Consider the following 144,179-nt stretch of genomic DNA (forward strand, 5'->3'; position numbering starts at 1 on the left):
CCAGAAAAATGTGACTGACAAACGGTCTGGGCAGCCTAAAAACAGTGAGCAATTGAGGATCAGCAGCTCAATGATCCACAGCTGCAGATCGATCAGTTAATCAAGTCCTTTGGAGGAGTTAATCTGCCTAATCTCGCCCTACTGTCGCAGCCGCAACCTCTCCCTACGCTAATCAGAGCAGAGTGACGGGCGGCGCTATGTGACTCCAGCTTAAATAGAGGCTGGGTCACATGGTGCTCTGGCCAATCACAGCCATGCCAATAGTAGGCCTGGCTGTGATGGCCTCTTGGGGCAAGTAGTATGACGCTTGTTGATTGGCTGCTTTGCAGCCTTTCAAAAAGCGCCAAGAAAGCGTCACAAAAGCGCGAAGAAAGCGACGAACACCGAACCCGAACCCGGACTTTTACGAAAATGTCCGGGTTCGGGTCCGTGTCACGGACACCCCAAAATTCGGTACGAACCCGAACTATACAGTTCGAGTTCGCTCATCCCTACTCAGGGGTATTGAAGGCCGTCTTCCATTCGTCCCCTTCTCTGACCCTGACCAGGTTGTATGCCCCTCTTAGATCTAATTTGGAAAAGACTTTAGCCCCAACAACCTGGTTAAACAGGTCCGGGATCAGAGGAAGCGGATAAGGGTCACGAATTGTGATACTGTTCAGCTCCCTGAAATCCAGACAAGGTCTTAAAGAACCATCTTTTTTCTTAACAAAGAAAAAACCAGCGGCAACAGGTGACTTCGAGGGTCGTATGTGTCCTTTTCTCAGACTCTTAGAGATATAAGCACGCATAGCGACCCTTTCAGGTTGGGAAAGATTGTATAAACGAGATTTAGGCAGCTTGGCGCCTGGGATGAGATTAATAGGGCAATCGTACTCCCTGTGCGGGGGCAAATCCTGAACTCCACTCTCAGAAAACACATCCGAAAATTCAGAGAGAAAAGATGGTACAGTCTTAGTAGCAACCTCAGAAACAGATGTCGTGAGGCAATTCTCTCTGCAAAAGTCACTCCAACCATTTATTTGCCTCGCTTGCCAACAATGGTGGGGTTATGCTTAGTGAGCCAGGGCAGCCCCAACACCAGAGGAGTAGGCAAACCGCTAAGGACGAAACATGACACATCCTCAACATGAGCATCACTCACAATTAAACGGATATTGTGAACTATGCCCTTTAATGATTTCTGAGAAAGTGGAGCGGAATCAATAGCAAAAACAGGAATATCCTTTCCCAAAGTGCGCACCTGGAAACCATGAGTTATCGCAAATTGATTATCAATGAGATTGACCGCTGCTCCACTATCCACAAAAATCTCACAAAAAATGTTCTTGCTCTCTAGCGCCACCCTAGCCGGCAGGACAAAACGGGAACTACAAGCAAACGGAAAACCTTCAATTTCCGCCTCAACCCTGCCAATAGTAACAGACGGAACATTTTTAAAAGATTTTTTCCTGTTTGTTTCTTTATTACTCCCAGAAAACTGCCTGAATCTCCTATTGGGACAAATATTTGCCAAATGATTTATACCTCCACAACAAAAACAAACCTTCCCATGCGGGCTGAATCTTCTATTGTCAGAAGCAATCAACCCCAGCTGCATGGGCTCCTGCTCAGAAGGGGCTGACGGCGACTGACACCCCTGCGCACAGAATGGGACCGCTGGACTGTCCTGGGACTGAGTATGACAGGAAGGGGACATCTCTCCTCTCTCTCTAAGACGCCTGTCAATACGAACGGCCTGAGACATAGCAGAGTCCAAAGAAATAGGCCTCTCATGAAAGGCAAATGCATCTTTCAATCCCTCTGAAAGACCATGGCAAAATTGACTTCGGAGTGCAGCATCATTCCAACCAGTATCAACTGCCCATCTCCGAAGTTCTGAGCAGTATATCTCTGCGGATTATTTACCCTGGCATAACAGACGTAGTCTAGACTCAGCCAGAGCAATACGATCCGGATCATCATATATCTGACCCAGGGCTAAAAAGAATTCATCCACTGAACGGAGAGGCCGTGCCCCCTCCGGCAGCGAAAAGGCCCAGGACTGAGCGTTACCCCTGAGCAGCGATATAATGATCCCCACCCTCCGTTCCTCATCACCAGAGGAATGGGGAAGAAGGCGAAAATGGAGTTTGCAAGCCTCTCTAAAACGCACAAAATTCTCACTACCCCCCGGAAAACGTATCCGGGAGCGAGATCTTAGGCTCAGAACAAACTCCATGAACGCAAGCTGAACCGGTCACTTGAAGCTGAGAAAAAGTCTTACGGAGATCAGCTACCTCCAATGAAAGACCCTGAAGGCGTTCAGCCAAAAGTGAAACCGGATCCATGCTTGAGATGGTTTTGGCGGCTTATAATGTCACGGACGGTGTACAGGAAACAAGACAAAGCAACATGCATGTATGACTGAGTGGATCCAAAGCTAAGGAACCAAAAGGGAGACCCCTGCACAAGACCTGAGACTTTCCCTGGCTGCTCAGCCTATGCAAAGATCCCAGAGGTGGATGGTTGCATATCCACGTACCTCGACTATATAACCCCTGAACACCCTACAATAGTGAGGGGACACGACCACCGGCTCCCTACACCAGACACGGAGGGAGTCAGGGTCACCTGGGATCCAGCAAACAGAAAATAACAGATAAATGTTCAGCACTTAACTTTGTAGCAGACTGGAAAACAAGATCAGCATGCACACACACTCCAGGAAGTAGTATAAGCCGCCCAGTAATGCATTATGGGGCGGAATTTAAAGGGATGCAATCAGTCCAACTCCATGACAGCTGAGAGAGGCTAACGAGATGAGGAACTGAACAGCACAACAAAGAAAACTCAAGGAGGAGGTTCTGAAAGGCCTCTGTCAGAGCTTCTCAGCTGCCTGGTTGTGACAGTGCCGCTGTTCACTTTCTTCGCATCAGTATTGGATTATATTTTCTGTTGGACCTGTGGATTGCTGGTGGTTGGATCTCGGCTGAGTTCCTGGTGCTTCCATAGCCCCTTTGAAGTTCATTCTTTCCTTTTATTTAGTTTGGGTTCTGTGTGTTACATTTCCCTGTCATTTGTATTAGGCCTGAGGGAGTCTTCTGTTTGTCCTTCCTTTATGAGGAACAGGTAGTCTCGTCCCTGCCATTAGTACCAAGGTCCTATAGGACTAGATGGGACTCTAGATATTCTTGCCTATGAACTCACCTACCTTTGGGGTCTGTTCATACTGGTAGTCAGTCAGGATTTTGGTTAGGGTTTTCATTAGGAGGTGTCCATTTTCCTTCCATAGTTCTCAGGCCTGATTCTGTGTCCCTCTTCCCTCCTATGCTCGGTGTGGTGTTTCCCTCCCACACCAAAGCGTGACAACCCTCAGCCAAGAGTCGGTGGGTTCGTCAGACCCAACCTTTAGTTGGCATAGCCCGGGAGCAGACCCTGTGCCCTCACCTGTCCTCAACCTGCTCCTGTCCTTTTCTGTTCCCTCAGACAGAGAAGTATTATATGCTGTGGGCTCAGCATCACTATACACCAAGGATGAGCTACTAGAGGACAGTCAGCAGCTACTGCCCAGCCACAATCTGGAGGAGACATCCTCTGCTTCCTCCACTAGGCAGGCTAGAAGTGATGAGGAGAGTGGCACGTGAGCTGGTGTTGTGAGTGGTCAGGCTCTTGACCCAGAGACTGTTAAGGAGGACATCAGTGACATGCAGACAGCACTCGATGATGATGATGTAGTTGATCGCAAATGGGAGCTGGGTAATAAAGAGGCTTTATCATCATCGGGAGAAGAGTGTGGCAGCTTGCCAGTGAGGCAGCGACTGAGCCAGCAAGTCGCTAGCGTGGCCAGGAGTCAGAAGGGTGGCAGCAGTGGGAGGTTCGGGAGCCAAACATGCCCGGGGTAGACCACTCGCTACCCAGGAGACTACCTGCCCGGAAAGTAGTTGTGCACGCGTTCATGGAAGCAGAGGCAGTAGCAGTCAGTCAGTGCGAAGTGTGAAGGGTAAAATCATATACTAGGTGGTTTGGCAGTTTTTTGTTATGGTGCCGGAGGAGGTAAACATGGCCATTTGTAGAATTTGTGGTCACCATGGCCCTGTGTCAACATATGTAGCATCACCATAAAGTGGCCTGGGAGAACCATGGCTCCGATGTGGTGGTCCAGCATGCCGCAGCAACCGCTGCATCACCCAGTGGCACGTACCCGATTTCAGTCAGTAAAGGCTTCACCACCTCAGCCGAAGGAAGCTGTCTGTCCTTCCCATCATCTGCTTGTCCTGATGCTCCTCCTAGTCAGTCATTCCGCAAGCAATCGATCACAGAAGCAATTGCCAAGAGACAGCAATATGTGTGCACTCATCCAACGGCGCAGAAGCTGAACGTGCTACTGTCCAAGTTGCTGGTGGGGCAGTCCTTCCCTTTCCAAGCGGTGGACTCTGTACTTTTCAGAGAACTGATGGCTTGTGCCGAGCCGAGGTGGAGAGTCCCAAACCGTCATTTCTTTGCCAAAAAGGCAGTACCAGCCCTGCACACGTATGTAGAACAGAAGGTGGGCCAGTCCTTGAGCCTGTCGGTGTCTGTCACGGCAGCGCCGATGTGTGGAGCTGTAACTACGGTCAGGGACAATACATGTCCTTTACGTCCCACTGGGTGAATGTGGTTTCTGCACAGCGACACCAGCAACTTGGACAGGTGACGCCTGCTTCCACTTTCACGTTCTCATGCTGTTGGTACTGCGACAATGTCCGCTTCTGTCTTCTCATCCTCCACCATGTCCTCAGCCTCCACTACAGGGACAATTCACAGTGCCCCTCCAGCATAACACATGTGCAGGGCATGGCGGTGTCGCGCTGTTCTGCACCTCGTTTTCCTGGGCGAGCGGTGTCAAACAGGTAAGGAACTGCTCCGTGTCCATCAAGAAATCCAATCCTAGCTTTCTCTGCGACAACTCAAAATCGGAACCGCTGGTGACTGACAACGGGAAGAACATGGTGACAGCGCTGCATCAAGGAGGGCTGAGCCACGTGTCCTGCATGGCACACGTGTTCAATCTGGTTGTCAAGCGGTTCCTGAAGTATTCCACCCATCTGCAAGACATCCTAAAAATGGCCAGGAAACTTTGCATGCACTATAGCCACTCGTACGCTGCAAAGCACACCCTCCTTGTGCCGCAGCGACAGAACGGCGTCTCCCAACATAGGCTGATATGTGACGTTTTCACCCGTTGGAATTCCACCCTCCATATGTTGGACCAACTATACGAAAAGAGAAAGGCCATAAATGATTTAGTGATGATACAGGCGGACAGAGGTACTCCCCTGTGTAACTTCGATGTCAGCCAGTGACAGCTCATGTGTGACACCTGCCATTTGCTCAGGCCCTTTGAGGAGGCCACGTTTTTTGTCAGTCGCCAGGACTACGGGATGAACAACTTCATTCCACTGCTTCATGCCCTGGAACAGATGCTGGTAACAATGGCTGGTTATGGGACTGGAGACGTGGTGCCTACATCTCACGGCCACATGAGCCCTGTGGGGGCTGAACTGGAGAACGAGGAGGAAGAAGACATTGGAGCACAAGCAATGTGTAGCAAAATGGGAGGTTTTTCTACACAGGTGACAGGAGAGCAGGAGCAGCCGGAGGAGCTACAGGGCGATGAGGAAGACGAGGCAGAGGACCCGGACACACCGTGGCAGTATGCAGTGGAGATGGAGGCAGGGAGTCCCTCCGAGTCACTTGTACAGATGGCCCGATGCATGCTCATCTGCTTGCGTAGTGACAGCTGATTTGTCACCATTCAGCATAGGGATGACTTCTGGCTCTCCTCCTTGTTGGACCCTCACTACTGGTCCAAAATGGGGGCCTTTTTTACCCCCGCTAAGAGGGAGGGCATACTGAACTACTATAGAGACATCCTATGTAGTCAGTTGGCAGCTGCCTATCTGCGCCATCGTACATCCTCTCGTAAGGTCTGCCCGGGGGGCCCTCTATGCTCACGTTTCTCTGCCATGGCTGCCGTGGCAGGGTGGGGGTAGGGGGTAGGACTAGTTCCAGCTCCATCAGCAGCAACTTGAGTGTAGAGTCGCTGATGAGCAGCTTTCTTCACCCGCATAGTGAAGAAACTACTCACCAGCAGCAGCAGCTAGACCTGGAGCAGGACCTGAACCAGCAGGTGGTGGCATACTTGGACAGCACCCTGCCACCCCACATTGAAGATCCGCTCGACTATCCGCAAGATAGTCAGAGAAAGAGCGCCAACCCTCCTGCGATCCCTAGAGAGAGAAAGAGACGCATGGTGGGAGGCCACGTACTGCAGTCAGCTAGTTTCCCGCCATTAGTCCCAAAGCCTGCAGCAGCGTAGTCCAAGCCAACGCATCGCAAGTCATCACAGATCATCGCAAATCATCACAAAGCATCGTAAATCTGCACAGAGCATCGCAACTCAACGCAGAGCATCGCAAGTCATCACAGATCATCGCAAATCATCACAAAGCATCGTAAGTCTGCACAGAGCATCGCAACTCAACGCAGAGCATCGCAAGTCATCACAGAGCATCGCAAGTCAGCGCAGAGCATCGCATCACATCAAGAAAAGACAAGTCTCCTTTAAGACATTTGTTCCAGCAACCTTCAGATCGCAGTATCCTGCTCTTCAGCATAAGGTCACAGCTTTCCTTTTATCACTTATCATTGCATATAGGCTTTGGCATAAAGAGACATTTTTTGTGTTCAGAAATAAGAGACTTTAAAGTAAAACAAAGGACAGTTTGTAGTGCACGGACTCTAAAGCATTTTCCTAGATGCCATGTCAATGCTCAGGAGAGTCTTACAACCATTGTCCCAGCAAGACCACAGAGAACAGTCCTCGCTAGACTTCCCGTTCCTGAACCCACTGTATTTTCAGGAGAAGTACTGAAGTTCATAGAATGGAAGGCAAGTTTTGAAATGATCATTGAGCATCATTGCTTCAGTCCAGTTGACAAGTTATTCTACCTTCAGAGATATGTTGGTGGAAAAGACAAGGAAGTTCTTGAAGGTAACTGACTTACTAGGATGGAAGAATTATCCTCCGGCTAGCCTTACCAAACCCCTCCTATCCAATAACCACACTGAAACCTTCTTGGTTTGGTAAAATGACCATTACGGCCAACTTTATTATACACACACAATAATAATAATAACAATAATACTAACAAGCATTTTAACACATACTTCAACCTTATGAGCCACTGTACCGTAACAAGGATCCTGGAGGGCAACCCAAACAAGCGGTATCTTCCTTAAACATCTCTCCTTATACTTCAAGGTTACCCTTGGCCGCACTGACCGACCCAAGGGCACCAAATCCTTGAAGTATCCATGTATCTTCTCCTGTAGGCCTTTTAGCCCAAACAGGAGCCCCATCCTAGGCAATCACCACCCACATGAGATACAGGCTCCAACATGTCCTGCATCTCTTAAACCATTGTATTGCTCCCCCAGGATCCCATATCAATCAGCCACCATTCCACCTTTGTCACTTATACCCCCCTTTTCCAAAACAAGGGCGGGAGGGCGGGAAACACTCTAGCTAACACTGCCAACTGACTCACAAACTCCACCCCCAACCTATATACTGCCCGCGAACTTGCTACTCCTCCCCCAACACACTTCCTCCCAGTAACCCTTTCCTAGCCTGCGGTCTTCCCCCTAAGTCAAGACGCACTCCACTATGTCTGCGCCACGGTCCATTGCTATTATGACTTACTAGGATGGAAGAATTATCCTCCGGCTAGCCTTACCAAACCCCCTCCTATCCAATAACCACACTGAAACCTTCTTGGTTTGGTAAAATGACCATTACGGACAACTTTATTATACACACACAATAATAATAATAACAATAATACTAACAAGCATTTTAACACATACTTCAACCTTATGAGCCACTGTACCGTAACAAGGATCCTGGAGGGCAACCCAAACAAGCGGTATCTTCCTTAAACATCTCTCCTTATACTTCAAGGTTACCCTTGGCCGCACTCACCGACCCAAGGGCACCAAATCCTTGAAGTATCCATGTATCTCCTCCTGTAGGCCTTTTAGCCCAAACAGGAGCCCCATCCTCGGCAATCACCATCCACATGAGATACAGGCTCCAACATGTCCTGCATCTCTTAAACCATTGTATTTCTCCCCCAGGATCCCATATCAATCAGCCACCAGACGACCACCGATGACACCTCACCTGTGGGCGTCCCGCCACACCCTCGGGGCCGTTTCCAGACCCTCCTGAATGCCTAACGCCCACATATCAATCCCTACATCATTAAGATGCACACCATCGGATCTCAAGAATTGAGGCGAAGCAGCCTCCAATTCCCGATGTCGAACCACCCTGTCTGAGAACAAAACGTCCCACCTCCTTGTTCAACTTGGCCCGCGCCTTATTGAGCCGCTCTACCGACCTGGCAAACCGCCAACTGCTCCTCGCAACCACCTCTGACCACACCACCAGCAAATCCGGAAAATCCGACATCAAACGCAAAACGTCCAACTTAATATCCCTAATCACATCACGGGACCGCCGAACCCCCAAATCATTTCCCCCCGCATGAAGAACTAAGATATCAGGCGGACGATCTAACAGCACGTTGGTATGGATCTCGGGCAAAACACGCCCCCAGAGAAGCCCCCTCAAACCAATCCACCTGACCAGCAAATCCTCCATCGGAAAACCCAATTGAAGACCGTTCCGCCGCACATTAGCTCGCAAGGCCCCCCAATAGACATACGAATGCCCGAAAATCCATGCTAAGCAAGGCACCGCCCCTGCAAAAGAAACAAACAGAGTCAAAATAGCACCGCAAACTCCAAATCAAGAAAGAACAGACACAAACAAACTCTCCCCCGCAACACTATAACAGATGAGGCCTGACATATGACCGAAAACAATCGGACTCCCAGCGTCCGATACGCTTTATAACCTCCTCCCCAAGGCCCCACCTAGAAGCCTCAGTCGCGGCACCAATCCTGAATGAATGAGACGCAAAATCCGCAGCAGGAAGACCCGCGGCAGACAAACATTTCCTGAAGACAGCCACAAATTGGAAACGCGACAACCGTGAACCATCCCTATGAACCAGCAACGCACCTGAACCGCCAGGACGCAGCTCCAAAAACTCTGTCACACAACGCACGGGACAAAAAACCGACCCCAACAACGGCCTAAGCCACAAAACCACACCCTTACCGTCCTGATCAGTCTTAGACTTGCGGAGCAGACATCTCAAAGCACCGTCCACAATCCAAACATCCTCCCACAACAAACCACCACCACCCATGCGACTAGCTGCAACCAATTCCGATATACGAAAAGCCCCGAAAAAGGCCAACGCAAAAGCCGCCCTAAACAAACACACTTCATACGCCGACACACAAACGGACTCAGCCACCTTCCATAGCATTTGGAACACACCAAACGAAACCGGCCTACGACTATCCTTCCGCAACGCGCCACGACGGTAACCCTTTAAAGCTTGCCGCACCATAAAACATTTTGACACGTCCGCCATTCCCCGCAAGCGCAACCAGAAGGCAACAGCCGCCACCCTCTTAGATGCAACCGAGAATGACAAACCCGCAGCATAAGACTGACCCACCCAAAAAAACAATAACGTTCGAAAATCCTCCACTGAACTACTACCACCTACCTGCTCGATCAACTCCTCCCACAACGCCCACACTGAAGAGTAAGCCGACCACGTACCTCTACTAAGAGACTGCCTAATCAAGCCTGCCGACACCCCAAGGCCACGCTCCAGAGCCACTGGGGGCAAGGCAACCCCTGTAACTCGGCACCCGGCGCCAAACCGCGGAAACGATCCCACTGAAAACGAGAAAGGAATCGGCGAGTGAATTATCCACTCCAGGAACATGAACCGCAACAAAACATCCATTCAACTGCAAACCCCGCAATACAAGATGCCTCAGTAAATTCAACACCGGAGGCGAGTTCGCCGTTTGGCTATTAATCGCCTGCACCACACCCATATTGTCACAGTAGAAACGAACACGCCGGTTCCTAAGCCAGTCCCCCCACAACTCCGTAGCCAAAACAATAGGAAACAGCTCCAACAACGCCAAGTTAGTAAGAAAACCCGCCTGCCTCCATTCAACCGGCCACGCCCCCGCACTCCATTGTCCCTTACAAAAAACACCATACCCACACGAACCCGATGCGTCAGAGAATAATTCCAAATCCACATTACTAATCCCTGCCTCCATCCACATAGACCGCCCATTGTACTCCGACAGAAACGTCTCCCACACCGCCAAATCATCCTTCACTGCTGCCGGTAAACTGCAAGTAATAAAAAGGGGCGGTAACCCCCGCAGTCGCAAGCGCCAAACAACGACAAAAAACCCGCCCCATCGGCAGGATGCGACACGCGAAGTTCAGTTTACCCAAAACCGATTGAACCCGCTTAAGCTGAACCTTCTTCGCCCTCCGTAAAAACACAACCTCATCCAACAGATCCGACACCTTGACGCTGTCAATCTCGATACCCAAAAACTTTATAACCGTGGAAAGTCCTTCCGTCTTATCCGCCGCCAGCGGGATACCGAAGCGCGCCGCAACTCTTTCCATCGTATGCAACAACACAGCGCACACTCTGGACCCAAAAAATCATCCAGGTAGTGCAAAACCGAACTCCATCCCGCCTCCTGCTTCACCACCCACTCCAAAAAAGAACTGAACGATTCAAACAGTGAACACGAAATCGCACAACCCATCGGCAAACAACAATCAACGTAATAACTGCCCTCCCACTGAAAACCAAGTAAATGCACGCTATCGGGATGAATAGGTAACAAACGAAAAGCGGCCTCAATGTCCGTTTTCGCAAGCAGGGCCCCCTGCCCAAAACGCCGGACCCACCGTACTGCCTCATCAAAAGACGTGTACGAAACAGAACACAACTTGTCCGCTATACCATCATTGACCGACCCCCTAACGGATAGGACAAGTGATGGATAAGCCGAAACTTATTAGGCTCCTTCTTAGGGACTAAGCCCAAAGGAGAAACCCACAAATCCGGCAACGGACACACAGAAAAAGGACCCACCACCCTTCCGGCGGAGACCTCCCCTTCAATCTTATCTCTCACAACCGCCGGATGGCGCAGCGCAGATGACAAATTCCGGAGTGCCCGTTGCGGCCCAACCAAACCGCACGGAATAACAAAACCCTTCGTAAACCCCGCCAACAACAACTGCGCCACCGCCCTATCTGGATACTTCCTTAAATAGGGCTCCATCTCTTCCACCCTCACCGGCGTCACCCCTCTTCTGCACAACCTCGGGTCCCTTACCCTTGCCGCGCTTGAAACAACGCGATAAGCTATGGGAGCCGCCGCAACCGGAGCACTCGTGCTTGTACCGGCAATCAGACAAGAACCTGCAATGCCCTTCGTTGTACTGCCAGCAACATCCCCTCCTATTGCCCCCATGCGACTCCGAGGCCGAGGCGCCCCCGGCCGCTCCACGAAAGGGCTGAGGGCCCATCCTAGGTGCCGCCATCAATCGCATCCACAGACCACAGATCCCCTTCCGCTGCCGAAACTGCTCGTCATACCGCAGCCACGCAACACCCCCATACGTCCGATGCGCCTCACCAATAGCATCCATATAGCAAAAGAGCGCAGAGCAGTGCTCAGGCGCCTTTTCCCCAACAACGCTAGCCAGAATAGCAAAGGCTTGAAGCCAATTTTGAAAGGTACGCGGGATAAGCCTGTACCGCCTCCTCTCTTCCTCCTCTTTTTTACTCTCATCCGGCTTACCCCTATCCAAATTAAATTTTTATAACGGAAGCAACGAAAAAATTTCCACGTATTCATCCTTCCATATCTTATCCTTCACCTCCTGCTTCAAGTGAGCCCCCAGCGGCCCCTCAAAACACACATAAATCTCCCCTTTCGCTGCATCCGCCAACCGCACGCCATCACCCATGTCACCCCTAACGCCCGCAACCGCCCCAGACCCCTGAGTACCAGCCGCCACACCGTCCGCGACCGCCCCCATGAAACCCCGCACCGGCCCCTGTTCCAATGACCCCGCCGGAGCCGGAGCCCAAACCGGCACTGGGGACACAGCAGATCTCGTACCCAGCCTTGATAACAACGATAACATGCCTGACAACACATCACGCACCAAAACATCAGAACCCCCCGCAGCATGAGAAGCAGCAACCCCACCCCCCCAACAATGTTCTGACCCGTCGATCTCTCACCTGGCTGTCCCCGGATCGCATCACCGGCAGCCGCAGAACTCCTCCCAGGTGTCCTCAGTAGTGCGTCCATCCCGCACGGCGTCGTCCTCCAGAGGAAAGTCCAAAGCGCCTGCCGCCAATTCTTCCCTCGGGCCGACTTCTCCTTCTTCCAATGGCGACATCCCTCCGTCACCCTGCAACTGCAGTTGACCGTCCTCCGCTAAATTGACTGCAGCACAGGCCTCATCACCAGGCCGCATATCGTCTCCACTGCCACCCATCACAATTCCGGGCCCCACAGCCGGAGGGCTGTGAGCCGCATCAAGCGCCAAGATACCAGGAGACGGAGCAACAGCCACAGTCCCTGCGATGCTGCAATGTCGCCGCCCCACCGCCAGGGGGCGCGACGCATCCACGCTCCTATCAGTTCCTCCCTGCTCCCTCATCCCAGCGCTGGAAGGCCGCCGACCGGAAGCCGCCGGCCACGGCGCAGAAGACCTCTCCTCCCCGACCGATGAAAGGCCCAGGCTGCCGGACCGCCCGACCGCGCCGCTCCTCCTCTCAGACGGTAAGGCCGCCAGGGATCGCTCCACACCACGCCGCACCTGTGCAGAGACACCCGCCTGACCGCGCTCCCTTCCTCGCGCCGCCTGGGAGACAGGGCCAGCAGCATCCTGGCCTTTAGCCGCTGACCTGCATCGCGCCGACACACTCCTCCCGCTGCGTCTGGGCGCCGGACCGGGCACCGGCACCGCAGACTGCAGCGGAGGGGCCATAGGGGGGCTTCTAATGCGACGACGTACCCTCGGTGTCGGCTCCGGACTCAGGCGCTCTGGGGGAACCGACCTCCTGGACCTGTGCGGACGCGCCAGTAAGGCCGCCGTAGAAGGGGGGATCAACGCAGCCTGTATGGTCTGCTGCAAGCGCTCAGCTCCATGTGCAGTGTCCCAGGGGGTCAGTAGTGTATGCTGGGCTTTGTAGTGCAGATTGACCCACTAACCTGGGATCCACTGTCATCTTCAATGGGGCAGATACTGGAACAGGCAGGTGATTTAAAAGTTCGTGACGCCAGTGTCAATTAAACGGTGACACGCCGTGTATGATATTGTTGAAGAATGAAGCAAGCACAGGATAGCCAACCAAAACTGGAACTTTACTGAATATCAGTTATAATCATACATGGACGCAGTTGGAAGCGTCGTTCCATGAAAGACAGTTGGTTTTACAGATGAATACAGGTGGTTCTTAGGAGTACAGAATGGCCGGTCTTAGCAATGTTTTTACAGAGTGTAGATTACAGGAGATGCAGTACAGGCGGCTTGCACACTATTCCTGACTGGTCCTGAAACATGTGACTTATCCTCCAAGGTCTAATGCCCTATAGCTGGCGTACCCTTGAAGCTGTCTTTATATAGTACCTCCTCTGTTATCTTGAGTACCTCTTGCTTTATCTGATCGGCCTCTGTGGTATTCTGTGTCCTGGCTGGTGCTTATGATGTTTCCTCTACAATGGATGGTGACTCAGGAGGGGAACCTTTTCCTTGGATCCGGAACCCGGTTACAGGGCCTTTACCACCCTCTCCTAGTCGGCAGGCTTCAGGCCTGCGCTCCTCTCACAGGCCCATAGCCTTGACTTTACTCAGACACAGGGTCATCTCTGACTCCTCTTCCCACTGTCTGACTGCTTACTACTTCCTGACTGGGCCTTATATAGACTAGGGCTCCCTAGCTCCCTCTAGTGACTCAGAGCTGGAATAACACCCTAGCCGGCCTGCACATGCACGTTTCACAGTAACAGGAAAATACATAGCAGTACATTGACAAGATGTTCTATACCAACCTCCCCATAAATACAGGGGGAACGACAATACCCAAGTGACCCTTCAGTAGTGACGGGGTATTACTCTCCCGTACACTACATACCCCGCTGCTTTAAGCTGAGTACGACCTCGTACTCCATCAGGGCCCGCCCAACTGGAATCATGACCTGAAATAGAGAAAGACACATGCATACATACATATATGTCATTTACACTCTTATCAGACCCAATTGGCAAAGGTGAAGTCTGGTGACAAGGGGCGTCGTTCTCTTCTTCTCAGGATAGTGAGTGGAACGGGGGCGCTGACCTGGCACAGCGTGATGTTTAAAGAACCAGGATAGTCCATGACAATAAATAAGTCCATAGCAAAATCAACATCTCAGAGGCTTGCACATAGGAAGTCCATCTCCGGGCACATAGACGTGAATAAAAAAAAAACGGTTATTAAATACTGTCAGCAGCACATATATAAAATGACAATACAGGACTCTGACAATACCAGGGCCATGTTATCCTGGCAAGTCCTGTTTACCCTTTAAAATAGTGCTGACATAAAAATGTCTTTTTAACCTGAAATGGGGGTAAAAAAGGGGTAAAATGGTGCAGAACTAAAGGCACAACCAGGATTTTAGCAGCAGGCCGGATGTCTCAAACATAACAGGGGCAGCTGGAAGCAGTGGTATACAGTGGCACCATTATTCAGTTAGAATGCCACCGGCCGTGTAAAACTGGCAGCAAGCTTCACCAGCTCTGCCAACTGGAGGGACAAAACGGCCATTAGGGAGACAGACATGAAGAAAGGCCTACTCACAGACGAGTGTCATACTCCTCCTCTGATGAAGGCTCGATGAACGGATCTTGCAGCAACTGTTCAGGCAAGGCCGGCCACATCTGGAAACCATCTCCTCTGACAATCTTTAGAGGGGGAGGCTTGTCCTTCATGGCCTCCATTTCGGCATCCGTCTTAGGAAACGGGAACCACCGCACGCCTCCTGCGCACCCAAGGTCCGCCACCCAATACACTCTCTTGCGTAGGGCCTCTAGGTCAGCTTTAGTGCAGGTCGTCGGGGGTACCGGAGGTTCAGTGACAGTGGCCTCTGGGGTAACGGTGGCAGCCGCTGCTCGACGTCGGGCCTCTGTACATTCTTCCGCCCGCTGGCAGCTGTCCTGTCGCTCTTTCTCCTCTTCTCGCCTCACCGCATCAGGAGGGGGGTATCGTTCCTCCAGCCCCTGCAGCACGATGGGCTCCCAGAAGACATCGGGACTTAAGTAAACCTGGCTATGCCGGTGGGTGGTTCGGGCCGATTCACCTTTCACTCCCTCGGTCTCACCCGGATCTGTTCCCTCTTTCTCAGGGTCCCAGGTCTCAGCCGGCGCCTTCGGGCGAGTGACTGCGGTAGCGTAAGGCCCCCTGTAAACTCTCGGCGGGGGTATACTCCACAATCTCTCCCATGGTCAAATTATGGAGATGCTCCGGGAGGTAGTGCCGCTTCACCGACCGCCGGTTCACATAAAAGTCCCGGCCAGTTCCCAACTCCTGGATGAACCCGTATCCTTTTTCTTTGTCAAAGGACACCACGATCCCGCGGCGCCTTTCTAGTTGGGGCTTACCCGGAAAGGAGTCTCCTTGGATGGACTTGGCCATTTCTTCAAACCGCTTTTTCCGGCTGGTGTTCCTCTTAGCCACCGCGGCTTTCAATTCGGCCATGATAGTCGGCCATTCCGCGTGCCGGCGACGGATCGGTGGGGACTCAGGACGGGTGATACTCAAGTCCATGGCCTGGGCCCAGGGGGTGGCCGTCCAGGCTAGAGGGTCCCATGGCCCCAACTCGGGAAAGTCCGGTGGAGTGGCGCCCCAGTCACACGTGGTCTCCACTTCCAGCTCTGCAGCACACGCCATCTCTCTTCTCACTGGGTGCAGAGTCGACACTGACTCCTCCCACTCACTGGGCCGGTCTACCTCCATCTGAGGCCCGCCTCCCAGGCGTAACTCACCAAGGAACTCAGCCATGTCATCACTCCCTAAGGTGGGTGGCGCTCTAGGGCAATCTCCTCCTTCTTCTTGGGGGGTTTCGGCGCCAAATATTCGCGCCTCTGTGCATCGTGATGGCGCAGTAAAAAGCCTCATGGCATCGGCGGCCATTTTAGATGTCCTGATGCTGCAATTCACTGACAGCAAGCAGGATGATGAAAAGTCCAATAAAACACAGTCCACAAATGCGATTTTCTCTCTGGGGGTAGCGCAACACAGTACAGCGCCTTTGATTCCTCCCAGGCGCAATTGTAATCCACAGATTTTAGAAATAAAGGTTACAGTCTTTGTAATACGGTGGTGGAATATTTAAAGCACACAGTTCACACTTCTCTGCACTTCAGAAGCATGCGTATCCTGTTCGTGACGCCAAAAAGAGCGATGCAGTGTCCCAGGGGGTCAGTAGTGTATGCTGGGCTTTGTAGTGCAGATTGACCCACTAACCTGGGATCCACTGTCGTCTTCAATGGGGCAGATACTGGAACAGGCAGGTGATTTAAAAGTTCGTGACGCCAGTGTCAATTAAACGGTGACACGCCGTGTATGGTATTGTAGAAGAATGAAGCAAGCACAGGATAGCCAACAAAAACTGGAACTTTACTGAATATCAGTTATAATCATACATGGACGCAGTTGGGAGCGTCGTTCCATGAAAGACAGTTGGTTTTACAGATGAATACAGGTGGTTCTTAGGAGTACAGAATGGCCGGTCTTAGCAATGTTTTTACAGAGTGTAGATTACAGGAGATGCAGTACAGGCGGCTTGCACACTATTCCTGACTGGTCCTGAAACATGTGACTTATCCTCCAAGGTCTAATGCCCTATAGCTGGCGTACCCTTGAAGCTGTCTTTATATAGTACCTCCTCTGTTATCTTGAGTACCTCTTGCTTTATCTGATCGGCCTCTGTGGTATTCTGTGTCCTGGCTGGTGCTTATGATGTTTCCTCTACAATGGATGGTGACTCAGGAGGGGAACCTTTTCCTTGGATCCGGAACCCGGTTACAGGGCCTTTACCACCCTCTCCTAGTCGGCAGGCTTCAGGCCTGCGCTCCTCTCACAGGCCCATAGCCTTGACTTTACTCAGACACAGGGTCATCTCTGACTCCTCTTCCCACTGTCTGACTGCTTACTACTTCCTGACTGGGCCTTATATAGACTAGGGCTCCCTAGCTCCCTCTAGTGACTCAGAGCTGGAATAACACCCTAGCCGGCCTGCACATGCACGTTTCACAGTAACAGGAAAATACATAGCAGTACATTGACAAGATGTTCTATACCAACCTCCCCATAAATACAGGGGGAACGACAATACCCAAGTGACCCTTCAGTAGTGACGGGGTATTACTCTCCCGTACACTACACATGCACCTGAACCGCAGCCCGGACCGCTTCCAACAACTCCTCCAGCGACGACATCTTGGCCCTAAACACTCTAGCTAACACTGCCAACTGCCTCACAAACTCCACCCCCAACCTATATACTGCCCGCGAACTTGCTACTCCTCCCCATTGACCTGAACCTCACCCCCAACACACTTCCTCCCAGTAACCCTTTCCTAGCCTGCGGTCTTCCCCCTAAGTCAAGACGCACTCCACTATGTCTGCGCCACGTTCCATTGCTATTATTCTCTGTGTACCCCTCGTCCCCACAGAAGGTACTGTGTGTTCTCTGTGTACCCCTCGTCCCCACAGAAGGTACTGTGTGTTCTCTGTGTACCCCTCGTCCCCACAGAAGGTACTGTGTGTTCTCTGTGCACCCCTTTTCCACTCCAGGTCAATTGGAAGCCCTATCCTGTGGTCGGGTCACTATTCAGAGCCAAAACCGAGGCTGGTATATCTCATTAGGAGACTCAGAGGGCCGCCGTGTGTCGGCGAGAGCCCTTTTCCTCACACTGATTACTCCTTTTCCTGAGGTCTAACTAGGGTGAACGGGTCCGTGTGTCGGTGCCAGAAACCCTAGGGCAACTCAGAGGCGAATGAAGAGGAGTAGCAGCCGTCCAGGCGTTTGTCGCAGGACACTGGAGGTGGACGCACCTACTTTTAGAAAATTCCTTGCGTAGGTCGCAGGAAAATTTATGCTCGAGCATGGGTTTAGGGAAAATTAGGGATCAGAAGGGTACCACTTCTGACTACTATAGGACAGCCAAGCAGTACATGAAATCCATCTATAGAGGAGGAGTTGTTAAGCCCCCTCAAAGATTGGCACCAAGGGACTGTAGGTTCAGAGTGGATCATCCCCAAAGAAGGGACCTTTGAGGTCTGGATTGGGAAAAAGTTCATCCGTAAATTCCCCACTAGACTCCAAAGCCATGGTTCCCTCCAGAAAGCAGAACTGTGGCTGCACGAATCCATCGATCTCCAGCAACAGGACATTCAAAAGTCCCAGACAGTGCGAACTAACACTGTCATGTACTCCCATCCCGCTAAGACTGCAGAGTCCAAGAGAAGCGCTTTTCTTTTTCTCTTTCTCTATCTCTCTCTCTCTCATCCCTCCGTCATATGTCCTTCTAACCTTGAGACGATGCACCATGCTAATCCAGCTTCTCTTCGTCCTGGTTTTAAGGCCGATGAGAAGGGGGGAAAGTGGTGCAGAAATCAACGATATTCAAACTTTCTAACCTCTCAAATGTCAATCAATCACAACTGCCTTTTCTTTGCTGGTACTTGGGTCAGATTTTTGCAAAGTAGGTAAAAATCACGGCCGATCCATGGCCTGAATGTTCCGCTGTAACCCTTTTATTCCATCAGGTATGCCTCCAGGCAGCCCCACGGGTTATCACCTGATGTCCACCACCGGGTTCGGGAATTGCTCCCGGACCCAGACTCAATAACCAGTGTTCATTCTAGCCAACCAGGTGATTGGGTCATGCTAAAGAAACATCCGAGGACGGGACTAGAGCCGAGATATCTTGGGCCATTCCAGGTGCTGCTGATGACGCCAACCTCTCTGAAGTTCGAGGGACGAGACAACTGGATCCACACCGGTCACTGCAAGAAGCTGCTCAACGAAGTCAAAGAATGCAGAGTATCACTTTTGTTTATTTGTTACAAGGAGGCATTTGTTGATAAACGATATTAATATTAGCTCTGGCTCCTGCTCCTCGCTTGTTAATCCTGTATGGGTGTCCGGGCAGCTAAGCGACCCGTAGATTTGGGATCCTCCAGTTGTGAGGAAGGTATATGTTTATGCCAGGCTAGCAGACACCATTGACAAGGGTCAGGCCCATACTGACAGGAGCTGGGAAGGGGCGGAGCTATGACTAGTGAGAGTCAGAATCCTTTTTAAAGCCTTGGGAGGTCTTTGGGCTCACTGGTTTTCCATTGGATCCGGGCGAAAGGAAATAGGACATGTACTTATGTTTTTTTGTCTCCATTCCTTCTATACGCCGGAGTGAGATGTTCCTGATGTCTAATCGACTGATATACCGAAGCCCGAACAGACAAGACGCCCTGAAGACCAAACCATGGACCAGATGCAGAGGATTCCAAACCAGCCGGCGACCAACGCGAAACGCTACCTCCTAAGTCACCTCCCGAAGAAAAGAAGCTACGTGTCAAGATTGACTTTCTGTTTTCCATCATCTGTTTTGTTTTATGGATTCAGGACTTTTCGTAGACAAGACTGTTTTTTTTTGCAAAGAAGAAGATCAAGATTCGTCAAGGGACACTGGGGAGCATATGACAAAGAGGAGGGACTGTTGTGGAAATTTTATTATGCGGACATTTTATCTTAGGATGTGTGTGTGTGTTTTATAGATTGTCATCATGTCTCTCAGTGGTAATGGTAGAATATTGTATACATGTGTTTGTATGGGGTGTGTCCATTGTCTGCACAGCCACATTGGCTGCCCCTCCCTGTCCTTTGATATGTCATCACTTCCTGTATCCTTGTCTTGGGCCAGCCCCTTTTTACACCTTTTGTTTTAGTCAATAAAGGACGCACTGGGCATGGAGGAGGAAGGAGTTGCTCAGAATTGAATGAAGATGGTAGCATTTGTGTGGTTCTCTGGCTGCGGCTGAGGGAAGATGGAGTTGCCTATTCCTTACACGAACTTTGATGCAAGCTGATTACAACTATTAATATTTTTACCACAACAGGGGGGAGGTCCATCTAACCAGTTTGCAGTCTGAGGGAAGTTGGAGTGAAGGGTCATGGCTTCCTTGGATGATATGCTGGCTGCGGTTCGTGCTGCTGCCGAGCAGCGGGGTATGGAGTGGCTGCAGTAGAACCTGATGGGTACGCTGGGTGTTCCTGCTGTTTCCCCTGTGGATCCCCCTGTGCGGCCTCGGGCTCGTAGATCTGCCCCCCCCTGAGCGTTGGAGCCCCGATGCAACCCCCAGGGCTCGTCGGCGCTTAAGGAGCCCCTCGGGGACCCTCAGCTGCGGTCGGCGGTGCGGGCGCCGCCTGCCTCACCCCGCCGCAGCGGGAGGAATCCTGCCCCGCGCGGCGGGCCTGCGGGAGAAGACGGTGCCCCTGCCCGGCCTGTTTCCCCTAATCTACGTGGGGGTCCTTCTGCTAATACGGCGTCCTCCCCCCGTGATGTCCCGCGGGGGGAGCGAGCCCAGAACGTCTTACCTACCCGGGATGTGGAGCCTTGTAAACCGGCCGTAGCGTCTGGCTGCAAGCGGGAGCGGGGCAGGCCTTCCCCTGGTGGATGTGGGAGCTGCTGCGGTGCGGCTGCAGCCTGGTAGCCCAGGTCGGCAGCTCAGGGATTGCGACGGCCGGCCTGTAGAGGAGCGGCGACGAGCACGCGGGGTTACCTGTACCTCGGCGAGAAGATCTGGGCGGCGAGCAGCTGTGGCGGTGCGGAGCGGTGTGCTGGCTCCAGGCCCAGAGTGTCTTCCTGCGCCCCTGCTGGTGAGAGACGTACCTGCGCTCTGGCTGGAGCTGGGAGTTCTACATTGCCTTCTGGCCTGGTGGTACAGGAGCAGTACCACCAGGTGGCGCACTCTTCCTCTGTTCTCCTTGGGAGTGGTGATGAGGTGCCTGCGGTGCTAGCCCTGGAAGAGGGTGAAGTGGATCCGGGCTCTGGACCTGAGGATGACGGGCGCGGGGGCCTGCGGTGGAGCCGGCTTCGTCTTCTGCTGGATCATCATGGGCGACTTCGGGAGGTTCTGCGGCCGCTGGGCTGACCACCCAGGGACGGCCAGGTAAGGAGACGACTGGTGCTTTATGTGTTCCTGGGGTTGGGGGTGGGGTTTGTTTGCCTAGCGTGGGTTCCGAGAATTTTGCTAGGAAAATGTTGGCGAGTATCTTGTCCTTAGTGGTGGGGGCGGGTTCTGGGACGGGGGCGTCCCTGGCGGCGGTCTGGGCGCCCTCGGCTTCTGCGCCTTTTTTGCCACAGGCGGCGTGGGGGGGGGAAGGTCGGTTTGACAGGCGGTAGCTGCGCCCGCAGGGGCGGTTGGTGGTGGTGCTGTTGGTGTTGAGGATGTGAGGCTGGCGGATTCGGCAAAAGGGGAAATTTATGTATGTTTGAGGGGCCGTTGGGGGCCCATTTGAAAATGGAGTTGAGGGAGAAAATCTGGAGGGGCGAGTATGTTGAGATTTTTTCTTTATTGCCTTTGGAGAAGTTTAATTTGGACAGGGGTAGGGTTGATGAGAGCAAGAAGGAGGATGAGGAGAAACGGCGATACAGGTTGATTCCTCGTACTTTTATGAACTGGTTGCAGGCGTTTGCGATTCTGGCGAGTGTTGTTGGGGAGAAGGAGCCGGAGCATTGTTTGGCCCTGTTTTGTTACATGGACGCGATTGGGGAAGCATACAGGGTCTATGGCGGGTCTGCGTGGCTCCGCAATTATGAGCAATTTCGGCAGAGGAAGCCGGTTCGGCCTAGCATTCGTTGGGACCACAAGGACATTAGTTTGTGGATGCGGCTGATGTCGGCGCCAATGGTGGGGCAGCAGCCCTTTCGGGGAGCGTCCGGGGGCTCCTCGGACTCCCAGGGTGGCGGTAGGAGGGGTTGTTGCTGGCAATATAACGAGGGGTATTGCAAGTTCCTCGCAGACTGCCGGTATAAGCATGAGTGCTCGGGCTGCGGCGGGGCCCAAAGTTTGTTGCGATGTTTTAAACGGGGTAGAGGAAAGGGTTTTGAGATTGGCCAGAAGAGGGGTGACGCCGGTAAAGGTGGGCGAGATGGCCCCCTTTCTAAGTAATTACCCAGATAGGGAGGCAGCGGACTTGTTGTCCGTCGGTTTAACGGAGGGTTTTAGGATCCCCTGCACTGCGGTGGGGCCGGTGGTGGCATCCCGTAATTTGTGGTCGGCCTTGCAATGCCCGGCTGTGGTTAGCGAGAAGATTGCTAAGGAGGTGGCTGCGGGCCGGGTTGTTGGTCCTTTTGCTGAGTGCCCTTTGCCGGATTTATGGGTGTCTCCTTTGGGTTTGGTTCCCAAGAAGGAGCCCAATAAATTCAGGCTTATTCATCACCTCTCTTATCCGCATGGGGGGTCGGTGAATGATGGTATTGATGAGGGCTTGTGTTCGGTTTCTTACACTTCTTTTGATGCGGCAGTTCGATGGGTGCGTTTGTTGGGGCAGGGAGCTTTGATGGCCAAGACGGATATTGAAGCGGCTTTCCGTTTGCTTCCCATTCACCCGGACAGTTTTCACTTGCTGTGTATTAAGTGGGAGGACCAGTTTTATGTTGATTGTTGTTTGCCAATGGGTTGCAATGGCGACGGCGGGTGTGACGATTCCGAGTCACTATGTTCGGTTGTCGGCTGAAGTCCGTGCGGACTTGGCTTCCGGTCCTATATTCGTCCTCATCTCGTGTAAGTTGGTGTTGTGGCATTGTGTTCTTAAGGAGGTTTTGTTAATGTGGTTTTGTTCTGTTTTCTCTTATAGGGTCCGACGGTTGTCTGGCTTGGATATTCGGTCATTTGTACGTGTATTGGGGAGCTTGTCGGGCAGATGTGCGGCGGAATGGAAGACAGTTGGGTTTTGATCCGGACGTGTTGCAGGTTAGGTGGATTGGCTTGCGGGGTCTTATGTGGGGGCGGGTCTTGCCCGAGTTGCAGGCTAATATGGCGTTGGATAGACCGCCGGACATATTAGTGTTGCATGTTGGTGGCAACGACTTAGGTGTTCGGAGTTCACGAGATGTAATACGTGATATTTAATTGGACCTGTTGCGGTTATTGTCTGATTTTCCGGGTTTGTTGCTTGTGTGGTCCGATGTGGTTGTGAACTTGGCGGTTTGCGAGATCTGTGGATAGGGTTAATAAGGCCCGTGCTAAGCTGAATAAGGAGGTGGGACGTTTTGTGAAGCGTCTGGGAGGTTTTGTGGTGCGTCATCGAGATCTGGAGGCGGCGTCGCCTCAATTCCTACAGTCTGATGGTGTTCACCTCAATGATGTGGGATCTGATTCATGGGCGTTAGGTGTTCAGGAGGGTTTGGAGACAGCCATGAGGGTTTGGCGAGATGCCTATAGGTGAGGTGTCACCTCTGGTCATCTGTGGCAGGCAGGGGGAAGAATCCTGGAAGGTAATTCAAGGGTGAAAATGGTGCACTGCATGTGAAAATGTGCAAATCATGTGTTTTCGAAGCTGTGCGCCCCTGTTTGGGAAACTGGGCATACAGGGGTATTTACTGGTATTAAGAAATATTGGTGCCCTTGGGTCGGTGAGTGCGGCCAGGGGTAATGTGGTGATACCAGTAAAAGTGATGAGTAAGAGTACAGCTTGATTGGTTGCCTTCCGGGGTCCTTCTACAATGCAAGGGGTTGCAGTGTCGGGTTGGTTGGCCGTGGTCATGTTATGTTGGGCATATACACTCACCTAAAGAATTATTAGGAACACCATACTAATACGGTGTTGGACCCCCTTTTTCCTTCAGAACTGCTTTAATTCTACGTGGCATTGATTCAACAAGGTGCTGATAGCATTCTTTAGAAATTTTGGCCCATATTGATAGGATAGCATCTTGCAGTTGATGGAGATTTGAGGGATGCACAGCCAGGGCACGAAGCTCCCGTTCCACCAAATCCCAAAGATGCTCTATTGGGTTGAGATCTGGTGACTGTGGGGCCATTTTAGTAGAGTGAACTCATTGTCATGTTCAAGAAACCAATTTGAAATGATTCGAGCCTTGTGACATGGTGCATTATCCTGCTGGAAGTAGCCATCAGAGGATGGGTACATGGTGGTCATGAAGGGATAGACATGGTCAGAAACAATGCTCAGGTAGCCCGTGGCATTTAAACGATGGCCAATTGGCACTAAGGGGCCTAATGTGTGCCCAGAAAACATCCCCCACACCATTACACCACCACCACCAGCCTGCACAGTGGTAACAAGGCATGATGGAGACATGTTCTCATTCTGTTTATGCCAAATTCGGACTCTACCATTTGAATGTCTCAACAGGAATCGAGACTCATCAGACCAGACAACATTTTTCCAGTCTTCAACAGTCCAATTTTGGTGAGCTCGTGCAAATTGTAACCTCTTTTTCCTATTTGTAGTGGAGATGAGTGGTACCCGGTGGGGTCTCTGCTGTTGTAGCCCATCCGCCTCAAGGTTGTGCGTGTTGTGGCTTCACAAATGCTTTGCTGCATACCTCGGGTGTAACGAGTGGTTATTTCAGTCAACGTTGCTCTTCTATCAGCTTGAATCAGTCGCCCATTCTCTTCTGACCTCCAGCATCAACAAGGCATTTTCGCCCACAGGACTGCCGCATACTGGACGTTTTTCCCTTTTCACACCATTCTTTGTAAACCCTCGAAATGGTTGTGCGTGAAAATCCCAGTAACTGAGCAGATTGTAAAATACTCAGATCTGCCCGTCTGGCACCAACAACCATGCCGCGCTCAAAATTGCTTAAATCACCTTTCTTTCCCATTCCGACATTCAGTTTGGAGTTCAGGAGATTGTCTTGACCAGGACCACAACCCGACATGCATCGAAGCAACTGCCATGTGATTGGTTGACTAGATAATCACATTAATGAGAAATAGAACAGGTGTTCCTAATAATTCTTTAGGTGAGTGTATATATATATATGTTATTATGGAAATGCCTAATTGTTTGATAAAAGAAACATGTGAACATGTTGGGTTAATAAAGTTATGCTACGGCCCGTTTTACCACAGAAGGTCTCCGTGTCGTTTGTGGGTATTGGGATAAGGGATAGGTTTAGGGACGGTTAGCCCGTAATAGTTCTTCCATCCCTTTAAGTCAATACTCATGATACAGTGGAGGACACAGGACCAGAAACGCAGACAGTAAGGTGCATAGGACCGAGGGGACCATTGGATGTACCCCACCTGTGAATGAAAGGTAGAAAAGCATCAGGGTGGGAGCTTAATATAAATTTACAGTTCTGCCCCCTGAGTCTCTTTACTTACTTAATGTCCTAGGCGATCAGATAGCTCAAAGGCCCATTCAGATAAGGGCCAACACATTGTCCAAGAAGCTGTAAAAAATATAGTATAAGGCTCCGATGATGCCATGGTTATAACCTGCCAATTCGGATCACAAGGTCCTTACTCACGTTTTAGTTGCGTCTCGGTATCATCCTGTTCCTCCTACTGATCACACACTACATTACCTGCTTACTGATCGGAACATCTGACAGACATTAATACGATGTATGACATACACCAATGGCCATACTTAGGAGACAATGTTAAAAGGGGTAATACGTGGTTGGCCAGCTGGCATCCATGAGACCATAGTCGCAAGACCCTATGATACATATAGGTATATCATGTATCTGGGTAATAGCTAATGGCTATTATATCATGGAATACCCTCTTATGCCAGCGTGTCACCACTGCCCCTCAAGATAATATAGCGACGAGATGACAAGTGCTACATCAAAAGATGACTGGGAGCACCTACCTGTCATATCTCAGGGAATGTCCCCGCGGAAGGAGTTTGGTGTTGGACTGTTGATAGGTTACGATTGTCCCGAAGCCTTGGTACCACAAAAGGTAATCACAGGAGGAAAGGGTGAACCCTACGCTGTTCAAACTGATCTAGGATGGGGTGTTGTTGGAGGAAAACATCAGAGGAGGAACCGGGATCATAGTAAGAAGGGGCATGGCCTAGAACAGGTCTGCATGGACACTATACAGCTATCATCAAACTGCACATTGGATTTATCACTAGGGGACAACTCCTTTACTGTATGGCAGGGAATTCCCAGGGTTTAATATTAGCATCAGATCCTAGCATTGCATCGGCCAATCAGATCACAGCATTACATCGGCCAATCAGATCCTAGTATTGCATCAGCCAATCAGATCCTAGCATTACATCGGCCAATCAGATCACAGCATTACATCGGCCAATCAGATCCTAGCATTACATCGGCCAATCAGATCACAGCATTGCATCGGCCAATCAGATCACAGCATTGTATCGGCCAATCAGATCAGAGCATTACATCGGCCAATCAGATCAGAGCATCACCCCCATTATGACATCACAGAGGTATAAAAGGAGCTCCCGTGGCTGAGGCTGCTCATTTGTGGGGAGGAAGGCTATCTGCGTGGTCCAGGGGAGCAGCCTAGACGAGACATTTATGTGTATGTGAGGGCGCATGTCTATCATCATCTGTACATACTTGTCGTGATACATGTGATGTCCTCCTGCTCTACCCAATCATGGCCATAATAACTTTTTTATCTCCTTTTTTTCCCATATATCCCAGGACATCGCAAGTAATACAAGTAATAAAAAAAGAAAAAAAAAAAAAAAAAGGAAAGTAATCGCAAGTAAAGCTTAATCATCGTGGTCACAAGTCTATGCAGATTGCAGGCTCCTCGAGCAGGGTATGTATGAATGATGTCAGACTAGATTGTAAGCCTTTAGGTCCATCTCCAGTTCTGTGTATGTGATACGTATATGGATGTATGGACGCGGTCATGATACATGTGATGTCTTCTTTCATTTCAGCCACAAAGAATAAGGCTGAATCCTCCACATGTCCGGTATGTGTAATAAGGATGATATGTGTAGCAGTGTGATCTGTATGATAGATATATAACCAGCATGTTATCTACAGTATGATCTGTACGCTCTATAGGGGAATACGGGGGCGGTGGGGTATAATGCAGCCGCAGGCTTTGAGTTGAGTAGATGTAATTCCTCATGTTTCCTGCGGAGGCGCTGCATAGAAAACACTTAGCCTTTGTTCAGACCTGGTGGGTGCAGAGAACACAAGACAGAAATCACACGGCTTTCCTATACGTCACAGGGAGAGAAGAATATTGGCGTTACACACCGCCCTATCCAAACCAGATCTCAATACTAAGGCGGGGGCGGGGGGGTCACAGGATGGCAGCAAATAAGGGGTTTCTTTCTCTATATTTTTGTTTATTTTTTTGAAGGCATCGTCGTAAGACATCACCGCAGGACATCGCCATCACCGCAAGACATCGCCATCACCGCAAGACATCGCCATCACCGCAAGACATCGCCATCACCGCAAGACATCGCCATCACCGCAAGACATCGCCATCACCGCAAGACATCATCATCACCGCAAGACATCGCCACCACCGCAAGACATCGCCATCACCGCAAGACATCGCCATCACCGCAAGACATCGCCATCACCGCAAGACATCATCATCACCGCAAGACATCGCCATCACCGCAAGACATCGCCATCACCTCAAGACATCGTCATCACCGCAAGACATCATCATCACCTCAAGACATCGCCATCCCCGCAAGACATCGCCATCACCGCAAGACATCGCCATCACCGCAAGACATCGCCATCATCGCAAGACATCGTCATCACCGCAAGACATCGCCATCCCCGCAAGACATCGCCATCACCGCAAGACATCGCCATCACCGCAAGACATCATCATCACCGCAAGACATCGCCATCACCGCAAGACATCGCCATCACCTCAAGACATCGTCATCACCGCAAGACATCATCATCACCTCAAGACATCGCCATCCCCGCAAGACATCGCCATCACCGCAAGACATCGCCATCACCGCAAGACATCGCCATCATCGCAAGACATCGTCATCACCGCAAGACATCGTCATCACCGCAAGACATCGCCATCACCGCAAGACATCGCCATCATCGCAAGACATCGCCATCACTGCAAGACATCGCCATCACTGGAAGACATTGGCATCAACACAACAAACAGCCAATAGAGACATTAGGATTACTTTCTATAGATTGTAAGCTCCTAGGAGCGGGGGGTGGGATGCGGGTGGAAGTTCTCTCTATAGAATATAAGCTCCTAGGAGCGGGGTCTTTTCTGTAAGTTATTCGCTTCTAAGACGTTATAAAAAGGTGTAAAATGTTGCTGGTCAGTGTATATATATATATATCAGACTGGTGAGGACACAAGACATGTATGAGGAGGTGGCACCAGCGATGGAGCAGAGGGATCTGAGCTCTTCTTACTGGATCTACACATGGGAGAGAAATGTCACGGTTTTCCAGGTGGATGTGTAAATCCAGTAACAGCAAAGTGGATGAGATTTTAACCCCTTAACACAAAATAAGATGAATGTCCTTTCTGTGTAAGGAAACTAAGAAGAGGCTGAAAGGATGAACCTGCGTCCTATGAAGTGTGTGGCTCCTTCTATCCTCTGATCGGAGCCATGATGTCTCGTCCACATGGAGCTGTCCCACAATCTGGACAGTCTGTATGGTTACGGCCACACGGTCAGGGTTCCTGATGCAGTTTTGAAAGCCAAAATCAGGAGTGCATCATAAAAGGACAGAAAGTATAAAGGACAGACACGACTTCGCCTCTTTTTTAAATTCACTCTCGATTTTGGCTTCCAAAACTGCATGCAGAAACCTAACCGTGTGGCCGTATCCTAACAGGCACTCCCTGCAGCATCTGTATCCCCACAACTACCGCACACATTGCATTGTTCCTCCACAGCTGCAATATTCCACTCCTAGCAGAACGCCATATGCAACGGACGCCCCAGGTGTAGGAAATGCTGAGTGGTGTAGTGCGGCCTAAATGTCTCTTTATGTGTGTTACGGTGCTCCAACCTGGATACCGCTGAACCCCAGGCTTTGGCTCCAAATCAATAAATAGGGGGAATAATTGAGGGATTTGAAGAAATAACTGAGGTCCAGACCTTGAGATGAAGTTCCCTGCAGCTTTACTTGAATAAACGTTTCTCCAAACAGTTTCAGATTTTGTCTTGCTTCCAGCAGGCTTTAGCATTAAATCGGCAGGCAAACTCAACTCTGCTATATATCTCTCTCACTCTGCTGTACTGACAGGCTGGCTGTATAACTCAGCTTCTTCTGTATGCTGCACTTCTTCTCTGTAGTCTGGCTCTAGGTTATGCCAGGGAACTTTCCTCCTGGCTCCTGAGGCTTTAAGCTTTGGCCTCCATGGACAGCAGAGCTTAGTGTGCTCTGGGTGGTGTGGGCACGTCCAGTAGAGACCTGCCCTTGCACACTGTTCCCCTTGCAGGGGGTAAACTAGAACTGGTCCCCACCCTTCCTGCAGGAAGTAGGACTAGCCCATTTCTCTCCAGAGGAGGGTTAGAATGGACTGGTAAGGTCCATTCTATCTAAGTACAGCTCTGCCATATTTGCTGCCACCTGCTGGTGAACCAGGCATATTACATGAACATACCAGTTACATAAAGATGAGGAATGCACAGTGTGGAGGACCTGGACAAAATACATAGATGGCATTGGTGTTAGCCCAATAAAGACAGTAGCAGGGTGCCGTAGTGGTAACACCACTCTGGGGTGTTACACATATAGCATACAGAAAATGGCCTCTGCTCTGTGTACTTGGCAGCAGTCTGGCTGGTTTTGATGGCTTATTTCTACCCCTAGCTTCAGTCTATACTCTGCCAGAAGAGGCCGGTAGCACAAAAGTTAGGAAATGACAAGCTATCGAACAGTAGTTCTTAGTCGTAACAATGAGCAGTGTCTCCTCTGGCACCTTTATACCAGTCTAAACTAAAAAATAATTGCTCTCCCCTCACCTGAGGGGCGGGGGAGCAGAGGAGGCAGGGAACACTTTAACCTCTTGTTTTCCAGGTGAGGCACTGCTCATGTGTTTTACAATAGAAAATTCATGCATCTATATAAAGTCACTGATTATTACATAAATTTGAATTGAAAAATAACCATAAGTAAAAACAGTGAACACGTTAAAATTGTCAGAGAATATCAATTGTCAGGATAAGAATAGAACAGCACATTAGTTATATATAACCGGCTTGTTTGCATGGATCCATATATGTTGGTGCTATGTTGCTAATTCTGACATAGATCCTATATCTCTATTACTACTATTGATTGAAGTGAAAAAATAGCTATGATGAAAAGAGTGAAAAAATGGAAAAGTCACAAGTTAATAGAAATACAGGAGTTCGTTTTTCTTATTTAGGCCATTTGGGTGTCTGGTATTCAACTTGAAGATCCAAAAAGCCTCTCTGAGTCTCACTCGGCGTTTGAGATCTCCTCCTCTTCTGGGTAATTTCACCTGTTCAATTGCAAAGGCTTTGAAATTGCGCACCTGACTTTCGTGCTTGCAGATAAAATGTTTAGCCGCATTGGATGTGTTCACACTGTGCAGATTTGTTACAGTCATGTCAAAAAATTAGGACACCCTTTGAAAGCATGTGGTTTTTTGTAACATTTTTAATAAAAGGTTATTTCATCTCCGTTTCAACAATACAGAGAGATTAAAGTAATCCGACTAAACAAAGAAAACTGAAGAAAAGTCTTTTCAAGATCTTCTGTAAATGTCATTCTACAAAAATGCCTATTCTAACTGAGGAAAAAGATAGGACACCCTCACATGTATTCCCTCTTAAATTGGCTCAGATCTCACACAGGTATATCACACCAGGTGCACATAATTAGTAGATCGTTACTCTGCATGTTGAATGAGGCTTGCCCTATTTAAACCTCAGACATTTAGTTTGGTGTGCTCCTGACTGTTGAAGTGAGAGTGAGCACCATGGTGAGAGCAAAAGAGCTGTCAGAGGACTTCAGAAAAAAGATTGTAGCAGCCTATGAGTCTGGGAAGGGATTTAAAAAGATCTCAAAAGATTTTGAAATCAGCCATTCCACTGTCCGGAAGATAGTCTACAAGTGGAGGGCTTTCAAAACAACTGCCAACATGCCCAGGACTGGTCGCCCCAGCAAGTTCACCCCAAGAGCAGACCGCAAGATGCTAAAAGAGGTCTCCAAAAACCCTAAAGTGTCATCTCGAGAACTACAGCAGGCTCTGGCTACTGTTGATGTAGAAGTACATGCCTCTACAATCAGAAAGAGACTGTACAAGTTTAACTTGCATGGGAGGTGTGCAAGGAGGAAACCTTTGCTTTCCAAGAGAAACATCGAGGCCAGACTGACATTTGCCAGAGATAAAGTTGACAAAGACCAGGACTTCTGGAATAATGTTCTTTGGACAGATGAGTCCAAAATTGAATTATTTGGACACAACAGCAGAGGACATGTTTGGCGTAAACCAAACACAGCATTCCAAGAAAAGAACCTCATACCAACTGTGAAGCATGGAGGTGGAAGTGTCATGGTTTGGGGCTGCTTTGCTGCAGCAGGACCTGGTCAGCTCACCATCATAGAATCCACGATGAATTCTACTGTGTATCAGAAGGTGCTTGAAGAACATGTGAGACCATCAGTTAGAAAATTAAAGCTGAAGCGGAACTGGACCATGCAACATGACAATGACCCAAAACATACTAGTAAATCAACCAAAGATTGGCTGAAAAAGAAGAAATGGAGAGTCCTGGAATGGCCAAGTCAAAGTCCAGATTTGAATCCCATTGAGATGCTGTGGGGTGACTTGAAAAGGGCTGTACGTGCAAGAAACCCCTCAAACATCTCACAGCTGAAAAAGTTCTGCATTGAGGAGTGGGGTAAAATTTCCTCAGACCGATGTCGAAGACTGGTAGATGGCTACAAGAACCGTCTCACTGCAGTTATTTCAGCCAAAGGAGGTAACACTCGCTATTAGGGGCAAGGGTGTCCTATCTTTTTCCTCAGTTAGAATAGGCATTTTTGTAGAATGACATTTACAGAAGATCTTGAAAAGACTTTTCTTCAGTTTTCTTTGTTTAGTCGGATTACTTTAATCTCTCTGTATTGTTGAAACGGAGATGAAATAACCTTTTATTAAAAATGTTACAAAAAACCACATGCTTTCAAAGGGTGTCCTAATTTTTTCACATGACTGTATGTAATTGAGGTGCTCCAAAATTCGAACTTTGAATTTTCTGGTGGTGCATCCCACATATAACATGTCACAGGCTGCACATTTTATGATATATATCACCCCTGTAGAATTACAATTAATATAAGATTTGATTGGATATGTGTGGGAATTATTCGCATCATGGAAAGTTTTTGTATTCACTGCGTATGTGCAGGTACGGCAGCGCAAGCTCCGCATCTAGTGAAACCCTTGTATATGAGCCAGGGATCCCGCTTATATTTAACTCGGTGTATATACATGGAGGGGGATAAATCAGTTCTTGGCCGTCTTGACACAATTCTGCAACCTTGTTTTAGCGCACAGTGCAATATTTCGTCATCATGGAGAATGGGAGTGCAGGTAGATTATCTTTTTCTTTTTTCTTTTCATTTTTATCTGATCTCTCAATTTTTGATGTTTGTTTGGAAATGTTTTTCCCAGAGGTTGAAAAGAGTAAATCTTCTCTATTTTTCTTTCTAGTTATAGCGAGGCCTCTGGATATCATCCAGTTGGGATATGCTCTTTGTTTTAATCTATCTTTAATAGTTTGAGCCTCCATTTCAAAAGCCGCTGCGGTGCTGCAGTCTCTGTAGGCGCGTGTGACTTCTCCCACAGGGATAGATTTTATTGTGTGTGGGGGGTGATGGCTGTTTGCACGTAGGAGTGTATTTCCTGTTATTTCCTTGCGATAGGTTTTAGTTTGTATGATCTGATCGGGTTTTCCCGAAAGTGTAAAATAAATCACCAAGAGTGAGTTTCTCCTCTGAACTGGATACTGCTGATACTCCTGATGGCTCACAGGATTCATCACAGAGCCCTCAACAAACCATAGAACATGGAGCAAAACCGAAATTGTCATACTATAAAAAATCTAAAAATATTAACCCGGAGAATAATAAAAAGGAGGACACTGCAACAAAATCTTCAAAAAACGAGTGCGCCGGGCGGGACGCAAACACAAAAACACCCCAAACCAGGTCAACACGCTACCAACAAAGATAGCTGACTGCGCACAATTAGATGTTATAAACCTGTCTGCCATAATCCTCTCAACTGAACAAATTGAAGTTCTCAAACTGGGTTTAAATTTTGTACCTTCTGTCAATTTAGATTTATTTTCTACTCTATTAGATATAAATAAATGTATAAGACAACTGACAGTTACCAGACATTTCAGTGATGTGGATATGAATGAGCCCATACGAAATATCGATCAGACATGTTCGGAGAGTAGGATTGAAAATGAATACCTTCATTTACCATTCCAAGAACAATTGGCCCCGACATGTCTCACCGATCTTCAAGGGGAATCACTGGAATATGATAGATGTGTTGATGCTCAGAAATTTAAAATCACTAATCCGGATTTCTATCCTATCATGTCCAGAACCACCAATATGGACACCTTCCAAGATATCATAGAGAGGGAGCTAAAACAAATACATAGTCACATCCAGGACGAGGGGGACACACCAACCTGCCTATGAAATATAAAAAAGCAATTAAGGAATTATCCGATAATGAACGTATTGTTATAAAAATGGCCGATAAGTGAGGTTCCGTCGTCGTCCTGGACTGTGACATGTACTGTGACCAAATGAATAAATTACTCTCTGACTCTTCAGTGTATCAAAGGCTGGACATAGACCCTTTACCCCAATATAAAGGGGAATTTTTTGAGATTTTACGAAAGGGTTTGGAATATAGTCATATTAATCAGAAACAATTCAATCATCTAAATGTAGAATCTATAGTTACACCCATGATGCATGCCCTTCCTAAAGTCCATAAGGGCCAGTTTCCTCCCCCTCTACGCCCCATAGTCAGCGGGATTGGATCCCTAACAGAGAGGCTGGGCGAATGGCTAGACTGTAGTTTACAGCCCCTTGTCAAAAGAATCCCAGGGTATGTCAAAGATACCACATCTATTCTGCAATCTTTTTATGACATGACCTGGGCTGAGAACTACAGATGGTTGTCCATTGATGTGGTGTCGCTCTATCCATCAATACCACATCATGTGGCGATGCTGGCACTTGAATTCCATTTGCACAAATACAGCAATTTTTCTGATGACTTTATAGATTATACTCTGATTGTTACCCAATTTCTGATGTCTCATAATTATTTTTCATTCAATTCTACATACTATGTACAGATCTCCGGTGTATCAATGGGTGCGAAGTACTCACCCTCCCTGGCCAATTTAACAATGTCCTATTGGAGGAGGCATATGTATATAATATTAAAAATCCATTTGCAGAACATGTGGTGTGGTATGGCAGGTACATCGACGATATGCTCCTTATCTGGAGCGGCGATGTGCCTGCCATACATCACTTCATGCAATATCTGGAAAACAATACATATAACCGAAAATTCACATATACGGAGCATCCACAAAGTATTAATTTCCTTGATCTTACACTTTCGGGAAAACCCAATCAGATCATACAAACTAAAACCTATCGCAAGGAAATAACAGGAAATACACTCCTACGGGCAAACAGCCATCACCCCCCCCCCCCCCCCCACACACAATAAAATCTATCCCTGTGGGAGAATTCACACGCGCCTACAGAGACTGCAGCACCGCAGCGGCGTTTGAAATGGAGGCTCAAATTATTCAAGATAGATTAAAACAAAGAGCATATCCCAACTGGATGATATCCAGAGGCCTCGCTATAACTAGAAAGAAAAATAGAGAAGATTTACTCTTTTCAACCTCTGGGAAAAACATTTCCAAACAAACATCAAAAATTGAGAGATCAGATAAAAATGAAAAGAAAAAAGAAAAAGATAATCTACCTGCACTCCCATTCTCCATGATGACGAAATATTGCACTGTGCGCTAAAACAAGGTTGCAGAATTGTGTCAAGACGGCCAAGAACTGATTTATCCCCCTCCATGTATATACACCGAGTTAAATATAAGCGGGATCCCTGGCTCATATACAAGGGTTTCACTACATGCGAAGCTTGCGCTGCCGCACCTGCACATACGCAGTGAATACAAAAACTTTCCATGATGCGAATAATTCCCACGCATATCCAATCAAATCTTATATTAGCTGTAATTCTACAGGGGTGATATATATCATAAAATGTGTAGCCTGTGACATGTTATATGTGGGATGCACCACCAGAAAATTCAAAGTTCGAATTCTGGAGCACCTCAATTACCGTATTTTTCGCCGTATAAGACGCACCGGCCTATAAGACGCACCTAGGTTTTTGAGGAGGAAAATAAGAAAAAAAATTTTTGAACCAAAAGGTGCACTTTTGGTGGGTTTTGAACTAATTGTGGTCTGTGGGTGATGCACTGTTATGGGGGATCTGTGGGTGACACTTATGGGGGATCTGTGGGTGACACTTATGGGGGATCTGTGGGTGACACTTATGGGGGGATCTGTGGGTGACACTTATGGGGGGATCTGTGGGTGACACTTATGGGGGGATCTGTGGGTGACACTTATGGGGGGATCTGTGGGTGACACTTATGGGGGGATCTGTGGGTGACACTTATGGGGGGATCTGTGGGTGACACTTATGGGGGGATCTGTGGGTGACACTTATGGGGGATCTGTGGGTGACACTTATGGGGGATCTGTGGGTGACACTTATGGGGGATCTGTGGGTGACACTTATGGGGGATCTGTGGGTGACACTTATGGGGGATCTGTGGGTGACACTTATGGGGATCTGTGGGTGACACTTATGGGGGATCTGTGGGTGACACTTATGGGGGATCTGTGGGTGACACTTATGGGGGATCTGTGGGTGACACTTATGGGGGATCTGTGGGTGACACTTATGGGGGATCCTCTCTGGATGACACTGTTATGGAAGGGGATCTGTGAATGACAGTTATGGGGGGGATCTGTGGATGACACATATATAGCATCTTATGCTATGTGTCATCCACAGATCCCCTCCATAAGTGTCCCTGTAGTGAATGTCCCTCAATACAGGGGGTGGGGGTCGCATCTGCTTTAATAATGACAGCGGGGCCCGTGCAGTGACTATTCTACTACACGGGCCCCGCTTACTGTATAATCATATCTCTCTAATAGTTAATTGTTGTATGCATGTAATCGCATAATGAGCGCTAATGAGCGCTGTGTATTACCGTACTTAAAACTAGAAGCGCTCGCCGTTCGGAGCAGAGAGGAGGCAGGAGGCAGGCCGGGAGGACGGGCGCTTGCAACGTGAGTCATACGTCACGCGCCTGCGCCGCCTGCTTCATTCATAAGTGGGCGGCGCAGGCGCGTGACGTATGACTCACGTTGCAAGCGCCCGTCCTCCCGACCTGCCTCCTGCCTCCTCTCTGCTCCAAACGGCGAGCGCTTCTAGTTTTAAGTACGGTAATACACAGCGCTCATTAGCGCTCATTATGCGATTACATGCATACAACAATTAACTATTAGAGAGATATGATTATACAGTAAGCGGGGCCCGTGTAGTAGAATAGTCACTGCACGGGCCCCGCTGTCATTATTAATGCAGATGCCGCCCCCAGCCCCTCCTCCCTCACAGCTGATACACCCGCCGCGCGGCATCGCGGCGGGTGTATCATTGAAAACTGGGCAAAATCAGCTACATTCGCCGTATAAGACGCAGTGCTATTTTCCCCCCACTTTTGGGGGGAAAAAAGTGCGTCTTATACGGCGAAAAATACGGTACATAACAAATCCGCACAGTGTGAACACATCCAATGCGGCTAAACATTTTATCTGCAAGCACGAAAGTCAGGTGCGCAATTTCAAAGCCTTTGCAATTGAACAGGTGAAATTACCCAGAAGAGGAGGAGATTTTAAACGCCTAGTGAGACTCAGAGAGGCTTTTTGGATCTTCAAGTTGAATACCAGACACCCAAATGGCCTTAAAGGGCTTCTGTCACCCCACAAAAGTCATTTTTTTTTTTTTGGGATAGTTACATTACTTATAGCGCGATATAGGAGAATATAATCTTGTTACTTACTTTCATGCGGCCGTTTCTTTAGAAAACGAAGTTTTATAATATGTAAATCCGGTCTCTACCAGCAAGTAGGGCGTCTTCTTGCTGGTAGCCGCCGCAGAAAACCGCCCCCTCACCGTGTTGATTTACAGGGCCAGCCGTGATCTCCTCCTCCGGCCGGCCCTGTCAGTATTTCAAAAATCGCGCGCCTCTGTTCATTCGGCGCAGGCGCTCTGAGATGAGGAGGCTCGTCTCCTCAGAACTCCCTCAGAGCGCCTGCGCCGAATGAACAGAGGCGCGCGATTTTTGAAATACTAACAAGGCCGGCCGGAGGAGGAGATCACGGCTGGCCCTGTAAATCAACACGGCGAGGGGGCGGTTTTCTATTGCGGCTACCAGCAAGAAGACGCCCTACTTGCTGGTAGAGACCGGATTTACATATTATAAAACTTTGTTTTCTAAAGAAACGGCCGCATGAAAGTAAGTGACAACATTATATTCTCCTATATCGCGCTATAAGTAATGTAACTATCCCAAAAAAAAAAAAAATGACTTTTGTGGGGTGACAGAAGCCCTTTAATAAGAAAAACGAGCTCCTGTATTTCTATTAACTTGTGACTTTTCCATTTTTTCACTCTTTTCATCATAGCTATTTTTTCACTTCAATCAATAGTAGTAATAGAGATATAGGATCTATGTCAGAATTAGCAACATAGCACCAACATATATGGATCCATGCAAACAAGCCGGTTATATATAACTAATGTGCTGTTCTATTGTTATCCTGACAATTGATATTCTATGACAATTTTAATGTGTTCACTGTTTTTACTTATGGTTATTTTTCAATTCAAATTTATGTAATAATCAGTGACTTCATATAGATGCATGAATTTTCTATTGTAAAACACATGAGCAGTGCCTCACCTGGAAAACAAGAGGTTAAAGTGTTCCCCGCCTCCTCTGCTCCCCCGCCCCTCAGGTGAGGGGAGAGCAATCATTTTTTAGTTTAGACTGGTATAAAGGTGCCAGAGGAGACACTGCTCATTGTTACGACTAAGAACTACTGTTCGAAACGCGTCAAAGTTGCTACACTTGTGGGTGGATGCCATGTCTATATGTCTACTGCCTGAATAAAAGACGAAGATTTTAGCTACCAAAATCGTGAGTGCTGGAATTTCATTGTGCTTTCATATAGGGAAAAAGATCAATGAACTTGAGGCTATAATGGCATCTGAGAATATAGATGTAGTGGCTGTTACTGAGACGTGGTTCAAGGGGAGTAATGACTGGGATATATCAATACCAGGGTTCTCTCTATAAGGAAAGACAGAGAAGGCAAGAAGGGGGGAGGGGTGGCCCTGTATGTGAAAGATAGCAAATAATCTAATTTGATACAAGTGTCACGACCCCTGGTCATGGTCGTGACTCCTTGGGAGCCGCATGCAGTTATCCGCGGTCTGGTGTTGTCGCAACCGCAGCTGGGGGCACTTAGTGGTTTGCCTCAGGTGCGGTTGCCGCGAATAACAGGCATGCGTGCGGTTGCCCTTGGCAACGTGTTTTGGTGTGCACGTCCTTCGTCTGTGTTTGTGTGCACTTCCTGGTCTGTTGGCGGCAGTTCCGGGGGGAGATACGGGCATCTATCTGGCAGTGCCTCCAGTGTTCTCTCTTCCAGTCTGCTCTGTTGGCTGGCGACCTGGGACTGTTGTGTACGGTCCAGGTCCGTTGGCGGCAGCTCTGGAGGGAGACACTGGTGGTTATCAGGCATTGCCCCTCCCCCCCTCCCTGTTGTTTGGTCCCACCAGCTTCCCTTTTCGGTTGGGGGGGGCTTTGAGGGGAGGGAGTGTCACGACCCCTGGTCATGGTCGTGACTCCTTGGGAGCCGCATGCAGTTATCCGCGGTCTGGTGTTGTCGCAACCGCAGCTGGGGGCACTTAGTGGTTTGCCTCAGGTGCGGTTGCCGCGAATAACAGGCATGCGTGCGGTTGCCCTTGGCAACGTGTTTTGGTGTGCACGTCCTTCGTCTGTGTTTGTGTGCACTTCCTGGTCTGTTTGTTGTGCACGAGGTTGTATGCACTTGGACACCTCCCTTCACCTGCGGTTGTCCGCGGCAACGTCTGGTGTTGTGCATGTGGTGGCAGGGTCTCTGCCTGCTGGTTGTACTGCAGGACACGGTGGCCGCGCATGCCGTTGCCAGCGGTGACAGGTGAGTGAGTGTGTGTGCTATTCCCCTTTAAGTTGGTGTTTTCCCTTCTGTGGTGTAGGAAGGGTTAACTCCCTTCCCAGTGTGTGTGACTTCACTGGGTGTGTGGTTGACTGGTGGGTGTGGCCTTTCGGCCTATATAGCCTGAGACTCCTGCAGGCTTCAGTAGGCTGCTCTCAGCCATGCTGGCTGGAGCAGCCTCCTGTCTCCTCCATCTGCCTGGTGAGGACCAACCTTCTGGTCATAAAACCCTGTTAGTAAAACCTTTGTTACCTTGTCTGATGTTATGTTTATGTGTATGTGGTTGCTGGTGTGTTGCACCTTATGGTTCCCTGGTTCCCTGTGTGATGTATGGTGGGTGCTGTTGTCTTTTCTGTTGTTGTTAGACAGACAGCACTTTTGCATGGGTTCCGGGCTGTGTGTTTATGGCAGGTAGGTGAGGTAGTAGTTCCACATACCTGCCACTGCCATAAGGTGTATTGGATTCCCCTTATTACCAGCTTGGCCTTTCTAGGCTCCTGTTCCTCCGTGTTCGGGAGGAACAGGTAGTCTATCCAGCTCCTAGCCTAGGGACCTGCGGAGGGATAGTAGGGACCCGAGGTTCCGGCGCATGGGTCCTCCTACCTTAAAGGTCGGCCCATGCAGGTTAGGAGTTAGGGTCAGATCAGGGAGACTTTAGGAGGTGACCTGCTCCCTGATCCTGTGGTCCTGGCCTTGCAGCGACCAAACATCTACGGGTACCGCACGGCTGGGGGTTTCCCCCACCGCCAGCCGTGACAACAAGTTAGCGAGAACAATTTAGAGTCAGTTTGGGTTACCTTGCAGCTTGATAATCATAAGGTAACTCGTGTAGGTGTGATATATAGAGCACCTGCCCAAGTCAAAGAATTAGATGATCTACTAGTTGAGGAAATAGCTAAAATGACATTGAAGGGGGAAGTTATCATTATGGGAGACTTCAATCTTCCAGATGTAAACTGGAAAACCAAAATAGCAAGTTCTGCCAGGAGCACAGATATTCTAAATTCCCTACTGGGATTATCTCTACAGCAAGTAGTGGAGGAGCCAACCCGGAAGGAGGCCATTTTAGATTTAGTCTTCACAAATGGGAATTTGGTATCTGATATTACTGTAGGGGAAAGCTTGGGATCTAGTGATCACTCAGTGTGGTTTACTATAAGTACAGTGACTGAGTCACACCACACAAAAACAAAAGTTTTAGATTTTAGAAAAACTGACTTTTCTAAAATTAGATTAGTGGTATACGAGTCCCTATCAGACTGGAGCAGTTTCATTGGAGTCCAGGAGAAATGGGACTACTTAAAAGTGGCACTATTGAAGGCAACAGAAAATGCATTAGGCTTGTCAGTAAAAGCAAAAAGAGGAAGAGACCACTGTGGTACTCAGCAGAAGTGGCCAAAATCATTAAAAACAAAAAGATAGCATTTAGGAATTATTAAAAAAAAAAAAAAAAAACGAGGATGACAGGCAAATTTATAAGATTAGGCAGAGAGAGGCCAAACAAGTTATAAGAGCTTCTAAAGCACAGGCAGAAGAGAAATGAGCTCAGTCAGGGAAAAAGGCGATAAGACATTCTGCAGATACATAAATGAAAAAAGGAAACTAAAACAAGGAATTACCAAATTAAAAACTAAAGAAGGAAGGTATATGGAAGAAGATAAAGAACTAGCTGACTGCCTCAATGAACACTTCTGTTCAGTTTTTACAAAGGAAAATGAAGGAGAAGGACCTCAGTTAGGAAGGAAGACTAATGACTCTGTTGATGCATGTGTCTTTACAGAGGAAGAGGTTCTAAGTCAGCTGTCTAAAATTAATACAAAAAAGTCACAGGGGCCTGATGGGATACACCCAAAGCTATTAAAAGAGCTCAGTGGCGAACTAGCAAAACCATTAGCAGATTTATTTAACCAATCACTGGTAACAGGAGTCGCCCCAGAAGATTGGAAATTAGCAAATGTTGTGCCCATTCACAAGAAAGGTAGTAGGGAGGAATCGGGCAACTATAGGCCAGTAAGCCTGACATCAATAGTGGGGAAATTAATGGAAACCATACTTAAGGAGAGGATTGTGGACCATCTAAAATCCCATGGATTGAAAAATGAAAATCAGCATGGGTTTACTTCAGGGAGATCATGTCAAACTAATCTTATAGATTTTTTTTGATTGGGTGACCAAAATAATAGATGGAGGAGGTGCAGTAGACATCGCTTATCTGGACTTATACTGTCCCACATAGAAGGCTTATCAACAAAGTGCAGTCTTTGGGCTTGGACTCCCATATTGCTGAATGGATTAGGCAGTGGCTGAGGGACAGACAACAGAGGGTTGTAGTCAATGGAGTATATTCAGACCAAGGTCTTGTTACCAGTGGGGCACCTCAGGGATCTGTTCTGGGACCCATATTGTTTAATATCTTTATCAGCGACATTGCAGAAGGCCTCGATGGTAAGGTGTGTCTTTTTGCTGATGACACAAAGATTGGATTGATGTTCCTGGAGGAATACACCAAATGGAAAAGGACTTAGGAAAACTAGAAGAATGGTCAAAAATCTGGCAACTAAAATTTAATGTTGATGAGTGCAAGATAATGCACCTGGGACGTAAAAACCCAAGAGCAGAATATAAAATCAGTGATACAGTCTTAACCTCAGTATCTAAGGAAAGGGATTTAGGGGTCATTATTTCAGAAGACTTAAAGGTAGGCAGACCATGTCATAGAGCAGCAGGAGATGCTAGCAGAATGCTGGGGTGTATAGGGAGAGGCATTACCAGTAGACAGAGGGGGGGCGCTCATGCCGCTCCACAGAGCACTAGTGAGACCTCATCTGGAGTATTGTGCGCAGTACTGGAGACCATATCTCCAGAAGGATATTGATACTTTGGAGAGGGTTCAGAGAAGAGCTACTAAACTGGTCCATGGATTGCAGGATAAAACTTACCAGGAAAGATTAAAGGACCTTAACATGTATATCTTGGAAGAAAGACGAGACAGAGGGGAGATGATGGAAACTGCTAAATACATAAAGTGAATCAACAAGGTAAAAGAGGAGAGAAGATTTACAAGAAGAAAAACTGCTACAAGAGGACATAGTGTTAAATTAGAGGGGCAAAGGTTTAAAAGTAATATCAGGAAGTATTACATTACTGAGAGAGTAGTGGATGCATGGAATAGCCTTCCTGCAGAAGTGGTAGCTGCAAATACAGTGAAGGAGTTTAAGCATGCATGGGATAGGCATAAGGCCATCCTCCATATAAGATAGGGCCGGGGGCTATCCATAGTATTCAGTATATTGGGCAGACTAGATGGGCCAAATGGTTTTTATCTGCCGACACATTCTATGTTTCTATGTTTCTCTGCGATGCTCAGCTATGTTTTTGCCCCATCTAGGTCCTGAGGTGGGGCACCTTTGTATCTAGTGCCACTCACCAACACTACTAGCTAGCTACACGCAGGAATCTGCAGCTTCTCCAGCTCACAGCAGTGTTGTGTCTGTCTCCACAGTGTCTCTTCTGCGTCTGATGTCTCACCATGAGGTCCGCCTGCTCTACTATTTATCCCTTTTTGGGGAATACAGTAGCTTGTGTGAGGCGATGTGACTCCAACGCTGACCTCCGACTCCACTCAGCCTCTGTCTTATTACCATGTGTGGTGATAGAGGTATCCAGATATCAACATTATTTTCAGGAGTAGACAACCTCTCCCGGAACATTCCAGGATTGGGTCATATCCTCGTCCAGTGGAACCTGAATATCTAGCGGTTCGCTCATCCCTATTCATCATCCTTTCGCTTTGTATTGAGCCCTGTAATTCTGTATACGGTCAATCGGCCCATGTACGAGGACTCTGATGTCCCACAGTTTAGTCAACGCGTTTCAGTGCACTATAGGCAGATGGACTGGAACTCTAGACGCTGCTGACATCATTCAGATCCTTCTCCCTGGATTGGGAGGATAAATGTAAGGCCCTGGTGACTAATGTTCCCAAACACTCAAAATATATTCCATTCTGCTTGGTCCTGTTCAGTCTTCTAGAATCTCAGAGCCAAGAAAAGGCCTCCAGAAAATATCCTGGACTGGGAGGATCTGAGGGGAACTTGTCACATGGGGAATAAAGCACAAACCACCGACTGCTGTATGGGTTACAAAGAGCGTCTCTCGCTCTGGAGGACCTGTCCTGTCCGGCATCACACAGACCACCCACTGATAGGAACGGGCACTGTGTAATAATTCATTTCCCCAGTGGTGGCGCTGCAGGGAAACTGAACACCTGCAACCAAGTTTCTCTACAAATTATAGCTGATCGCTGGGGGTCCCTGCAGGAGGACAATTTGTGATCAGCTGACTGTCAAGTAGGGATTGCGTAAAGGGGAGACTTCCTGTAGTGGTGCCTGCCAAACTATCCTTCTGGTACTGCCTGCTACAGCGTCCACCACAGTGTTTATAAAATACTGCCCCATAATGCAAAGAGTGCCCCTATAATACTGCCTGCAACAATACCAACAGAGTGCCCCTATAATACTGCCTGCAACAATGCAACAGAGAGCCCCTATAATACTGCCTGCAATAATGCCGACAGAGTGCCCCTATAATACTGCCCGCAACAATGCAACAGAGAGCCCTATAATACTGCCTGCAACAATACCAACAGAGTGCCTCTATAATACTGCCTGCAACAGTGCAACAGAGTGCCCCTATAATACTGCCTGCAACAATGCCGACAGAGTGCCCCTATAATACTGTCTATGCTGTGCACAAAGCTGTTTGCATATGAAAGTCTTTTTGGTGACTCCCCCAACACATAAACCTTTGCAACCACCTCTCAATTATCCAGTATGGGACTTCAAAAAATAGCTGAGCACTGGGGATTTTCAGAAGTTCCACATGAACAGAGAGGACACCGCGCATGCACAGTAGTAGTGGCGCCATACCAAGCTCCTCACATAAATACAGCACCAGAACCAATATGGAGCATATATGCAGCACCAGCTCAGAAACAGCTTAGTACAGACATTATTTCCATACTCAGGTTAGCCCTTGACATATAAGTATATAAAAAGTGTGAAACTGCAGGTCCCAGTGTAGCCGGAACAGGTGTAAAGTTATGCTGGGAGTGGTAGTGTCACAGAAGAGAATGCTACGACCTATCATCATACTGTAGACCATACATAAGGCTGTCTTCTCCAGTCTCCTCCCTGGCAGAGGAAGGGTTTGATGCTGAGGAAGGCCTGAGCTAGCTGTCTCTCTCTTCAGAAGGCTGGTACCCTGGCCAAAGGCTGGTGATCCAGGATCTGTGGCAGAGTATCCCTGTCTCAGCGTCTTCTTCTGGTCACTCAGTAGTCTGGCAGAGTCTCCTCTTCCAAGCACTGGTCCCTAACTGCAGAACACTAGGGGCTCTGACTGCTCTTCTTATAGACAGTTGTAGCTGGACTAGAACCTTCTAGTGGGAGGGGTGGAGCGAAGAAGCTCAGCACAAACAGATACATTGTTACACTTTCCGTCTCTCATAGACTTACATTAGAGCTTCAATGATATTCAATGGCAATGACACAGGAGTTTTTTCTCAGACAAAAACAAGTTTCCAGACATAACTGCAGCAGACCGGACCGCAAGGGCAGTATGCGAGTGCACAGTGGGCTGATGGGGGTAGTAGTCATACTCATGGTTTTGCAGCTCCATCGGTTGGCGAGCATTGATGAGGAAGACAGCACAAAATCCTCCAGGGCACTCTCTATTGCAGGGAACAGCAGCCAGATGGAAGTTGAGGTGCCGTTGATGGTGATGGGTATGCTTAGGGTGCTTTGCTGGCTGGGCCCCTGTGTTTGTGACGCCAGCACCGTAAGGTGCAATTTGAAAATGGAGTTGAATGATGAGAGAGACTGTAGTTAAACCAAACAGGAACTTTACTTGTCTTGCAATCAGTATAGCAGCAATTTGTCATGAATACAGATGATAAAGCTGTAAATCACGATTAGCAGGCTCTTTTAGGTACAATATGTTGGTAAACTTTAGTATAGGAGTGATGATGGAACTTTACTTACTTCCTGATCTTGCTCTGGCTATGTAGTCTTGCATTTAATATGGATCCTCTGGATCTAATAGTATACAACTCAAGGGCGGTCCCCCTCATGGCAGGCAAACTCTCTGCTCCATTGTATGAAAATGTTGTCTGAACTGTAGTCCAAGTAGTGCCTGGCCTTGACTCTACAATGTAGGATTAATAAATGGATTCCAAAAGTTCAAGTAGTTTAATCTCCTGGGCTAGGCCCAGGAGCAAAGAGCAAAGTCTGTCTCCTCTCCTCCTAACCTCCTACTCTCCTCTAACTTCCCGTGGCTGACCTATACAAATGGTGTTAAAGTGACTTCTAGTGTTGGATGTGTTATGCATTGAACCAATGGGAATTTAGCAGCGTTGACAAAGGATAATACAACAAATAGTGCAGAATAACATAAGATGGCACAGACAATTTTGGAGTGTTCTCATCCACCTGGAGTGGGACACTACATAACCATAGAGCTAAAACCAGACATTCAGTCTCTCAGTGATCATGAACAGGTGTCACGGACATACAGACATCCCTTCGACAGTGAGTGGAAGAAGGTCTGTGAGACTGGCAACATGTGGTTTGATCTGACAGGTTTTCCTTGTGGATCAATAGGCGTCTGTGTTGTTTCTGGTAATGGCCGCACCCCTTGCCTCAGGTGTTGCTAATGTGGTGATTTAACCTTCCTTATTTATAGTTGCTTCTCCCACAATGCTGTGCGGTTTATATTTTCTGTAGGACCTGTGGATTGCTGGTGGTTGGATCTCGGCTGAGTTCCTGGTGCTTCCATAGCCCCTTTGAAGTCCATTCTTTCCTTTTATTTAGTTTGGGCTATGTATGTTACATTTCCCTGTCATTTGTATTAGGCCTGAGGGAGTCTTCTGTTTGTCCTTCCTTTATGAGGAACAGGTAGTCTCATCCCTGCCATTAGTACCAAGGTCCTATAGCACTAGATAGAACTCTAGATATTCTTGCCTATGAACTCACCTACCTTTGGGTTCTGTTCATACTGGTAGTCAGTCAGGATTTTGGTTAGGGTTTTCATTAGGAGGTGTCCATTTTCCTTCCCTAGTTCTCAGGCCTGATTCTGTGTCCCTCTTCCCTCCTATGCTCGGTGTGGTGTTTCCCTCCCACACCAAAGCGTGACAACCCTCAGCCAAGAGTCAGTGGGTTCGTCAGACACAACCCTTAGTTGGCATGATCCGGGAGCAGACCCTGTGCCCTCACCTGTCCTCAACCTGCTCCTGTCCTTTTCTGTTCCCTCAGCCAGAGAAGTATTATATGCTGTGGGCTCAGCATCACTATACATCAAGGATGAGCTACTGGAGGACAGTCAGCAGCTACTGCCCAGCCAAGATCTGGCAGGCAAATAGTGATGAGGAGAGTGGCGCGTGAGCTGGTGTTGTGAGTGGTCAGGCTCTTGACCCAGAGACTGTTAAGGAGGACATCGGTGATGTGCAGACAGCACTTGATGATGATGATGCAGTTGATCGCAAATGGGAGCTGGGCAATAAAGGGGCTTTATCATCATCGGGAGAAGAGGGTGGCAGCTTGCCAGTGAGGCAGCGGCTGAGCCAGCAAGTCGCTAGCGTAGCCAGGAGTCAGAAGGGTGGCAGCAGTGGGAGGTTGGGAGCCAAACATGCCCGGGGTAGATAGCTTCCCAGGAGCCTACCTGCCCGGAAAGTAGTTGTGCACGCGTTCATGGAAGCAGAGGCAGTAGCAGTCAGTCAGTGCGAAGTGTGAAGGGTAAAATCATATACTAGGTGGTTTGGCAGTTTTTTGTTAAGGTGCCGGAGGAGGTAAACATGGCCATTTGTAGAATTTGTGGGTACCATGGCCCTGTGTCAACATATGTAGCATCACCATAAAGTGGCCTGGGAGAACCGTGGCTCCGATGTGGTGGTCCAGCCTGCCGCAGCAACCGCTGCATCACCCAGTGGCACGTACCCGATTTCAGTCAGTAAAGGCTTCACCACCTCAGCCGAAGGAAGCTGTCTGTCCTTACCATCATCTGCTGGTCCAGATGCTCCTCCCTCCCCAGTCAGTCATTCCGCCAGCAATCGATCACAGAAGCAATTGCCAAGAGACAACAATATGCATTCACTCATCCAACGGCGCAGAAGCTGAACGTGCTCCTGTCCAAGTTGCTGGTGGGGCAGTCCTTCCCTTTCCAAGCGGTGGACTCTGTACTTTTCAGAGAACTGATGGCTTGTGCCAAGCCGAGGTGGAGAGTCCCAAACCGTCATTTCTTTGCCAAAAAGGCAGTACCAGCCCTGCACACGTATGTAGAACAGAAGGTGGGCCAGTCCTTGAGCCTGTCGGTGTCTGTCACGGCAGCGCCGATGTGTGGAGCTGTAACTATGGTCAGGGACAATACAGGTCCTTTACGTTCCACTGGGTGAATGTGGTTACTGCACAGCCACACCAGCAACTTGGACAGGTGACGCCGCTTCCGCCTCCATGTTCTCATGCTGTTAGTACTGCGACAATGTCCGCTTCTGTCTTCTCATCCTCCACCATGTCCTCAGCCTCCACTACAGGGACAATTCACAGTGCCCATCCAGCATAACACATGTGCAGGGCATGGCGGTGTTGCGCTGTTCTGCACCTCGTTTTCCTGGGCGAGCGGTGTCAAACAGGTAAGGAACTGCTCCGTGTCCATCAAGAAATCCAACCCTAGCTTTCTCCGCAACAACTCAAAATCGGAACCGCGGTGACCGACAACGGGAAGAACATGGCGACAGCTCTGCATCAAGGAGGGCTGAGCAATGTGCCCTGCATGGCACACGTGTTCAATCTGGTTGTCAAGCGGTTCCTGAAGTCTTCCACCCATCTGCAAGACATCCTAAAAATGGCCAGGAAACTTTGCATGCACTATAGCCACTCGTACACCACAAAGCACACCCTCCTTGTGCCGCAGCAACAGAACGGCATCTCCCAACATAGGCTGATATGTGACGTTTTCACCCGTTGGAATTCCACCCTCCATATGTTGGACCAACTATACGAAAAGAGAAAGGCCATAAATGATTTAGTGATGATACAGGCGGACAGGAGTACTCCCCTGTGTAACTTCGATGTCAGCCAGTGGCAGCTCATGTGTGACACCTGCTGTTTGCTCAGGCCCTTTGAGGAGGCCATGTTTTTTGTCAGTCGCCAGGACTACGGGATGAACAACGTCATTCCACTGCTTCATGTCCTGGAACAGATGCTGGTAACAATGGCTGGTCATGGGACTGGAGACGTGGTGCCTACATCTCACGGCCACATGAGCCCTGTGGGGGCTGAACTGGAGGAGGAAGAAGACATTGGAGCACAAGCAATGTGTAGCGAAATGGGAGGTTTTTCTACACAGATGACAGGAGAGGAGGAGCAGCCGGAGGAGCTACAGGGCGATGAGGAAGACGAGGCAGAGGACCCGGACACACCGTGGCAGTATGCAGTGGAGATGGAGGCAGATGGCCCGATGCATGCTCACTTGCTTGCGTAGTGACAGCTGAATTGTCACCATTCAGCAGAGGGCTGATTTCTGGCTCTCCACCTTGTTGGACCCTCACTACTGGTCCAAAATGGGAGCCTTTTTTACCCCCGCTAAGAGGGAGGACAAACTGAACTACTATAGAGACATCCTATGTAGTCAGTTGGCAGCTGCCTATCTGCACCATCGTACATCCTCTTGCAGGTCTGCCCGGGGGACCCTCTACGCTCACGTTTCTCTGCCATGGCTGCCGTGTCAGGGTGGGGGTAGGGGGTAGGACCAGTTCCAGCTCCATCAGCAGCAACTTGAGTCTAGAGTCGCTGATAAGCAGCTTTCTTCACCCGCATAGTGAAGAAGCTACTCACCAGCAGCAGCAGCTAGACCTGGAGCAGGACCTGGACCAGCAAGTGGTGGCATACTTGGACAACACCCTGCCACCCCACATTGAAGATCCGCTCGACTATCTGCAAGATAGTCAGAGAAAGAGCGCCAACCCTCCTGCGATCCCTAGAGAAAAAGAGACGCATGGAGGGAGACCACTTACTGCAGTCAGCTAGTTTCCTGCCATTAGACCCAAAGCCTGCAGCAGCGTATCCAAGCCAACGCATCGCAAGTCATCACAGATCATCGCAAATCATCACAAAGCATCATAAGTCTGCACAGAGCATCGCAAATCAGCGCAGAGCATCGCAACTCAGCACAGAGCATCACAACTCAGCACAGAGCATCGCATCACATCAAGAAAAGACAATTCTCCTTTAAGACATTTGTTCCAGCAACCTTCAGATCGCAGTATCCTGCTCTTCAGAATAAGGTCACAGCTTTCCTTTTATTACTTATCATTGCATATAGGCTTTGGCATAAAGAGACATTTTTAGTGCACGGACTCTAAAGCATTTTCCTAGATGCCATGTCAATGCTCAGGAGAGTCTTACAACCATTGTCCCAGCAAGACCACAGAGAACAGTCCTCGCTAGACTTCCCGTTCCTGACCCCACTGTATTTTCAGGAGATGAACTGACGTTCATAGAGTGGAAGGCAAGTTTTGAAATGATCATTGAGCATCATTGCTTCAGTCCAGTTAACAAGTTATTCTACCTTCAGAGATATGTTGGTGGAAAAGCCAAGGAAGTTCTTGAAGGTAACTTCTATAATAAAGACGAAGAAGCCTACAAACAAGCTTGGGAAAAGGTGAATGCAAGATATGGTCATCCTTTCTTAGTACAAAGAGCTTTTAGAGAGAAACTGAATAACTGGCCTAAATAGGTCCTAAAGAACACTTCAGACTGCAAAAGTATGGTGACTTCCTGCAAGCATGCAGCAATGCCATCCCACATGTTCAAGGACTGGAAGTACTGAACGACTATCTAGAAAACCACAGGATGCTAACTAAGCTACCTGAAGAAGTGGCTTCTAGATGGAATCGCTGTGTGACTAAACAGTTAGATCTAAGTAAGGACTTCCCAAGTTATAAAAAGTTCTCTGAGTTTGGCAATGAGGAAGCACGGATAGAATGTAATCCAGTAACATCATCTTATGTCTTAAAATCCTTAGAAGAAAGGTCTACAAGAGAGATAAGACGTGCAAGAGCAACTAACACAGCAGCTAAAGGTCCAGAAACCTACGAGAGCAAGTTCAAAGTCACTACTGGGATCAGTAAAGAGACAGAACGGACAAATCTTCAGACTACCTTCAAGTGTATGTTCTGTGGAGAGAACCACTCCATACACAAGGGCCAACAATTGAAGGAGAAGTCCCCAGAAGAAAAGAAAACATTTGTGCTGGATAACCAACTGTGTTCCGGATGCCTAAGAAAAGGCCATGTTACTAAGGAGTGTAAGAAAAAGGCCACATGCAGCGTTTGCAAAGGACGCCATCCTACACCACTACATGAAGAACGTCCAAAGAAGGATAAATCCTCAATACCTAAAGATACTGAGGAAGGAAAGAAAGTATCGGTACTCTCTTGCAGAGTGAGGGAAGGAGAAAGCAACGGCTCATCAATGGTTGTACCAGTGTGCATATTAAATCCTAAAAGGAGGAACAAGAAGGTATACGCCTATGCGCTACTGGATGCCCAGAGTGACGTCACCTTCATTGATCAAGAAATCTGCAAGAAATTACAAGTGGCTACAGAACCAGTGAAGCTCAAACTCACCACAATGACGGGGAGAGACACATTAGTGAGCAGTCAAAGGGTCAAAGGACTGAGAGTTAGAGGACTTCATTCAAACTGCACATTGGATCTACCTCCAGCTTATACAAAAGACGATATACCTCTAGATGGAGATCGCATACCTACCTGTGTTACAGCCAATGAATGGGAGCATAAATGTCCAGCTAAATTATTGAATACTTTATAGAGGGATCATAGAATCTAGAATTTACCAGCGGAGTTGACCCTTTAAAACATAACTTTTACTTACTTATACTAATAAAATTACACCACATTAGTGATTCACCAGTGCAAAAAATCTTGTGAAACAAATGATAGAAAAGATAAGAATTTGTTTAAACAGGGTGACCAACCATTGATACGGTTCAGAAGGTTGGTGAACACAGGGCAGCAATGGGGAGTGATGGGATGTGTCTAGCCTGTCCCTACACTCATCCTGAATAGTTCCTCAGCCCAGGGACGTCCCCTGATGGTGGAGACTCCCTGTCCTCGTACCTGGACTGACTGCCCTCCGTTCACCCTCCTCTCAGAAAAACACAATACCATGGTACCCCGTAAACCGACGGATATCTTCTGTGTCAAATAGAAAGACCAACACAGGGGCATCATCAATAGCAGCACGCTCCAAGGTTAGTTCAGGGGGTATTAACAGTCATGGGTAAACCGTCATATTCAAATAGATATATTATATAGATATACTCATGATACAGTGGAGGACACAGGACCAGAAACGCAAACAGTAACGTGCATAGGACCGAGGGGACCATTGGATGTACCCCACCTGTGAATGGAAGGTAGAAAAACATCAGGGTGGGAGCTTAATATAAATGTACAGTTCCGCCCCCTGAGTCTCTTTACTTACTTAATGTCCTAGGCGATCAGATAGCTCAAAGGCCCATTCAGATAAGGGCCAACACATTGTCCAAGAAGCTGTAATAAATATAGTATAAGGCTCCGATGATGCCATGGTTATAACCTGCCAATTCGGATCACAAGGTCCTTACTCACGTTTTAGTTGCGTCTCGGTATCATCCTGTTCCTCCTACTGATCACACACTACATTACCTGCTTCCCTAAATACCCCATCGTCAGCTATTCAAAATCGGCGCTGAGTAGGACACCGGGCAGGTCACTTCCGGTAGAAGGGACGCATCCACATGCGTCACTTCCGGTCTATGGACCGCATGTGTATCCTGCATCCGGTCTTTGAAGCACAAGCACTCGTCATATCCGTTTGATATATCGTAGTCTCTGCTCACCGGTTCTAGCTGTTACTAGGAGACACTGCAGTGCGTCACCTCCGTACCTTGGACCGCAGACATCGGCCACATCCGGTCCTTTGGAACGCACTGCAACGTCACATGCGGTCTCTAAGCCGTATCGTCCTCGATCTGTCAAATCTATTACCACGAGAGGCAGCCCCGCAGCCCAGACCATCCCACACATTAATGTATGTTGCCGGACATCGGTCAGGCAATAAATGAGGATAGAGATACGGTGTGCTGAGGTCCATACTGATCGGAACATCTGACAGACATTAATACGATGTATGACATACACCAATGGCCATACTTAGGAGACAATGATAAAAGGGGTAATACGTGGCTGGCCAGCTGGCATCCATGAGACCATAGTCGCAAGACCCTATGATACATATAGGTATATCATGTATCTGGGTAATAGCTAACGGCTATTATATCATGGAATACCCTCTTATGCCAGCGTGTCACCACTGCCCCTCAAGATAATATAGCGACGAGATGACAAGTGCTACATCAAAAGTGTCCCCATCCTGTGCCGAGGTTTCAATAATATCGCCACAGCATTTAAATATGGGGGAAGATCACAAATGTATACTCCGAAATACCCCCTACTAAAGTGGGCCCATAAGGGCGACACACTCTGTGCGGCCATTAGACACAACACTATATTAGTCACATAGCAGGGGGAGGAGGGTGTATATAGGGAAGATAAGTGTGAACCATACAAGATAAACAGAAACACGTTACACAGTATCTCACCTACGTGCATGCTCTAGATGGTGGGCAGCACCAAGCACGTGTTTGATAATTAGCGCTGTCCAGTCAGTATTTGGATACTTCACGTATCCAGTTATTTTATCCTGGCTAAAATGTTTTACCGAGCAGGTCTATTCATGATCAGAGAGATCAGGAGAGAGCACAACCTCCCCCACAGATCATAAAAAACACCAGAAAGTGAGTCTCTCGCTAATACCAAGGGGTGCCTGGGATTTGAACCGATGGATCCAGACGCACTCCTTCTGGAGAATTTTTCGATCCCAGTCGCCACCCCTTGGCTATAGGGGAATGGTCTCCAGGACCGAAAACTTCAAACAATTAGGGTTACCGCCATGGACATCGTTAACATGTGACGCGACCGGAGTGATGTTCTTTTTGGCCACATCGTTTACATGCTCGCATATCCGCCGCCTGACTTCTCTGATTGTTTTTCCTATATAATCAATAGGACATGGGCATTGACATATATATACCACACCCTTACTCCTACAATTATAGAAGTCCCTGATTTTATAGGTGTGCCCAGTTACCGAGCATGTAACTGACTTCACAGTAGAGATAAAAGTGCGTGCCTTGCAAGAGCAGCATCTAAACATGCCGCATGGCGTGCGATCCAGCCATGTCCCTACTCCACTTGGTGTTGTATAGTGGCTATGGACCAGACGGTCTTTAAGACTCCTCCCTCGCCTATATGTGACACTTGGTTGTGCAGTAAGCACATCCCTAAGGTCAGGGTCCATGGGTAGGATAGGCCAATATCTTTTAAGAATCGACACCACCTGTGTATTTGCTGAATCAAAGGTCGATATGAGATGTACTGACTGTTGCCCACTTTGTGTCCTTGGTTTAGGAACGAGAAGTTCAGTGTGCTCTCTGTCCAGGGCATTCTGAAAGGCGCCCCCGAGAACCGTTTGGGGGTAACCCCTCTCTTTAAATCTCGTCTGGAGTTTCTTAGCTTCACCATAGAACGCTTCATTCTCAGAACAATTTCTCCGGGTACGGAGGTATTGGCCTCTAGGTATACCACGCTTAAGTGGTGTGGGATGATGACTTTCCCAATGTAGCAGCGAATTGGTTGCGGTTTCCTTCCTATACATACCCGCAGTAAGTCTCTCTCCCTCTTTTGTTATGCGGACTTCGAGGAAGGGAATGGTGTGTAGATCAAATTCAAAGGTAAACCGCAAACCAATATCGTTGCTATTCAGGACCTTTACAAAATCTCGGAGTTCCTCTGACCCACCCTTCCAAACTACAAAAATATCATCAATATAGTGTGTCCAGAAGATGATCTTGTCAGACCACCAGGTAGCAGCATCTGGAAACACATATACATCCTGCCACCAGCCCAGGAAGAGGTTGGCATAAGTGGGGGCACAGGGGCTCCCCATTGCCGTCCCCCTGAGCTGGTGGTAGAAACGTGAGTTAAAAAGGAAGAACTTGTGGATCAGAGTGAACTCGAGAAGTCTGAGAATAAAGGTATTGTGCGTTCTACAGTGAATATCCCTCGTTTTCAGAAAGTAATCTACAGCATAGAGACCCTTGTTATGCGGGATTGAGCTGTAAAGAGATTCAACATCCACACTGGCCAATAGGCAGCCTGGGTCCACACTGATCGTCTCAGTCTTGCTGAGGAAGTCCATTGTGTCCCTCGTGTCCCTCGAGTTAACTCCAGAGACGATCGGGCGGCCTTTTAATGGTGTGATGCCCTTATGGACCTTGGGCAGTCTATAGAAGGTGGCTATGGTGGAGTGGACTGGAAGGAGAAAATCATACTCCGCCGTGGAGATGACCTTCTCTACAAGGGCTCCAGTCAAGATGTCTTTTAGATCATCACAGAATGAAGTCGAGGGGTTTGCAGGCAACACCCTGTATCCTTCTTTATCTTTAAGGAGGTCAAGACACATGGCCTGGTAAGCCGCATGATTGAGGATTACCAGGTTACCGCCCTTGTCTGACGGTTTGATTATAATTGATTTATCATTTTCAAGGGCGATAAGTGCTTGCATCTCTGCCTGCGACACATAAAAATAGCGGGTAGACACATGTTCAAGCTGTTCCAGGTCATTGGTCACCATTTGTAGAAAGATGTCCACACACTCATAGTTCATGGGAGGGGGCATCCTCCTACTCTTAGGTTTGAGGTCCATAAATGGACCCTGTCCTGGCCGGCGACTGCCTTCCTCTCCCAGCTTGCATAATGAATGCAGAGCTGTGGAGTCTCCCTCACTGAGACCAAGTCTTGCGCATGCCTGTCTATCACTGTCCTTGAAAAACTTGTGCCATTTCAAACGCCTGCTGAACAGGTTAAGGTCCTTCGTCCAGGTGAGTAGGCAGAAGTTTGTGGTTGGTCCAAATGATAGACCTTTGCTCAATACATTAAGTTCCAATGTACTCAATGCACATGACGTTAAATTCATAATCTGGAGACCTCCCTTCAAGCCTTGTCGGTCCTGCTCCTGTCTTGTAGGTGATTGTCACGGCCACGGTTATGGTCGTGACTCCTTGGGAGCCGCATACAGTTGCCCGCGGTTGTGGTTGTTGTGTCAACCGCAGCTGAGGCATAATGTAGTTGGCCTCAGTGCGGTTGCCGCGGACAACAGCTTTGTGTGCGGTTCCCGGGGAGTTGTGTGCGTGTGTGGATGCACTTTGTTTGTATGTCTGGTGTGCACTTGTTGTTGATTGGTGCGCACGTACATCTTCCTTTCACTGTGGCAGCCCGTGGCAGCGTCTGGTATGTTGTACATGTGGTGGCAGTGTCCTGGCCTTCGGGCTGTCTTTCTGGACGGCTGCCACCCATGACGTTGCCAGCGGCAACAGCCACAGTGTGATCTGTTGGACACTTCCCCTGTCTGTGACTTTCCCTTCTGTGGTGCTGGAAGGGTTAACTCCCTTCCCAGTGTGTGAGTGATGTCACTGGGTGTGTCTGACTGTGGGTGTGGCTTCTTGGCCTATAAAGCCTGAGTGTTTTGCATGGTTCAGTAGGTTGCTTCAGCCCTGCTAGCTGGAGCAGCCTCCTGTGTATTTGACCTGCCTGTGAGAGCCACCCCTGTGGTCATAAAAAAAATTATTGTTCTTGTTGATGTCTTTATGTTGGTGAGGTTGTATGTTCTTCTGTTGGACGCTTTCTATGTTTTGGTGCAGCTAATGGTTCTGGATTCCTGTCTCTTGAGGGATCCAGTCAGCATGGCTGTGGCAGGTTGGTAGAACTACCTAGTTCGCCTGCCATTTCCATTAGTCTGTTAGTGTTCCCCTTTTCCCAACAGCTTGGCCATTGAGACTCCTGCTCCTCCGTGCCAAGGAGGAGTAGGTCGTCTACCCAGCTCCTAGCGCAGGGATCTGCGGAGGGTAAGATAGGGCTCCGAGGTTCCTGCGCATGGGTCCTCCTACCTTAAAGGTCGGCCCATGCTGGTTAGGAGTTAGGGTCAGGTTAGGGATGCTTTGAGGAGGTGACCTGCTCCCTATCCTGTGCTCATGGCCGAGTAGCCACTACAACACCTGGCATCGCACGGCTGAGGGTTTCCACCATCCTCAGCCGTGACAGTGATATGGGACCTGGCTTTTTTCTAAAAAAGATGGTTGTGGTGAGGAGAGACTGTTGGAAGAAGTAGCAGCAGAGTAGGATGATGGACCAGCGGAATAACCCATTCCTCCTGTCCGACCCCTCCTGCCACCTCCACCCCTCTGCCATCGTCTACCACGTCTCCTGGTTTGTGTGGTGCCTCTACCTCTAAACGTACCGATCGATGGTTCAGTGTCAGAGGAATCCACCTCTGATGTAGACACCTCAGACACTATTGGTATGTTATTAGTGGATTGTTGAGTATAGGCCCGGTTCTCTCTGAACTCCGCTAGATCCCGAGTAAATTGTCTATGTTTTCTCTCTTTTATTAAACTCTGGAATCTCTCAACGGACGCTTGAAGGGAGGTCTCCCGTGTAGCAAAATCAGGGTCGTCCTTAAATGTAAGGGCGAGCTCGATCTGCTCTTGTAGACTAACAGCTGTTTTATCAAACATCAATCTCTCCTCTTCCAGAAGAATTTGCATCAAACTTAATGAGCTACAGGTCAGTTGCTCCTCCCACCTACTTGTCAGAGACAGTGACGCTATACGTTCCGCTGGTCTCACTTGGAGGCGAAGTCCTTTAGGGACTATTTTGTATTTCAAGTAGCTCTCAAGCGAGCGTATCTCCCACCAGGATTTTATATTCTGCTTGTACCTATCATATAGGTCCCAGAAGACTTGTTTACAGGTGGCCGATGTGCTCAGTCCAGGGATCTCTCTATCAGAAAAAATATCTCTAGCCTCTTTGATCATTGCCTCGGCAAATAGAGCGCCAAATAAAAGATTGGCCATCATATAATATAAAGCATAAATGTCCAGCTAAATTAATGAATACTTTATAGAGGGATCATAGAATCTAGAAAACTTTTACTTACTTATACTAATAAATTTACACCACATTAGTGATTCACCAGTGGAAAAAATCTTGTGAAACAAATGATAGAGAAAAGATAAGAATTTGTTTAACCCCCTCAGCCCCGCTAGCTGAAACCCCTGCAACTTACCACCCAAATGAATTTTACCTCCTTTTCTTCTCACTAATAGAGCTTTCATTTGGTGGTATTTCATTGCTGCTGACATTTTTACTTTTTTTGTTATTAATCAAAATGTAACAATTTTTTAACAAAAAAATTTCATTTTTCACTTTCAGCTGTAAAATTTTGCAAAAAAAAAAACGACATCCATATATAAATTTTTCGATAAATTTATAGTTCTACATGTCTTTGATAAAAAAAAAATGTTTGGGCAAAAAAAAAAAATGGTTTGGGTAAAAGTTATAGCGTTTACAAACTATAGTACAAAAATGTGAATTTCCGCTTTTTGAAGCAGCTCTGACTTTCCGAGCACCTGTCATGTTTCCTGAGGTTCTACAATGCCCAAACAGTAGAAAACCCCCACAAATGACCCCATTTCGGAAAGTAGACACCCTAAGGTATTCGCTGATGGGCATAGTGAGTTCATAGAACTTTTTATTTTTTGTCACAAGTTAGCGGAAAATGATTATTTTTTTTTTTTTCTTACAAAGTCTCATATTCCACTAACTTGCGACAAAAAATAAAAAATTCTAGGAACTCGCCATGCCCCTCACGGAATACCTTGGGGTGTCTTCTTTCCAAAATGGGGTCACTTGTGGGGTAGTTATACTGCCCTGGCAATTTAGGGGCCCAAATGTGTGAGAAGAACTTTGCAATCAAAATGTGTAAAAAATGACCGGTGAAATCCAAAAGGTGCTCTTTGGAATATGCGCCCCTTTGCCCACCTTGGCAGCAAAAAAGTGTGACACATCTGGTATCGCCGTACTCAGGAGAAGTTGGGGAATGTGTTTTGGGGTGTCATTTCACATATACCCATGCTGGGTGAGAGAAATATCTTGGCAAAAGACAACTTTTCCCATTTTTGTATACAAAGTTGGCATTTGACCAAGATATTTCTCTCACCCAGCATGGGTATATGTAAAATGACACCCCAAAACACATTCCCCAACTTCTCCTGAGTACGGCGATACCAGATGTGTCACACTTTTTTGCAGCCTAGATGCGCAAAGGGGCCCAAATTCCTTTTAGGAGGGCATTTTTAGACATTTGGATCCCAGACTTCTTCTCACGCTTTCGGGCCCCTAAAATGCCAGGGCAGTATAAATACCCCACATGTGACCCCACTTTGGAAAGAAGACACCCCAAGGTATTCAATGAGGGGCCTGGCAAGTTCATAGAATTTTTTTTTTTTGGCATAAGTTAGCGGAAATTGATTTTTATTTTGTTTTTTCTCACAAAGTCTCATTTTCCGGTAACTTGGGACAAAAATGTCAATCTTTCATGGACTCAATATACCCCTCAGCGAATACCTTGGGGTGTCTTCTTTCCAAAATGGGGTCAGTTGTGGGGTGTTTGTACTGCCCTGGCATTTGAGGGTCTCCGCAATCATTACATGTATGGCCAGCATTAGGAGTTTCTGCTATTCTCCTTATATTGAGCATACGGGTAATGAGATGTTTTTTTCCGTTCAGCCTCTGGGGTTTGCCAGCACCTCAGGGATTCTAGGGGCTCTACGGGCACGTCTTTGCGGTGGCTGCGACGGGGTCACTACTGCACGTGCCACCGTACCAGCTTCAACTGCCCTTCTGGTGCTCGCCACTTCACCAGGTTGTACGGCAGTGCTGGTGCTAGGTCCAGGAAGGGCTGCGCTGCTGGTGTATGCCTCACCACGTAATCCGACAGCGCCAGCCCCACTCTGCTGCTCTTCTGGTGCTCGCTACTTCACCAGGTTGTACGGCAGTGCTGGTACTAGGTCCAGGGAGGGCTGGGCTGCTGGTGTATGCCTCGCCACGTAATCCGACAGCGCCAGCCCCACTCTGCTGCTCTTGAAGCGGATCCTGCGCAACCTGCGGTCTAGCGACACGGGGCCGGGTACGTCTGGTGGTATCAGGGACCTCAGCCTCCTCGTCCGAACTTTGGGTCAGAGAGCCACTGCTTTCTACAGGTTCGTATTCTGACCCGCTGGATTCATCAGATGAGGGTTCCCACTCCTCATCCGACTGGGTCAGAAGCCTGTAGGCCTCTTCAGAGGAATACCCCCTGTTAGACATGTGGGCAACTAAATTTAGGGGTATTCCCTGAGACTACCCAAGAAAGAAAGCAAGCCTGTCTTACAAAGGGGAGGCTAGCGAAGTACCGGAGGCCGCTGCGGTTGATAAAAAATATCAAAACTGATTTTTTTTATCGCCGCAGCGCGTGTAAAGTGAATGTGCAGTGATCCAAAAAAAAATTTTTGTCACTGCGGTGGGGCGGGGGTGGTTGAACGCACGTGTGGGCGACCGATCAGGCCTGATCGGGCAAACACTGCGTTTTGGGTGGAGGGCGAACTAAAGTGACACTAATACTATTATAGATCTGACCGTGATCAGTTTTGATCACTTCCAGATACTATAAAAGTACAAATGCTGATTAGCGATATGCTAATCAGCGAATAACGGACTGCGGTGCGGTGGGCTGGGCGCTAACTGATCGCTAACTACCTAACCAAGGGACCTAAACTATACCTAAAACCTAACGGTCAATACCAGTGAAAGAAAAAAGTGACAGTTTGCACTGATCACTTTTTTCCTTTCACTAGTGATTGACAGGGGTGATCAAAGGGGTGATCAAAGGGTTAATTGGGGTGCAGGGGGGTGATCTGGGGCTAAGTATGTAGTGTTGGTGCTACTCACTGTGTAGCCTGCTCCTCTGCTGGATCCAACCGACGAAAAGGACCAGCAGAGGAGCAGGCAGCCATATAACAGATCATATTTACTAATATGATCTGTTATCTGGCACTTGATTTTTATTTTTTTTAAATCATCAGCTTGCCAGCCGCGATCATTGGCTGGCAAGCTGATGATGCGACCCCCCTTGACGAAATGCCGGCCCGAACTGCGCATGCGCGGGCCGGCAAAGCGAGTCATCTCGCGTCTCGCGAGATGACGCGTATATGCGTCAGTCTGCGCAGCGCTGCCGCCTCCGGACCGCACATCTGCGTTAGGCGGTCCGGAGGCGGTTAAACAGGGTAACCAACCATTGATACGGTTCAGAAGGTTGGTGAACACAGGGCAGCAATGGGGAGTGATGGGATGTGTCTAGCCTGTCCCTACACTCATCCTGAATAGATCCTCAGCCCAGGGACGTCCCCTGATGGTGGAGACTCCCTGTCCTCGTACCTGGACTGACTTCCCTCCGTTCACCCTCCTCTCAGAAAAACACAATACCACGGTACCCTGTAAACCGACGGATATCTTCTGTGTCACAGGTGATTTAGTACCTGTATAGACAACAGCCCATGTAGATAGCAAAAATAAAAAAGGCACAACTGGTGTGGAGGTGTAGATATCACCTATAACACCAAATAGAAAAACCAACACAGGGGCATCAATAGCAGCACGCTCCCAGGTTAGTTCTCACAGAAACCCAGACGCGTTTCCCCTATTTCTAGGTTCATCAGGGGGTATTAACAGTCATGGGTAAACCGTCATATTCAAATAGATATATTATATAGATGAAGAGCAACGGAGCGTGGTGTAGCCGTAGTGAAGTGCGGCTTGACTTGGGGGGAAGACAGAGGGCATTTAAAGGGTTAAGGAATTTAGTGTGTCTGGGCAGGTCAGGTTCAGGTCAGGGGGGTGTAGTGTTGATGTACATTTTCCCTGGCAGTATAAAGTGCAGGGTTTTAGGGGTGTTGTGGTAAAAATATTAATAGTTGTACTCAACCCGCATCAAAGTAGGTGTAAGGAAAAGGCAACTCCATCTTCCATCAGCCGCAGCCAGAGAACCACACAAAAATAGACAAATATAACTGAAAAATAAAAAGGAAAAAAACACTTGATTACATACATTGAGCTTCAGTAAAAAATTCATTTGACCTTAACCCAAAACGCATACAAAAACTTAACTTAGTGTTCGGTTATGTTATAGCGCAGTGACCGGTCTGATACAGGAACCATTGTGTGACCATTAGTGGCAGTTTAGTGGTTAAATTGTCCTATAGTTGATGATTCTGCTTAATGTTTGTGTATCTGTGGCTGTTACACTGAATTGTAGACTTGTTTGGCATAATTAATGTGGGTATTACAGTGTAGAAAGGAGGTACTTGTAGTTCTGTGCCAAAAGTATTGGGACAACTAGTACTAGTGTTTTGTTTTTGTAGCAACCATTGTGGCGTTTGTTTTCTGGTGCAATGGAAAGTATTTTTAAAGTAGTAACAAACTTGAAGGACACGGCGGCCATTCTTCAGGCTGTGCAGGGACCTACTGATCCATGGCTGCAGGCCCAGAATTGTGTAGCAAACCTGATCGGTACCAAAAAATGGCGCAAAAGGAAAGGCAAGTATGCTCTGATGTTTGCTGCTGGGTGGATAGCGGATAAATATCAGGAGTCTTGTAGGCTGGAGCTGAGTTTGGAAGGAGAAGTGGAAGATTTAAAAGTGGAAATTGTTAAATTGAGAACTCTTGTCCAGCAGGCAGCTGAAGCTAGCCCTGAGTATGAATGTGCTGTGAGGTGTAATACTGAGCTGTGCAAGGAGAATGAAGGTTTATCTGGAAGCCTGACGCATGCACAGGGTGCTGTAAGGGAATTGTCTGCTCTCTGCAGGAGGACAGAGGATGAGCATTCTCAGTGCTTAGCGCAGCCAGAGTTATTGAAACAACCCTTGGAGAGTAATGTGTCTAGGATTAGAGGCAATGTATGGTCACGATATTGTAATGTTGCTAATGGCAACAGACACAGGTATGTTAAGTACCCAGAACCACACCTAGCGGCGAGGTGGGGTAGTGGTCCCAGATATGCTTCTTTGCAAAGGCAGAGAACCCCGGGACAGCCAAGATCTTGGATCAGTGAAGCAGATTTTAAATCACAATATGAACGGTTAAAATGTGAAAGAAACCGGTTTTGGGACCTTGTGATGTTAGATCCTGCTTCTCTGGTCAAATGAATCTGAAGCTGTTTGGGGCTGGGGAAAAATTAACATTTCAATTACTGGGTGGGTAGGAATTCCTCCTGTACGGTTTCAGGGGACCCTCCAGGACATTGATTTGTTAATTCAGTCCTATACAATTGTATGTGTTCCTAAGTTTTTATATGCGTTTTGGGTTAAGGTCAAATTAATTTTTTACTGAAGCTCAATGTATGTAATCAAGTGTTTTTTTCCTTTTTATTTTTCAGTTATATTTGTCTATTTTTGTGTGGGTATTTCTTTGATTAATTTATATTTACATTTTTCTTCTTTTACTCATTTTTATTTTTTAGGTTTTTATTGCATATTTGCTGCTTTTCTCTCTCTCCCTCTCTTTTCTCTGTAGATTTGGTTACGAGTACTAGGGGTCTCGGGATATTGTGTGGGAACTACTGTCTGAATTCAGGGGCTGCTGCTGAGCGAGAGGTTTTTGATCAGTCACTGCAAAAAGGGCTTTCGTGTGCTGTTCAGCTTGACTATATAGAATCATATCGGCAAAGGAAAGTGAGTTGATGAGCATTTTTTTAAGGAGACAAGGTGATGTATATCACCTGGGCATACCAATAGCTGTGTGAGTAACCCCATTCCCCACAGGAGTACTGTGTGTTCTCTGTGCACCCCTCGTCCCCACAGAAGGTACTGTGTGTTCTCTGTGCACCCCTCGTCCCCACAGAAGGCACTGTGTGTTCTCTGTGCACCTCCCTTTTCCACTCCAGGTCAATTGGAAGCCCTATCCTGTGGTCAGGTCACTATTCAGAGCCAAAACCGAGGCTGGTATATCTCATTAGGAGACTCAGAGGGCCGCCGTGTGTCGGCGAGAGCCCTTTTCCTCACACTGATTACTCCTTTTCCTGAGGTCTAACTAGGGTGAACGGGTCCGTGTGTCGGTGCCAGAAACCCTAGGGCAACTCAGAGGCGAACGAAGAGGAGTAGCAGCCGTCCAGGCGTTTGTCGCAGGACACGAGAGGTGGACGCACCTACTTTTAGAAAATTCCTTGCGTAGGTCGCAGGAAAATTTATGCTCGAGCATGGGTTTAGGGAAAATTAGGGATCAGAAGGGTACCACTTCTGACTACTATAGGACAGCCAAGCAGTACATGAAATCCATCTATAGAGGAGGAGTTGTTAAGCCCCCTCAAAGATTGGCACCAAGGGACTGTAGGTTCAGAGTGGATCATCCCCAAAGAAGGGACCTTTGAGGTCTGGATTGGGAAAAGTTCATCCGTAATTTCCCCACTAGACTCCAAAGCCATGGTTCCCTCCAGAAAGCAGAACTGTGGCTGCACGAATCCATCGATCTCCAGCAACAGGACATTCAAAAGTCCCAGACAGTGCGAACTAACACTGTCATGTACTCCCATCCCGCTAAGACTGCAGAGTCCAAGAGAAGCGCTTTTCTTTTTCTCTTTCTCTATCTCTCTCTCTCTCTCATCCCTCCGTCATCTCTCAATCTAACCTTGAGACGATGCACCATGCTAATCCAGCTTCTCTTCGTCCTGGTTTTAAGGCCGATGAGAAGGGGGGGAAAGTGGTGCAGAAATCAACGATCTTCAAACTTTCTAACCTCTCAAATGTCAATCAATCACAACTGCCTTTTCTTTGCTGGTACTTGGGTCAGATTTTTGCAAAGTAGGTAAAAATCACGGCCGATCCATGGCCTGAATGTTCCGCTGTAACCCTTTTATTCCATCAGGTATGCCTCCAGGCAGCCCCACGGGTTATCACCTGATGTCCACCACCGGGTTCGGGAATTGCTCCCGGACCCAGACTCAATAACCAGTGTTCATTCTAGCCAACCAGGTGATTGGGTCGTGCTAAAGAAACATCCGAGGATGGGACTAGAGCCGAGATATCTTGGGCCATTCCAGGTGCTGCTGATGACGCAAACCTCTCTGAAGTTCGAGGGACGAGACAACTGGATCCACACCGGTCACTGCAAGAAGCTGCTCAACGAAGTCAAAGAATGCAGAGTATCACTTTTGTTTATTTGTTACAAGGAGGCATTTATTGATAGACGATATTAATATTAGCTCTGGCTCCTGCTCCTCGCTTGTTAATCCTGTATGGGTGTCCGGGCAGCTAGGCGACCCGTAGATGTGGGATCCTCCAGTTGTGAGGAAGGTATATGGTTATGCCAGGCTAGCAGACACCATTGACAAGGGTCAGGCCCATACTGACAGGAGCTGGGAAGGGGCGGAGCTATGACTAGTGAGAGTCAGAATCCTTTTTAAAGCCTTGGGAGGTCTTTGGGCTCACTGGTTTTCCATTGGATCCGGGCGAAAGGAAATAGGACATGTACTTATGTTTTTTTGTCTCCATTCCTTCTATACGCCGGAGTGAGATGTTCCTGATGTCTAATCGACTGATATACCGAAGCCCGAACAGACAAGACGCCCTGAAGACCAAACCATGGACCAGATGCAGAGGATTCCAAACCAGCCGGCGACCAACGCGAAACGCCACCTCCTAAGTCACCTCCCGAAGAAAAGAAGCTACATGTCAAGATTGACTTTCTGTTTTCCATCATCTGTTTTGTTTTATGGATTCAGGACTTTTCGTAGACAAGACAGTTTTTTTTTGCAAAGAAGAAGATCAAGATTCGTCAAGGGACACTGGGGAGCATATGACAAAGAGGAGGGACTGTTGTGGAAATTTTATTATGCGGACATTTTATCTTAGGATGTGTGTGTGTGTTTTATAGATTGTCATCATGTCTCTCAGTGGTAATGGTAGAATATTGTATACATGTGTTTGTATGGGGTGTGTCCATTGTCTGCACAGCCACATTGGCTGCCCCTCCCTGTCCTTTGATATGTCATCACTTCCTGTATCCTTGTCTTGGGCCAGCCCCTTTTTACACCTTTTGTTTTAGTCAATAAAGGACGCACTGGGCATGGAGGAGGAAGGAGTTGCTCAGAATTGAATGAAGATGGTAGCATTTGTGTGGTTCTCTGGCTGCGGCTGAGGGAAGATGGAGTTGCCTATTCCTTACACGAACTTTGATGCGAGCTGATTACAACTATTAATATTTTTACCACAACAGGGGGGAGGTCCATCTGACCAGTTTGCAGTCTGAGGGAAGTTGGAGTGAAGGGTCATGGCTTCCTTGGATGATATGCTGGCTACGGTTCGTGCTGCTGCCGAGCAGCGGGGTATGGAGTGGCTGCAGTAGAACCTGATGGGTACGCTGGGTGTTCCTGCTGTTTCCCCTGTGGATCCCCCTGTGCGGCCTCGGGCTCGTAGATCTGCCCCCCCTGAGCGTTGGAGCCCCGATGCAACCCCCAGGGCTCGTCGGCGCTTAAGGAGCCCCTCGGGGACCCTCAGCTGCGGTCGGCGGTGCGGGCGCCGCCTGCCTCACCCCGCCGCAGCGGGAGGAATCCTGCCCCGCGCGGCGGGCCTGCGGGAGAAGACGGTGCCCCTGCCCGGCCTGTTTCCCCTAATCTACGTGGGGGTCCTTCTGCTAATACGGCGTCCTCCCCCCGTGATGTCCCGCGGGGGGAGCGAGCCCAGAACGTCTTACCTACCCGGGATGTGGAGCCTTGTAAACCGGCCGTAGCGTCTGGCTGCAAGCGGGAGCGGGGCGGGCCTTCCCCTGGTGGATGTGGGAGCTGCTGCGGTGCGGCTGCGGCCTGGTAGCCCAGGTCGGCAGCTCAGGGATTGCGACGGCCGGCCTGTAGAGGAGCGGCGACGAGCACGCGGGGTTACCTGTACCTCAGCGAGAAGATCTGGGCGGCGGGCAGCTGTGGCGGTGCGGAGCGGTGTGCTGGCTCCAGGCCCAGAGTGTCTTCCTGCGCCCCTGCTGGTGAGAGACGTACCTGCGCTCTGGCTGGAGCTGGGAGTTCTACATTGCCTTCTGGCCTGGTGGTACAGGAGCAGTACCACCAGGTGGCGCACTCTTCCTCTGTTCTCCTTGGGAGTGGTGATGAGGTGCCTGCGGTGCTAGCCCTGAAAGAGGGTGAAGTGGATCCGGGCTCTGGACCTGAGGATGACGGGCGCGGGGGCCTGCGGTGGAGCCGGCTTCGTCTTCTGCTGGATCATCATGGGCGACTTCGGGAGGTTCTGCGGCCGCTGGGCTGACCACCCAGGGACGGCCAGGTAAGGAGACGACTGGTGCTTTATGTGTTCCTGGGGTTGGGGGTGGGGTTTGTTTGCCTAGCGTGGGTTCCGAGAATTTTGCTAGGAAAATGTTGGCGAGTATCTTGTCCTTAGTGGTGGGGGCGGGTTCTGGGACGGGGGCGTCCCTGGCGGCGGTCTGGGCGCCCTCGGCTTCTGCGCCTTTTTTGCCACAGGCGGCGTGGGGGGGGGAAGGTCGGTTTGACAGGCGGTAGCTGCGCCCGCAGGGGCGGTTGGTGGTGGTGCTGTGGGTGTTGAGGATGTGAGGCTGGCGGATTCGGCAAAAGGGGAAATTTATGTATGTTTGAGGGGCCGTTGGGGGCCCATTTGAAAATGGAGTTGAGGGAGAAAATCTGGAGGGGCGAGTATGTTGAGATTTTTTCTTTATTGCCTTTGGAGAAGTTTAATTTGGACAGGGGTAGGGTTGATGAGAGCAAGAAGGAGGATGAGGAGAAACGGCGATACAGGTTGATTCCTCGTACTTTTATGAACTGGTTGCAGGCGTTTGCGATTCTGGCGAGTGTTGTTGGGGAGAAGGCGCCGGAGCATTGTTTGGCCCTGTTTTGTTACATGGACGCGATTGGGGAAGCATACAGGGTCTATGGCGGGTCTGCGTGGCTCCGCAATTATGAGCAATTTCGGCAGAGGAAGCCGGTTCGGCCTAGCATTCGTTGGGACCACAAGGACATTAGTTTGTGGATGCGGCTGATGTCGGCGCCAATGGTGGGGCAGCAGCCCTTTCGGGGAGCGTCCGGGGGCTCCTCGGACTCCCAGGGTGGCGGTAGGAGGGGTTGTTGCTGGCAATATAACGAGGGGTATTGCAAGTTCCTCGCAGACTGCCGGTATAAGCATGAGTGCTCGGGCTGCGGCGGGGCCCAAAGTTTGTTGCGATGTTTTAAACGGGGTAGAGGAAAGGGTTTTGAGATTGGCCAGAAGAGGGGTGACGCCGGTAAAGGTGGGCGAGATGGCCCCCTTTCTAAGTAATTACCCAGATAGGGAGGCGGCGGACTTGTTGTCCGTCGGTTTTACGGAGGGTTTTAGGATCCCCTGCACTGCGGTGGGGCCGGTGGTGGCATCCCGTAATTTGTGGTCGGCCTTGCAATGCCCGGCTGTGGTTAGCGAGAAGATTGCTAAGGAGGTGGCTGCGGGCCGGGTTGTTGGTCCTTTTGCTGAGTGCCCTTTGCCGGATTTATGGGTGTCTCCTTTGGGTTTGGTTCTCAAGAAGGAGCCCAATAAATTCAGGCTTATTCATCACCTCTCTTATCCGCATGGGGGGTCGGTGAATGATGGTATTGATGAGGGCTTGTGTTCGGTTTCTTACACTTCTTTTGATGGGTTTGTTGGGCAGGGAGCTTTGATGGCCAAGACGGATATTGAAGCGGCTTTCCGTTTGCTTCCCATTCACCCGGACAGTTTTCACTTGCTGTGTATTAAGTGGGAGGACCAGTTTTATGTTGATTGTTGTTTGCCAATGGGTTGCAATGGCGACGGCGGGTGTGACGATTCCGATTCACTATGTTCGGTTGTCGGCTGAAGTCCGTGCGGACTTGGCTTCCGGTCCTATATTCGTCCTCATCTCGTGTAAGTTGGTGTTGTGGCATTGTGTTCTTAAGGAGGTTTTGTTAATGTGGTTTTGTTCTGTTTTCTCTTATAGGGTCCGACGGTTGTCTGGCTTGGATATTCGGTCATTTGTACGTGTATTGGGGAGCTTGTCGGGCAGATGTGCGGCGGAATGGAAGACAGTTGGGTTTTGATCCGGACGTGTTGCAGGTTAGGTGGATTGGCTTGCGGGGTCTTATGTGGGGGCGGGTCTTGCCCGAGTTGCAGGCTAATATGGCGTTGGATAGACCGCCGGACATATTAGTGTTGCATGTTGGTGGCAACGACTTAGGTGTTCGGAGTTGACGAGATGTAATACGTGATATTTAATTGGACCTGTTGCGGTTATTGTCTGATTTTCCGGGTTTGTTGCTTGTGTGGTCCGATGTGGTTGTGAACTTGGCGGTTTGCGAGATCTGTGGATAGGGTTAATAAGGCCCGTGCTAAGCTGAATAAGGAGGTGGGACGTTTTGTGAAGCGTCTGGGAGGTTTTGTGGTGCGTCATCGAGATCTGGAGGCGGCGTCGCCTCGATTCCTACAGTCTGATGGTGTTCACCTCAATGATGTGGGATCTGATTTATGGGCGTTAGGTGTTCAGGAGGGTTTGGAGACAGCCCTGAGGGTTTGGCGAGACGCCCATAGGTGAGGTGTCACCTCTGGTCATCTGTGGCAGGCAGGGGGAAGAATCCTGGAAGGTAATTCAAGGGTGAAAATGGTGCACTGCATGTGAAAATGTGCAACTCATGTGTTTTCGAAGCTGTGCGCTGGGTGCCCCTGTTTGGGAAACTGGGCATACAGGGGTATTTACTGGTATTAAGAAATATTGGTGCCCTTGGGTCGGTGAGTGCGGCCAGGAGTAATGTGGTGATACCAGTGAAAGTGATGAGTAAGAGTACAGCTTGATTGGTTGCCTTCCGGGGTCCTTCTACAATGCAAGGGGTTGCAGTGTCGGGTTGGTTGGCCGTGGTCATGTTATGTTGGGCATATACACTCACCTAAAGAATTATTAGGAACACCATACTAATACGGTGTTGGACCCCCTTTTTCCTTCAGAACTGCTTTAATTCTACGTGGCATTGATTCAACAAGGTGCTGATAGCATTCTTTAGAAATTTTGGCCCATATTGATAGGATAGCATCTTGCAGTTGATGGAGATTTGAGGGATGCACATTCAGGGCACGAAGCTCCCGTTCCACCACATCCCAAAGATGCTCTATTGGGTTGAGATCTGGTGACTGTGGGGGCCATTTTAGGACAGTAAACTCATTGTCATGTTCAAGAAACCAATTTGAAATGATTCGAGCTTTGTGACTTGGTGCATTATCCTGCTGGAAGTAGCCAACAGAGGATGGGTACATGGTGGTCATGAAGGGATGGACATGGTCAGAAACAATGCTCAGGTAGCCCGTGGCATTTAAACGATGGCCAATTGGCACTAAGGGGCCTAATATGTGCCCAGAAAACATCCCCCACACCATTACACCACCACCACCAGCCTGCACAGTGGTAACAAGGCATGATGGATACATGTTCTCATTCTGTTTATGCCAAATTCAGACTCTACCATTTGAATGTCTCAACAGGAATCGAGACTCATCAGACCAGACAACATTTTTCCAGTCTTCAACAGTCCAATTTTGGTGAGCTCGTGCAAATTGTAGCCTCTTTTTGCTATTTGTAGTGGAGATGAGTGGTACCCGGTGGGGTCTCTGCTGTTGTAGCCCATCCGCCTCAAGGTTGTGCGTGTTGTGGCTTCACAAATGCTTTGCTGCAGACCTCGGTTGTAACGAGTGTTTTTTTCAGTCAACGTTGCTCTTCTATCAGCTTGAATCAGTCGCCCATTCTCCTCTGACCTCCAGCATCAACAAGGCATCTTCGCCCACAGGACGGCCGCATACTGGAGGTTTTTCCCTTTTCACACCATTCTTTGTAAACCCTCGAAATGGTTGTGCGTGAAAATCCCAGTAACTGAGCAGATTGTGAAATACTCAGACCGGCCCGTCTGGCATCAACAACCCTGCCACGCTCAAAATTGCTTAAATCACCTTTCTTTCCCATTCCGACATTCAGTTTGGAGTTCAGGAGATTGTCTTGACCAGGACCACAACCCGACATGCATCGAAGCAACTGCCATGTGATTGGTGGACTAGATAATCGCATTAATGAGACATAGAACAGGTGTTCCTAATAATTCTTTAGGTGAGTGTATATATATATATGTTATATATATGTTATTATGGAAATGCCTAATTGTTTGACTAAAGAAACATGTGAACATGTTGGGTTAATAAAGTTATGCTACGGCCTGTTTTACCACAGAAGGTCTCCGTGTCGTTTGTGGGTATTGCGATAAGGGATAGGTTTAGGGACGGTTAGCCCGTAATAGTTCTTCCATCCCTTTAAGTCAATACTCATGATACAGTGGCGGACACAGGACCAGAAACGCAAACAGTAACGTGCATAGGACCGAGGGGACCATTGGATGTACCCCACCTGTGAATGGAAGGTAGAAAAACATCAGGGTGGGAGCTTAATATAAATTTACAGTTCCGCCCCCTGAGTCTCTTTACTTACTTAATGTCCTAGGCGATCAGATAGCTCAAAGGCCCATTCAGATAAGGGCCAACACATTGTCCAAGAAGCTGTAAAAAATATAGTATAAGGCTCCGATGATGCCATGGTTATAACCTGCCAATTCGGATCACAAGGTCCTTACTCACGTTTTAGTTGCGTCTCGGTCTCATCCTGTTCCTCCTACTGATCACACACTACATTACCTGCTTACTGATCGGAACATCTGACAGACATTAATACGATGTATGACATACACCAATGGCCATACTTAGGAGACAATGATAAAAGGGGTAATACGTGGCTGGCCAGCTGGCATCCATGAGACCATAGTCGCAAGACCCTATGATACATATAGGTATATCATGTATCTGGGTAATAGCTAACGGCTATTATATCATGGAATACCCTCTTATGCCAGCGTGTCACCACTGCCCCTCAAGATAATATAGCGACGAGATGACAAGTGCTACATCAAAAGATGACTGGGAGCACCTACCTGTCATATCTCAGGAGATGTCCCCGCTGAAGGAGTTTGGAGTTGGACTGTTGATAGGTTACGATTGTCCCGAAGCCTTGGTACCACGAAAGGTAATCACAGGAGGAAAGGGTGAACCCTACGCTGTTCAAACTGATCTAGGATGGGGTGTTGTTGGAGGAAAACATCAGAGGAGGAAACGGGATCATAGTAAGAAGGGACATGGCCTAGAACAGGTCTGCATGGACACTATACAGCTATCATCAAACTGCACATTGGATTTATCACTAGGGGACAACTCCTTTACTGTACGGCAGGGAATTCCCAGGGTTTAATATTAGCATCAGATCCTAGCATTTCATCGGCCAATCAAATCACAGCATTGCATCGGCCAATCAGATCACAGCATTGCATCGGCCAATCAGATCATAGTATTGCATCAGCCAATCAGATCACAGCATTACATCAGCCAATCACATCAGAGCATCACCCCCATTATGACATCACAGAGGTATAAAAGGAGCTCCCTTGGCTGAGGCTGCTCATTTGTGGGGAGGAAGGCTATCTGCGTGGTCCAGGGGAGCAGCCTAGACGAGACATTTCTGTGTATGTGAGGGCGCATGTCTATCATCATCTGTACATACTTGTCGTGATACATGTGATGTCCTCCTGCTCTACCCAATCATGGTCATCATAACTTTTTTATCTCCTTTTTCCCCCCATATATCCCAGGACATCGCAAGTAATCCAAGTAATAAAAAAAAAAAGGAAAAAAAAAAAAAAAGGAAAGTAATCGCAAGTAAACCTTAATCATCATGGTCACAAGTCTATGCAGATTGCAGGCTCCTCGAGCAGGGTATGTATGAATGATGTAAGACTAGATTGTAAGCCTTTAGGTCCATCTCCAGTTCTGTGTATGTGATACGTATATGGATGTATGGACGCGGTCATGATACATGTGATGTCTTCTTTCATTTCAGCCACAAAGAATAAGGCTGAATCCTCCACATGTCCGGTATGTGTAATAAGGATGATATGTGTAGCAGTGTGATCTGTATGATAGATATATAACCAGCATGTTATCTGCAGTATGATCTGTACGCTCGATAGGGGAATACGGGGGCGGTGGGGTATAATGCAGCCGCAGGCTTTGATTTCAGTAGATGTAATTCCTCATGTTTCCTGCGGAGGCGCTGCATAGAAAACAAACACTTAGCCTTTGTTCAGACCTGGTGGGTGCAGAGAACACAGGACAGAAATCACACGGCTTTCCTATACGTCACAGGGAGAGAAGAATATTGGCGTTACACACCGCCCTATCCAAACCAGATCTCAATACTAAGGCGGGGGCGGGGGGGGGGGGGGGGGCACAGGATGGCAGCAAATAAGGGATTTATTCCTCTATTTTTTGGTTTATTTTTTTGAAGGCATCGTCATAAGACATCACCGCAGGACATCGCCATCACCGCAAGACATCACCATCACCGCAAGACATCTCCATCACCGCAAGACATCGCCATCACCGCAAGACATCATCATCACCGCAAGACATCATCATCACCGCAAGACATCGCCATCACCACAAGACATCGCCATCACCGCAAGACATCGTCATCACCGCAAGACATCATCATCACAAGACATCGCCATCACCGCAAGACATCGCCATCACCGCAAGACATCATCATCATCACAAGACATCGCCATCACCGCAAGACATCGCCATCACCGCAAGACATCGCCACCACCGCAAGACATCGCCATCACCGCAAGACATCGTCATCATCGCAAGACATCGCCATCACCACAAGACATCGTCATCACTGCAAGACATTGGCATCAACACAACAAAAAGCCAATAGAGACATTGAGATTACTTTCTATAGATTGTAAGCTCCTAGGAGCGGGGGGTGGGATGCGGGTGGAAGTTCTCTCTATAGAATATAAGCTCCTAGGAGCGGGGTCTTTTCTGTAAGTTATACGCTTCTAAGACGTTATAAAAAGGTGTAAAATGTTGCTCGTCAGTGTATATATATATATCAGACTGGTGAGGACATAAGACATGTATGAGGAGGTGACACCATCGATGGAGCAGAGGGATCTGAGCTCTTCTTACTGGATCTACACATGGGAGAGAAATGTCACGGTTTTCCAGGTGGATGTGTAAATCCAGTAACAGCAAAGTGGATGAGATTTTAACCCCTTAACACAAAATAAGATGAATGTCATTTCTGTGTAAGGAAAGTAAGAAGAGGCTGAAAGGATGAACCTGCTTCCTATGAAGTGTGTGGCTCCTTCTATCCTCTGATCGGAGCCATGATGTCCACATGGAGCTGTCCCACAATCTGGACAGTCTGTATGATTACGGCCACACGGTCAGGGTTCCTGATGCAGTTTTGAAAGCCAAAATCAGGAGTGTATCAGAAAAGGACAGAAAGTATAAAGGACAGACACGACTTCTCCTCTTTTTTAAATTCACTCTCTGTTTTGGCTTCCAAAACTGCATGCAGAAACCTAACCGTGTGGCCGTACCCTAACAGGCACTCCCTGCAGCATCTGTATCCCCACAACTACCGCACACATTGCATTGTTCCTCCACAGCTGCAATATCCACTCCCAGCAGCACGCCATATGCAACGGACGCCCCAGGTGTAGGAAATGCCGAGTGATGTAGTGCGGCCTAAATGTCTCTTTATGTGTGTTACGGTGCTCCAACCTGGATACCGCTGAACCCCAGTCTTTGGATCCAAATCAATAAATAGGGGGAATAATTAAGGGATTTGAAGAAATAACTTAGGTCCAGACCTTGAGATGAAGTTCCCTGGCAGCTTTACTTGAATAAACGTTTCTCCAAACAGTTTCAGATTTTGTCTTGCTTCCAGCAGGCTTTAGCATTAAATCGGCAGGCAAACTCAACTCTGCTATATCTTTCTCTCATTCTGCTGTACTGACAGGCTGGCTGTATAACTTAGCTTCTTCTGTATGCTGCACTTCTCCTCTGTAGTCTGACTCTAGATTATGTCAGGGAACTTTCCTCCTGGCTCCTGAGGCTTTAAGCTTTGGCCTCCATGGACAGCAGAGCTTAGTGTGCTCTGGCTGGTGTGGCATGTCCAGTAGAGACGTGCCCCTGCACACCGTTCCCCTTGTAGGGGGTAAACTAGAACTGGTCCCCACCCTTCCTGCAAGGAAGTAGAACTAGCCCAATTCTCTCCAGAGGAGGGTTAGAATGGACTGGTAAGTTCCATTCTATCTAAGTACAGCTCTGTCAGATTTGCTGCCACCTGCTGTTGAACCAAGTATATTACATGAACATAACAGTTACATAAAGATGAGAAATGCACAGTGTGGAGGACCTGGACAAAATACTTAGATGGCATTCGTGTTAGCCCAATAAAGACAGTAGCAGGGTGCCGTAGAGGTAACACCACTCTGGGATGTTACACATATAAAATACAGAAAATGGCCTCTGCACTGTGTACTTGGCAGAAGTCTGGCTGGTTTTGATGGCTTCTTTCTACCCCTAGCTTCAGTCTATACTCTGCCAGAAGAGGCCAGTAGCACAAAGGTTAAGAAATGACAAGCTCAGAGCCTTGTCTACAAATGCTCGCAGTCTAGCGAATAAGATCAATGAACTTGAGGCTATAATGGTATCTGAGAATATAGATGTAGTGGCTGTTACTGAGACGTGGTTGGGGAGTAATGACTGGGATATATCAATATCAGGGTTCTCTCTATACAGGAAAGACAGAGAAGGCAAGAAGGAGGGAGGGGTGGCCCTGTATGTGAAAGATAGCATAAAATCTAATTTGATACAAGTTAGCGAGAACAATTTAGAGTCAGTTTGGGTTACCTTGCTGCTTGATAATCATAAGGTAACTCATGTAGGTGTGATATATAGACCACCTAGCCAAGTCAAAGAATTAGATGATCTACTAGTTGAGGAAATAGCTAAAATGACATTGAAGGAGGAAGTTATCATTATGGGAGACTTCAATCTTCCAGATGTAAACTGGAAAACCAAAATAGCTAGTTCTGCCAGGAGTACAGATATTCTAAATTCCCTACTGGGATCATCTCTACAGCAAGTAGTGGAGGAGCCAACCCGGAAGGAGGCCATTTTAGATTTAGTATTCACAAATGGGAATTTAGTATCTGATATTACTGTAGGGGAAAGCTTGGGATCTAGTGATCACCAGTCAGTGTGGTTTACTATAAGTACAGTGACTGAGTCACACCACACAAAAACAAAAGTTTTAGATTTTAGAAAAACTGACTTTTCTAAAATTAGATTAGTGGTATACGAGTCCCTATCAGACTGGAACAGTTTCATTGGAGTCCAGGAGAAATGGCACTACTTAAAAGTGGCACTATTGAAGGCAACAGAAAATTGCATTAGGCTTGTCAGTAAAAGCAAAAAGAGGAAGAGACCACTGTGGTACTCAGCAGAAGTGGCCAAAATCATTAAAAACAAAAAGATAGCATTTAGGAATTATAAAAAAAAAAAAAACACGAGGATGACAGGCAAATTTATAAGATTAGACAGAGAGAGACCAAACAAGTTATAAGAGCTTCTAAAGCACAGGCAGAAGAGAAATGAGCTCAGTCAGGGAAAAAAGGCGATAAGACATTCTTCAGATACATAAATGAAAAAAGGAAACTAAAACAAGGAATTACCAAATTAAAAACAAAAGAAGGAAGGTGTATGGAAGAAGATAAAGAACTAGCTGACTGCCTGAATGAATACTTCTGTTCAGTTTTACAAAGGAAAATGAAGGAGAAGGACCTCAGTTAGGAAAGAAGACTAATGAATCTTTTGACGCATGTGTCTTTACAGAGGAAGAGGTTCTAAGTCAGCTGTCTAACATTACTACAAATAAGTCCCAGGGGCCTGATGGGATACACCCAAAGCTATTAAACGAGCTCAGCGGCGAACTAGCAAAACCATTAGCAGATTTATTTAACCAATCACTGGTAACAGGAGTCGTCCCAGAAGATTGGAAATTAGCAAATGTTGTGCCCATTCACAAGAAAGGTAGTAGGGAGGAATCGGGCAACTATAGGCCAGTAAGCCTGACATCAATAGTGGGGAAATTAATGGAAACCATACTTAAGGAGAGGATTGTGGACCATCTAAAATCCCATGGATTGAAAGATGAAAAACAGCATGGGTTTACTTCAGGGAGATCATGTCAAACTAATCTTATTGATTTTTTTGATTAGGTGACCAAAATAATAGATGGAGGAGGTGCAGTAGACATCGCTTATCTAGACTTTAGTAAGGCTTTTGATACTGTCCCACACAGAAGGCTTATCAATAAAGTGCAGTCATTGGGCTTGGACTCCATATTGTTGGATGGATTAGGCAGTGGCTGAAGGACAGGCAACAGAGGGTTGTAGTCAATGGAGTATATTCAGACCAAGGTCTTGTTACCAGTGGGGTACCTCAGGGATCTGTTCTGGGACCCATATTGTTTAATATCTTTATCAGTGACATTGCAGAAGGCCTCAATGGTAAGGTGGGTCTTTTTGCTGATGACACAAAGATTTGTAACAGGGTTGATGTTCCTGGAGGAATACACCAAATGGAAAAGGACTTAGGAAAACTAGAGGAATGGTCAAAAATCTGGCAACTAAAATTTTATGTTGATGAGTGCAAGATAATGCACCTGGAGCGTAAAACCCCAAGAGCAGAATATAAATTCAGTGATACAGTCCTAACCTCAGTATCTGAGGAAAGGGATTTAGGGGTCATTATTTCAGAAGACTTAAAGGTAGGCAGACCATGTCATAGAGCAGCAGGAGATGCTAGCAGAATGCTGGGGTGTATAGGGAGAGGCATTACCAGTAGACAGAGGGGGGCGCTCATGCCGCTCTACAGAGCACTAGTGAGACCTCATCTGGAGTATTGTGCTCAGTACTGGAGACCATATCTCCAGAAGGATACTGATACTTTGGAGAGGGTTCAGAGAAGAGCTACTAAACTGGTCCATGGATTGCAGGATAAAACTTACCAGGAAAGATGAAAGGACCTTAACATGTAGAGCTTGGAAGAAAGACGAGACAGAGGGGAGATGAGAGAAACTGCTAAATACATAAAGGGAATCAACAAGGGAAAAGAGGAGAGAAGATTTAAAAGAAGAAAAACTGCTACAAGAGGACATTGTTTTAAATTAGAGGGGCAAAGGGTTAACAGTAATATCAGGAAGTATTACATTACTGAGAGAGTAGTGGATGCATGGAATAGCCTTCCTGCAGAAGTGGTAGCTGCAAATACAGGAGGCGGGGTGGAATTCGGTGTTGCACTACCTGGACGATTTTTTGTTTTTGGGTCCGGGGGGTCACGTGTTTGTTTGATTTTGTTGCGGACTATGGAGCGGGTTGCGGATCGGTTCAGGGTTCCCTTGGCCCCCGAAAAGACTGAGGGCCCTTCCACGTTGATTCGGTTTTTGGGCATTGAGATTGACAGCATGGCGATGGAGTGTCGGCTTCCTGCTGACAAGGTGGAGGATTTGCGTAATGAGGTGGCTTTGTTGGGGCGGTTGAAGAAGGTGCAGCTTCATCGTGTTCAATCTGTTTTGGGTAAGTTGAATTTCGCCTGCCGCATATTGCCCATGGGGCGGGTTTTTTGTCGGCATCTTGCAATGGCGACGGCGGGAGTGAAGGTTACGAGTCACTATGTTCGGTTGTCGGCTGAAGCCCGTGCGGACTTGGCTTCCGGTCCTATATTCGTCCTCATCTCGTGTAAGTTGGTGTTGTGGCATTGTGTTCTTAAGGAGGTTTTGTTAATGTGGTTTTGTTCTGTTTTCTCTTATAGGGTCCGACGGTTGTCTGGCTTGGATATTCGGTCATTTGTACGTGTATTGGGGAGCTTGTCGGGCAGATGTGCGGCGGAATGGAAGACAGTTGGGTTTTGATCCGGACGTGTTGCAGGTTAGGTGGATTGGCTTGCGGGGTCTTATGTGGGGGCGGGTCTTGCCCGAGTTGCAGGCTAATATGGCGTTGGATAGACCGCCGGACATATTAGTGTTGCATGTTGTTGGCAACGACTTAGGTGTTCGGAGTTCACGAGATGTAATACGTGATATTTAATTGGACCTGTTGCGGTTATTGTCTGATTTTCCGGGTTTGTTGCTTGTGTGGTCCGATGTGGTTGTGAACTTGGCGGTTTGCGAGATCTGTGGATAGGGTTAATAAGGCCCGTGCTAAGCTGAATAAGGAGGTGGGACGTTTTGTGAAGCGTCTGGGAGGTTTTGTGGTGCGTCATCGAGATCTGGAGGCGGCGTCGCCTCAATTCCTACAGTCTTATGGTGTTCACCTCAATGATGTGGGATCTGATTTATGGGCGTTAGGTGTTCAGGAGGGTTTGGAGACAGCCCTGAGGGTTTGGCGAGACGCCCATAGGTGAGGTGTCACCTCTGGTCATCTGTGGCAGGCAGGGGGAAGAATCCTGGAAGGTAATTCAAGGGTGAAAATGGTGCACTGCATGTGAAAATGTGCAACTCATGTGTTTTCGAAGCTGTGCGCTGGGTGCCCCTGTTTGGGAAACTGGGCCTACAGGGGCATTTACTGGTATTAAGAAATATTGGTGCCCTTGGGTCGGTGAGTGCGGCCAGGGGTAATGTGGTGATACCAGTGAAAGTGATGAGTAAGAGTACAGCTTGATTGGTTGCCTTCCGGGGTCCTTCTACAATGCAAGGGGTTGCAGTGTCGGGTTGGTTGGCCGTGGTCATGTTATGTTGGGCATATATATATATATGTTATATATATGTTATTATGGAAATGCCTAATTGTTTGATTAAAGAAACATGTGAACATGTTGGGTTAATAAAGTTATGCTACGGCCCTGTTTTACCACAGAAGGTCTCCGTGTCAGTTTGTGGGTATTGCGATAAGGGATAGGTTTAGGGACGGTTAGCCCGTAATAGTTCTTCCATCCCTTTAAGTCAATACTCATGATACAGTGGCGGACACAGGACCAGAAACGCATGCATATAACGTGCATAGGACCGAGGGGACCATTGGATGTACCCCACCTGTGAATGGAAGGTTGAAAAACATCAGGGTGGGAGCTTAATATAAATTTACAGTTCCGCCCCCTAAGTCTCTTTACTTACTTAATGTCCTAGGCGATCAGATAGCTCAAAGGCCCATTCAGATAAGGGCCAACACATTGTCCAAGAAGCTGTAAAAAATATAGTATAAGGCTCCGATGATGCCATGGTTATAACCTGCCAATTCGGATCACAAGGTCCTTACTCACGTTTTAGTTGCGTCTCGGTATCACCCTGTTCCTCCTACTGATCACACACTACATTACCTGCTTACTGATTGGAACATCTGACAGACATTAATACGTACAGTGTTCATTTTAGGACATGGTCAGATATCATATCATGTTTACATTTTATTATGCCCTAAGATATCTTGGTCTTATTATGGTCAGATATCATAGTCAAGTATCAAAATAATGCCAATGTAACACCTGACCCTGACACTTGACTCTGACACCTGACTCTGACACCTGACTCTGACACCTGACTCTGACACCTGACCCTGACACCTGACCCTGACCCTGACACCTGACCCCTGACTCTGACACCTGACCCTGACTCTGACCCTGACACCTGACTCTGACACCTGACCCTGACACCTGACCCTGACACCTGACCCTGACTCTGACACCTGACCCTGACACCTGACCCTGACACCTGACCCTGACACCTGACCCTGACACCTGACTCTCATATCTGAGTTTGACTTATGCTCTTCATAGGTCAGGGTCAAAGTGAGAAGGAGTTATAGATAAACTATGTATTTGTCTGCTAAATCACACTGTCTATTGCTGAGCTGATATCTCCATGCCAGGCCAGCTGGTGGCTCAGTGGTGATGCTGCTGCCCCATGTCCAGGCTTTCTGAGTTCAAAGCCCCTTTCAGCCTTCCAAAAATGTTTACATTTTATTATGTGCTAGATAAGAGGCAAATTTAAATCATGTGTGACGCTGACGTGTGACGCTGACGTGTGACGCTGACGTGTGACGCTTCCTTCAGTCGTCAGTATCACAAAACATTTTAGGTTTACTGTGGTTTTTGCTGTACTACATCTCATAGATCAAAAACATCCCCAACTCTGCTGTCTAGAGCTATAGCTCAGCGGTAAGACAGTCGCTTCGCATGTACATGATGTATGGTCTCATGGATGCCAGCTGGCCAGCCACGTATTACCCCTTTTATCATTGTCTCCTAAGTATGGCCATTGGTGTATGTCATACATCGTATTTACAGTGTTCATTTTAGGACATGGTCAGATATCATAGTCAAGTATCAAAATAATGCCAATGTAACACCTGACCCTGACACTTGACTCTGACTCTGACACCTGACTCTGACACCTGACTCTGACACCTGACTCTGACACCTGACTCTGACACCTGACCCTGACACCTGACCCTGACACCTGACCCTGACTCTGACACCTGACTCTGACACCTGACCCTGACACCTGACCCTGACACCTGACTCTGACACCTGACCCTGACACCTGACCCCTGACACCTGACCCTGACACCTGACTCTGACACCTGACTCTGACACCTGACCCTGACACCTGACCCTGACACCTGACCCTGACACCTGACCCTGACACCTGACCCTGACACCTGACCCTGACACCTGACCCTGACACCTGACTCTGACACCTGACTCTGACACCTGACTCTGACACCTGACCCTGACACCTGACCCTGACACCTGACTCTCATATCTGAGTTTAAATTATGCTCTTCATAGGTCAGGGTCAAAGTGAGAAGGAGTTATAGATAAACTATGTATTTGTCTGCTAAATCACACTGTCTATTGCTGAGCTGATATCTCCATGCCAGGCCAGCTGGTGGCTCAGTGGTGATGCTGCTGCCCCATGTCCAGGCTTTCTGAGTTCAAAGCCCCTTTCAGCCTTCCAAAAATGTTTACATTTTATTATGTGCTAGATAAGAGGCAAATTTAAATCATGTGTGACGCTGACGTGTGACGCTGACGTGTGACGCTGACGTGTGACGCTGACGTGTGACGCTGACGTGTGACGCTGACGTGTGACGCTGACGTGTGACGCTGACGTGTGACGCTGACGTCTCACTTCCTTCAGTCGTCAGTATCACAAAACATTTTAGGTTTACTGTGGTTTTTGCTGTACTTCATCTCATAGATCAAAAACATCCCCACCTTTGCTGTCTAGAGCTGTAGCTCGGTGGTAAGACAGTCGCTTCGCATGTTGTGTTCATGGGTTCAAAACCTGTTTCAGGCTTTTAATAAAATTTTTATTTTATACTTTATTGAGCTCTAGATCAGAGACAAACTCCCGTGCTGTGTGATGTAAGTCGTCCTCTTTTATTTTATTAAGAGTACATGGGCAGCACTATAGTAAAGGGGGCCCTGTATACAGAGCTGTGTCCTGGAGTATACATATCTACTGTATATATGTGTATTATACACACTATGTACTACAGCTTCACCGCACTGAGATCTGCTCAGAAAGCTGATGTACATGTCACTGCTTTATATCCACGGACACAATATATGGTCACACAGATGGCAGCAGGGGCGTAACTAGAAGTGACTGGGCCCCACAGCAAATATTTGTAAGGGCCCCCCTCAGCGCGCTTCGCACCTCCCTCCTCCTGTGTAAACCCCACTCCTTTGGCACAGTGTAGCGGTATACTGTATATTGTGTGGCACAGTATAGAGGTATATTGTGAGGCACAGTGTAGAGGTATACTGTATATTGTGGGGCACAGTGTAGCGGTATACTGTATATTGTGGTGCACAGTCTAGAGGTATACTGTATATTGTGTGGCACAGTATAGAGGTATACTGTATATTGTGTGGCACAGTGTAGCGGTATACTGTATATTGTGTGGCACAGTGTAGCGGTATACTGTATATTGTGTGGCACAGTATAGAGGTATACTGTATATTGTGTGGCACAGTGTAGCGGTATACTGTATATTGTGTGGCACAGTGTAGAGGTATACTGTATATTGTGGGGCACAGTGTAGCGGTATACTGTATATTGTGTGGCACAGTATAGAGGTATACTGTATATTGTGTGGCACAGTGTAGAGGTATACTGTATATTGTGTGGCACAGTGTAGAGGTATATTGTGAGGCACAGTGTAGAGGTATACTGTATATTGTGGGGCACAGTGTAGAGGTATACTGTATATTGTGGGGCACAGTGTAGCGGTATACTGTATATTGTGGGGCACGGTGTAGAGGTATACTGTATATTGTGAGGCACAGTGTAGAGGTATACTGTATATTGTGGGGCACAGTGTAGAGGTATACTGTATATTGTGGGGCACAGTGTAGCGGTATACTGTATATTGTGGGGCACAGTGTAGAGGTATACTGTATATTGTGTGGCACAGTGTAGCGGTATACTGTATATTGTGTGGCACAGTGTAGAGGTATACTGTATATTGTGGGGCACAGTGTAGAGGTATACTGTATATTGTGGGGCACAGTGTAGAGGTATACTGTATATTGTGTGGCACAGTGTAGAGGTATACTGTATATTGTTGGGCACAGTGTAGAGGTATACTGTATATTGTGTGGCACAGTGTAGAGGTATACTGTATATTGTGGGGCACAGTGTAGAGGTATACTGTATATTGTGGGGCACAGTGTAGCGGTATACTGTATATTGTGTGGCACAGTGTAGCGGTATACTGTATATTGTGGGGCACAGTGTAGAGGTATACTGTATATTGTGGGGCACAGTGTAGAGGTATACTGTATATTGTGGGGCACAGTGTAGAGGTATACTGTATATTGTGTGGCACAGTGTAGAGGTATACTGTATATTGTGTCGCACAGTGTAGCGGTATACTGTATATTGTGGGGCACAGTGTAGCGGTATACTGTATATTGTGTGGCACAGTGTAGAGGTATACTGTATATTGTGTGGCACAGTGTAGCGGTATACTGTATACTGTGTGGCACAGTGTAGCGGTATGCTGTATATTGTGGGGCACAGTGTAGCGGTAGACTGTACATTGTGGGGCACAGTGTTGAGGTATATTGTGAGGCACAGTGTAGAGGTATACTGTATATTGTGGGGCACAGTGTAGAGGTATACTGTATATTGTGGGGCACAGTGTAGCGGTATACTGTATATTGTGGGGCACGGTGTAGAGGTATACTGTATATTGTGGGGCACAGTGTAGCGGTAGACTGTACATTGTGGGGCACAGTGTAGAGGTATACTGTATATTGTGGGGCACAGTGTAGCAGTATACTGTACATTGTGGGGCACAGTGTAGGCTATGTGTGTATAACATAAACATATTTCACATGAACACTTACAGTTACTTGGCTTGGCCCTTGGGGATCTCGGACGCCACTTCCACCCTTGGCCGGGGGCTCTGCGGAGCTGATGTTGTGTTTTATCCTAATGAGAAAGATTTTATAATAAGGATTTGGAGAAGGGGCAGTGGGATAGCAAAGCAGGGAGAGGCCGGTGCTGCTACTAGGGGGTCATACCATGGGGCAGTAATAAAACCCACCATAATGCCCCCCAGTAGTAATAATTCTCCTTATAATGTGACAGTGCAAAAAATACACCCTTGTAATGCCCCCAGTTGAGCTAATGTCCGCATAGTGCCCCCATAATGTGCCAGTATAAAATACCCCTATATAGTGCCCCCAGTAAATTCCCCCATAGTGCTCCTCTCCCCCCTTCCTGCTAGTGCCCCCCAAAATGTACCAGTATAAAATGCCCCATATATAGTGCCCCAGTAGATGCCCCTCAATGCCCGGCCTCTGATAGGCTGCCAGCCTAGTGTCCCCCATAATGCCCCCCAATAATGTGCCAGTATCAAGTGCCTCTCCCCCCCCCCCACATGTCCCAGTATCATAGTGCCATCTCCCCCATGTGCCAGTATCATAGTGCCATCTCCCCCATGTGCCAGTATCAAGTGCCTCTCTCCTTCCCACCCCCCATGTGCCAGTATCAAGTGCCTCTCTCTTCCCCCCATGTGCCAGTATCATAGTGCCATCTCCCCCGCAAAAAAGTGCCAGTATTAAGTGCCTCTCCCCCCATGTGCCAGTATCATAGTGCCAACCCCCCCACATGCCAGTATCAAGTGCCTCTCTCCTCCCCCCCATGTCCCAGTATCATAGTGCCATCTCCCCCCCCCCCACTAAAAAGTGCCAATATCAAGTGCCTCTCTCCCTCCCCCCCCCCCATGCCAGTATCAGGTGCCTCTCTCCCCGCCCCCCCCCCATGCCAGTATCAGGTGCCAACCCCACTCCCCCCCATGTGCCAGTATCAAGTGCCAACCCCCCCTCTCCCCTCCAGGTGCCAGTATCAGGTGCCTCCCCCCCCCCCCCATGTCCCAGTATCATAGTGCCATCTTCCCCCCCACCACCACCACAAAAAAAGTGCCAGTATCAAGTGCCTCTCTCCCTCCCCCCCCCCCCCCCATGCCAGTATCAGGTGCCTCTCTCCCCGCCCCCCCCCCCATGCCAGTATCAGGTGCCAACCCCACTCCCCCCATGTGCCAGTATCAGGTGCCTTCCGCTCCCCCCATGGCAGTAACAGTCGGGTATTAAAAAAAATAAAATAAACACTTCTACTTACCTCCATGTCAGCGATGCGATGCAGCCTCTTCCTGTGTCCCGCCTTGTATTGTGTCCCGCCCTGTATGTCCTTATATGGAGTCAGTGCTTGTATTTCAGAAAAGAGTCTGCTGGGATTCGAACCCACGACCTTCTGCTTCAGAGGCAGAGCAGCTAACCACTAGACCATAGGAGCTGCCTTGATGCTGGCTGAAAAAATATGAGACTTCTACTGTTATAGCTGGCTAAGTGTACATCTATATACATGGCAGCTGCTCATATATAGAGATGTAGCAGAGCTGAATGTGCTGAGACAGCTGTCATATACAGATATAGCAGTATCTCAGATATATCTCTATATGACAGCTGTTCCAGCACACTCAGCTCTGCTATATCTCTATATATGATAGCTGTCATGTGTATAGATGTAGCAGAGCTGGGTGTGTTTAGGCATCTGTCATGTGTATAGATGTAGTAGAGCTGGGTTTGCTGGAGCAACTGTCATATATAGAGATATAGCAGAGCTGAGCGTGCTGGGACAGCTGTCATATAGATATATAGCAGTGCTGGTGTGTTGGGGCAGCTGTCATGTGTATAGATGTAGCAGAGCTGGCTGTGTTTCGGCAGCTGTCATGTGTATAGATGTAGTAGAGCTGGGTGTGTTTGGGCATCTGTCATGTATAGATGTAGTAGAGCTGGGTTTGCTGGGGCAGCTGTCATATATAGAGATATAGCAGATCTGAGTGTGCTGGTGCAGCTGTCATGTGTATAGATGTAGTAGAGCTGGGTTTGCTGGGGCAGCTGTCATATATAGAGATATAGCAGAGCTGAGTGTGCTGGGACAGCTGTCATATAGATATATAGCAGTGCTGGTGTGTTGGGGGCAGCTGTCATGTGTATAGATGTAGCAGAGCTGGCTGTGTTTCGGCAGCTGTCATGTGTATAGATGTAGTAGAGCTGGGTTTGCTGGGGCAGCTGTCATATATAGAGATATAGCAGAGCTGAGTGTGCTGGGACAGCTGTCATATAGAGATATAGCAGTGCCTGGTGTGTTGGGGGCAGCTGTCATGTGTATAGATGTAGCAGAGCTGGCTGTGTTTTGGCAGCTGTCATGTGTATAGATGTAGTAGAGCTGGGTTTGCTGGGGCAGCTGTCATATATAGAGATATAGCAGAGCTGAGTGTGCAGGGACAGCTGTCATATACAGATATAGCAGTGCTAGGTGTGTTTGGGCAGCTGTCATGTGTATAGATGTATTTTTTTTTATTTATTTTTTACAGTCAGTTGTAATGCAGCCTTTATGGCTGTGAGGGTAAATGCTTTGCCACTGATTCACTAATAGATTGGAGGTTGTGGGTTCGAATCCCAGACCAGGAGACTTTAGCAGACAGTAAAATTAGATCACACTAGCGGCTGCTGTGAAGGGGCCCTGAACACGATATTTAACTAACTTAAAAATAAACTGTCACACACGCTGCCGGGGCGCCGGGCCCCCTTGGCAGCCCGGGCCCCGAAGCAGCTGCTTCCCCTGCTTCCCCGGTAGTTACGCCACTGGATGGCAGTACTATGTGACAGCTTCTAAGTATAGAAAACCATGTGGTAATGTCATAGCTCGGAGGTTACATTAATGGCTTTGCTTGTTGAAGTCCCCGGAAAGACATATGTATTTTTTCTTTAATAGCATATACTATAATAAATAATATGTCATTAACCCATAGGATACCAGCGCTGTACATGTATGTCGCTGGAAACACGGTCACAAATCCCAGCGCCATACAGGTACAGCGCTCTGATCGGGCGGCACAGGAGCTACTCCCTCCCGATCAGCTGCAGGGGTCCGGCAGGCACTAATAGTTGGACCCCTGCTGTATGCACCGGCATCGGTGAAAACCCTGATGCCGGCTCATTAACCCTTGCACTGCCGCGGTCAGCGCTGACGGTTGCATGTGCGGTATCCCCGTGGTGCTGTGATGTCAGCCTGCTGTCTAGCCCTGTCAGTCAATAGGGGGGGGGGGGTGTGCAGAGCACAGGGTGTTATGGAGCATTAGAGAATAGAGTTGCCACCCGTACGGGAATGACCCGGACAGTCCGAGTTTGCAATCCTGTGCCCGGGTACAAGCCTTTCTCAGACCCAGGCACAGAATCAGCTGTGAATGATGGCGGCGGCGGCTGGGCACAGGGAGATGAGCGCTTCCATTGTGAGTCAGGTGTCAGGTGTCAGGGTCAGGTGTCAGGGTCAGGTGTCAGGGTCAGGTGTCAGGGTCAGGTGTCAGGGTCAGGTGTCAGAGTCAGGTGTCAGAGTCAGGTGTCAGGTGTCAGAGTCAGGTGTCAGAGTCAGGTGTCAGAGTCAGGTGTCAGAGTCAGGTGTCAGAGTCAGGTGTCAGAGTCAGGTGTCAGAGTCAGGTGTCAGAGTCAAGTGTTACATTGGCATTATTTTGATACTTGACTATGATATCTGACCATGTCCTAAAATGAACACTGTAAATACGATGTATGACATACACCAATGGCCATACTTAGGAGACAATGATAAAAGGGGTAATACGTGGCTGGCCAGCTGGCATCCATGAGACCATAGTCGCAAGACCCTATGATACATATAGGTATATCATGTATCTGGGTAATAGCTAACGGCTATTATATCATGGAATACCCTCTTATGGCAGCGTGTCACCACTGCCCCTCAAGATAATATAGCGACGAGATGACAAGTGCTACATCAAAAGATGACTGGGAGCACCTACCTGTCATATCTCAGGAATGTCCCCGCGGAAGGAGTTTGGTGTTGGACTGTTGATAGGTTACGATTGTCCCGAAGCCTTGGTACCACGAAAGGTAATCACAGGAGGAAAGGGTGAACCCTACGCTGTTCAAACTGATCTAGGATGGGGTGTTGTTGGAGGAAAACAGCAGAGGAGGAAACGGGATCATAGTAAGAAGGGGCGTGGCCTAGAACAGGTCTGCATGGACACTATACAGCTATCATCAAACTGCACATTGGATTTATCACTAGGGGACAACTCCTTTACTGTACGGCAGGGAATTCCCAGGGTTTAATATTAGCATCAGATCACAGCATTACATCGGCCAATCAGATCACAGCATTGCATCGGCCAATCAGATCACAGCATTGCATCGGCCAATCAGATCAGAGCATCACCCCCATTATGACATCACAGAGGTATAAAAGGAGCTCCCTTGGCTGAGGCTGCTCATTTGTGGGGAGGAAGGCTATCTGCGTGGTCCAGGGGAGCAGCCTAGACGAGACATTTATGTGTATGTGAGGGCGCATGTCTATCATCATCTGTACATACTTGTCGTGATACATGTGATGTCCTCCTGCTCTACCCAATCATGGTCATCATAACGTTTTTATCTCCTTTTTCCCCATATATCCCAGGACATCGCAAGTAATCCAAGTAATAAAAAAAAAAAAAGAAAAAAAAAAAGGAAAGTAATCGCAAGTAAAGCTTAATCATCCTGGTCACAAGTCTATGCAGATTGCAGGCTCCTCGAGCAGGGTATGTATGAATGATGTCAGACTAGATTGTAAGCCTTGAGGTCCATCTCCAGCTCTGTGTATGTGATACGTATATGGATGTATGGACGCGGTCATGATACATGTGATGTCTTCTTTCATTTCAGCCACAAAGAATAAGGCTGAATCCTCCACATGTCCGGTATGTGTAATAAGGATGATATGTGTAGCAGTGTGATCTGTATGATAGATATATAACCAGCATGTTATCTGCAGTATGATCTGTACGCTCTATAGGGGAATACGGGGGCGGTGGGGTATAATGCAGCCGCAGGCTTTGATTTCAGTAGATGTAATTCCTCATGTTTCCTGCGGAGGCGCTGCATAGAAAACAAACACTTAGCCTTTGTTCAGACCTGGTGGGTGCAGAGAACACAGGACAGAAATCACACGGCTTTCCTATACGTCACAGGGAGAGAAGAATATTGGCGTTACACACCGCCCTATCCGAACCAGATCTCAATACTAAGGCGGGGGGGGCACAGGATGGCAGCAAATAAGGGGTTTCTTTCTCTATTTATTTGTTTATTTTTTTTAAGGCATCGTCATAAGACATCACCGCAAGACATCGCCGTCACCGCAGGACATCGCCATCACCGCAAGACATCGCCATCACCGCAAGACATCGCCATCACCGCAAGACATCGCCATCACCGCAAGACATCGCCATCACCGCAAGACATCGCCATCATCGCAAGACATCATCATCACCGCAAGACATCGCCATCACCGCAAGACATCGCCATCACCGCAAGACATCGTCATCACCGCAAGACATCGCCATCACTGCAAGACATCGCCATCACCGCAAGACATCGCCATCACCGCAAGACATCGCCATCACCGCAAGACATCGCCATCACCGCAAGACATCGCCATCATCGCAAGACATCGCCATCCCCGCAAGACATCGCCATCACCGCAAGACATCGTCATCATCGCAAGACATCGTCATCATCACAAGACATCGTCATCACCGCAAGACATCGTCATCACCTCAAGACATCGCCATCACCGCAAGACATTGGCATCAACACAACAAAAAGCCAATAGAGACATTAAGATTACTTTCTATAGATTGTAAGCTCCTAGGAGCGGGGGGGGGGGGGATGCGGGTGGAAGTTCTCTCTATAGAATATAAGCTCCTAGGAGCGGGGTCTTTTCTGTAAGTTATACGCTTCTAAGACGTTATTAAAAGGTGTAAAATTTTGCTGGTCAGTGTATATATATATATCAGACTGGTGAGGACACAAGACATGTATGAGGAGGTGACACCAGCGATGGAGCAGAGGGATCTGAGCTCTTCTTGCTGGATCTTCACATGGGCAGAGCCGTCTTTAATATTGATTGGACCCTGGGCAAAAATTTACTTGGGCCCCTGGATCCCACCTTCCCACACCTTAGCAGCAATCACGCCTCCACCACAACACACACAAAATCCACACATCCGGTAGAGTCCAGTGAATGACTGTAAATACTTCCAGTTCTGAAGACTCCGGCGGCTCAGGATCAGTGCTCTGGGCAGCTGGGCTCAGGCTGGAAGTGGGCACCGCTCTGCAGGAAGGAGACCAGGGCTCGGCTCACCCTAGTGTTACAGTGCACCCCAGCACCCCACAGTATGCAGTATAGCACCCCACACTATACAGTACCCCACAGTATATAGTAGAGCAGTATAGCACCCCACAGTATACAGCACCACACAGTATACAACACCTCACTGTATACCGCACCCCAAACTATACACGATACAGCCCCCCACACTATACAGTACAGCAGTATAGCACTCCACACTATACCGCACCCACAGTATACAGACCCCCACAGTATACAGTACAGCAGTAAAGCACTCCACAATATACAGCCCCCACAGTATACAGGCCCCCACAGTATGCAGGCCCCCACACAGTATACAGCCCCCCCACACAGTATACAGCCCCCCCCACACAGTATACTGCCCCCCCACACAGTATGCAGGCCCCCCACACTATACCGCACCCACAGTATACAGACCCCCACAGTATACAGTAAAGCAGTAAAGCACTCCACAATATACAGCCCCCACAGTATACAGGCCCCCACAGTATGCAGGCCCCCACACAGTATATAGCCCCCCACACAGTATACAGCCCCCCACACACAGTATACAGCCCCCCCCCACACACAGTATACAGCCCCCCCCCCCACACAGTATGCAGGCCCACACACAGTATACAGCCCCCCACACACAGTATACAGACCTCCACACAGTATAAGGCCCCCCACAGTATACAGCCCACCACACAGTATACAGCCCACCACACAGTATAAGGACCCCCACAGTATACAGGCCTCCACACAGTATACAGCCCACACAGTATACAACCCCCCCCACAATATACAGCCCCACACAGTATACAGCCCCACACAGTATGCAGCCCACCACACTGTATACAGTCCACCACACAGTATACAGCCCCCCACATAATATACAGCACCCCACTATACAGTAGTTTACAGTATATTAACATAACAGCCCCTGTGTCACAGCTGAGGATGGGGAAAACCCTCAGCCGTGCGATGCCACGTGATGTTAGTGGCTGCTCGGCCAGGACGACAGAATTAGGGAGCAGGTCACCTCCTAACGCATCCCTAATCCGACCCTAACTCCTAGCTGCATGAGCCGACCTTGAGACTCAAGTCTCAACTGAGGTTAAATAGCCATGTAGCCACACCCACACAGACACACCCAGTGCTCACACACTAGGAAGGGAATTAACCCTTCACACACCAGGGAAGGGAAGACAGCAACTAAAAGGGAATACACACAATAAACCCCGTGCACACCAGACAAGGAAAGTGCACACATAAACACACGTTGCCAAAGACAACCGCATGCATGGACAGCGAGCCGCCCAGCAAACAGCTCAGGCTGCTCCACTGCCCAACAACCACAAGTTGCCAGCGGCAACCACACGTGAGGCAAGATACTAGCCCTCACCTGTGGTTGACAACAATACCAGACCGCGGGCAAATGCATGCGGGTCCCAAGGAGTCACGACCATGACCATGGCCGTGACACTCCCACCCCTCAAAGCCCCCCCACCAAAAAAAAAAGGAAACTGGTGCGGGACAAAACAAGGGGATAGGAGAAGGGGAATCAGTGTCCTAATATGCGCGTCTCCCCAGGACTGCTGCCGCCCCTGGGGCAACACACAGGGACCAGGAGCCGACTGCCAGGCTCTGGAACAACACACAGGAACCGGAGACCAGCAAAGAAACAGCCCGGGGAGACCGCACTGACCCTGCATCCACTCTCCACTCACGTCCCCACTCCAGTCGCTGCCAGCAGACACCCCTAACCAGCACACAGCCAGACCACTAACGGAATGCTGCCAGCAGACGACCAGAGATAGGAACATGGTGAGGGACGAGGGATCACCAACACGGACACGGAAGGTAAGGTGGCGGGGAATATGCCACCAACCGCGCCGCCAAAACGCTCTCCCTCAGGAGAACGCGCATGCAGGCCAAAAGCAGATGGCACTGCATGCTGCACCCTCTTTCGAAGGTGTACAACCACACACCAAACGAACCACAGTGAGGGAATAAAAAAAAAATAAGGGGACACCAAAACAGGCAACGGTGAAGAAATGGCGGGGAAAAGCCACTCACCGGACCATCAGCGGCGAAACCCCCATAACGCTCTCCCTCCGGAGAACGCGCATGCACCCTATCCGCAGATGGCGGTACATGCTGCACCCTCTTTCAAGGGAAACGCCACGTGAGGAGCCTTTGTGGTCATACTGTCACAGCTGAGGATGGGGAAAACCCTCAGCCGTGCGATGCCACGTGATGTTAGTGGCTGCTTGGCCAGGACGACAGAATTAGGGAGCAGGTCACCTCCTAACGCATCCCTAATCCGACCCTAACTCCTAGCTGCATGAGCCGACCTTGAAGGTAGGAGGGCCCATGCTCAGGAACCTCGGATCCCTACTCACCCTCCGCCGATCCCTGAACTAGGAGCTGGGTAGACCACCTGTTCCTCCTGGATGCGGAGAAACAGGAGTCTAAACTGGCCGAGCTGCAATGGGAGATAAACATAAACAGACTATGGATATGGCAGGAGAGTGAAAGACTTCCACCTCTACCTGCCACAGACACACTGACTGGATCCCTGGACACAAGTGCTGGCTGTCCACACACAAACATAAAAGGACACAACACACATAACACACAGGGACCCATAACCATAGCTGCAATAATAACAGACACCACATACACATAAACTTAACATCACATAAACATATAGTAACACAATTTATGACCACAAGGGTGGCCCTCACTGGCAGATGGTATATGGGACCAGGAGAGTGCCTCCAGCTTACTACAAGGCTGGAGTACCCCTCAGAACTCAGGTCTCAACTGAGGTTAAATAGCCATGTAGCCACACCCACGCAGACACACCCAGTGCTCACACACTAGGAAGGGAATTAACCCTTCTCACACCAGGGAAGGGAAGACAGCAACTAAAAGGGGAATACACACAATAAACCCCGTGCACACCAGACAAGGAAAGTGCACACATAAACACACTTTGCCAAAGACAACCGCATGCATGGACAGCGAGCCGCCCAGCAACCAGCTCAGGCTGCTCCACTGCCCAACAACCACAAGTTGCCAGCGGCAACCACATGTGAGGCAAGATACTAGCCCTCACCTGTGGTTGACAACAATGCCAGACCGCGGGCAAATGCATGCGGCTCCCAAGAAGTCACGACCAGGACCATGGTCGTGACACCCTGTCACCCTTTTCTGATGTAATCTTCACACAAAAAAGCTCCACAGTTAACTTCTGCAACACTCCTGCTAGGACCTGTGATGACCTCATAGCCATGTGACCAGTAATTGCTAGGTTACTGGTCACATGGTGATGATGTCATCTAAGGTCCTAGATCACAACGTTAAAGTACACAGACAGCTTGACACCCGGGGCATTAGCTAGCAGGGCTCAAGAGGCAGCTGCCTTGGGCCCCCCAGGAGCAACTGGGCCCAGGGCAGCTGCCCCTTTTGCCCCTTGGTAAAGACGGCCCTGTGAAGGGGTGGTAGTCTCTGTTCTTTATCCTGATTTGGAGGCAGAGGTTCAGGCAGCCCAGGCAGAGGCTCCTGATCTTTGTCCCCCTGGGAGGTTGTTTGTGCCTCTCGCTTTACGACACAAGGTTTTTAAGGAGCACCACGATACTGTTGTCACAACCAGACATCTGAGAAGCTCTGACAGATGCCTTTCAGAACCTCCTCCTTGAGCTTCTTTGTTTTGGTGTCTAGTTCCTCATCTCGTTAGCCTCTCTCAGCTGTCTTGTAGTTGGACTGATTGCATCCCTTTAAATTCCTCCCCATAATGCATTAGTGTGTGGTTTATACATCTTCCTGGAGTGTGTGCGTGCGCATGCATGCTGATACATTTCCCAGTCTGCTACAAGATAAGTGTTACATTCATTTGTGATTTTATGTTTGCTGGATCCCAGGTGGCCCTGACTCCCTCCGTGTCTAGAGTAGGGAGCCGGTGGTCATGTCCCCTCACTATTGTAGGGTGTTCAGGTGTTATATAGTCGAGGTTCGTGGATATGCGATCATCCACCATTGGGGTGTTTGCATAGGCTGAGCAGACAGGGAGAGAGCCAGGTCTTATGCAGGGGTCTCCCTTTTGTTCCTTAGTTTTGGATCCAGTGAGTCATATATTCATTTTTGCATTGTCTTGTTTCCTGTACACCTTCCGTGACATTATAAACCACCAAAACCGTCTCATGGATCATGAGCATGGATCCGGTTTCACTTTTGACTGAACGCTTCCAGGGTCTTTCATTGGAGGTAGCTGATCTCCGTAAGACTCTTTCTGAGTTTCTAGTGACCGGTTCAGCTTACGCTCATGGAGTTTGTTCTGAGCCTAAGATCTCGCTCCCGGATATGTTCTCCGGGGGTAGTGAGAATTTTGTGCGTTTTAGAGAGGCTTGCAAACTCCATTTTCGCCTTCTTCCCCATTCCTCTGGTGATGAGGAACGGAGGGTGGGGATCATTATATCGCTGCTCAGGGGTAACGCACGAGCCCCTCCGTTCAGTGGATGAATTATTTTTAGCCCTGGGTCAGATATATGATGATCCGGATCGTGTTGCTTTGGCTGAGTCTAGACTACGTCTGTTATGCCAGGGTAAACAATCCGCAGAGATATACTGCTCAGAATTTCGGAGATGGGCAGCTGATACTGGTTGGAATGATGCTGCACTCCGAAGTCAATTTTGCCATGGTCTTTCAGAGGGTTTGAAAGATGCATTTGCCTTTCATGAGAGGCCTACCTCCTTGGACTCTGCTATGTCTCAGGCCATTCGTATTGAGAGGCGTCTTGGAGAGAGAGGAGAGATCTCTCCTTCCTGTCATACTCAGTCCCAGGACAGAGCAGCTTTCTGTGTGCAGGGGTCTCAGTCGCTGTCAGCCCCTTCTGAGCAGGAGCCCATGCAGCTGGGGTTGATTGCCTCTGACAATAGAAGATTCAGCCCACATGGGAAGGTTTATTTTTGTTGTGGAGGTATAAATCATTTGGCAAATGTTTGTCCCTCTAGGAGATTCAGGCAGTTTTCTGGGAATAATAAAGAAACAAAAAGGAAAAAATCTTTTAAAAATGTTCCATCTGTTACTATTGGCAGGGTTGAGGCGGAAATTGAAGGTTTTCCGTTTGCTTGTAGTTCCCGTTTTGTCCTGCCTGCCAGGGTGGCGCTAGAGAGCAAGAACATTTTTTGTGAGATTTTTGTAGATAGTGGAGCAGCTGTCAATCTCATTGATAATCATTTTGCGATAACTCACGGTTTCCAGGTGTGCACTTTGGGAAAGGATATTCCTGTTTTTGCTATTGGTTCCGCTCCACTTTCTCAGAAATCATTAAAGGGCATAGTTCACAATATCCGTTTAATTGTGAGTGATGCTCATGTTGAGGATGTGTCATGTTTCGTCCTTAGCGGATTGCCTACTCCTCTAGTGTTGGGGCTACCCTGGCTCACTAAACATAACCCCACCATTGATTGGCAAGCGAGGCAAATAAATGGTTGGAGTGACTTTTGCAGAGAGAATTGCCTCACGACATCTGTTTCTGAGGTTTCTACTAAGACTGTACCACCTTTTCTCTCTGAATTTTCAGATGTCTTCTCTGAGAGTGGAGTTCAGGATTTGCCCCCGCACAGGGAGTACGATTGCCCTATTAATCTCATCCCAGGCGCCAAGCTGCCTAAATCTCGTTTATACAATCTTTCCCAACCTGAAAGGGTCGCTATGCGTGCTTATATCTCGGAGAGTCTGAGAAAAGGACACATACGACCCTCGAAGTCACCTGTTGCCGCTGGTTTTTTCTTTGTTAAGAAAAAAGATGGTTCTTTAAGACCTTGTCTGGATTTCAGGGAGCTGAACAGTATCACAATTCGTGACCCTTATCCGCTTCCTCTGATCCCGGACCTATTTAACCAGATTGTTGGGGCTAAAGTCTTTTCCAAATTAGATCTAAGAGGGGCATACAACCTGGTCAGGGTCAGAGAAAGAGACGAATGGAAGATGGCCTTCAATACCCCTGAGGGCCATTTTGAGAATTTGGTTATGCCTTTTGGTTTGATGAATGCCCCAGCCGTTTTCCAGCATTTCGTGAACAGCATTTTTTATCATTTAATGGGAAAATTTGTATTAGTGTATTTGGATGACATTTAGATTTTTTCTCCTGATTTCAAAACTCATAAGGAACACTTACGTCAGGTCTTGCTCATCCTGCGGGAGAATAAATTATACGCAAAACTGGAAAAATGTGTGTTTGCGGTTCCAGAAATTCAATTTCTGGCGTTTCTTCTCTCCGCTTCTGGTTTTCGCATGGACCCCGAGAAGGTCCGCGCTGTGCTTGAGTGGGAGCTTCCTGAGAATCAGAAGGTGCTGATGCGTTTTTTGGGCTTTGCCAATTATTACAGGAAGTTTATTTTGAATTATTCCTCTATTGTTAAACCACTCACTGATATGACCAGAAAGGGGGTAGATTTTTCTTCCTGGTCGGTAGAGGCGCGTAAGGCCTTTTCTAATATCAAGGAGAGTTTTGCTTCCGCTCCCATCTTGCTACAACCTGATATTTCCCTACCCTTCATAGTTGAGGTTGATGCTTCTGAGGTGGGTGTGGGGGCGGTCTTGTCTCAGGGTTCCTCTCCTGCCAATTGGCGACCGTGTGCCTTTTTCTCGAAGAAAACTCTCCTCCGCAGAGAGAAATTACGATGTGGGAGATAGGGAATTGTTGGCCATCAAGTTGGCTTTTGAGGAATGGCGCCATTGGCTAGAGGGAGCCAGACACCCTATTACCGTGTTTACTGACCATAAAAATCTGGCCTACTTGGAGTCAGCCAAGCGTCTGAACCCGAGACAGGCCAGATGGTCTTTGTTCTTTTCAAGGTTTAATTTTGTTGTCACGTTCCGCCCTGGAGTTAAGAATGTGAAGGCAGATGCCATGTCACGTTGTTTTCCTGGAGGTGGGAATTTTGAAGACCCGGGTCCCATTTTGGCTGAAGGTGTGGTAGTCTCTGCTCTTTTTTCTGAATTGGAGGCAGAGGTGCAGGCAGCCCAGTCAGAGGCTCCTGATCTTTGTCCTCCTGGGAGGTTGTTTGTGCCTCTCGCTTTAAGACGCAAGATTTTTAAGGAACACCACGATACGGTCCTTGCTGGGCACCCGGGGGCAAGAGCCACAGTGTATCTCATCGCTCGTAGATTCTGGTGGCCTGCGTTTTGTAAGTCGGTTTAGGGTTTTGTGGCAGCATGCGAGACTTGCGCTCGTGCCAAAGTCCCTCATTCACGGCCATCAGGTCCTCTCCTTCCCTTACCCATTCCTTCCTTGGACACATCGGTCCATGGACTTCATTACGGATCTGCCTCGTTCCTCAGGGAAGACTGTGATTCTGGTGGTGGTGGACCGTTTTAGCAAAATGGTGCATTTTATCCCTTTTCCTGGTTTGCCCAATGCTAAGACGCTGGCGCAGGCATTTATTGATCACATTGTCAAATTGCACGGTATTCCTTCAGACATAGTCTCTGATAGGTGCACGCAGTTTGTTTCCAGATTCTGGAAGGCTTTCTGTTCTCGCTTGGGGGTTCGGTTGTCATTCTCTTCTGCTTTCCACCCGCAGTCGAATGGCCAGACAGAGCGCGTCAATCAGAATCTGGAGACATATCTGCGCTGTTTTGTGGCGGAGAATCAGGAGGATTGGTGTTCTTTTTTGTCCCTTGCTGAGTTTGCTTTAAATAACCGTCGTCAGGAGTCCTCTGATAAGTCACAATTTTTTGGTATCTATGGGTTTCATCCGCAGTTTGGGACATTCTCTGGAGAGGTGTCTTCTGGTTTAACTGATGAGGAGAGATTCTCCTCGTCTTTGTCACTTATTTGGCAAAAGATTCAGGATAATCTGAAGAGGATGAGTGAGAGATATAAGCGTGTGGCAGATAAGAGACGTGTGCCTGGTCCGGACCTGAATGTGGGTGATCTGGTGTGGTTGTCTACTAAGAATATCAAACTGAAGGTTCCCTCCTGGAAGTTGGGTCCTAAGTTTATTAGGCGTTACAAGATCTTGTCCGTCATTAATCCCGTTGCCTTCCATCTTGATCTTCCTCAGACTTGGAAGATCCATAATACTTTTCACAGGTCCCTATTAAAACCTTATGTCCAACTCACTGTACCCTCCTCTTTGCCTCCTCCTCCGATTGTTGTTGATGGTAATCTTGAATTTCAGGTCTCTAGGATTGTGGTTTCTCGCATTATCCACGGTTCTCTCCAGTACCTCGTTCATTGGGAGGGTTATGGTCCGAGGAAAGGATGTGGGTCCCAGTGACGGTCATTAAGGCCACTCGTCTTATCAGGGCTTTCCATAGGTCTCATTCTGAGAAGGTGGGCTCTGAGTGTCCGGAGTCCACCCGTAGAGGGAGGGGTACTGTCACGGCCACTTCTGTGAGAAGGTCTGTTAGATGTTCTTCTCTACCTGCATGAAGTTCTTTGTTTTGGTTTCACTTTGTCATCTCCTTTACTTCTCCCAGCTGTCACCTATTTACACTAATTGTCTCCCTTTATATTCCCTCCCATACTGCCTCACTTTGCGGTTTATACTTCTTCCTGGATTGTGTTCACTGCTGGAGGCTGCTTCTGCTTATTCCTCAGATAAGTCTGTTTCCTTTATTTGTGTTTCCTTGCTGGCTTGATTACTGGTGACCCTGACTCGGTCCATATTAAGTGCAGGGAGTCGGTGGTCGTGTCCCCTCACTATTATAGGGTTTTCAGGTGTCACATAGTATTAGGTATGTGGGCATGCAATCGTCTACCATAAAGACCTTTGCATGGGCATAGCAGTCAGGGAGAGCTCTAGTTTTTTTAGGGCTCACCCATATGCTCCTTAGTTTGGGGTCAAGCCAGTCGGATGTTTATTTATAAGTTCCAGCTTTCTGCAACACCATCCGTGACACTCATACTGTGCACACGCGGATTTAGCCAGCAATGAATCTGAAGCGCGCTGTGTTGTGAGGGTGAGGAGATTTTACAATCTGAGCGTGCGCAGTGTGAAGGTAAGGAGATTTAACAAGACAAAAGACCTTCAGATGTCCTTACCCCTTAGAGCGCACGCTTAGTGTGCGTGCGCGCGTCCATGAGTCAACGCTCACTGTAATTTTAACCTACCCATGCCCTGGTACTGCCCTTGAGCGTAGGCGCCGTGTCGTGATACTGAACTTGCGCGGAGGAGCACACCCCCGACACAACCCCTGGAAGTCAAGTGGGGTAACAGAATCTGACGAGTTAAGGTTTTCTGACAGAACACCAGCACAGGCGCGCGCTATGATGTCATCACGCACGCCTGCGCCGGGATTTCATTACTGCATAGGCCTCAGGTCTACTAGGCCTGAGGCCTATGGCGGTGATCGGCGGCGGGGCAGGGAACTATGCACTCCCGTGCCCCACTGCAGTATGTGGGTGTCAGCGCTCCAGCAATGAATGCTTCCTTCTGTATTGATGGAAGCGTTCATTGCTTCTGGCACCCCCCTGAGAGCCGGCACCCGGGCGGACCCCCCTTCCCCTGGGCACGCCACTGCGTGTATTTCATTAGAACTTGTTTATCTGCACATATGACCGTTTTTTGTGACTAGGGAAGCGGGAGGGGCTCAAAAACAGAATAAAATACTGTCAAACGTTTTCCAATGAATAGACAGTAATCAATCATGACCACTAGATGGCGGTAAAGTAGTGGAAATGATCATGGATGGACCATTACCAAATGTTACAAAGTGTTACAGAAAACAATCTATAGATTAGCTTAAAGGGGTTCTCTGGTATTTTGAAATTGGTGGACTGTCCTTAAGATAGGTCATCAATATCAGATCGGCGGGGGTCCGACTCCCAGCACCCCCACCGATCGGCGGTTTGTAGCGGCGAAGGCGTTTGTGTGAGCGCTGTATTCTCCTGTTTACCTGCTCGCTATCGACACTGCAACTCTGTAACCATAACTGCTCCATCCCATTCACATGAAAAGACTGATCTGCAATACCAAGCACAACCACTATATAATGGATGGCGCTGTGCTTGGTGAGCTGCGAGGAGGCCACAGAGACCACCAGAGCTCCAGCAGGTGCCACAGCTTCCTCAAACAGCTGACTAGTGGTGTTGCCACCAATCTCATGTTGATGACCTTTTCTGGCAATATCTGGATGAAGGTACAATATTTTGTGCAGCTTTTTCTAACTCTTTTCACCTGACTGCAGAGTATATTCAGCGACTATTTGTCAGGAAAAACACAGACCAAATATGTGGAAGTGATGACTCTGGGCTCTGAATGCGGAGCTCTAACATCTGAAACCCCATTTCAGTTCTAGAATTAAAAGGATCTTTATGCCCCAAGTAGTGGTGTCGAGCTGTGCCCAGAACTCAATCCCATGGAGGACTATATTATAGGAGACCTCCGAGGCCCCATGAACAGGTGGTAACTCTTACGGTAGGTACAATGATTAGTATTCTTAATAAAGGGCAGATTGTCAGTGAGGAAAGGGTTTGGGGTATTTTAGGATCCTCATTAAGATGTCTCCATCCATTTTAAAAGTTATGTTGTATGTTTAAATCCAAGAAAGCTTCATCCAGCAGAAGACAATCATCCAAAAGGATGCCGTGAAGTTCCTTCTTTGGCTGGAATCCTTAAGATATCTGGGAAGTATTTTTAATATGTTCTACAAAAAGACCTAAAAAGTGGAAAAAATTACTGGCAGCAGAATTCTGAATAATGTCCTTTTTTTTTTTTTTTTTTCAATGTTTATTTATCATTTTCTTCTTCTCATCAAAAAAGGACATAAATAAGAGTTAGCCATTTACAAAGTTACATACATACATCCTCAAAAATTACAAAAGGATATCTTAACAGTACAGATGTATACCATTATAACCTACAGAGTCATATCCTAACAATTTGTCCCCTTCATTTTAAACTTTTAGGAAAACCTCAAAAACAGAGGTGACTTTCCCCCCCCCCCCCTCCCCTCCCCAAAAAACCCCTCCCCCCCCTCCACCCTCCCCTCCGCCCTTTTTTGGTTGTCCTGGGAGTATCCTAATGGCCTTTTCTTTCAGTAACCCCTCTTCAAAAACCTTGTAGTTCCATCCTTTTTACTCCTTATTTTTTCAATGGCTTCACCTGCCTGGCTTTCTCGTAACTTGTCACCTGAGCACATAAATTTTTCCAGTCTACCACGTTTGGTGGGCTGTCCGCTCCCCATCCTCTGGCCAAGACAACCCGTGCCAACATCAAACCCTTTTCCCATTTTCTTTCACTTTCTCTGTCGCCCCCAATTCTTCTGGTGTCTCCCAAGACTGCTATACTAATCTCAAAAGGGGCCGATTTCCTTGTTTCTCTCTCGAGGTGCTGGAAAACTTGAGACCAGTACCCCTGTACTGTCGGGCACAGCCAGATCAGATGGACAAAATCGGCCCTGTCCTCTCCACACTTCCAACACCTTGCATCTTCAGTCTTATACATCTTGCTCATAACCCTTGGGGTAACATAGGTCCGATGAAGGATAAAAAACTGCGTCAATCGGAAGCTGCTGGAGATTGTGCTCCTTTTAACATTTTTATATATATTTCTCCAGTCCAAAATTAAGGGTGCCACCTCTTGTGCCCATTTCTTTTCACTATTAAATTTTATCACCCCTCCCAGACCCTTCTTTATCCTTTTATAAATCTGTGAAATTGAGACTTTTACTCCCTATTCCCTGATAGCAAAAATCAACAAATTCTGAGTGCTTTGTAGTGATGTATTCTTTATTCTTCGTTTTATCAAAAGCGTGTTTCAATCTACTATATCTAAACCATGTGAAATAATCTTTATCTATACTTAAGCCCATTTCCTCTAGTGTCTTCAACTTTCCTTCCAGTACTATCTGGGGCACAAATCTAATACCCTTTTTTTCCCAAAACAAATAATCCTCAAACTTCAAAAATTCTTTTAGATTAATATTTCCCCAAATGGGTGAAACCTTTAATGTTTGCTTTATTCCTAATAATTTTTTAATGTTAACCCAAACTAAGTGCACCATCTTACTAATTGGACATTGCCTCCCCTTAATTTTTATCATTCCTGCTTCCAATGTACTAATAATATTATATTGGAGAGCACCAAACTCCCCTTCCAGGAAGCGGCGCAATCTATCATCTTCCATCATTAACCACTGGAGCTGAGATGCAAAGTAATAGCCCCTAAAGCATGGGATGGACAGTCCTCCATCTTCCTCACCCAGCCATAGGTATTTTTGTTTCAGCCTGACCCTTTTCCTTCCCCAGATAAGATCGTTCATCGCGCCTTCTAATGCATTGAAAAAATAGTCCCCTATCCAAATTGGGCACGAGGAGATAACATACAAAATCTGTGGCAATAGAACCATCTTTATTATTGCTATTCGGTCCGCTTGTCGGATCAGCAGCTTTTGCCAGACACTTGTTTTTTCCCTAACCCTTTTTAATAAAGGGTCAATATTAAGTTCTAAATACTCCTGTATCCTTGAACTAACTTTTATTCCTAGATATTCAAACGATTCCGTAGGTTTCAAGACTTTAATGTTAATCTCCTCCGGCCCAAATTCCTGACCAATTGGGAGCAGCACCGACTTTGTCCAGTTCACCTTAAAGCCGGAGACATGGCCAAACTGGTTAACTACCCCCATCAGATGCTGTACCATTGGTATTCCTCCATCCACAAAAAACAAAATGTCGTCAGCATATAGGCATATCTTATCCAGTGCGCCGTCTCCCCCAAATCCCCTTATTTTTTCATCTGCTCGGATCTTACAAGCCAGTGGCTCAACAAATATAGCGAACAATAGTGGGGAGAGTGGGCACCCCTGACGGGTTCCCCTCTGCAGAGGTATTGCCTCTGATATTTCTCCATTAATCCTAACCCTAACTTTCGAGTTGTTATATAAAAGCTGTACCCATTTAATAAATTTCTCCCCTAAATTAAACTCATGCATAGTTCTCCAGAGGTATGCCCATTCCACCCTGTCAAACGCCTTTTCAGCGTCCAAAGACAGGATGGAGTGGGCACCCTCCCCAACCACCTGCATATTCAACAATGTCCGTCTAATATTCGTCCGCGCCTGACGTTTGGGTACAAACCCAGTTTGGTCTGGATGTATTAATTTCTCAATAACTTTTCTTAAGCGATTTGCAAGCAGCTTAGCGCATATTTTGAAGTCGGTGTTGAGGAGAGAGATGGGGCGATACGACTCCACCTTTCTCTCATCCTTCCCCTTTTTAACTAACAAGCTTATTACGGCCTCAGAGAGAGAAGACGGGAGTTCGCCGCTATCCATTGATTCATTTAAAACCTGTACTAACACTGGTAGAATGACCTCTCCATACCTTCTATATATCTCAAAGGGTAGGCCATTCAGCCCAGGACTGGTGTTCCCCTGAATGGTTTTTAGTGTATCTCGTAGTTCCTCAACTTCTATAGGGCCATTCAGCCAGTCCCTCTCCTCCTCCGAGAGTCTGGGGATCGGAACTCCCTCCATGAAGATTCTAATTTCTTCAGGCACCCCCCCCCCCCCCCTCCGAGGAGTAGAGGCCCCCATAATATTCCATAAATTCACGCTCTATCTCTCCCTGGCTGGACACCAACCCCCCAGCTCTCCCCTCAACACTGTCAATCCTATTACCCCCCCTTTGATTCTGTATAAGTGTGGACAGCAGTTTTCCCGACTTTCCAGATTCTCTAAAGTATCGTTCCCCCTCAAAAAAAACTTTTTGATGTGCCTTATCGCTCAGATAATTCCTCAATGTACTTTTAGCCTGATCCAGCTGGCCTATCAATTCAGGGGCCCTCTTAATCCTAAATTCTGCTTCTATCTCTTTTATCCTATCTGTCAACTTTCTCTCCTGTTCTGCAAACCCCCTTTTCAGACCCTTAATTTTACTTATCAAGATACCGCGCATAGGCGTGCGCACGGGGTGTGCCGGGTGTGCCTGGGCACACCCTAATCATCACCTCGTGCTGCACTGCCATCTGCCAACTCCTGATGCGATCCTTCACTAGTGGTCTGAAGCCTATGAGACAGTAGAGCGCTAGAATGGATTTGCTCTAGGGAGGTATGATGTCGGGAAAGAGGCGGAGTCTCGTCATACAGGGGGCGGGGCCTCAAGATATGCCGGATATTGGAGAGAGGAGCAGAAGCCATAGGTAAGTCTGTGGAGGAGAAGAGTGACTGTTATATGGACTTGGGGGGCTTTTTGCAGGGGCTGAAGGGAGGAGGAATAATCATTGTACACTGGAGACTGTTAGAGGGGTCTGAAGAGAGGGGGGTGAAGTGATATTATTTACAAGGGGACTGTATGCTGGAGAGGCTAAAGGCAGAGAGAGTGATGTATTTTACATGGGACTGTATGCTGGAGGGGCTGAAGGCAGGAGGGGTGATATTATTTTACATGGGGACTGTATGCTGGAAGGGCTGAAGGCCGGGGGAGGTTTGTATTTTACATGGGACTGTATTTTGGAGGGGCTGAAGGCGGGGCGTGATGTATTTTACATGGGACTGTATGCTGAAGGAGCTCAAGGCAGGCAGCGAAGAGAGGAAGGGTGATATTATTTACATGGGACTGTATGTTGGAGGGGCTGAAGGCAAGGAGTGATGTATTTTACATGGGACTGTATGCTGGAGGGGCTGAAGAGCGCCATAATTATTACTATTCTGGTCCATTCACACGTCCGTAGTGTTTTGCGGATCCGCTATACACCCGGCCGGCACCCCCATAGAACAGCCTATTTGTGTCCACAGCTGCGGACAAGAATAGCACATGTTCTATTTTTTTCCAGAGCCACGGACCGGAAGTTCGGCAGGCCGCTCCGGAAATGCGGATGCGAAGAGCACACTGTGTGCTTTCCGCATCCATTCCGTCCCCATAGAGAATGCATGGGCCCACACCCATTCCACACAATTGCGGAATGGATGCAGACACATTTTGCGGACGTGTGAATGGAGCCTAATACAGAGGGGGCCATTATAATATTAAAGGGAACCTGTCACCAGGATTTTGCGCATAGAGCTGGTGACATGGGCTGCTAGATGGCCACTAGCACATCCGCAATACCCAGTCCCCAGAGCTCTCTGCGCTTTTATTGTGTTAAAGAACAGTTTTGATCCATATGCAAATGACCGGATATGAGTCCTGTATCCGGAGATGAGTCAAGCGGAAAGGAGCCCCGCACCGCCCCGCGTCCTCCGAATCTCCTCCTTGCTGGCTGACGTCACAGAGCTGGAGCGCCGAAATCTCGCGATGCGCGAGCTAGCGCATGCGTAGTTCGTTCCCTGTGCTGATGCCAGTACAGGGAATGAACATGATGCCGACACTGCGCATGCGCTAGCTCGCACATCACGCGATTTCGGCGCTCCAGCTCTGTGATGTCAGCCAGCAAGGAGGAGATTCGGAGGACGCGGGGCGGTGCGGGGCTCCTTTCCGCTTGACTCATCTCCGGATACAGGACTCATATCCGGTCATTTGCATATGGATCAAAACTGTTCTTTAACACAATAAAAGCGCAGAGAGCTCTGGGGACTGGGTATTGCAGATGTGCTAGTGGCCATCTAGCAGCCATGTCCCCAGCTCTATGCGCTAAATCATGGTGACAGGTTCCCTTTAAGAATAATAATAACACAGAGGGGCCAGTATATATTATAATTACACAGAGGGCATTATACTTCTGGGCACTACGGGTGGAGGGGAGGTCTGTTATCTGAGGATGATAGTAAAGTGAGAAATCTAAACATTTTTCTGTGAAACTCTGCAGAGTCGCGGCTGAAAGAAGGTATCATGGCGGTCTTATGTCCGAATGAAGACGTTGAGGAAGGTCTACATGACAGGAGATGTCACTGGATGTAACAGGTATGTGCTGCTGTACTCTACTGTATAGTGTGTACCATTATATGTAATGCCCATCCACATATCTGTTTAGGGGGGGGTGGCTATAGGATTTGGCCCACACTGCCGAAGCCTGCCCCCCGACTTCAGGTCACACTGTACGTGTTCTGAATTCTGGGGCCTCACACCCATCTACTACATTATCTGTACTCACAGAGTTACCACTGTGTTATCTGTGGTATTACATAGGACTGCAGGTGACATCTGCTACATTATCTGTACTCACAGAGTTACCACTGTGTTATCTGTGGTATTACATAGGACTGCAGGTGACATCTGCTACATTATCTGTACTCAGTTATCACTTTGTTATCTGTGGTGTTTCATAGGACTGTAGGTGACATGTACTGCATTATTTGTAAAAAGGGGCGTGTTCACAGGCTGGGGGGGGGCAATACTTGGCTTGCCCCGGGTGCTGGCAACCCACGCTACGCCACTGGAACTCTGCCCTGTATGTTCCCTGCTGCTTGCTACCCCTCCTCAATTACGCCTCTGTATAATGTACCCTGATACCCCTCAGTTATATGATACCGTATAACTGAGGGGTATCAGGGTAAATTACAGGGGGTAATATAACTGAAGGAACAGGGTAAATTATACAGGGGGTAAAACTAAGGGCTATCTCAGGCGACATGATTAGGGGGTAATATAACTTATATAATATAAGTTATATTACCCCTGTATAATGTCCCTGATAGCCCTCCTCAGTTATATTACTCCTGTATAATTTACTCTGATAGCCCTTAGTTATATTACCCCTGTATAATAATATACCCTGATACCCCTTAGTGTATTTGTGTGTGTGTGTGTGTATATATGTATATATATATACAGTCATGTGAAAAAATTAGGACACCCGTTGAAAGCATGTGGTTTTTTGTAACATTTTTAATAAAAGGTTATTTCATCTCCGTTTCAACAATACAGAGAGATTAAAGTAATCCGACTAAACAAAGAAAACTGAAGAAAAGTCTTTTCAAGATCTTCTGTAAATGTCATTCTACAAAAATGCCTATTCTAACTGAGGAAAAAGATAGGACACCCTTGCCCCTAATAGCGAGTGTTACCTCCTTTGGCTGAAATAACTGCAGTGAGACGGTTCTTGTAGCCATCTACCAGTCTTCGACATCGGTCTGAGGAAATTTTACCCCACTCCTCAATGCAGAACTTTTTCAGCTGTGAGATGTTTGAGGGGTTTCTTGCACGTACAGCCCTTTTCAAGTCACCCCACAGCATCTCAATGGGATTCAAATCTGGACTTTGACTTGGCCATTCCAGGACTCTCCATTTCTTCTTTTTCAGCCAATCTTTGGTTGATTTACTAGTATGTTTTGGGTCATTGTCATGTTGCATGGTCCAGTTCCGCTTCAGCTTTAATTTTCTAACTGATGGTCTCACATGTTCTTCAAGCACCTTCTGATACACAGTAGAATTCATCGTGGATTCTATGATGGTGAGCTGACCAGGTCCTGCTGCAGCAAAGCAGCCCCAAACCATGACACTTCCACCTCCATGCTTCACAGTTGGTATGAGGTTCTTTTCTTGGAATGCTGTGTTTGGTTTACGCCAAACATGTCCTCTGCTGTTGTGTCCAAATAATTCAATTTTGGACTCATCTGTCCAAAGAACATTATTCCAGAAGTCCTGGTCTTTGTCAACTTTATCTCTGGCAAATTTCAGTCTGGCCTCGATGTTTCTCTTGGAAAGCAAAGGTTTCCTCCTTGCACACCTCCCATGCAAGTTAAACTTGTACAGTCTTTCTGATTGTAGAGGCATGTACTTCTACATCAACAGTAGCCAGAGCCTGCTGTAGTTCTCGAGATGACACTTTAGGGTTTTTGGAGACCTCTTTTAGCATCTTGCGGTCTGCTCTTGGGGTGAACTTGCTGGGGCGACCAGTCCTGGGCATGTTGGCAGTTGTTTTGAAAGCCCTCCACTTGTAGACTATCTTCCGGACAGTGGAATGGCTGATTTCAAAATCTTTTGAGATCTTTTTAAATCCCTTCCCAGACTCATAGGCTGCTACAATCTTTTTTCTGAAGTCCTCTGACAGCTCTTTTGCTCTCACCATGGTGCCCACTCTCACTTCAACAGTCAGGAGCACACCAAACTAAATGTCTGAGGTTTAAATAGGGCAAGCCTCATTCAACATGCAGAGTAACGATCTACTAATTATGTGCACCTGGTGTGATATACCTGTGTGAGATCTGAGCCAATTTAAGAGGGAATACATGTGAGGGTGTCCTATCTTTTTCCTCAGTTAGAATAGGCATTTTTGTAGAATGACATTTACAGAAGATCTTGAAAAGACTTTTCTTCAGTTTTCTTTGTTTAGTCGGATTACTTTAATCTCTCTGTATTGTTGAAACGGAGATGAAATAACCTTTTATTAAAAATGTTACAAAAAACCACATGCTTTCAAAGGGTGTCCTAATTTTTTCACATGACTGTATATATATATATATATATATATATACACACACACACACACACACACACACACACGCACGCACGCAGCGTTTGTTTGTGCTTTAGGGTGCACACCCTAATGCAATAGGCTGCGCACGCCTATGATACCGCGTAGAAATGCCTTGAAGGCGTCCCAGACGTATCCTGAGCCTGCTGATCCTAAATTATATTTCCAGAATTCCTCTATATTCCCTCTAATGTCATCTTCCTCCTTGATTAAATTCAGCCAATGAGGATTCAGACGAAACTCACAAGTTGTTCGTTTTAAGTTTGTTTTAAACCGCAGACACACAGGGGAATGATCCGAGATACTATTCACTTCGTACTTCATGCTGGCTATTTTATGTACCAATTCTGAGCTTGCCAAATCTATCCTGGACATTATTTTATTTCCCCGGCTAAAACATGAGAACCCTGGCTTATCATCGTAAAGATATCTCCAAACGTCTATTAAGGATAGTTCCTGCGATATTTTCCACAGCACTGATTGTCGCCCTGTCATCTGTTTAACCTTTGGGATCACAGAGTATCTGTCTAACTCATCATTCATAACATTATTTAAATCTCCCATAATTACTATGGGGCATTTACCTCTTGAATCTGCATACTCCACTAATCTATGGATAATCGTTAGGGAAAATGGGGGAGGAATATACACAAAAGCCAGAATACATACAATACCGTTCCATTGACAGTGCAGAAATACATATCTACCCCTATCATCTATTTTATCATCAATTGGACGGAAATCTACTTTATGGTGAACATATACACTAACTCCAGATGAGTATGTAGAGAAACATGAATGGTATTGATACCGGGCCCATTTTTTCTTTAACAGATTTATTTTATCTTTTATACTATGTGTCTCCATTAGTCCTACAATCGCCGGAAGATGTTTAGAGACAGTATCGAAGACCATTACCCTTTTGACCCTATCTCCTAGGCCCCTTACATTCCATGTCATAATACTACTCATACTACTCATTTAGGTTGGTCACTAACTTTTTCTTCACATTAGACCCTCTTAGATCTCCCAGGACAACCATTCCCACCCTAATCCCTCTCCGCCCCCTCATCCCTCCTTCCCCCCCCCCCTTCCCCACTATCTGGTCGGCGGAAATCGAAAATTTCCCCCACCTCTTACACACGACCCCTTCCCGCCCCCCCACCCCCCCCCCCCCGTGAGTCAGTCTGGCACCTTTCATGTTCCTATTCCTTTTGCGTCCAGCCACTCCACCGCCTCCTCCGGGGAACCAAAAAACCTAACCTGTTCACGATATATTATACGTAGCTTAGTGGGATACAGCAGGGAATATTGTATCTGGGCATCGGCTAATCTCTTCTTCACTTCTTTAAACTCACGCCTCTTAGTCTGAGTAGCTCTTGAGTAATCAGGGTAAATCGCTATATTATTTCCATTGAACTCAATTGCCTGCAACATTCTTTTCGTTCTCATTATTATATCCCTGTCTTTGGCATTTTGTATTTTTGCTAGGATTGCCCTCGTGGGGGCCCCTTTTATAGGGGTTCTCCCAGGTATTCTATGGGCTCTTTCCACTGAGAACAAATCAGTTAGACCCTTATCTTTAAAGCTATCCTGCAGCCACTGTTGGATAAACCCTGCTGTATCCTCACCTTCCGCTCCCTCAGGGAATCCGCCTATTCTAATATTTGATCTCCTGGACGTATCTTCCATTATTGTAACTCTCTCTAAAAGAGTCTTCTTTTCCTCTTCCATTCCTTCCACTCTTTTCTTTAAACCCTCTATATCAGTTTTCATACTTCCAGATGATATCTGTAACTCCTTCACCTTCTCCCTCACTTTATTCATATCCTCCTTTATGAAGGAAAGATCAACCTGTACCGAGGCAATCTTAGTTGTCAAATCCTCCAGGCTATGGTTAGTTTTTTTCACTGCGCCCAGGATTTCTAACAACCTGTTGTCTACCAGGTTGATTCTTTCCTCCATCCCCTCTCCACTACCCACCCCCATCTTCCCGTGTTCCTCAGGGACAGCCGTCTCACTACTATCCTTTTGTATTTCCTTATTCCCTCGCAAGGAGCTCTTAATTTTGGGTGGGAATCTGAGATATTTCTCCAGGCTAGTTGTAGTAGTACTGCCCTTCCCACCCCCTGGCGAGGAGGAACCAGCCGTGCCAGCGGATCTTCGGTTTACACCCTTTGGAGGCATGAATTTAAGCCCCCCGACCACAAAAGACCAAGAAATAAATAAACAATTACAAGAGAGGGACTAGAAAGGGTGAACAGTAAAAAAAAAGGTTATGTAAATGTATCAATACATAGCAATTGACTAATGATTAGATATCAGTTACTACAGAAGGGGGCAGTCACATAATCTCATCCGAATTTGATCTATTGATATATATACTAAGTCCCGGGTTCGTCCAGCGGGCAACCAACACCCTCATTCCTTCATCCAGTTATATGTATGTCTCTGGCACGAGGGTATGCTCATCAGTTCATCCGATCAGCCAATGCCGGAGAGCGCGACTTGGAAGCGGGGTCAATTCCTCTGGTTACAAACTTATATGTCCAGTGACCGAAATAAAAAAGGAGAAGAAAAGGAGTATATACTAGAGTTCAGCTAATCGGCTGCATCAAGGGAGTGGTGCGTTCATCCACAGGGAATAATCTCAGCCAGGTTTTATTTTATTTTTTTCCCCTTCCCCTTCCTTCATTTCTTCTCCCCTTCACTCTTCCCCCTCGGTACTCAGCTCCCTGGATCGTACAAGCGGAATCCCACGATAGCCAGACCTCATATAACCTTTATATCATTAAAGTAGCGGAGCGTCCTCGGGAAATCCACTTTTCCTCTCTCTGACCGGTTTGACCAGTTTTACATGTAGTCAGCGCACCAGCGCACCAGCTCATACAGAAAGGGAAAAAAGAAACCCGGTAGCTTGTTTTTTTCATTTGCCAGAAGACAAACTTCGGGGAATAGTGAAGACCACACCAAGCTACTTCTGAGTAAGTTAGACCGGAACTTTGCCTCTTCTTATGTCCTGTTACATTTCATTCAGCAGTCATCAGCAGCAGCTTTAGCCGTAGACCCCTACTGGAGCGGTGGAACGGTGCCCAGGCGATCCCACAGGAGCTATAGAGGAGGAGGCAGTCTCATTCCCCTGCATCGACGGCAACTCCGGAACGCACGGCCGACCATCAGGTCTCGCTACAGGTCTCGCCACAGGTCATCCGATAGCAGGCAGCGGGTACTCAGGAACTCAGCGTTCGCATTCGGGCGCCGCGACCCATGAGACGGGGAGGGGGAGGGAGCAGGAGCACGGCACGTCCTACGTCATGCCGTTGCGTGCTGAATAATGTCCTTATGAATTCTGGCCAAGTATTATGGTCTGGCCAGGAAAGGTATAGTCAAAAATGTTCTCTCTTCTTTGTTTCATGATGGCTTCGTGTATGCCATCAGAAAGGCTTCATGTGTGAAATCAGGAATGCATCATGTACAAGATCAGGAAGGCTTCAGGTATGAGATCAGAAAGGCTTCATATATGAGATGAGGAGGGCTTCAGGTATAAGTTCAGGAAGGATTCACCTACGAGATTAGGAAGGCTTCAAGCATGAGATAAGGGAGGCTTCATGTAAGAGATCAGAAAGACTTCAGGTATAAGATCAGAAAGGCTTCACTTATGAGATCTGGAAGGCTTCATCTACACAATCAGGAAGGCTTCACTTATGAGATCAAGAAGGCTTCATGTATGAGATCAGGAAGGCTTTAGGTATGAGATCAGGGAGGCTTCATGTAAGAGATCTGGAAGGCTTCATGTAAGAGATCTGGAAGGCTTCATGTATGGGATCAAAAAAGGCTTTGTATGTGAAATCAAGAAGGCTTCAGGTATGAGATCAGGCAGGCTTCACTTATGAGATCAGGAAGACTTCATCTAACAATCAGGAAGGCTTCACTTATGAGATCAAGATGGCTTCAAGTATGAGATCAGGAAGGCTTCATGTATGAGATCAGGAAGGTTTCAAGTACAGTACAGACCAAAAGTTTGGACACACCTTCTCATTCAAAGAGCTTTTTTTATTTTCATGACTATGAAAATTGTAGATTCACACTGAAGTCATCAAAACTATGAATTAACACATGTGGAATTATATACATAAGAAAAAAGTGTGAAACAACTGAAAATATGTTATATTCTAGGTTCTTCAAAGTAGCCACATTTTGCTTTGATTACTGCTTTGCACACTCTTGGCATTCTCTTGATGAGCTTCAAGAGGTAGTCACCTGAAATGGTCTTCCAACAGTCTTGAAGGAGTTCCCAAAGATGCTTAGCACTTGTTGGCCCTTTTGCCTTCACTCTGCGGTCCAGCTCACCCCAAACCACCTCGATTGGGTTCAGGTCCGGTGACTGTGGAGGCCAGGCCATCTGGCGCAGCACCCCATCACTCTCCTTCATGGTCAAATAGCCCTTACACAGCCTGGAGGTGTGTTTGGGGTCATTGTCCTGTTGAAAAATAAATGATGGTCCAACTAAACGCAAACCAGATGGAATAGCATGCCGCTGCAAGATGCTGTGGTAGCCATTGGTGGCTCGGATGAACTTATCCTCCGCAGCAGAGGTGACTCTTGGTCTTCCTTTCCTGGGGCGGTCCGCATGTGAGCCAGTTTCTTTGTAGCGCTTGATGGTTTTTGTGACTGCACTTGGGGACACTTTCAAAGTTTTTCCAATTTTTCGGACTGACTGACCTTCATTTCTTAAAGTAATGATGGCCACTCGTTTTTCTTTACTTAGCTGCTTTTTTCTTGCCATAATACAAATTCTAACAGTCTATTCAGTAGGACTATCAGCTGTGTATCCACCTGACTTCTCCACAACGCAACTGATGGTCCCAACCCCATTTATAAGGCAAGAAATCCCACTTATTAAACCTGACAGGGCACACCTCTGAAGTGAAGACCATTTCAGGTGACTACCTCTTGAAGCTCATCAAGAGAATGCCAAGAGTGTGCAAAGCAGTAATCAAAGCAAAAGGCGGCTACTGTGAAGAACCTAGAATATGACGTATTTTCAGTTGTTTCACACTTTTTTGTTATGTATTGTTGAGGGAAATGTCATATTTAAATATATATGTATGTATGCCTTGACATATATACATATATATTAGCCCTTGTCCATGGGCTCGTCCGGGTGGGATCTGTGGATATGCACGGAGATGTATATAGGCCCCTTTTCGGCCTGCATCTCCGTGTATATGTACAGATACAGGTATGGATGGGCTTAATATTTGTGCCCTGTGTATGGCTGTATATTCATGGATGTGCCCCAAACATCAATGAATATACACCTATGTATTTATATAATATATATATATATATGTATATAGATATATATGTGTATGGATGTGCCCCAAGCATCCATACACATATAGTATCAGACAATATGTGACCCCCCCCCCTCCTCCTGCATCCCTGCAGGGGATGAGGAAGGTCACCAGCTGGCTGGACAATCATGTCCAGCCTCTGGTGACATCAAAAGGCATGGGATCAATAGAGATCCGATGCCTTTTGGTATTTAACTATCCCCAGCTGCTGGGGATAGTTAACATAACAGAGAGAGGGAAACAAACATCCCTCCCTCTGTTATCTGCATACCTCCGGCGCAATAATTATCGCGCCGCGAGGTATGCAGGGGACTACAGGCGGAGGATCAAAGGAATCCTCCGCCTAGAAGCGCGCTCTGGGAGGCGCGGGCCGGCGCGGTGACGTCATATCACCGCGCCGGCCCACGTGTTCGGGCCGACGGCGCGCATGCGTGCCGCGGGACGGGCGGCCTCGGGAGCGAGCGCTGCTGGACTTAAATAGTCCAGCAGCGCTACGCTGCAGGAGTCAGGTGGGCCACCCCAGCAGGAGAATCATCCCCGGACAAACGAGCCCCCCCTGGACAACGAGCAAAAGAAACCATAAGTATCAACCCCCCCTCTATACCACCAACGATAATCCTCCCTCCTATACCCTACCTACACCCCCTATATAATCCTCCCTCCTATACCCTACCTACACCCCCTATATAATCCACCCTCCTATACCCTACCTACCCCCCTATACCACCAACGCTAAACCACCCTCCTATACCCTACCTACCCCCCTATAAACCCTCCTAACCCTATAGACTACCCTACACTCCCTTATTCCCCCCCATACCTTGTTGCCCTCTCTTATACCCCTGGTAACCCTCATTTTCCCTTGACCCAGGTCCTGTTATCCCCGATATTAACGTCCCCTGTTCCCCGGTGTCGTTACCCCCGCAACTGTCCTGCTTACCCCAGCAGCACAGTTTATGTAATAACCCCTGATTCGCCCCCATAGGGATAGTATATAGGCAGGCTTGGGTGGGCGACCGTTAAGGTGTATGAATGTGTATGGTCATTGATACTAGGTAGATCTTGGGGTGGATTTGGGACTGTGTTAGTGTAGTCAGTGCCGTGTTAGTGTATTGTATTAGTGTGTGTATCCATATTATTGTGCATTGTTATAACAATATATATCTATCCATCTGTTTATAGATATATATAGTTATAAACCTATTATTCCTTTATAATTACAAGGAATCGCTGCTGTGGAGGTAGCATATTGTTGGCACTGTATTACTTGTGTATTAATAAATACTGTGTCATTTGTATCTATTGTATAACGTGTGAGTACTAGCGGTAGTCAGTAAGGCGCATGCAGTAAGAGTAGTTGGTGATTAGACTAAGGTAATCAGCTGTAAATTGTTGTTCTTAAGGCATAAATAGGCGGAGTCATCACCCGACGATTACGCCTATTTATGAATATTAATTATTGAGATTTGCATAAATAGCAATAATTAATATCCCCTTTAACATGTATCTAATTCCACATGTGTTAATTCATAGTTTTGATGCCTTCAGTGTGAATCTACAATTTTGATAGTCATGAAAATAAAGAAAACTCTTTGAATGAGAAGCTGTGTTCAAACTTTTGGTCTGTACTGTAAGAGATCAGGAAGGCTTCATGTATGAGATCAGGAATGCTTCATGTATGAGAACAAGAAGGCTTCATGTATGGGATCAAGAAAGACTTTGTATGTGAAATCAATAAGGATTCAGGTATAAGATCGGGAAGGTTTCACTTATGAGATCAGGAAGACTTCATCTAAACAATCAGGAGGGCTTCAGGTATAAGACCAGGAAGGCTTCATGTACAGTATGAGATCAAGAAGGCTTCATCTATGAGATCAGGAAGGCTTCAGGTATGAGATCAGGAAGGCTTCATCTACGAGATCAGGAAGAATTTATCTACGAGATCAGGACTTCATGTATTAGATCATGTAACTGCATCTCCATATCCATAAAAGGACGTGTTTCTACTATTGTATAATATCTCTGATGGGAGAGGATATTGTTTACCTCTTTCTCATAACTCATACAATCCCATATAACTTTATCTGTGTGCCACCCTCTGCAGGCCACAGGATCTCCCTAGTGGAAAGGTCAAGATTGTTGAGGTCACAGGATCTTCATAGGGTTAAGGTCAGGAGTCTTTAGGTCATCCACAGCATCTCCATAGAGTTAAAGGTAGGACTCTTCAGGTCAAAGCATCTCCATAGGAATAAGGTCAGGACGTCTTAGGTCATTCACAGCATCTCCATAGGAGGAATTCTCAGGTCAAGTGATGACCGGACCCGCGGAAGTTTGGGTTCGGCCGAATTTTTTTTCAAAGTTTGGTTCGGGTCACAAATTTAACCCCGAACACTGCAATGGGGACCCAAACTTTGGGGCTGAAAATGGCTGTAAAGTAGTCATAGAAAGGGCTAGAGGGCTGCAAAAGGAACCGACATGGTGGTAAGAGCAGGACAATTACCCTGCAAAAAAATGTGGATAGGGAAATGACTTAACCACTTAAATCTGACATGTTACTTTATGTGGTAATAACTTTAGAACACTTTTACTTATCCAAGCCGTTCAGAGATTGTTTTCTCGTGACACACTGTACATCATGTTAATGGTAAATTTGAGTCAATATGTTTTACCTTTATTTATAAAAAAAAAATCAAAAAGTTACCAATCATTTGGAAAAATTCACTGCTTTCTAAATTTACATCTCTCTGCTTGGAAAACAGATATTGAAACCTCATAAAATACTTATTAACATTCCTCATGTGTCTACTTTATGTTGGCATCATTTTAGTAATGTAATTTTATTTTTTTAGGACGTTAGAAGGTTTAGAATTTTAGAAGCAATTTTTTAAATTTTCAAGAAAATTTCTAAACTTTTTAAAGAACCAGTTCAGTTCTAAAGACACATTGAGGAGCTCACATAATAGAAACCACCCATAAATGACCCCATTTTAGAAACGAAACCCCTCAATCTATTTAAAACTGATTTTAGAAATGTTGTTAACCCTTTAAGTATTTCACAGGAATTAAAGCAAAATGGAGGTAAAATTTCAAAATTTCACTTTTTTGCAGATTTTCCATTTTAATCAATTTTTTCCTGTAACACATCAAGGGTTACAAACAAAACAAACCTCAATATTTATGACCTTGATTCTGCAGTTTAGAGAAACGCCCCATATGTGGTAGTATACCACTGTATGGGCACACGGCAGGGCGCAGAAGGGAAGGAGCGCCATATAGTTTTTGCAGGGCAGATTTTGCTGGAACAGTCTTTAGGCGCCATGTTGCATTTAAAGAGACCCTGAGGTACCCCTAGAAAGAAAACCCCCAAAAGTGACCACATTTTGTAAAGTACACCACCCAAGGAATTTTTCAGGAGTGTAGTGAGCATTTTGCATTTCATAGAATTTATACTTGGCTGTGAAAATGAAAAATATTATTTATTTTTTTTTGCAAGAAAATAGTGCTTTAGGCCCACAAACTTTCTTTTTCACAAAGGATAACAGGAGAATATCTCCCCCCCTCCCCCACACACAATTTGCTCCCCATTTTCTCCTGAATACAGTAACACCCCAATTGTGGTCGTAAAACTGTTATTGGGGGACACGCCAGGGCTCAGAAGGGAAAGAGCGGCATCGGGATTTTCTAACAAGGAATTTTCTACCATGGTTTTTAAGAGCGATAGCTTTTTACATTTTTGTTGACTGAGCTGCGTGAGGGCTTATTTTTTTGCGGGACAAGCTGTAGTTTTTATTGGCACCATTTTGGGGTACATTTGTCTTTCTGGTAGCTTTTTATTGAATTTTTTGGGAGGTGAAGTCACTAAAAAAGCTGTTTGGTGTCATTTTTCAATATTTTTTTTACACCGTTCACTTGACTAGGTAGATCATGTGATATTTTTATAGATCTGGTTGTTACAGATACCAATAATGTCTAGTTTGTTTTTATTTTACACTTTACACAATAAGAACATTTAAAATAAAAAACATGTTTTTGTGTTGCCATTTTCTTACAGCCATATTTTTTTTATTTTTCTTTCAAGGGTCATATTTGAGGACTCGTTTTTTTAGTGGGATGAGGTAAAGTTTTTATTGCTACCATTTTGGGGTATATACGACTTTTTGATTGATATTATGTTTTTTGGGAGGTGAGGTGACTATAAAAATCTCTTTTGGCGTTTTTATTATTAGTTTTTTTATGCCGTTCATTTGATGGGGTAGATCATGTGATATTTTGTAGAGCCAGTTGTTACGGACACGGCAATACCAAATATGTCTAATTTTTCTTCTTTTTTCGTTTTTACACAATGAGAGCATTTTTATAAGAAAAAAAACATGTTTTTGTGTTGCAATTTTCTTAGACCCACAGTTTTTTTATTTTTCTGGCCATGGTCTTGTGTGAGGGCTTGTTTTTTGCAGGAAGAGGTGATGTTTTCATTGCTACCATTTTGGGGTACATACAACATTTTGATCGTTTGACATTATGTATTTAGGTAGGTGAGGTAAATAAAAAAGCTGTTTTGGCATAATGTTTATTTCTTATTTTAAGGCGTTCACCTGATGGGATGGATCATGTGATATTTTAATAGAGCCGATCTTTACGGACGTAGCGATGCCAAATATGTATATTTTTATTCCATCTAATATATAAAGCTGAGTGTATGTGTGTGTTTGTGGGAGGGGGGGGGGGGGTGTCCGCTAAAGGAATCTGCACCGTCACATTTACAATTACGAAATTTGGCACACAGGTACATCAGGTGTCCGGGAAGGTTTTAGCTCTCTAGGACGTACCGTTCCTGAGATATTCCCAAAAAATGACCTGCATTAGCCAATAAAAGCCTGGTCACATGACCCTTTATCAGCCAATAGAAGTTCACAGGCCCTCCAGCCTTCCACATACACAGTTTTACTCCAGGTTTCCATAGCAACCCAGCCAATTATCTTCACTGCTGTAGGAGAGCTTTAAAGGAAATCTGTCACCAGGATAATCGCTATTGAAGTAAAGTAGTGGCCTAATAGCACTTAGTACCTTATTTCCAGATCTGCCTTTGTTCCAGCAATAGATGTTTTTTATCCTCTGAAAATACAGTTTATTTGGTATGCAAATGAGCCAGTAAGATGCCCAGAGGGGGCGTTACTCTTGCAGGAAGGAACCCAGACATGCCCCCTGCCACAATGTGTCCACCCTCAAAAGACTTAAAACCCCGTCCCCAGGTCCTGATAAGCCACGCCCCTGATCTGGTTAGACCATGTCCCCTCCCACTCCTAAAGCAACGGGGATTGAAAAAATGAAGGTAAAAATCACTTCTGTCAGCTGCAGGGGTGGAAGGTACGGTGACTTCAGACTCAGACAGCACAGTGCTGTTGTCTTAGAGTGAGCTGTTTGAAAGGAGATGCCCCCGATCTGGTTAGGCCACGCCCTTGAACACTCGTCAATCGATAGGGATTGAAAAAATAAAGTTAAAAATCAACTTCTAGGTCGCGCTAAGCCACGCCCAATCTGGTTGTTAGGCCACCCCCCCTCCACTCCTCAGCCGATAGGGATTGAAAAAATGAAAGTAAAAATCAACTTCTGTCAGCTGCAGGGGTGGGAGGGAGGGTGACTTTCTCCCTGCAGCTCACACTTAGACAGTACAGTGCTGCTGTCGTAGAGTGAGCTGTTCAAAAGGACACGCCCCCGATCCGGTAAAGGCCATTGTTAAGGGGGCCGACCCCTGTGGAGGTCACTGTCAAGGGGGTGGCATGCTGTGAAAGTCACTGTTAAAGGGGAAGGCTGCTGTAAAGGTCAAAGTTAAGGGGGTGGGCTGCTGTGGAGGTCAAATTTTAAGGGACGGGACACAGTGGGGGGTCAGTGTTAAGGGGCGGGTGCTGTAGATGTCACTGTTATAGTGGATAGTGTTGATATCTTTTAACGACACACACATTATATGAAATAGATTAAATATACCCGAGCGAAGCCGCCTCCTTCAGCTAGTTTTTAATATTCATTAAATGACTTAATTGGGGAGAATAATATTTGTTTTTTTACATTTTTGTTTTTTACACTTTGAGTCCCCCATGAGGTCATACAAGACCATTGGGGGACATTTAACAGCACTTTTTTTTCACTATTAATTCAGTAGCCCCAGTTACAGGGGAACACCCCCCAGAGAGGCTGTACAGCAGTATACAGCGCTGTACAGCCTCAGTGCAGGGCAGACATAGGAGCCCCAGTTACAGGCGAACACCCCCAGAGAGGCTGCACAGCAGTATACAGCGCTGTACAGCCTGAGTGCAGGGCAGACATAGGAGCCCCAATTACAGGCGAACACCCCCCAGAGAGGCTGCACAGCAGTAACCAGCGCTGTACAGCCTGAGTGCAGGGCAGACATAGTATCCCCAGTTACAGGGGGAACACCCCCCAGAGAGGCTGCACAGCAGTATACAGCGCTGTACAGCCTGAGTGCAGGGCAGACATAGTATCCCCAGTTACAGGGGGAACACCCCCCAGAGAGGCTGCACAGCAGTATACAGCGCTGTACAGCCTGAGTGCAGGGCAGACATAGTATCCCCAGTTACAGGGGGAACACCCCCCAGAGAGGCTGCACAGCAGTATACAGCGCTGTACAGCCTCAGTGCAGGGCAGACATAGGAGCCCCAGTTACAAGGGAACACCCCCCAGAGATGCTGTACAGCAGTATACAGCGCTGTACAGCCTGAGTGCAGGGCAGACATAGGAGCCCCAATTACAGGCGAACACCCCCCAGAGAGGCTGCACAGCAGTATACAGCGCTGTACAGCCTGAGTGCAGGGCAGACATAGTATCCCCAGTTACAGGGGGAAGACCCCCCAGAGACGCTGTACAGCAGTATACAGCACTGTACAGCCTCAGTGCAGGGCAGACATAGGAGCCCCAGTTACAGGCGAACACCCCCCAGAGAGGCTGCACAGCAGTATACAGCGCTGTACAGCCTGAGTGCAGGGCAGACATAGGAGCCCCAATTACAGGCGAACACCCCCCAGAGAGGCTGCACAGCAGTATACAGCGCTGTACAGCCTGAGTGCAGGGCAGACATAGTATCCCCAGTTACAGGGGGAACACCCCCCAGAGAGGCTGCACAGCAGTATACAGCGCTGTACAGCCTGAGTGCAGGGCAGACATAGTATCCCCAGTTACAGGGGGAACACCCCCCAGAGAGGCTGCACAGCAGTATACAGCACTGTACAGCCTCAGTGCAGGGCAGACATAGGAGCCCCAGTTACAAGGGAACACCCCCCAGAGATGCTGTACAGCAGTATACAGCGCTGTACAGCCTGAGTGCAGGGCAGACATAGGAGCCCCAATTACAGGCGAACACCCCCCAGAGAGGCTGCACAGCAGTATACAGCGCTGTACAGCCTGAGTGCAGGGCAGACATAGTATCCCCAGTTACAGGGGGAAGACCCCCCAGAGACGCTGTACAGCAGTATACAGCACTGTACAGCCTCAGTGCAGGGCAGATATAGGAGCCCCAATTACAGGCGAACACCCCCCAGAGAGGCTACACAGCAGTATACAGCACTGTACAGCCTCAGTGCAGGGCAGACATAGGAGCCCCAGTTACAGGCGAACACCCCCCAGAGAGGCTGCACAGCAGTATACAGCGCTGTACAGCCTGAGAGCAGGGCAGACATAGTAGCCCCAGTTACAGGGGGAACACCCCCCAGAGAGGCTGCACAGCAGTATACAGCGCTGTACAGCCTCAGTGCAGGGCAGACATAGGAGCCCCAGTTACAGGGGAACACCCCCAAGAGAGGCCGTACAGCAGTATACAGCGCTGTACAGCCTCAGTGCAGGGCAGACATAGGAGCCCCAATTACAGGCGAACACCCCCCAGAGAGGCTGTACAGCAGTATACAGCGCTGTACAGCCTCAGTGCAGGGCAGACATAGCAGCCCCAGTTACAGGGGAAATACACCCCCCAGAGAGGCTGTACAGCAGTATACAGCGCTGTACAGCCTCAGTGCAGGGCAGACATAGGAGCCCCAATTACAGGGGAAATACACCCCCCAGAGAGGCTGTACAGCAGTATACAGCGCTGTACAAACTGAGTGCAGGGCAGACATAGGAGCCCCAGTTACAGGGGAAATGCACCCCCCAGAGAGGCCATACAGAAGTATACAGCGCTGTACAGCCTCAGTGCAGGGCAGACATAGGAGCCCCAGTTACAGGGGAAATACACCCCCCAGAGAGGCTGTACAGCAGTATACAGCGCTGTACAGCCTCAGTGCAGGGCAGACATAGGAGCCCCAGTTACAGGGGGAACATCCCCCAGAGAGGCTGCACAGAAGTATACAGCACTGTACAGCCTCAATGCAGGACAGACATAGGAGCCCCAGTTACAGGGGGAACACCCCTCAGAAAGGCTGCACAGGAGTATACAGCGCTGTACAGCCTCAGTGCAGGTGTCACGGATGGTGTAACAGAAAACAAGAAGTTACAAATAAGGATCCAACTGGTTTGATTCAAAACTAAGGAACAAAATGTGATCCCTATTTAAGCCCTGAAACTCTCCCTGTCTTCTCAGCCCATGCAAAGATCTCTATGATAGAAAATTGCATACCCTCGTGCCTCGACTGTATGACACCTGAACACCCTATAATAGTGAAGGGACACGACCACCGGCTCCCTACACTTAATACGGAGGGAGTCAGGGTCACCTAGGATCAAGCAAACAGGAAAACACAAATCAATGAACAGACTTATCTTTAGAAGGATCAGTTGTAGCATCCAGCATGTACACACTCCAGGAAGTTGTATAAACCGCAAAGTGATGCAGTATGGGAAGGGATTTAAAGGGATGCAATTAGTGCAACTACATGACAGCTGAGAGAGGCTAACGAGATGACAAAACGAAAGCAAAACAAAAGAACCTCAAGCAGGAGGTTCTGAAGAACGTCTGTCAGAGATTCTCAGATGTCTGGTGGTGACAGCAGGGCAGACATAGGAGCCCAATTACAGGGGAACACCCCCCAGAGAGGCTGCATAGCAGTATACAGCGCTGTACAGACTGAGTGCAGGGCAGACCTACAGGTCCCCTCAGTCTGGTATTTCTGTCTCAGTGGTGCAGAGGAGCTGTATTGCCCCCATCAGTAATGTCTACAGGTCCCCCTCAGTCTGGTATTTCTGTCTCAGTGGTGCAGAGGAGCTGTACTGCCCCCATCAGTAATGTCTACAGGTCTCCTCAGTCTGGTACTTCTGTCTCAGTGGTGCAGAGGAGCTGTACTGCCCCCATCAGTAATACCTACAGGTCCCCTCAGTCTGGTATTTCTGTCTCAGTGGTGCAGAGGAGCTGTACTGCCCCCATCAGTAATGTCTACAGGTCTCCTCAGTCTGGTACTTCTGTCTCAGTGGTGCAGAGGAGCTGTACTGCCCCCATCAGTAATGTCTACAGGTCTCCTCAGTCTGGTATTCCTGTCTCAGTGGTGCAGAGGAGCTGTACTGCCCCCATCAGTAATACCTACAGGTCCCCTCAGTCTGGTGTTCCTGTCTCAGTGGTGCAGAGGAGCTGTACTGCCCCCATCAGTAATGCCTACAGATCCTCCTCAGTCTGGTATTTCTGTCTCAGTGGTGCAGAGGAGCTGTACTGCCCCCATCAGTAATGTCTACAGGTCCTCCTCAGTCTGGTATTTCTGTCTCAGTGGTGCAGAGGAGCAGTACTGCCCCATCAGTAATACCTACAGGTCTCCTCAGTCTGGTATTTCTGTCTCAGTGGTGCAGAGGAGCTGTACTGCCCCCATCAGTAATGTCTACAGGTCCTCCTCAGTCTGGTATTTCTGTCTCAGTGGTGCAGAGGAGCAGTACTGCCCCATCAGTAATACCTACAGGTCTCCTCAGTCTGGTATTTCTGTCTCAGTGGTGCAGAGGAGCTGTACTGCCCCCATCAGTAATGTCTACAGGTCCCCGCAGTCTAGTATTCCTGTCTCAGTGGTGCAGAGGAGCAGTACTGCCCCATCAGTAATACCTACAGGTCACCAGCACACTGTATAATACTAATAAAGGCCTAACCCTCTCTCTGCAGCAGCGTCCTGTCCTTGCACTAGTCAGAGCGGCGCACAATGTGATCCAGCATTTATACATGCATGGTCACATGGTACGCCGGCCAATCAAAGCCATGACAATACTAGACATGACTGAGATGGTTTCCAAGTGCCCACAGCTTTATTTAAAATCTGAACAACGAACACAGACATTGGAGCCAATGTCCGTGCTCAGTTTCGGCTGCCCAGACACCAGTACGGTCCAGGTTCGCTCATCCCTACTCAGGTCATCCACAGCATCTCCATAGGGTCAAGGTCAGGACTCATCTTCCTTGTACTCCAAATGTGGAGGAGAATGGAGGCCACTCCTCGTAATTGTTGTTGTGCAGCAAGATGTACACCACAGAAGATGTCTGGGACTGGAGAGGAGGAGAGAGTTGGCAACAAGGTTAGTTGTAGTCCTCAAGGTGGCAAATCACTCTGCCTGTCTTCACTAATTTACTGGGAAAAAAGAACCTAAAATCTCACACTGACATAAGTCTTCAGCCTCTTTACCCAGGTCTTAAGTCTTCAGCCTCTTTCTTTGGCAGTGATTCCAGCCTCCAGTCTTCATAGAGATGATGCCACAAGGTTTACACCTGGATTTGGGGATTTTCTGTCATTCTTCTCTGCAGATTATCTCCAGCTCTGTCAGGTTGGACGGGGGCCATCAGTGGACAGCTATCTTCAGGTCCAGAGATGTTTCATTGGGTTCAGGGCTCTGGCTGGGCCCCTCAAGGACATTCCCAGAGTTGTCTCTAAGCCGCTCCTGTGCTGTCCTGGCCGCGTGCTTAGGGTCGTTGACTTGTTGGAAGGTCAACCTTCTGCCCAGTCTGAGGTCCAGAGCTCTGGATCAGAACCTTTGGTCCAGTATGAGGTCCAGGTCCCCAGTAAGATTATCTCTGCACTTTGCTCCATTAAGCTTTGCCTCCACCCTGACCGATCTCCCCAACATGATGCTGCCACCACCATGCTTCACTGTAGGGATGGTACTGGGCAGGTAATGAGCGGCGCCTGGTTTCCTCCAGACATAATGCTGTCCCCACCATGCTTCACTGTAGGGATGGTATTGGGCAGGTGATGAGCGGTGCCTGGTTTCCTCCAGACATGATGCTGCCCCCACCATGCTTCACTGTAGGGATGGTATTGGGCAGGTGATGAGCGGCACCTGGTTTCCTCCAGACATGATGCTGCCACCACCATGCTTCACTGTACGGATGATATTGGGCAGATGATGAGCGGCGCCTGGTATCCTCCAGACATGATGCTGCCACCACCAGGCTTCACTGTAGGGATGGTATTGGGTAGGTGATGAGTGGCGCCTGGTCTCCTCCAGACATGATGCTGCCCCCACCATGCTTCACTGTAGGGATGGTACTGGGCAGGTAATGAGCGGCGCCTGGTTTCCTTTAGACATGATGCTGCCCCCACCATGCTTCACTGTAGGGATGGTACTGGGCAGGTAATGAGCGGCGCCTGGTTTCCTTTAGACATGATGCCGCCGCCAGCACCATGCTTCACTGTACGGATGATATTGGGCAGGTGATGAGCGGCGCCTGGTCTCCTCCAGACATGATGCTGCCCCCACCATGCTTCACTGTAGGGATGGTATTGGGCAGGTGATGAGCGGCACCTGGTCTCTTCCAGACATGATGCTGCCACCACCATGTTTCACTGTAGGGATGGTACTGGGCAGGTGATGAGCAGCGCCTCGTCTCCTCCAGACATGATGCTGCCACCACATGCTTCACTGTTGGGGTGGTACTGGGCAGGTGATGAGCGGCGCCTGGTCTCCTCCAGACATGTGTAGTGTCCCACTAGGTAAAGGTGGGTACTACACAAGAAGTAGGATCAGCATGCACACACTCCAGGAAGGAATATAAACCGCAAAGTGATGCAGTATGAGGAGGGATTTAAAGGGATGCAATCAGTGCAACTACATGACAGCTGAGAGAGGCTAACGAGATGAGAAAATGAAAGCAAAACAAAAGGAACCTCAAGGAGGAGGTTCTGAAGAACGTCTGTCAGAGCTTCTCAGATGTCTGGTGGTGACAGTACCCCTCCTTCTACAAGTAGACTCCGGACACTCAGAGCCCGCCCTTCTCAGGATGGGACCTATGGAAAGCCCTGATGAGACGAGTGGCCTTAATGTCCGTCACTGGGACCCACATCCTCTCCTCAGGACCATAACCCTCCCAATGAACGAGGTACTGGAGAGAACCGCGGACAACACGAGAATCCACAATCCTAGAGACCTGAAATTCAAGATTACCATCAACCACAATTGGAGGAGGAGGCAAAGACGAGGGTACAATGGGTTGGACATAAGGTTTTAATAAGGACTTATGAAAAACATTATGGATCTTCCAAGTCTGAGGAAGATCAAGACGGTTGGCAACAGGATTGATGACGGACAAGATTTTGTAAGGCCCAATAAACTTAGGACCCAACTTCCAGGAGGGAACCTTCAATTTGATATTCTTAGTAGACAACCACACCAGATCACCAACATTCAGGTCCGGACCAAGCACACGTCTCTTATCTGCCACACGCTTATATCTCTCACTCATGCTCTTTAGATTATCTCGAATCTTTTGCCAAATAGATGACAAAGACGAGGAGAATCTGTCCTCATCAGGTAAACCAGAAGACCCCTCTCCCGAGAATGTCCCAAACTGCGGATGAAACCCATATGCACCAAAAAATGGTGACTTATCAGAGGACTCCTGACGACGGTTATTTAAAGCAAACTCAGCAAGGGACAAAAAAGAACACCAATCCTCCTGATTCTCCGCTACAAAACAGCGCAGATATGTCTCCAGATTCTGATTGACGCGCTCTGTCTGGCCATTCGACTGCGGGTAGAAAGCAGAAGAGAATGACAACCGAACCCCCAAGCGAGAACAGAAAGCCTTCCAGAATATGGAAACAAACTGCGTGCCCCTATCAGAGACTATGTCTGAAGGAATACCATGCAATTTGACAATGTGATCAATAAATGCCTGCGCCAGCGTCTTAGCATTGGGCAAACCAGGAAAAGGAATGAAATGCACCATTTTGCTAAAACGGTCCACCACCACCAGAATCACAGTCTTCCCCGAGGAACGAGGCAGGTCCGTAATGAAGTCCATGGACAGATGTGTCTAAGGACGGGAAGGAATGGGTAAGGGAAGGAGAGGACCTGATGGCCGTGAATGAGGGACTTTGGCACGAGCGCAGGTCTCGCAGGCTGCCACAAAACCCTCAACCGACTTACGAAGCGCCAGCCACCAGAATCTCCGAGCGATGAGATCCACTGTGGCTCTTGCCCCCGGTTGCCCAGCAAGGACAGTATCATGGTGTTCCTTAAAAATCTTGTGTCTTAAAGCGAGAGGCACAAACAACCTCCCAGGAGGACAAAGATCAGGAGCCTCTGACTGGACTACCTGAACCTCTGCCTCCAATTCAGGATAAAGAGCAGAGACCACCACACCTTCAGCCAAAATGGGACCCGGGTCATCAAAATTCACACCTCCCGGAAAACAACGTGACAGGGCATCCGCCTTCACATTCTTAACCCCAGGGCGGAACGTGACAACAAAATTAAACCTTAAAAAGAACAAAGACCATCTGGCCTGTCTCGGGTTCAGACGCTTGGCTGACTCCAAGTAGGCCAGATTCTTATGGACAGTAAACACGGTAATAGGGTGTCTGGCTCCCTCTAGCCAATGGCGCCATTCCTCAAAAGCCAACTTGATGGCCAACAACTCCCTATCTCCCACATCGTAATTTCTCTCTGCGGAGGAGAGTTTCTTCGAGAAAAAGGCACACGGTCGCCATTTGGCAGGAGAGGAACCCTGAGACAAGACCGCACCCACACCCACCTCAGAAGCATCAACCTCAACTATGAAGGGTAGAGAAATATCAGGTTGTACCAAGATGGGAGCGGAAGCAAAACTCTCCTTGATATTAGAAAAGGCCTTACGCGCCTCTACCGACCAGGAGGAAAAATCTACCCCCTTTCTGGTCATATCAGTGAGTGGTTTAACAATAGAGGAATAATTCAAAATAAACTTCCTGTAATAATTGGCAAAACCCAAAAAACGCATCAGCGCCTTCTGATTTTCAGGAAGCTCCCACTCAAGCACAGCGCGGACCTTCTCGGGGTCCATGCGAAAACCAGAAGCGGAGAGAAGAAACCCCAGAAATTGAATTTCTGGAACCGCAAACACACATTTTTCCAGTTTAGCGAACAATTTATTCTCCCGCAGAATGAGCAAGACCCGACGTAAGTGTTCCCTATGAGTTTTGAAATCAGGAGAAAAAAATCAAAATGTCATCTAGATACACTAATACAAATTTCCCCATTAAATGATAAAAAATGCTGTTCACAAAATGCTGAAAGACGGCTGGAGCATTCATCAAACCAAAAGGCATAACCAAATTCTCAAAATGGCCCTCAGGGGTATTGAAGGCCGTCTTCCATTCGTCTCCTTCTCTGACCCTGACCAGGTTGTATGCCCCTCTTAGATCCAACTTGGAAAAAACTTTAGCCCCAACAATCTGGTTAAACAGGTCCGGGATCAGAGGAAGCGGAAAAGGGTCACGAATAGTGATACTGTTCAGCTCCCTGAAATCCAGACATGGTCTTAAAGAACCATCTTTTTTCTTAAAGAAAAAACCAGCGGCAACAGGTGACTTCGAGGGTCGTATGTGTCCCTTTCTCAGACTCTCAGAGATATAAGCACGCATAGCGACCCTTTCAGGTTGGGAGAGATTGTATAAACGAGATTTAGGCAGCTTGGCGCCTGGGATGAGATTAATAGGGCAATCGTACTCCCTGTGCGGGGGCAAGTCCTGAACACAACACCCTCAGAGAAGACATCCGAAAATTCAAAGAGAAAAGATGGTACAGTCTTAGTAGAAACCTCAGAAACAGATTTCGTGAGGCAATTCTCTCTGCAAAAGTCACTCCAACCATTTATTTGCCTCGCTTGCCAATCAATGGTGGGGTTATGTTTAGTGAGCCAGGGTAGCCCCAACACTAGAGGAGTAGGCAACCCGCTTAGGACAAAACATGACGCATCCTCAACATGAGCATCACTCACAATCAAACGGATATTGTGAACTATGCCCTCTAACGATTTCTGAGAAAGTGGAACGGAATCAATAGCAAAAACAGATATATCCTTTCCCAAAGTGCATACCTGGAAACCATGAGTTATTGCAAATTGATTATCAATGAGATTGACAGCTGCTCCACTATCTACAAAAATCTCACAAAAAATGTTCTTGCTCTCTAGCGCCACCCTGGCAGGTAGGACAAAACGGGAACTACAAGCAAACGGAAAACCTTCAATTTCCATATCAACCTTGCCAATAGTAACAGATGGAACATTTTTAGAGGATTTTTTTCTTTTTGTCTCTTTATTACTCTCAAAAAACTGCCTGAATCTCCTAGAGGGACAAACATTTGCCAAATGATTTATACCTCCACAACAGAAACAAACCCTCCCATGCGGGCTGAATCCTCTATTGTCAGAGGCAAGCAAACCCAGCTGCATGGGCTCCTGCTCAGAAGGGATTGTGAGCGACTGAGACCCCTGTGCACTGAATGAGACCTCCGCACTGTCCTTGGACTGAGTATGACAGGAAGGAGTGATCTCTCCTCTCTCTCTAAGACGCCTGTCAATACGAACAGCCCGAGACATGGCAGAGTCCAAGGAGGTAGGTCTCTCATGAAAGGCAAATGCATCTTTCAATCCCTCTGAAAGACCATGGCAAAATTGACTTCAGAGTGCAGCATCATTCCAACCAGTATCAGCTGCCCATCTCCGAAATTCTGAGCAGTATATCTCTGCGGATTGTTTACCCTGGCATAAAAGACGTAGTCTAGACTCAGCCAAAGCAATACGATCCGGATCATCATATATCTGACCCAGGGCTACAAAGAATTCATCCACTGAACGGTGGGGCCGTGCCCCCACCGGCAGCGAAAAGGCCCAAGACTGAGCGTTACCCCAGAGCAGCGAGATGATGATCCCCACCCTCCGTTCCTCATCACCAGAGGAATGGGGAAGAAGGCGAAAATGGAGTTTGCAAGCCTCTCTAAAACGCACAAAATTCTCACTACCCCCGGAGAACGAATCCGGGAGCGAGATCTTAGGCTCAGAACAAACTCCATGAACGCAAGCTGAACCGGTCACCTGAAACTGAGAAAGAGTCTTACGGAGATCTGCTACCTCCAATGAAAGACCCTGCATGCGTTCAGTCAAAAGTGAAACCGGATTTATGCTTGAGACTGTTTTGGCGGTTTATAATGTCACGGAAGGTGTACAGAAAAACTAGAAGACACAAAATGAAGATCCGACTGACTGGATCCAAAACTAAGGAACAAAAGGGAGAGCCCTGTAACAGCCCTGGCTCTCTCCCTAACTGCTCAGCCTATGCAAAAATCTCAATGGTAGAAGATCGCATATCCTCATACCTCGACTGTATAACACCTGAACACCCTATAATAGTGAGGGGACACGACCACCGGCTCCCTACACTTGATACGGAGGGAGTCAGGGTCACCTGGGATCCAGCAAACAGAAAAACACAAATGAATGAACAAAACTTATCTGTAGAAGACTCAGAAGTAGGATCAGCATGCACACACTCCAGGAAGGAATATAAACCGCAAAGAGATGCAGTATGGGACAGGATTTAAAGGGATGCAATCAGTGCAACTACATGACAGCTGAGAGAGGCTAACGAGATGAGAAAATGAAAGCAAAACAAAAGGAACCTCAAGGAGGAGGTTCTGAAGGACATCTGTCAGAGCTTCTCAGATGTCTGGTGGTGACAGTTACCTCCTGGGAGAAACCTGCAGCTTCCCCCACCACAGGAACAATACAACCAGCTCAGAGAAGTAAGCTGAGAGGCAGAGGTACTAAAAGATAGAAGCAAGGGTCAATACAGGAGGAAGAATTATTACCAAGGATTAAAGCCAGCATTTAGGCATCCGGGCCTTGGGATCCAGCCAGCTAGAATAGCTGAGGGGATAGTGCAGCCTGGTCTGTGAAGCATTAACTGTTTACCCTCCAAGTATCTTGCAAGATTTATACCTGCCATCTTACTGCAATAAACCTGCTTGTGAATTATATGATTCAAGGGACTGCATAATCAACTGTCTGTACAAAGTTGGACTGTTTTTCAAGTAAAAGCAACGTTTGGTTCACCATACCATCTGTGTACCTCAATTACTACTCCTATAAATCGGTGTGCCACCGTTACAGGCACTGGCGTCACGATCCTTAAAGGGACTTTGCCCCAGGCACTCAAAATACCTGCAACATCCAGGGCACCTCACACACCATCAGGCCTGGTCCCTATTTACAGAGTGAGCCCCAGAGGAACTTGTGTCTACTTCTCCTTCACTGCCGCATGCCTGCCCAGGGTTCTCCTCTAAAGAGTGAGTAACCCTCAATTGCCTATAACCGTGACCTCACTATCGCAATACCCTGCAGGTCTGGCGTGCTGCACATGATGCTGCCACCACCATGCTTCACTGTAGGAATGGTACTGGGCAGGTGATGAGCGGCGCCTTGTTTTCTCCAGACATGATGCCGCCGCCACCACCATGCTTCACTGTAGGGATGGTACTGGGCAGGTGATGAGCGGCGCCTGGTTTCCTGCAGACATGACGCTGCCACTGTTTTGGTTCTGGTCAAGCTGCCAGTTCGGTTGATGTACGGCTCCAAATCAATGTTAAATAAATACGTGCGCGGAAAGATCAAACTGAGACACACACAGCTGGAGGCAAAGCAAGATCTCTGCTTTATTGCAGAACAGCAGACAGTATATAGGACAGGGAGGAGTGGGGGGTGTAAGGTGGAGTGTATCTTTTCTATTGTCTATAAATTCTGTATTTTCTGTCACATCTATGTGCAAGAGGAAGTCCCCGTACCCCTTCCAGATGGGGGAAGCTGCTTGCTTGAGATGAACAGAAACTGTCTTGAGGTACATAATGAAGCATGAAAGTAAGATTCTTGTTTTAGGTGTTGGCTGGATGCTTGGCCGCCATTTTAGCTAAAGTATAGTTCTCAACGAGCAAGTATCCATTTTGTCTCAATATTCCATAACAGCCCCCCCTTGGAGACTTGATTGTAGACTTTCCCTTGCCTAGCGAATCCCCTGGGCATACCCTTCGTATCCTCTTCACCTGCAGTCGCGACAACCCACCCCTTCTAGGTAGGCTCCCAGTTGCTCGGACTTGTGATAATACCCTGGGATTCAGCTCACCCTATCTCTGCACGGCGTTCTGCACGGCGTCATAGCGAGGAGGGGGAACCGTGTTGAATTGCTTTTCTTTTTGTTCTTCCTCATCGTAGAGAAGCAGGATAGGTTGCTCATCAGTTTTCTTCATTCTTTTTTAAAGGTGGGTCACATAAGTAAGAACAAGTTTAACTAGATGGTGTCGTTTCTGAAGAAACCACAGGATGTTGGCTTGAAAATGCTAGAGCCCCAGGGGCACGGAGGGTGGGATTGCTTAACAAAGCACAAGCGGCCTCCACGGCTATGAGCTGAAGAAGTGTGCAAAGTTTCAAAATTGTACTCCTAAAACTGTGGGAGGAGTAGCACTCTATCGAAAATCAATGAGAGAAATTTGATTGGTTGTTGGTGGCTCTACCCACTTTTTCTAACCTTGACATCAATAATGTGAGAATGGCAGCATTTTTAATTTTTTCCATTTAAATCAATCAAATAAATCTACTTGGTTGTTTTTGGCCCTGCCCACTTTTCAGAATTTTAATCCCAGTCCTCCAGTGATCAACTGGGCCAAGTTTCAGAACCCTGCCTAGTTTGGATGCTGTGGCTTCCTGCTTGCATCACTTCCTGTCAGCTGACCAGTGTGACATCATCCCAGGTCCTGGAAGGTGAGAGCTGCAGGAAAGGAGTGGAGGCAGGGCCTGGAGGCCAACAGTGTTTGCCGGGGGGAGCGCTGCCCTTTCCCCAGGGGGTGGCGTTCTCTCCCGGTATGGACACCCGGGCTGCGGCCGTCCGGCGTTCTATATCGGGCGGCCGCAACAGTGGCATGGCGATGGAAGCAGTGGATCTGACACAGGATACGCCTGCACCTGTGGTGTATGAAGTGGAGGTGGAAATTGAAGGCACAGAGAGACCATGCAGTCCTGAGACATTGGACACAGCGTCTGAAGGTATGCAACGATCGGGTAGTGTCTCAGCCAGGAGGAGGTAAGCGACATGGGACCTTTGTGAACATTTTGCAATCCAGCGCCCCAGAGAGGAGCGCAGTGGGAAGGATTGGCCCGGAGACCCGACTCTCAGGGAAGACCCGGGGAAATATTAAAAAAGGCAGGAGCTTGGACTCGACCCTTGACCAGGCCGGCGTCCATGTGGTTAAGCCCTGTAATGCAAAAATGTCCACTGCTGAACAAGTGGTGGGCAAGGTTAAAAAAGGTTTTGCTGCTGAACAAGCAGCGCGGAGGGTGGCTGGCCCTAAAGTGTTAATGGACAAAGAGATGGGAAAGATGCCGGTAAAGGAGTCTAGAAATGTGATTTCCAGGGTCAGTGGAGCAAGTATATCTCGCCCTGGAGAGTCTGGTTTGTCTCACCTAGGTGGGGCTGGTATGGATATGACCAAGGTGATCCGCAACTGGGGTGTGCAAGGCCCCACAGATACTGCAGACATTTTTACTTCAAGAGTGTTTTTTTATTTAAAGCTATATGATGAAATTAAAAAAGACTTGAGAAAAGTTAAATTGGAACAAAAAAATATGAAGCTACAGGAGGGCTTATTGCCTAAGCGTAAAAAAACTTTTCTCTCCTCTAAGCTGGATAAGCTAGAGGAGGAGATAATGACACTGGAAGAAAGGAAACTGGCCATAGAAAAAAATGGCGGTCCATTTATGGAAAAATTCCAAAATGATAAACGGTTTAAAAACATGTCAGATGCTGAGTCTGGCTCTCCTGGTCCGTCAGGGCTGCGGATCAGGAGCCCGAGAAAAACAGTAATGGCTGAAAATTCTGGGCAGGACTCCTTGCCAGCAGGGCAGGGGGAACCCTCTTGGAGTCAGGGAGCGGCCTCCGGGGATGAAGGTGAGTCTGGTGGTTTGATATTGCAGAGCATCAGGCAGCTGGAATCCCCGGTAGGTAGGCTCTATTTTGGAGATGAGGAGATACCTGAAGAGGAGAAAGTAAAGGGGAAAAAAAATAGAACCAAAGTTGTGGAGAGAGAGGTGTTGGTGTATGGCCCTTCAAACACTTCAAAACCCGCTGCTGAGCCCAGCCTAGCTCCTGATGTGGAGCTAGGTTGTACAGAGCGGGAGATTATGGCTGCGGACAAGGTAAAGACGGACGAGGTGAGGGCGGACAAGGACGCGAAAAGGGCGGACAAGGTTGCGAAAAGGGCGGACAAGGTGGCTCCTTCTGCGGTAGTTGTGGCTCCTTCTGCGGGGGTGGTGGTGCCTGCAAAGGCACCACTAAGGTCAGGAGAGCCAAGTGGGGAGAACCCGGCCAGTCTAGGGGGAGTGAGTGGTGGTTCCCGGGGTAAAAGTGATAAGCATGTGGTGAAAAGTGGAGTGAACGAGGTAAAAAGAGAGATATGAAAGAAGGGGAGAATGGAGTCAGTGATGCAGGACCAAGTGTGGATGCAAGTGTGGATGCAAGTGGGAATACAAAAGTAAGTGAAAATATGGAAGTGAGTGGGAATGATGTAAGTGGGAATGTTGTAGGCGGTGAAAATGTGGATATGGAAGAATATGATGAAAGGATTTTGACTGCTGAGGATATGGAGAAATTGAGAAAAGAGGAGGAGGAGGAAGAAAGGGTGAGACAGGGAAAAAATGCAAAATGTACATTTTCAAATATCATTCAGCAGGGAACAAGGGACTCTCTGCCCACAGGATCTGGCAAGGGTAACTTGCAACGGCGCTTCTTGGGGGCCTTGAAAGAGGGTGCAGAGACCTCCATACAAGTAGAGGGTGAATCGGTTGACCTGTCTTTCTGGACGGAGAGACACGGGCTGAGAACCTTCCGAGAGCAGAAAGGGGGTGAGACCGTCTGGACTCACCCCACACCCGGGGGGGACCGTAGGAATGTGGCCCGTCTGTTTTGGAAAGATAAGGAAGCAACACCTTCTAGGAAGACTGTTGTGGAGCTTTTCCTGCAGATGGGTTTTGAGGCGAAAGACATCTATGCCCTCATCCATCCCTACGGGACCAAGTTCTTTGATGTTAGCTTTGTCCGACCAGAGGGGCTTGAGCTCTTCTGGTCCAGATATGAGCTGATAAGGAGCACCCCGGAGTGGCAGGGTTTTGCCGTCCAGGCTATCACCCGCCAGAACAAGGTGAAGAAAGTGACTGTGTTAACTTGTAATGAGTCTCTTTCTAGTGTAGACATAGCGACCTGGCTGGGTCGCTATGGTGAAGTGGGCTACCCAGCCAAGGTCCTGGACGAGCACAGTATTTGGTCTGGGGCCTGGACCTTTAACGTGATGTTAAGGGCCCAGGGAAATTCTGTTACCCATATCCCCTCCTCGGCCTTCATAGGGAGGGATTGGATAATGTTTTTTTACCAGGGGCAGCCAAAGGTCTGCCACAGGTGCGGCGACCCCACACACTTCAGTGCACAATGTAAGACCCAGAGGTGCGTGAGGTGTGGAGGGAGTGACCATCTTGCCGCAACCTGTCGGAAGATCAGGTGTAACCTGTGTGGAGACCTGGGTCACCCGTTTAGTCGCTGTCCGCTTGCCTTTGCCAACCAGGCTCAGGGACAGGCTCAGAACCAGGCAGATACTAGCCGCAAGGCTGGGCCTGCAGTTGGTGAAGAGTCTGCTGCCGGGACTGGGCTGGCTGGTGAGGGGACAAGTGCCGGGGATCCCAGCACTGGAGGAAGCAAAAAGGATTCCGATAAGGTAAAAAAAATTACGGCAGCTAGGGCCAGGCGGCAGGAACAACGCCGCAAACAGAGGGAGCAGGAGGCAGCTGATCCCTCAACTGGTACCCTAGTTGAGAATCCGGCCAATAGTGGCCAAGATGACAGTAGATGATGATGGGAACCCCGGAGTTCATCCCGAAGAGGCCAACCTCTCCGCTGTCTCTGTCTCCTCAGGTGGGGATAGTGTGGATGAGGAGGACAGTGAATGGTTGGTGAGGAGGAGTAACAAGCAGGGTAAGAAGAGAAACAGCAAGAGAGAGGGCAGGAAGGCCTCTCTTGAGTGGGATCCGTCCATCCCACTCTCCCTTGACCAGATACCAAGGAAGGTTTCGGCTGGTGCCCCTCTTGTAGAGGTCTCCAACCGGTATGGCGTCCTAAGCGATACCTCCGAGGCTGGCTTGGCTGAGGGGGAAGCGAGGGATGCAGTGCCGGAGGGTGAGAAGGCCTCCTCGCGGGTTGCCGGGCCTTGCCCTTCAGAGGGGAAACCTTCTGGAGGGGGGCCAAGTCAGATCCTGTGGGCAAAGAGAAATGTGATATGGATGTCTCCAAATGCCTGAAAAGGCAGAAAGAAAGTGAGGAGTCAGATGGTTGTGATGGTGATGGTGAGGGTGGCGGTGGGGTTAAGAAGAAAGCTATCTAGTTCAATCACTTATGATGGCGGAACTCACCCTGTTGACGCTAGCAAGCATTAACGTTGCTAGCATTAAGTCAGACGTGGCTCGTTATGTGGCCTTTGATTTTTTCAGCCATTTTGATGCTGATATTTTATTTTTGCAAGAGACCTGGTTGACTTCCATGGAGTTGATGGAAAAAGCAAAGAGAGAGTGGAGGCATGGTCCATCTTTCTGGTCTCTTGCGGCCGAACCACGTAGCGGGGTAGCGGTACTTTTTAAAACCGCTGGAAGAGTGGAATGCAGGAAAGTAATTGAACTAGAAATGGGAAGGTGCCTGATCCTGGATGTGCTCATGGGAGGACAAGAGCTGAGGCTCATTAACATCTATGGTCCACAAACTGTGTGGGATCGTAAATGTCTCCTCATGAGGATTAAACCTTACCTTTTTTCCAGCCGTCAGGTGATCTTTGGTGGAGACTTCAACAATGTGACAAGAGTCTGTGATAGGGGAGGCTCCAGAGTCAGGCTGGATACTGATGGCGTCGTATTGAGTAAGATAGTTGAGGAAGCTAGTCTGGTGGATGCTCATTTAAAGCATAAGCCAGACCACGTGGACTTCACTTTCATCAAGGTAGCCATAGGTCTAGAATAGATAGGTTTTATTTGAAGGGGGAAGCTGTTTTCTCGGTCTTGGAGACTGAGGAAGTGGTTTTCTCCGATCACTGTTTAATTTGTTTTTCTTTGAATGTTGCAGAGACCCCCTGTATGGGCAGAGGTTTGTGGAAGTTGAATTCATCTCTCCTGGAAGATGCGACAATAAGACAATCCTTCGAGGAGTTCTTTCAGGGCCAGGAACCGTTAGTGGACCTCTGCAACAGTAAGTCAGAGTGGTGGGAGATGTTTAAAACAAGGACGGCGAGGTTTTTCCGAGAGCTTTCGTACCTCAGGTGCCAAGACAGAAATAATCTGTACCAGGAACTGAGGAAGAAACTTGAAAGTCTGGTCTCGACGGGAGGTAGCCGCGAGGATATCTCTCGTGTGAAGTCCTTGCTTAAGAGGTGTCAGTACGATAGGTACGCATCTTTGGTTGTCGAGAGGGATTTTGGGAAGTACCGCTCGCCCAACCCTTACGGCAACTGTAAGATGTCAGTAAAACGTAAGCTGGTGACAGGCCTGATTGATAGTACAGGATCCCTGAATAGGTCCAAATCAGGGATCCTGGAGGTGGTCAGGTCTTTCTACTCTCACCTCTTGAGTAGGAAAGAACTAGATTGGGACAAGTTTTCAGCTTTCTTGGCTGAAGCTGTTCCCAAGGCAGGAATGGACCCCTCTCTTGACGTTTTGTCTGAACTAATCAGGGAAGAGGAAGTGAGACTGGTCATTGAAGGGCTTAGGCCCAAGAAATCGCCAGGTCCGGATGGCTTAACATCTGAGTGGTACAGGACTTTCAAGGAACAGTTAGTTCCTCCTTTGACTGAGGTCTTTAATGAGTGTCTTTCCTCGGGCACTTTACCAAAGTCAATGGGTAAGTCAGCCCTGATTATTCTGTCAAAGGGCAAAGATCCATCCCGTATTGAGAATTGGAGACCCATATCGCTTCTCAATACGGACAGAAAGATCCTGGCAAAAATACTTTTTAATAGATTGGTGAAGTTTGCACCGAGACTCCTTTCAGGGGCTCAGCACTGCACAGTTCCCGGTCGGAGCACTTTTAGCGCCGTTCTCAGTGTCCGAGAGGCCGTGGAGCGGGGCAGGGCGGGCCTTTGGAAGGGGTTTCTCTTGTCTTTGGATCAGGCTAAAGCTTTTGACCGGGTGAACCACGAGTACCTGTGGTCCGTCCTTTTGTGGTACGGTCTGCCGGGGAGGTTTGTGAATTGGCTAAAGGCTTTGTACAAAGGGGCTGAGAGTTTCCCGTTGGTTAATGGTTGGTCAGGACAGCCCTTCGAGGTGACTTCCGGTGTCCGTCAAGGATGTCCCTTAAGCCCCTTGCTGTATGTGTTTGCGATCGATCCCTTCATTAGAAGGGTAGATCGTGGACCGTTAGCAGGGGTGGGGATGGAACTGGCGGGGGCAAGGGGGGCCGTCTTTGAGGGTGGTAGCGTATGCGGATGATGTCACCATTTTCACCTCTTCTGGTGAGGAGGTGGGGTGGGTGATGTCGGAAGTGGACCGCTATTCAGAGGTTTCTGGGTCTCGGATCAACCTTGATAAATGCGAAACTCTCTGGTTGGGAGAAGGAGATCCTACTTTTGATCTCCAGGGCACTCTCCCAGAGCCTCAGAAAACTGTCAAAGTTCTCGGCATCAATTTTGGCCAGGATGAGGACTATCATCAGAAAAATTGGGAAGGCAGACTGAAAGATGTCGGTCAAAAGGTAGACCGCTGGAAGGGTTGGTCTTTGACCCTCAGGGAAAGGGTTCACCTGTGCAAGGCTTATCTGATTCCGGTACTATTGTACTTGGGCACTGTCTGTGTCCTGCCAGGCTCTCTCTGGGCAACGGTCTACAGCCTGTTTTTCCAGATGTTATGGGGAAACAGGCTGAACCTAGTCAAGAGAGATGTCACTTACCGACCAAGGAGACTAGGTGGGTTGGATATGGTCAACCCAGTGGTATTCCTAACGAATACCTTCTTAAAAGCTAACATTGCAATCCTCTGGATGGAGAGGGCTCCTTGGTGGGTGAATTCCTGTAGGGAATGGTTTCGGCCCTTCTTCCAGGAATGGGAGACAGGAGGGCGTGTGAAAGACCTACGCTCGTCAAGGCAGAGATATCTCCCGGCTTATGTTGCCCCGGTCCTGAGAATTATAAAGCGATGGGGTACTCGGGAGGGGAGAGATAGAGACCAAGTCGAGGTTCGACCTTGATTTTAAGGTCCTGTCTACCTTCTTCCAGCCTCCGTTGGCCTTGAGGGATTGCCCAAGTCGGGATCTAGAGGGAGGGTTGACTTTATTAATTCGGTGAGGATCCCCTTGAAAGTTTGGGATGTGGCTTGGCGCTGCTTCCATGGTAAGCTATATGTAAGGGATAATGTGAAGTGTAGAAACTCTGAGGAAAGGGGTTGTCCCCGGGAGGAGTGCGGTGCTGTGCTGGAAAGTATGGACCATTTCTTGCTTCACTGTCCTTTTAATATGGAGGTCTACAAAAGGGTGGGGACTTCCATCGGCTGGCCTAGGCTGGCTGCCCTATCCTATGCAGAGTGGGCCTATGGTGCGTTCAAAGACCTGGGTGGACGGGACCGTTGCACTTTATTCCTAGTTAGTGCAGTGGTCAGGTATCACATTTGGTGCGCAAGGTGTCTAGTGTCGACGAGTTCTAAAGTCCTCCCAGTGGAGACGGTATATAGGAACATCATGGGTGACCTGGATAAAGTGCGCTCTCTTGAGAACGAAAGGTTGGGTGGCCCTAAAGTCTCTCATCTGTGGAGGGGCTTTTGTTTCAGGGTACACTAACCGAGTAACTCTCAGCCCTGGTGGTGGGCTGGCATGACACTATTAGATTTTTGTTTTGTTTTATGATAAGCAGGATGGTTTGGTTTACAGGCACTGAACCATAGCTGAAAAAGTGTGATTTTGTGTTATGTATTATATGATAAGTATATTGTATATGTATAAGTTGATTATATAGGGACTTAATGTTGGGGTTAGTCAGGTTGGGAGGGGGGTTTGGGGGGGGGGGATTTATATATATATATATTTATATGTGTGTGTGTATAATAAAAAAGATAAAAAAAATAAAATAAAAATTTTCCCTTACAAACCGGTCAGCCCCAGTCCGACTGGGGAGAACTATGGAACTGGAGAAGCTCGGGGTTATCCTCTTGAACTTCTGTGGGAGACCGGTTTGGTGTGTTATGTGGGGACGGTGATGGGTTATAAGTTAGATTTAGGGTTATGGATAGGTCTTGTATATATTGTATATATTATTGTATTTTAATTTATTTATTTATTCTTTTAGTTTTGTCTTAGTTATATAAATATGTTGATATGTAAATATGTAAATAGTGTATGGATGTGCATGAATGGGTACTATGAATGTAGAAGGGGGGTGGGGTGGGAGTCTGGCCGGGTTAAGTCCTTTATTGGTAATTGTATTTGTTTTGTTTGGATTTAAAATAAAAAGTCCTGCCATTAACAGTCTAAGTTTGGGTATTCTGGCTTAAATACTGTGAGAATGACAGCAATTTAAATTTTCTCATTTCAGTCAATAGGGAAAATATGATGGGTTGTTTGTGGCTCTGCCCACTTTTTAGAGTCCCCAAAATGTGACAGAAATGTATAGGTTGACCCCATGGCTAAGTGACCCAAGCTTGGTGAGTTTAACTTTAAAGCTGTACGAGTGGCAAAAGTTTACAATTTTCCAATGAAAGTCTAAGACAAAAAGTGGGGTCTTCGGGGGGCCGCCCAGAGGGTGGAAATAGTTAACAAAGCACAAGCAACCTATTCGGGTATGTGCCGAACAATTGTGCAAAGTTTGGTTATTGTACTTCTAAAACTGTGGGAGGAGTAGCGTATACAAAATAGCTAAAATTTTCATTGGCCGTTGCTAGCTCCGCCCACTTCGGGTGTACCCTCAAAATGTACCCTTTTATTCAGGTTGGCACCAACAATATGTGGTCCGAGTTTCGTGAGTGTAGCTTCAAAACTGTGCGAGTGGGAGTGATTTTTCCCTGTCAAAGTCAATGGCAAAAAAGGGGTCTTCGGGGGCCCGGAGGGTGGGATCGCTTATTAAAGCACAGGCAACTTACCGCACTATAGGTTGAAGAAGTGTGGAAAGTTTGGCGTTCTTAACCCCAAAACTGTAGGAGGAGTAGCGTATAGAAAAAGGGGGGGGGTAGAGAAGAAGAAAAAAAACTGAATAATAAGCTGAAACAATCGAAGAACAGGATGGTACAGAAGAACAGGATGGTACAGAAGTACAGGATGGTACAGAAGAACAGGATGGTACGGAAGAACAGGATGGTACGGAAGAACAGGATGGTACGGAAGAACAGGATGGTACAGAAGTACAGGATGGTACAGAAGAACAGGATGGTACGGAAGAACAGGATGGTACAGCAGAACAGGATGGTACAGAAGTACAGGATGGTACAGAAGTACAGGATGGTACAGAAGAACAGGATGGTACAGAAGAACAGGATGGTACAGAAGAACAGGATGGTACAGAAGAACAGGATGGTACAGAAGAACAGGATGGTACAGAAGAACAGGATGGTAAAGAAGAACAGGATGGTAAAGAAGAACAGGATGGTACAGAAGAACAGGATGGTACAGAAGAACAGGATGGTAAAGAAGAACAGGATGGTACAGAAGAACAGGATGGTAAAGAAGAACAGGATGGTACAGAAGAACAGGATGGTACAGAAGAACAGGATGGTAAAGAAGAACAGGATGGTACAGAAGAACGGGATGGTACAGAAGAACGGGATGGTACAGAAGAACAGGATGGTACAGAAGAACAGGATGGTACAGAAGAACAGGATGATACAGAAGAACAGGATGGTACAGAAGAACAGGATGGTACAGAAGAACAGGATGGTACAGAAGAACAGGATGGTACAGAAGAACAGGATGGTATAGGCTTTTTCAAGCAACATAATTAAGCCCTGTCTCCCTGGTTATCTTCAGCATTTTTTATTTCAACACCCCGTTCAGTCTTTCAACTTTACCGCTACTTTGGGGTCGGTAAGGGGTGTGAAACGCTAGCTGTGACCCTACCATCTTCCAGACCTCTTGGGTTAGACTAGCAGTGAATGCTGGGCCCTGATCACTCTCAGGTACCCCGAACCTACAAACAGTTTCCTGCATTTGTTTCCTAGCAGTGGTGGTTGCTGTCTGGTTTCGGACGGGGTAGGCTTCTGGCCACCCAGAGAACAAGTCTTTCACTACTAGCACATATTGAAACCATTGGCACATTTGCATCTGGATGTGGTCGATTTGTATCCTCTGAAAGGGATATAAGGCCTTTGGGAGACATTTCCGGGGCGTGGGCTCTGTTCTGCCGGGGTTACATTCGGCACAGATGAGGCAAGACTGGGTATATCTTACCAGGATCGGTGTGATTCCTGGGGCCACCCATATTTTGTCAATTAGTTCTTTCATGATGGTTTTGGATTGGTGGGTGGGCCCATGAGCTACTGAGGCTATTAGGGGATAGAGGGCACTGGGTAGGCACACTCTCTTTCCTTGTGTCCAGAGTCCAGATTCTTCTTCGAGGGCTGACTCTTTCAACCAGGTTCCCTTTCCATGGGAGTGGCCTGTTTCTACATTTGTTTTTGTAGGTCCCATGTGACTTCTTTTTGTTCCAGGTCTTCCTATGCTCCAATAATCTGGTCTGATTGGACTCTTTCCTCTTTCACTGCTGCTTTTCTGGCTGCTTGGTCAGCTAGGGCGTTTCCTCTGGCCTTAGCGGTGTCAGCTCAAGTATGGGCCTTTACCTTGATCGCTGCCACTTGGGTGGGCAGGAGTACTGCTGCCATTAGAGCCGCTACTGCTGAAGCATTCTTGATTGGGGTTCCTGCGGCTGTGATGTAATCCCGGGCCTTCCATATTACTCCAAAGTCATGAACCACTCCAAAGGCATATCTAGAGTCTGTGTAGATATTAGCGGTATAGTCTTTTGCCATGAGGCAGGCTTCAGTGAGGGCAATGAGTTCAGCCTCCTGTGCTGACTGTCTGGGCGCAATTGTCTTGCACACAGCACTTCATGCTCACTAGTGACCGCCATGCTTGCATGGAACTTCCCTTTGTCATCGGCATACCTTGAGCCGTCCACAAAGAGTCCAATGAGGGTTTGTCAGAGGAGTGTCCTGGACTAATGGTGGATTCCCTACTTCAGCTTCCATCATTGTGATGCAATCATGTTCTTGTTCCTTGTAAAGAGAATCGGTTGAGGTCCATAGTTCATCTTCCTGAAGATCCTCTTCAGCATGTAGATAAAATCTTCAGAATCTCCAGTATACTCCGCCCTTGGAAGAGGAAGGAGTGTAGCAGGGTTGAGGATGTGGCATCTCTGAATGGTATGTCTCTGGCAGGAGCAGACTACACTGGAGCCTGAGGTGGCGTTGTGCAGTGAGGTGTTTAGGTTGAGTCTGCTGAAGGATGGCAGAAATGTCATGAGGAGCCAGAATAGTTAGGGGGTGCCCAAGTACAACATCAGATGAGACGTCTAGAAGAGAGCTGGCAGCATGGACGGCTCTGACACAGGAAGGGGCGACTTTGGCTACGGGGTCAAGGCACTTAGAATAGTAACCCAGGGGTCTATTGCAGCCACCATGAGTTTGAGTAAGGACTCCAATCACGTGGCCCTGACGTTCTATGATATACAGTCGGAAAGAAAGGTTGTAGTTGGGGATGCCAAGAGCAGGGGCAGATGCAATGGTGGCCTTCAATGACTGAAAGACTTTTCGGCCTCCGTTGTCATCTTGAAAGGAGCAGTAACATTGCAGGGTATACAGTCATATAGGGGCTGCATGAGGACAGAAGTATCAGAGATCCAGGGTCTGCAGTAGGAGATGAGTCCCAGAAAGGTTTGCAGCTGATGAGGGTTATCCGGGAGTTGGATGTCACAGATGGCCTTTTTCCTGGCATCAGTGAGGTGCTTGCTACCTTGAGAGATGCAAT

The sequence above is a fragment of the Bufo gargarizans genome, chromosome 3 (assembly GCF_014858855.1).
Source record: "Bufo gargarizans isolate SCDJY-AF-19 chromosome 3, ASM1485885v1, whole genome shotgun sequence".
Classification (NCBI taxonomy): domain Eukaryota; kingdom Metazoa; phylum Chordata; class Amphibia; order Anura; family Bufonidae; genus Bufo; species Bufo gargarizans.